Genomic DNA, 121,896 nt, shown 5'->3' on the forward strand with positions numbered 1-121,896 from the left:
CAATTTTATACAGATTGTACATATGTTCTTTTGTGGTATATACGTGCACATGGATATACGGATACAGGCTCTCATAATCCCCTTGAAAAAGTGAAATCACAACCTCATGATCTGCTTGCCTGGAATATGTTGCATAAGAGGCAGAAGAATTATTCTGCTTTCTGAAGACTCCAAGAACAGTTTCTGCAGGTGGTGCATTGGCCATGCTACTGCATCAGACCTGGGACAAACTGGTATGAAACTGACAAAATGTCTTCAAATCAAAATCAGTCTGTTTCTCAGGTGAATTGTAGTTCAAAAATCCATCTCCTGTTCTTCCTGAAAAATCAGATTTTGGTAGTGCCCTCAGGCACTCCTCTGTGAAAGTTCTGCCCATATTCTCCAGCTGAACAGCAAATTGTCACCACGTGGCAGCATGGTGCTATAAGGGCTCAGTAAACTTATGGTAATACAAACCATACACAGCTGTTAGTAGGTCAAACTTTGAATTTGTCATCATATCAGTGCTTATGCACAGTGTCTGGCATGAGGACACACTGCACATATTTGCTGACAGCAATAAGTGGAGTGTCTGCAGACTCTGCTGCAACAATAAGCTGCATTTCTACAGTGTTTTCCTTCAACAGCTCAGTGGTTGACACCACTGGTTTTGGAGTTCTTTGGCCACGTATTGCCACGCAATTGGCACCTCTTTATAGAAGAAGAAATTGCACTGGCTAGGTTGGAACCTGTCCACTTCATCCAGCAAGTTTGTAGCAAAGGTGGAACAAACATTCAGTTGATTCAAGTCCCAAGCTTTTGCTAGAATGCAATAAATAACTTTACCTAAGTGTAATAAAAATGAACAGATTTCAATTACTTCAATGATAAATGCAGAAAGGATGTGATTTAAGGAGTGACTATAGAACTGTTGAATGGTAAATAAGGATACACTGCCAAAAGTTGGTGGAGCAAAATACAGTAGGGTAAATAGAAAGATGAAAAGATGATAAACAGAGTTGATTAATCATCACCTGACACTCTACTTGCATATTTAAGTGAGTGCTGGCAGCATCAGACACATTGCCCTCAGCCCCCTCACTTTGATTTGATGCCACATGGTTAATCTGAAGCCAAGAGCATCTGACCAAAATAACAGGTACACTGAGTTGGGAGTATAATTAAAAGTCAAGCAGGCCTCCCCAGCTGAGGGAGGCAGACAAATGGGAGCTGATCAAAAGAATATGATTTTAACATAACTTTATAACACCAAATAGGAAGCACCAGGTTTGTTTAGTACCAGCATTATTCTGGTTTAGCTGGAAAAACAGTCTTGGAACAAGCTACAGCAGTTTTGTCTGAGTGAGTCTACAAAAAAACAGAGGTGTGAGAAACTGGGTGAAACTTCTCACTTACCTGTTGCAGCTTGTCTGCACACAGATTGCAAGACATCCCCAAGGAGAACATCCCACTTTCCCATGTGCTGGTGCAGGTTGTTGCTCACCATAGTTCCCAGTCCTTGCAAGTACCTCTGGGTGTTATTGCAATAGAAATAATAAAATCTCATTATAAATTATGGAGAATAAACAGCAATAGACATTTTAATTGATTTTGCTGCAAAACAGTCACGTACTGTGTTTCCATTGGTAGGCACAAGTAACTCTACAGACAGATTGCCATCTAGAAATTGCAAGGTTATTACCACTAGGTGTTCAGTTTCTACTGGAAGTGGTAACACAGGTTTCATTTCTGCATTGAATAAAGGGAATGGGTACACAGTAGAGCCTACACCTCTGCAGGCAACACTCCTGGCTTTCCATCAAAGGCACAGAACACAACAAAGTTATTTCACATGAGCTTTCTGGCAGGCAACTTTACACCATTCAGGGTATCTAGTGAGGGAAAGGGCTGATTTCACCCTAATGGACAATTAAAGGACTTGTTCTGTGAATTAGTAGCAGGTTCTTCTTCCATGCAGGAAAATTTTGTTTTGTATATGATGCTGAGAAACAGAAAAAGTGTTTCCCATAAACCTTCCAAGTCCATAACAGCTATACATAAATCCTGGGTTTAAAAGAGGACCTTATAAAACAGAAGTTGATAAATGCCTTCTGAAGGAGCAGGCAAGAATGGGAATGTTCTCTTTTGGGCCATGTGTATCACAGACAAGGCAATGAGCAGTTGTCAGTATGTTGACCTGGGTTAACTATTCAGGGCTACTTTTTCCCTGCCCACAAAGAACAAGATAACCTTAAGGTGACACAGTCAATGGTGTCAGCTTTGTCATAGATAACACTCATGCAATTTTGCTTAAATTTTGCCCATGAACTGCCAAGTAGAGCTCTGCATCCTCATCCCCCATATCTGGCACAGAGCCATGACCAAGACCAATGGCTGCAGCAGGACTGAAGGCATACCCTGCTCTGTTCACCTGGCTGCCAGGGTACAGAGGCCACATAAAAACAGATAATTGTTTGAGTTTCAGCATCTGCCATTACACAAGATTTCAGTGTTTGTTAATTGGTCTTCATACCTACACCACTTCAGCTTGCGAGTGCAAAAAGGCAGCACTCTGAGAGATTGCACTGGAGTAACAATGTGAATTTAGCCATTTAGAGATATTTGTAAGAGAGTTGGCTAAATATTAAAATACCACTTCTTCTCTCTGTTTGTGCTGTAAGTGGTAGACAAGTGTGATGTTTGTGTGTTGTGATGAAGTGTGATGGACTTAATTATTTAAAGCTGTCTTTGCAGTAGCTTCCCTCTTATTTGTTCCACATTGGTTCTCTCTCAGGTCTCATTCTTAAATAACTTATTTACTATGTAATTTATACAGAAAGAAAATACCATTTCTGTTCAGTCAGTTTTGCTATCCTTAATTTTTTTTTCACAAGCACTGAAACAAGATTCTTGCATTTTTTTACCTTGCCACTATGCCCACTGAATTATGTGCTTCAGTGGAGTTCCTGGAAAACATGGCAAGTAGTTCTCCTGGTTCTAGGATCACACTCCATGGTCCTGAATAAATTTGTTATTTATGACATGAAAATTAAAATGCAATGTAACTTTAACTACTCTAGCTTTGTTTGGCACTTGCCAAATGCCAAGTCCTGCATTTAGGGTGGAGTAATACCACAGAAAAAAATACAACATGGGCAGTGGCTAGATGGAAAACAGTTTGGAAGAAAAGAACAGGGTGGTTGGGCGAAATGCTGAACATGAGTCAGAAAGCTGCATCATCAGCAAGAGGGTGGTCAATAGGTCAAGGGTTAGGGCTCTTCCACTCTTCGGGACATGGCAGACCACAGCTGGAGTGCTGTGTCCAGGTTTAGGCTCCCCAGAAGAAACAAAAAAATCCCCAAAAAACACAAACAAAAGCCAAACAAACAGAAAAAAGGAAAAAAACAAATAAAAATATACTGACATACTGTACCAGAATCTATTTTACTGCCGGGGCTGCTGGAGCTGTGAGCTGTGTTTGCTCAGCCCGAAGCAGAAAGCTGGCTCTAGGGACATCTTGCTAATCACTGCAGCTACCAAACGGGAGCGTGTGGAGAAGGAGGAGTCACACTCTTCTCAGTCAGGCACCATGACAGCCTAAGAGGCAACAGCCTCCAGATGTAAAAATCTCTTTAGATACAGGAAAGACATTTTACTCCAAGTGTCGTCACTCTGTGGAAGAGTTTATCCAAAGAAGCTGTGAAATCTCCATCTCTGAAGCTATTCATAGCCGGACAATTCCCTGAGCCACCTGTTCTAGCCGGGTTCTACTCTCTGCGGAAAGTTGGACTACGCGACCCCCAGGAGGCTGCCGAGCAACACGCCAGCCCGTGATGCTCTGACACCCAGACTAGTCTGCGTTTCCGTCAGCAGATGGCAATATCAGCTAAATTACATGTTTTATTCTAGCACAGCAATGCGCGTTACCTGTCTGAGAAGGCAATAAAGTGTCGCGGAAGGCAATAAAGAGGTGGGGAAATCAGAGACTGCATGGACGGGAATGACTCGCGCCCTGCTGTTACTGTGCCTCCTCCCAGCCAAGTCCCGAACTGATCCCAGAGTCCAAACAAGCAGAGCCCAAGGTAACAGAGCCCAAACACGCAGATAGCTTTGCCAGAGCACAGCCAGCACTCCCAGAACTGCTGACTGCGACAGCGGTCAGGCCACCCGGTGCCAGCGCGCCGGGAGCGGAGCGGGCAGCGGCCACAGCCCCGGGACAGCGGCCCTTGGCCGGGCAGCCTGGGGCTCCCGATCCTTGCAGCTGACGCGGTGCTGCGAGACCAGTCCTTAGAAATCACGAATCAGTGACTTTGAAGCCAAATTAAGGCGCTTTTGCCAAATCCAAAGGTTTTAAAAGCGACTTATGATGTCTACAAAAAACGCGATTAACACTCCCGCGCCCGGACGATGCCGCTACCCGGTTGCCGGTGCAGCCTGGGCGAGATGGTCTATCCCGGAGGGGCACGGCTGCCCTCCCACACCGGGACGAGCTTCCCACCGAGGCCTCAGAGCACCGCCCCCCGTGCCCTGTGCGGCGCGGAGCGGCTGTGGCGCGACGACCGCCCCACCCGCCACCGCCGGGACGGGCCGTGCTGGGCAGGCGGTACCGAGGGGGGAGGCGGTGCCGGGGGCGGTGTTTCTGGGCAGGCGGTACCGAGGGGGGAGGCGGTGCCGGGGGCGGTGTTTCTGGGCAGGCGGTACCACGGAGGGTGTTCCTGGTTCGGCCGTGCGGCGTGAGGCGGTGCCGGGGGCGGGCCGGCGGCCGCGGTTGGCGGCGGCACTGGGGCGGCTCTCCGCCCCTCCTCGAAGGGGCTGGTAGCTCCGCCCGGGCAGGCGAGAGCGGCCCGTCCAGACTGCGCTGGCGCGGCTGCCTCGCCGCCCTCCTCCTGTTTCCATCCGCCGCCGCTCGGTGTTGCTGCCCACCGCGCCTGCTGGTCATCCGCGCTCCAGCCCGCGCCGCCATGGGGACCCCTCAAGGCAGCCCCGGGCGCGGCGGCCTCGGCTTCCTTGTCCTGCTCCTGCTTCTGTCGCCCGTGCGGGTGAGTCCGTGGAGTGGGGAATGCCGGGCCTCCCGGCATCGTGGGGAGGAGAGGGAGCGGCGGGTGGGCAGCGGGATCCCGCGGGTGTTGCTTGGGACGGGGGGAGCCACGGTGTCCCCCGCGCATCCCGCGGCCGGGAGTGTCTCAGGCGGCAGGGCTGGATAAGGGTGCCGGTGTCCCGGGTTAGGCCCTCGGGCTCGGGGCGGCACGAAACTGAAACGAGGTACCGGGGTGTCCCCTCCTCGTCCCCGGTGGGGCTCGCTCCCCTTCTCCCGTGCCCCTGGTCCCCGTCCCGACGGGTGCTGACAGCCGGTGGCACAGCAGGCCCGCCGGGGAGCAGCCGCGAACTTCAGCCTCTGCCCAGTCCCCGTCCCCTGTGGTCGCACCCGGCAGCGGCAGCCCCCGGGATGCCGCGTTCCCGTGGCGTGCCCTGGTTATGCAATGCCCAGTGCATGTGAGTGGCCACGCAGTCACATGCTCGGCAGAGGCTTGCAGATGTCCTCGGTGTCTGGTTCGCTTTGCTTGGAGTGTAACTTAGCTAGGTGACGGCTTCTTGGAAGTAATGATCTGTGCGGAATGAGAGCTACTGTTTATTCATGTGCCAGTAGTAAGACTACATATTTCCATAAAATCGAGAGCTAGAGTGTGTTGGACTTCTTAAGAGCTTTAGGAAAAGATACGGTAAAACATTCACTCCTCTCAGTCATGTTTTGTTATGCTGTAGTGCAAGATAGGAGCGGGATACTCCACATTCCTCTGGAGAAACAAGGAGTGTCTCGTAAGCCTTACTGGTTGGCTTTCTTCCCCTCTCTACCTACGTTGAAAACATACTTTCTAGGTCAAGTTTTATGATTGGCCCTTTTTAAACATAGGAGTTTGTCATCTTGTGTGTGTGCTGTTCTCATATCCTCTTAAAAAAAAAAATTAAGAGCTTGAACATAAATGGAGGAATTCATTCTTTTATTACCACTGGAGAAGGTGATTGTTAGTAGTGACTCATGATCTTCAGGTGAGTAAATAATGATGCTTCACCCCTAACCAATGCAGCTTTATGTAATGCTTTTTGGAGGGAGGTCTCATCTTCCAAATGGTAAGGAAATGACAGAATGCTTTCCTTATCAGGAGGATACTGACCTACAGGAAACTTGAAACAAGTTCCCCAAATAATTAGGGGAATCCTTGTAGAGGCTTTGTGGTCCCTTGAAGTAAACATTGCAAAACCACTCTAACCATGCAGATCTCAGTTGTGTACTGTAAGAAGGCAGAATCTGGTTTTATTGGGGATTTTTGCCATTAACTCTTATTTACAGCCTGACACTTCACAAAGATGGCCCTTGATATCTTTCAAAGAGAGGCTGGTCTTTCAGTTAGACTGAGCCTATATAGTGTTAGATGCTTGCCAAAGCGAAGCATTGTAAAGGTAAATTGTTCTCTCCCTCAAATGTACTGATGGTGTAATGGTTTTGTGCTTTCAGTTATGATATTTGTAGTCCAAAGTGCCATATGTCTTTTTTTTTTTTCTGTTTCAAAGCAGTTGGCGGACTGGAGTGGTGCTTCAGCTCACAATTCTTCCATTACATTTGCGTTCACAATAATCTTGAAGTGTTCAGCCTGTATCTTTCACTCTGAACAGTGCATGGTGCAAGATTTCTGCCAGCTATCCATTACTATTTTATTTTCTTATGAATGTCCTAATGCACTAGATAGTATTTCTGTGCTTAATGGCCACTATTGCAATTGATCTTTGTCTAATTGTACTAAAACACAAGCTTGTTAAGTCACTGTGTAGTCAAGGTTGGATATGGGTTTCCTATCAGCAGCTGGGATCCCAAGCCATAGGTTATATGTGATTTTCTGAAATCTCATGGGAAAGTGTTAAGTGCTGCTCATGCCACGTGGCCTGCAGTGTGGTGTTATCTGACCTTGGACATGAAGTTCTGAAATGTCTTGTTTGGAGCAGTTTCCTTGTCAGGGATGGCAGTGTAGCTCCAGAAAAAGACAGTAACCACTTCGCCTAAATTACTTCCTGGAAAATCAGGAGTGACTTGTTCAGCCTTTCTGGATGGAAAGTGAGGAAGCTGCCTTAGAAAGGGGAGAGATGACTGAAGGGAGTGACTGGTAGAACTGAGTAGTACATATGTGGGCAGTAGCCAAAATAACCCAGGTGTTGTGCAGTATTATTATTGCTATTAACCTGCAGGACATCAGAGCTGTTTTGGTGCAGATGGACTTAGTTGCAGATGGACAGGTGCTAGCTGGGGGCCCTGCACTTCCCGATCATGCATGCCTCCTTGGAGGTAACATCAGCTTGGAGGTAACACAGGTACTGGATTATTACTGTTACTGCAACTTTCTCTTCCTACTTGACTTTCCCTTTACTATGACATCTATAATGTGCTTGGACAACTCCAGAACTGTGGCTTGCTTTGCCTGACCAGGAGTAGTAATGATTTTTCCATCTGAAAGGAAACAGTCTCCTGCTGGTGAGCAAAGGAACAGGAAGAGCTTGGCAGATAAGGCATGGCTCTGAACTGGCTGCCTCTGAACAAGTTACTGAAAGAGACAAAGAATAAGAACTAAACCTGTAAAGTTTCCTTTATTCCATGGGCCTCTTTCCTCCACAGGAGGGGTTGTGAGGTAATATGCAACTTCTGGGGCAGATCTTTGAACTTGACCAGGTCACTTGTTCCCATAAACGAGTTTTCCCATTTATTAAGGGTGGTGTAGTGTTTCCTTAGAACTCTCAACCTAGCTGGCAATAGCAAATATTAAGGGAGTGCAGGGGAAGAGTGTGCTCTTTCCTGGATTGATCTTTTTGCCCTGTAAGATCCCAGATGCATCATCCTAGATGAAGGAAAGGGAAACAGCTGTATCTGATGCTCTTGCCTTTTCTATACATTAGTAATCCTAGTTTGAATAATCAAACAGTGTTCACTTGTCATCTGGTATTTGTAAGACCACAAACAGTTGCTGTTTCTGTGTACAGCATCATCATTGTTCTTTGTCTTTTTAACAGCTATGTATTCACTGGTGGTGGTGGCAGCGAATACTGCTGGAAGCATCAAAAATTATCAGTTTGTTTCAACCTGCAGTTGAAGAAACTTGGGCTGAAGTAAATGTGTTTATGATCTGTTGGAACACACTACTACAAATTAATGATAAGCCTAGGAACCAGAAAACTCTTAACAGAACTTTTGTAGAATGTTCATACTTGCTCATGTGCAAGTTCTTTGAGGGCTTCTGGAGCCTTTGCCTGAGATGAAATTTCTCTTCAAACAGACTAAGCTTGCCAGAAATAGGAATGCAGTTTTCTGAACTCTGAGGATGTACTGAGGGTTAGTGTTCTGACAAGTGGTTTCTAAGATATGCTAGAGGCAGGAAGGAACAGCCTTAATCTAAGGTTATGTTGCTGTTGCTTTATGAAGTACTTAGGAAAGTCACATTTTAATATATGAAGTACTTAGTCATGTGATCTTAAAAGGAAAACAAGCAGAAAAAACCCATGAACTGAGCCCTGTGTTACTTATGGAGTATTTTAAGTATTTAATGTATTTTTCCTTGTTTAGAAGACAGTTGTGTTCAGCTTAGCATTTCTCTGTTACTTTTGGGGCTAGGCTTTCACCCATTTAAGAAACTTAATACTCAGGTGAGCAGTTATCTGACCTAAAAGTCTGACTCTGTAAGCAGCAGCTTTGTTAACTATGACTTATTTACAACCGCACTTACTCATCCCTATCTTATCCTACCCTCACAGGAGCATTCTTCTGAAAGAATGGAAAGAGTAAACTGCTTGTTTTACTCTGTAACTTAATCTAGCTTTTATTGGAGGGTTTTCAGGGGGAAAGAACTGTCTGCTCTATCATATCTGTGGTAGTGGAGTAGTTAGTTACCTAGTCACTTGTATCCCTGAATGCTGCCTCAGCCATAGGAGACCAGCCCTCTCCCGTATATTGGGGCTGACTCAATGGTAAGCAGGCTATTAGCTTATTAATGTTCAAGAGCTGTGTTGTTCAATTGAGGCTGTTGATGTCTAATGATTTGGTGCTTTTTAGGCTTAGTAACTTGGTTCAACCATTGTAAATCAAGCATCCCCAAAGTTTACTGATTCAGGGAACAAACTCACACTTTCATTAGTGAAATCCTGCTAGGTCATGGCATAAGTGTAAAATCTTAAGCTGTTTCTGAAACTGCATTCTTGGTGTTAATACTGAAACAGAGTGTTGAGACTTGTAGTTCTAGACCTAAGTGCTCTTCTAATAGTTTAAAGCAGCTGATCTGTTCACCTTTTCCTTAAACAGGCTGAAAGTTTGAGTGGCAAACATTGTTTTTTCTATTGTATGTTTTATTGCTGTGGAACTTCAGGAACGTGATTTGAAATTCTTTATCCAAATTCAAGTGTAAGCTAATACCAGGCCAAACTTCGTCTTGCTTTATTTTTCTTCTGTAGTTAGCTGGATACCTTTTGGTACATTACCAAGTGTCATGTGCAAGTAAGTTGCTTGATGTTCTGTCCTGAAAATGATGACTTCTTTCTTGTAGGTAAATTTATAGACACAAGACAGATTGTATTTTGTTTTCTATCCATGTAACTATAACCAAGGAGCTGCTGCCTTGAAACAGAGATAATGTTTTTAAAACAATTGAACTATCAGTCAGACTGACATGGTAGCTCAAGTCTACTCAAGTTTTTCTGTTCAAGAGGTGCCCTGATAAGTTTTTTTGTGATTGTTAAACTGCATTACCAGTTTTCCCACACATTCCACTCTGGCAGAAGCTAACTTTCACTAAAGAGTAGGTTGATGAATTTGTGTGTTTTAAAAAAGTGTTAGATAACAAGATGTAATGAAGCACAGAAAGTGTTTTTTAGAAAGGATGATTACAAACCATTCCAGACTAAACACGGAAGCCAGCTTGATACTGAAGAAATAAATAATCCTTTTCTCACGGGCATTGCAAAGAAGCTCCAAATTCCTTGCCCTTGTGAAAGAATAGTAGTGAATCTGTGCTTCCTCTTGAAGAGATAATTCACTTCTGGTGCTGGTACAAACAGAATAATTTTCACTGCTAGTAAATCGTTTGCTATTAAAACTGGGGAATATAGGTGTGAGGAAGCAGAGTTGAAGATGATGACTTCTAAATTTGCATCAAAATAATATTAACTTGATGCACGAACAAATTTACAAAACAATGTAGTTTTGAGAAATAGTCTACATGTTCTGGAAGTCTGACTTTTTGGCTTATGCTGGTGTTAAACATTCAGTGTTTATAAGTGCAATCTTAAGGGGTGTTCTCCAGCCTGTATCATAGAATATGGTAATACTTAACAGTTGGTTGTGGGTTTAACTAGAAGATGTGCTAGAATAGACAAATGAAAGGGTGATCTAGATGAGTGGCACTTAAACTGACTTTTAGACCTGGCTTGCAGTGAGTAACTTTGAATTGGCCTATGTTGCCCTGGTTTGGTTAAAGAGGAAACAAGTCTTGGATTGGGTAAATTGGTGATGGTTATTGTCCCTGATAAACAACCGACTACTGATGTACTTTTTGAAGAATTGTCAGTGTTGTTCAACACAAAAATGGATGTTATGGAGGTGATCTGTTAATGGGTAGCTCTTGGCTATTGTCAGGACAGCCCTCCACGGGCCTCTCTGGTCAGTAAACAATACTATTCATGGTCAGGCACCAAGCACAGCAGTCTGTCCTTGCAGCAACAACATATGGTGTCTCTAAAATGCTAAGTCAAGGTTGTTCAGGAGATCAAAATAGGTCACTTATCTCTCAAACTGTACTAAGCAGACTCCCGATCAGAGCTGGCAGAAGTGTAGTAAATGTTTGTACAGTCTGCTTTCTGCTTGCAGCCCATGTGGTAGGAAAACTTTGGAGACGTATTAAGGCTTTTGCTGTAAATAACTTGTTATTGCATTAAATGTTTTAATTTTCAGAATAAATATTTTGGCTTAGTATCTTAGATGTCTCAGTGTCAGTACCACTGAACAAAAATAAAAGGCTTTCAAGGTGCCACTGCCCTTTTTCAATTTCTTTTATGCACATAATAAAGAAAAAATTTCTGAATTTTCAATAGTCTGTTAGATAAAAACATCTTTAAAATTAGGCTTTTTTCTTAGCACTGTAATCCCATTTAAATGTTCCATGCTTAGGCTTCAAAGTGGTGATGGAGGGCACCCTGGAGACTGTGACAGTAAGCATATGGAAAGTGCAGAGCTATGAAGTTCTGTTTCAGAATCCTCTCTGTGCTGCTGTTTGTTCAGTCTGTCACTGTAAGGAGTTTTCAGGAAGGATCAAAAGGTGGCAGGAGGAGCTGAAATTGCACATAAGCAATGAGTTTCTTCCTATGTACACTAATTCATGTGCTCTAATGTGACAGTTTAACCCACCAATTATTTTGGTTTTTTGCATGGACAAATTATTTTCTAGTTGAAGATGCTTTTCAGGTATTGATTTAGGTTTTTCTTAAGTAACTCTTATGCTTGATCTTAACTATAGGCAGTGCACTTTCTGTTTCTTTAGTGGTCAAGGGAGGGTGGGGAGTTGAGCTGAAGATCAGTGGTGATGTGCACCATGTCAAAAACACCTGCTTTTGTTCATGGATGCTTTATGTAGTGCATGCTGATGTTTTAATTAGCAGGAAGTTATCTGATCTGGACTGTCAATGGCTTTTGGAGTAGTAGCACGTTAATTCTACAATAGCTGAGATATTGGCAACTATTTCTTGCAGTTAATAATTTATTTTGTTGGTTAGGTCCTTCCACAAATGTGTGTCTGGTATGGAGAATGTGGAGTTGCTTCTGGAGACAAGAGGTACAACTGTGCTTATCATGGGCCACCAATAGCATTACCAGAAGATGGCTATGACTTAATGCAGGTGAGCTTCTCTTGGAGGTTTGCTGCTAAAAAAAATAATTCTCCAACAGTAGAATTCTGTATTGGTTTCTGTTGGACCTGTGCTATTACCTCTCATCCTAACCTGATGAGAAAGTAGACAGATTATCTCTGATTACTTAGGTCCAACTGGGTTAAGGTAATTTACCTCAATTTCTTTTCAGAGATACCAAAACTGTCCAAAATGTGATTAGGGGCTGTCACAGACAAAAACCTTAAATACAAGATTTGTTAACTTTCTTGAATGTTTTCCTCACTGGTTTGACCACTACTTTACTCAGACTGCTTTTTTGAAGACTCTTCCAAGATATATGTTCCATGGCTGTGCCCTTCTGATCTCTAAAGGACAAGACTAAACTATTTTCCTTCAGATGGTCATTCCCAATAAAGGAAGGTGTTAACTAATACTTGTTCAAATGGGGAAAATTTGGACAAAGTTAGCTGTGCCTAGTGAGACTGTATTTCCTTACCTGGGCTTCAGCCACCAAAGTGAATGAAACCACAGTCAAAACAGAGTTTATGTATTTCATGCACAGCATGGGATATTGCCAGATTTGCCTTCTGGCATGTGATAGTTCAAAGCTTTAAAGAGTGAAATAACCACAGAGTTAAACAATTGTTAGACTGGTGACAGGAGTGACTTCATTAAGTACGTAGTTGAGCTAGCTATTGTTGTGTATTGTTTCTGAAGACTTAATGTACAGTTCTTGTATGTTACTATCAGTTATACCTGTGTCAGATGCATTTGTCTCTTCTATAAACTGAATATGAAATATGTCTTCCAGGTAATCAGTGATTTTATGGTTAGTGGCTTGCCTTCTGGGACTTTAAAATCTGATACTATCCAGAAGGAGTACTAGAGGATAAGCTGCAGGAATACTTTCAACTTGGATAAACATATGTTGTCCTCTTAGCAATAGGCTCTCAAATGCCATTATCATTCTATATATAGACCCTGGTGACTAAAGATCATCTGAAGGAGCTTTTCAAAAGGAAGTGCTGCCTTGAATAAAAGAAGTGAAAAAAGTGATTCTTCTCTCCAGTCTCTAAACAAAAATCTTGTTTGCTGGACTGTTTTTCTCCTATGCATCTCCCACAGCAACAGCTACTGTGCTCTGAAATATGCTGATGCAGAGCCCGTGATTGTAATGAGTTCTGAAGTCTTAAACGTGTTTTCTTCCTTTCCTCTTGATCTCAATGTTGTTTGTTGTTTTTTTTTGTTAAGGAACTCTGTCCAGGTTTATTCTTTGGCAATGTTAGCACTTGCTGTGATGTTCATCAGCTTCAGACTTTGAAAAATAACTTGCAGTTGCCTCTGCAGTTTCTCTCCAGGTATGCTAATGAATGGCAAAGAAACTAGTTTTGTAACAGAATAGCAAAGCACTTGTCTTCAAGAAGACTGTAGAAAAAGTGGTAATTTCATTTAAGGGATTATTGGAGCAAGCTGCTGGAGTGATTTTCTCATCTGTAGCAGCAGGCTGTAATGTCATGAAAGAACTACTTGCAGTCTGGGTTGACTTAGCTGGTAGAGTAAGCCCTTAGCTTGTCTCAAGCTACTTTATCTAATGAAACCTTCAGAAGAGAGTGACATAAAGTAGCATTTGGTCTTGTTCTAGCTATCTTAGTTTAGACTAGCTAAGACATTAAGAAGTCTAAGTCTTCCTGATAGCAACAGTTAAGTTTTCTTCAAATTCTAGTAAAATGGTTTGAGTCTGCTATTTGAGGCAGGCAATTTTATTAGTGATTTATGGTGCTTAAAGTTGTTCATCTGTAGTGTCAACAACAATTGTTATATTGCTGATTGAAATCTTACAGAATTTAAATACTTTTTACTGTCACTCTGAGCAGAATGTTTCTATTTGCAAGGTATATCTGACTTGACCTACATAGCATCTTTACCTCTTAATCTGATTGCTTTCATTGGCTTTCCTACGCAGATGTCCATCGTGTTTTTACAACTTGATAAACCTCTTCTGTGAACTGACTTGTAGTCCAAATCAGTCTGACTTTTTGAATGTTACAAGCACCATACCTTATTATGATCCTGTTTTAAAAGAGAACAAAAGTAGCATTACAGAGCTGCAGTACTTTATTGGAGATCGATTTGCAAATGGTGAGTAAACAATGTGTTAATTTACTTTGGCTTTTGTCCAGGTAACAAGACCAGTGCTTTTTCAGAAAGAATTTGGAGAGGGAAACATCTCTTTTGAAGTTTCAGTCATCACATAGGTAACAGTAGGTCCCCCTTAAAACTTATGGAACACTTAACTTCTGTCTGGGCAGGGCACATTACACAGACGCTGTTATTACTATTTTAAAGGTTTAGTTGAGGATGAACATCTATACAAACAGTTAATAGCTGATAACCCTGAGGACTTTAACTTCAGAAAAATAAAATTGTTGCCAAATATAGAATGTCCAAAGCCTACCTGATACTAAAACAGTCTGGCAAGCATGATAATAAAGTTTGTACACAGTGTACTATGATGATTCTCTAAGAGGCACTCAGTTCTGAAATGGATGGTCTAGTCCTTTGTCAAAATCAGATGTTTTTAGAGAACAATTCATTTGGGTTGTATTTTGATTCTGCAGAAAGCTTAAAGCATTAAATCAGTCTTTTTATGCTTTTTTTGCAGTAACCTTTAATAAAATTCAGACACTTGAAAGTCATATATGGCCTACAAGTTGAAAGTACCTTAAACGCTTTTCATAGCTTTCCCTGAAAATAATACTAGGTAATGGTTCCTGTCAAGCAGAAAAGTAGGTTCTAGCATGATGCAGCTTTGGGTGGCTTTCTCAGAGCAAGGTAGCTGTAGCAAAGCATTGCAACCTTGAATATTAGAAATACAGCTGAAAGCATTAGTTCACTTTCCTAAGACAGATGTTTCTACTTGAAAACTGTATGTATGTTCCTGGAACTTGGGGATTCAGTAATATTGGAAATACTTGGAATGCTTACTCAAGTGATAACATTGGTTTAATGACTCTTCCCAGCAATGTACAATGCCTGCAAAGATGTGGAGGCTCCATCGAGCAATGTTAAAGCACTGGGGTTGCTGTGTGGGAAGGATGTCAAGGACTGCAATGCAACCAACTGGATTGAGTACATGTTTAGTAAAGACAATGGACAAACTCCTTTCAGCATAATTCCAATCTTTTCAGGTAAGAACCTGAATTGTCCTTACCTTTGTAGCTCCTGTCATAGGTGGGGTGCTATGGCTAGGACATTGATTTTTAAACAGCTGTCCTGCAATGAAAGTCTGCGGTCAGAGGCTTTCAAAGCAATGTGAAATTAACTTATGTTTTTTTTTATTTCTGCTTGGAAACCATACTTAGTGCTTTTTTTCTATACAGCTTCTTATTGTAGAAATCTCTAGAACTCAGTGATGGACTGAGCCTAGGCAACTGGCTACTTGTATTTCCTTGGGGAATGGGCAGTTCCCTTATCCTTGAGGATTTCTTTAACAGGAAGTTATTGTTGCACATATCACAGCCTGAATAGATAAGGGGGATAACAAATCATTGCTGGGATGATACAAGTATGTGCTTATTACTTTTATTGACTGAAGTGTTATAGACATGCCCAGTCATTTAATTATTAGACAACAGTAAATAATTGGTACCTGCTGTGGAAAAAGCAGTGGATTCTTCATCTTCAAGACCAAAAAATGCTACTCTATGTAAGGGCTGTGAGCTTTTGTAAGAAGAGTTAACTCACTTAACTGGGATGGTCTGAATTTTTCCTGGTAGTAAATTGGCTCTGCAACTTGTGATTTGTCATAGATGTTCCTGTCCATGGAATGAACCCTATGAATAACGCTACCAAAGGCTGTAATGAGTCCATGGATGATTCAACAGGACCATGCAGCTGTCAGGATTGTTCAATTGTTTGTGGTCCAAAACCTCAACCCCCTCCATTGCCTCCTCCTTGGCTATTGTTTGGTTTGGATGCTGTGTATGTCATCATGTGGATCTCATACATGGGCTTTCTACTCATATTTTTTGCACTAGTGTTTGGAGTCTGGTGTTACAGGTAAAGAATTCAAAATGCTGAGCTCTGCAAGTCACTTGTTTATCCCTGAGAATTTCTTTGCTCTGGTCAGATGCTTATGGCTTGGATATTTCAGGCAGCCAGAAGTCATGTTCTGTAACAGATACCACATATACTTACAGGAAGTGTTCTAACAGCTAAAACCACCTGATAGAAAGTGATTGCAGAAGTTGCTTTAGTTGATGGCACACCCATCATAGCATTCCTAGCTACAGAATCACATACACTATTCTTCAACTTTCTTATCTAAGTATGCAGAAGTCAGGGAAAACACATTCATAACACAACAGTCACTGCTCTATTGCAAATTAAGTAATGAATACCTTTTCCTAGTCTCCTTTTTTGAAAAAAAATAAATGAAAGCTGTAACCCTTGATCATGCGGCTGGAACACCTCTCTTATGAAGACAGGCTGAGAGAAATGGGGCTGTTCAGCCTGGAGAAAAGGCTCTAGGGATTCCTTACAGCACCTTCCAGTACCTAAAGGGGGCCTACAAGAGAGCTGGAGGGGGACTTTTTACAAGGGCATGTAGTGACAGAACAAGGGGCAATGGTCTTAAGCTGAGGGAGAATAGATGTGGATTAGATATTAAAAACAAATTCTGTACTGTAAGGGTTGTGGGTCAGTGGTAGATGTTGCCCAGAGAAGTTATGGACTCCCTGCTCCTGAAGGTGTTCAAGGCCAGACTCAACAGGGCTTTAAGTAAACTGATCTAGTGAAAGGTGTCCCTGCTCATGGCAGGGGAGTTGGAATTGGATGATCTTTAAGATTTGCATCCAACCCAAACTGCTCTGCTACTATGATTGTTCAGTTATGACCAGAAAACTGAAATTGCTCTATAATAAGAATTAAGTCTGTGTGGAAAAGGATAAAAGGATAGTGGGTATGACAGTTTGATATGTTTGGTGGCCTTACCTTAGTGGGCAACATGAAATGGTAAGTGTGTTTGAAATGCCTGGTTCATATTTCTAATGTAAAAATCTGCAAATATCAACTTAGTATCAATTTAAAGAGATTCTCTGTCTTGTTAATGCTAGCAATCTTGTAAGTGTGCACAAAGAATCTGTGCTTGATGTAAGCTGGAAAAGTTTATCAAGACAGCTGATATGGATGTATGTTGTTCCAAAGGATCACAAAGCTGGAGATTGTTGTACAAACAGCACAGATGTCTTTTTGGACAAGCAGGATAACACGTGTTCTTGCCTTGCAGGAGGCGGCACTTCGTCTCGGAGTACACCCCAATTGACAGCAATATAGCCTTTTCTGTGAATTCCCACCGTGACAATGGTATGTCTTGGATAAGAGTAATAGGTTTATTACAAACTCAACTTAAGTGCATCCCTTTCCTGTGGATGGGCTCTGGAGTTTTAGCTTTTTTACGTTAAAAGTCCATTCTTAGAGGGCCTTCAGCATTTTGGCCAGCATCTCTCTTGTTTCAGAGTAGTTCTTACCCCTATTTTAGTGGATGCTGAAAGCCTTGGGGACACCCTTCATGGATCTAGCTAAGCTCCAAGGAAGTTCTGGAGGGCTTTGTCATAAGGGTATAGGGAGGGCAACATGATGCTGAAATCAGTTTGATCATGTTTTGGCTTATCCATGTATCCATTTAAAGCATGCTAGGAAAGAGCTGTAGTTTAACTTGTGTACCAGCTGAGGTAGCTTGTTTTACTGCTTGTGTCCTTTAACTACTTCTTCCTTTATTTGCTACACCTGCTGCTGTCAAAGACAGCCTTACATTACAAGGGGCAAGCTGTTTTCTGCCCCTTGGCCTCAGTCAGGGGTTGGTCCCAGGGTCTGACAGTCAGTGCAGACACAGCCTCTGGTGCTTCCTACAAACAGAGTTGGAATAAAATTTCATCTTTCTGAGAGGACTCCAAGAAAATACTGCTTAACTGACTTCTCAAACATTTACTGTTTATTTCTTGCTCTTGCAGGAAACATTACCTGTGGTGAAAGGCTTGGTGAAAGGTTTGAGAATGGCCTGAGAATGACATTTACATCATGGGGAGCTTTCTGTGTCAGAAATCCACGTCCTGTTATCCTCTTCTCTGTGGTCTTCATTGCAATGTGCTGCTCAGGCTTTGTATATATTAAAGCAACTACAAATCCTGTAGATCTCTGGTCAGCCCCAAGCAGCCAAGCCCGCAAGGAGAAGGAATACTTTGACACACACTTTGGGCCTTTCTTCCGTACTGAACAAGTTATTATTCAAGCACCAAAGAGCCACCCAGACACCTACTCACCTTACCCATCAGGAGAAGATGTACCTTTTGGGCCTCCCCTTACCAAAGATATTCTCCATCAGGTAATTGGGACTTTCCAAGAACAAAGACCTGAGCATACTTAACAGGTATAACCACATGGTGTTGGTTCCATACAGCTTCCACCTGCAATGTTATGTATCCATCAAAACAGTCACTAGATATTTATATTAAAAATCATAGCCTTACTATAAAGCTTTTTGCTGAAAAGCTTTCTGTTAGAGAGACACATGATAGCTAAGTCCCAGTTCATAGTATGAACACCGAAATAATGTTTTTGTAATGTTTCTATCAACATGTGCCCCTGTCTCTGGAAACTGGCAAGAATGTAGCGTGCACTTAAGTCCTGTCTTGCAAGGGAAATGCTTTCTTGTGCTGCTCTTAAATTGTTTTTGTTTTTTTTTTAAAGGTACTGGATTTGCAGGATGCTATTGTCAACATAACTGCTTCTTATGACAATGAGACTGTAATGCTGAAGGACATTTGCCTGGCTCCTCTTGCTCCCTACAACAACAACTGCACTATCCTGAGCGTACTCAACTACTTTCAGAACAGCCATTCTGTTCTGGATCACACTATTGGGGATGAGTTCTTTGTCTATGCTGATTACCACACTCACTTCTTATACTGTGTTCGGTGAGCAGTACAGTTGCATGCTTTTTAATCAAGTTGTCAGTTCAGTTTGGTTTGGTGTGGATGCTGGCTCTAGTTTACCTTAAACATGTTTTCAATGCTTCTGAAGAGTTCTGAACAGAAGACCGGTTTCTAAGCTTTCTCATTAGTTTATGGTTGAGTTTGTTAGAGGGTATTCCTTGTCTTAAATGCTATAAGGCAGACACCTTTAAAACCATATTTAAATTCAAAGCAAATGTAGCGCAAGGACAGTGTACCACTAGCAGTCTCGTCTGCTTTGTCTTGGTTTCCAATTATAACTCAACAGCTTTTTACTGTTTTGTGCTGTGCCTCAGCTGTCAAGCAGAAGCTAACAATTATTGCTGGTGATCTCTTTAGGGCTCCAGCATCACTGAATGACACAAGCTTGCTTCACGATCCCTGCTTAGGAACGTTTGGTGGACCTGTATTTCCATGGCTGGTGTTGGGAGGATATGATGGTGAGTGGCAAAACAGTATTGCAGTATGAGTCTGAGAGTACATACTTGTGTGCTGTTCTTGGTGCTAAAGGTGCATTCTCATTTAACACAGGTATTTAAATGCAGTCCAGAGAAACTGCAGTTTTGTTAAACTCAGTAAGTAAGGGTGTTTTAAATAAGTTTTCAGTAGACCAGTGCTGGGATTGGAGGCAGACTACTCTGGACATGCAAGCAATCTGTAATTGGAACATCTCAACAGGAGAAATGTTTGCTCTTCTTTAGGCCTGGTAAAAGATAAAGACATGGAGTAGCTCAGGTTGCTGTGCTGGGATGTATGTGTATTTTGCTTTGAGTTAGAATAAAGTTTGTCACTGATCTGACAAAGCATTTAAGAATAAAGTGTTCACAAAAAAAATTCTTTCATAATTACTCTTAAGCCAGGATTTTGTTCAAGCAATTTATCTAATTAAATATAACTTGATAGTATATTTGTGCTTAATATATCTAAAATAGTGTTTAAAGGCGAGCACTTCTTTATTAAACTGTAGGAGATTTGTATTTGCTTTGAGTAAAATCTAAGTATGCAAGAGGTTTACCTACTTAGATTTTACTTAATGCAAATTCATTTCAGTATTTATGAAGCCACATTTTTCATTAGATTGCAAGTCATAAGCAGTGGTTATATAGTAGCTCTTTGTCTAACCATGCAAAAATTTAATGTTGGGGTGTCATAAGCATGTTAAACAATGAATAATTACTCTGGAATGCAATCTGGAGTGCTTATCAACTTCTGTTCTTATTTCAGTAGGGTGTTTGAGAACTCTGGTGTTCAGTGGAGTTGTAGGGATGGGATTACTTTGGGAAATGCTGATTTTAAACTTATTTGTGTCTGCTATACTGGAATTATATTTACATATAAATATATATAAATAAAATATTGAGTTACATTTTTTAATGCCAACCTTTTTTTTTCTTCTATAGATGATAACTATAATAATGCCACAGCTCTTGTAATTACTTTTCCTGTCAACAACTACTACAATGACTCAAAAAAGCTGATGAAAGCCTTGGCATGGGAAAAAGAGTAAGTAGCCTTCCTGTGTTCTGAAATGCATACATGACTTAATGCAGCTTTCAATGTAGATAAAAAAGAAACACCTGCATTGTACTGACAGTTCTTCAGTATAACTACAGGGATGTTTTGAGTGGCAGCAAAACTGGTTAAAAACAGACTGTGCTGGTCATAAGACCTTTGCTTTGTCTTGCACACTTAATTTGCTTTGAGACATAGGTTATAGTCCTCTTAGTGACCATCTAGCCCAGTAGTACTTGCCAATAAGTAACTTCAGAAAGGATTTATTTTATTGTGGCTAGAATTACACAGGTAGACTCTTTAATTTACTGGGCCATTAACCATGGGTGGAAAGGTCGAGCCTGATGCTGTAGTTCTTTACCTTTCATTTTTAAAAACGTCATCCAGATGAACATCTAAGGCTTTCATTCCCTTTGCCACCTTGAAGATGTGGCTTACACAGGCTAGCTGCTCTGGCTGTCAGTTCAGATAAAAACTGCTGTACTAGAAAGCTTGTGACAAAATAAAAGTATGACAAGCATCTGCCTGTGTCACAAGCACATCTCAAATTGGGGAACTGAAACAAGGGCTAATGAATTGTTCCAGTACTGTAAGCATGCTGCAGTTATCTTTCATATGTGTATTCCTAGGTATAGCTTTGAGGAAAATTGTGCTTAGAGTTTGAAACAGTTCATGCAAGATACCTATTTGTCCTCATTCTCTGGAAGGAACATAGGAAGTATTTCAGCATAGTGTATTTCCAGTGCTTAGAGCAGTGTTCTAGGTATGTGTATCCAGCACCTCTCTTTAAAAACTGAGAATGGTCCATCAAAGTACTGTCTGGCTAGTGCACTCTTCTACCACACAGATGATGCAATTTTTCCACCAACTGACTTTCAAGTATTTCTAGTGGAAGTGTGATCAACCTCTTGGTTTTATTTTTTTAGATTTATTAACTTTCTGAAGAACTATAATAATTCAAACTTAACTATATCATTTTCTGCTGAACGGAGTATTGAAGATGAGATCGACCGCGAAAGCAACAGTGATATTAGCGTTGTATTGATAAGCTATATTGTGATGTTTGTGTACATCTCGATAGCTTTGGGACATATCCAGAGCTGTAGAAGACTGCTGGTATGTGTACAGTTTTCATTGCTATAAAGTATGAAGCTAGAGCTTGCTGATAGCTCTAAGTGATTTAACTATTTTTGCAGAATGCTGATGTTCAATTTCTTATTAGAGTGTTGAGTTTCCCTTGGGCAGGAGTTAGGGGGAGCACTGTTCTTGCAGTAGACCAATCATTTGTGTTTCATAGTCTCAGCTAAGTTCTTTCACTTGATGTTCAGTTAACATCAGCTTTAAGACTTGTAGTTTCAAGGTTGATTATTTTTTTTTAAAATATTTGGATCTTCAAAAACCCCTGACAAGTTAGACTAAATGTTAGAATATGGCTTTTGCCTTGGCAGTAATCTATTCTGTGGGATGATGCTTGTTTGGCTGACGTTCAGTACAACTTTTTTTTAGGTGGATTCAAAGATCTCTCTGGGCATTGCAGGCATCCTGATTGTACTGAGCTCAGTAGCATGCTCTATAGGCATTTTCAGCTACTTTGGGATCCCACTGACACTGATTGTGATAGAAGTAATTCCTTTCTTGGTGCTGGCTATTGGAGTGGACAACATCTTCATTATGGTTCAGACACTTCAGGTATTTACTTTCATACAAACTCTTCTGAAAATGCCTGTCATTTTTGAAGTCTTTAAACTTGGAGCAGGAAGTCTTTTATGTTCCAGTGCTCAGCTCAATGTGAGCAGCTCTGGAATCTCATAAGATATCTAGTGGAAGAAAGACAAGAATCTGTGTACATTCTACCTTCACAAAAAAACCCCAATTTATGTCTCTGCATTTTCTTACTGCTGCTTGATATCAAAATAGTTGTAGAACTCAACTGATGTTTTGATCACTTGTAATTTTAGCATATTGTAAGCAGTAGTCATGAACTAAACTACATGCTTTAGACTAGGGACTTCTGACACTAAGTCTTAGTGGGTAATCAGCTTTAATTTGACAGGTTCAATAACCTACTGAAACTGGCACTGCCTCTGTTGAATGTGTAGTTTTATATGAAGTACTGAACTTAGTACAATATTTTAAATTTGAAGCAAGACAGCAAGTATTGTTCAGGCTGCTCTTGTTTAAGAGTCTCAGCTGTTTTTAATCAATCTCTTGTTAATGTAGTGAAAACAACAAAAGAGTTTAGGATATTTAAAAGTTTTGGGTGTTTTAAAGCCATATGAAATAGCTTTATAAATTACATGATTCCTAATAATAATAAATTATTGCCTTAAAACAGAGAGATGAACGCCTTCAGGGTGAAACTCTGGATAAACAGATTGGCAGAGTCTTGGGAGATGTGGCACCCAGTATGTTTCTCTCATCCTTTTCGGAGACTGTGGCATTCTTTCTTGGTAAGACTCCTTTAATATTTGAAGATAAGGGCCCTATCATAACTGTGTGTTGCAAGGATAAATGCAATACTAAAATATAAAAGTAAAGTAGGAATTTGTAGGGGCGGTTTAGCTTAGTTGTTCATTACTATTAAGTTAAACTTCTGCTGGGGAGATAGGCACTGGTGTACTTTAAGAGTTTGGCACAGTTAAAAAGATCCAGTATTGAATCTGTCAAGCTTTTCAGCCTTGAAAGACTGGAGGTTTTTACTGATTTGCAGTGACTGACAAAGTCTAAATTTGATCTTAGGTAGATAAAATATCAGGGTGTATGAACTATATTGCGTTTAGTCATCTTGCCAAAATGCCCCTTGGCTGGAAAAGTGCCCCTATGACAGATTTATGTTTGAGGCTCACTTTACAATGATTTAGAGGTAAATCTTGTTACTGTACAAGTATAATTTGGCTTCTTTCATAATGGCTTTGTTTACCTACAGTGTAATTTGTCATTGGATCACTTGCATTGATTGGAATGGTTTAATATTAAAGCAAGATGTTGCCTGACAGCACTGCTTAACTGCCCTGTTACACAGTCTGCACCTAAATTTGGAATTGAGAAATGGGTTAGAACTAGTCACTTCTTTGCAGAGCCTCAGTGCTGTTAAACAGGTCAAAGACAGCAGCTGTAGCCAGGCTTGTATGAGCTGTTTCCTTTGCTCTGGAAAGAAAGGCTCTTTGTCCTGCTATGAGGCTACCACTTAAACTGGATGTTTGTGTAGAAAATGCTTGTGCATTTCTTGGAGAAGGGAGCTCTCTTAACAATCTGGGTCACTTCCTCCAGGGACACTGTCTACGATGCCAGCAGTTCGCACGTTCTCTCTGTTTGCTGGAATGGCTGTGCTCATAGACTTCATTCTTCAAGTGACTTGCTTCGTGAGTCTCCTGGGCTTGGATATTAAGCGTCAAGAGGTGAGTATAAGTGCACCTGTGACTGCAGTGTAATGGGGATGATGACATCTGCAGAACTGCTCTAACTCTGGCATTTAATCCATTTTCAGAGTAATAGACTGGATATTCTGTGTTGCATCAAAAGCAGTGAAGAAACGAGTGGAGTCCAGCGTTCTGAGAGCATGTTATTTCTGTTCTTCAAAAATCTGTTTTCTCCATACCTGCTCAAAGATTGGATGAGACCAATAGTAGTATGTATAATCAATTTAAAGTAAGCAGTCATCTAAACTTGAGCAAAAGAGCAGTGAGCCTGAAGACCTAAACAGGGAAGAAAAATCTTGAAACCAGTAAAACAAATGAAGCTTCTAGTACTTTTGTTCTCAGCATAAGAATAGAAATAAGCTTTTGTAACTGCAAAAGTATTTCAGTAAATAGAGGCTTGATCATGGATTGTCCAAAGCCCAGATTTAAGAGTTGCATTGCAGACAATCAAATTACTTTAGCCTATGTGAAAAAATCAGCATGTGTTGGCTTTTACACTGCATTAATCCAGAGCATTTTTGCTGAATCTGTGATTCAGTTTAAGGTTATTGTGCTTATTTACAGAAGGTGTTTGTAACTTTTACTGCTGATTTCTAAGAATAAATTTCCTTACAGTTCCAGAGGGATGTTTTGAGTAACTATGTTTTACTGCTGCTGTTTTATTAACCCTGGGTAGCATATTTAAACTAGAGCCTCTTTGCATGGTCTCTATTAGCTTAGCAAATGAGCCCTATTGCCTGTTGTTTCTGTACAGTTCTCACTTCCATGGATTTGCTTTTTTTGCAGATAGCAGTGTTTGTGGGTATCCTGTCATTCAGTGCAGCAGTTATGCACAATGTAGAGATTGGACTGGATCAGTCTCTCTCAATGCCAGATGTAAGTCTTATGATCGTGTCACTGTTCAGCAGTTTGTGGCTGAATTGAAACTTGATACTTTGTTGTGCTACCTCAACATTCTATATTAGTAACTCAAAACTTTCCCTTGAAGGACTCCTATGTAATAGATTACTTCAGCCATATCAACAAATACCTGCATGCAGGTCCTCCTGTCTACTTTGTCCTAGAAGAAGGACACAACTACACCTCTTTGGAAGGGCAGAACATGGTGTGTGGTGGAATGGGATGTAATAATGATTCACTTGTCCAGCAAGTCTTCAATGCTGCAGAAATTGGTAGCTAGTAAGTCTTTTATGCTTGTCTGCGTAGTTGCATGGAGGAGATGTAGTGGAGCTGCGTGTCCTCCTGATTTAGCTCAGGCTCAGCTAATGAGCTAAAAATGTAAACTGACATTCTATTTTATTTGCTTTATATTGGGGGTTTGGGAGGGAGGGGGTTGGAAGCAGCTGTGGCAGTCTTCTAGAGTGAGGATAAAACCTATCTGCACTGGTGGGATACATTGATGTACTTGGGTTTGTAAAAGGGGCTTGATCCTTCAAGGAATCTTGGAATGATAGTAAGAAAAACTCATGAAAACCTCTCAGCAGTGTCATGATGTTCTGGAAAATGGCTGCATGCTCAGTTTCTAAACCTGGTGAATAAACTAGGCTAGCCTAAGGAGGCTAAGCAGGAATTTCATCTGCAGCTAAAAACTCAAGCAAGTCTTTTCCCAATTCCTTCCACTGTAGTTCATTTCAGCCTAACTGAAGGAGGAGCTTTGCTTGAAAACTGAGATAACAGTGATGCTTTGAGAAGGCTGACCTAGAACAGAGTGGAATAAGATGGGGAAAAGAGTGGGCAGGAGAATAGAAAGCTGAGCTTGGCAGTAGAACAGGATGCAGTGAAAAAGCTACTGTTTTCTAGATGCAGTGTTCTGAGCTACCTGAGCATTATGGCTCTTGGATGGGATACTAGAGCATGGGACTATATGAAGAGCTGAGTAGATTTGACAAGAATGAGTTGACATGGCATAAATTAGCACTGGAGAGATCAAGTGATATGTTTTGGAATTAAACATAAAATTACTGATGATGGATATATTGTGGTATTTTTATTAGCACGAGGATAGGCTATGCCCCATCGTCCTGGATTGATGACTACTTTGACTGGGTGAAGCCACAGTCTTCCTGCTGCAGAGTCTACAATACCACTGGACAGTTCTGCAATGCTTCAGGTATTGGCATCCATCTTGTTGCTAGTGGATTAGCTTGGTTTATAAGTTTCACAGCCAAAATATTTTCTCATGGTATGAGTCAAGCAAATACCTTTTCTTACTGTAAGTAGGAACCTCTTGAGTTGTTCTCTTAATTTATTTGAACTGCTGTTTGAGTGACCTTAAATATTCTACTGGAATGCTGCAGACTGAAAACAGCCTACCTAGACAGCCAGTGTGACTTGCTGTAAAAATTCTGATCCTTCTGTTGGTTTTCTTAGAGCACACAAACTTGGAGCTCTGCTTTTGTTCAGTTCCTTCAGCTGGGTGTAGTTGTCATCAGATCTAACAGATAAATACACAAGTAAGAGTTCTCTGACAGGCCTTGCTTTAGTAGCAATAAATCAAATTAAGGACTACAAATCTTATATGGAATTTCAGGATGGATCAGTTAGTTCCTCAGTAAATGTGCTTTTAGTGGAATTGCATCCTGCAGTGATGCAAGTCAGAAGTTACTAGTGTTAGGAAAAAGCATACTTGATCCTATAGATGACCTTCTTCCTCTATTTCTTCAGTCAGCGATCCATCCTGCACTCGTTGTCGACCACTGACTCAAGAAGGCAAGCAGAGACCACAGGGTGAAGACTTCATGACCTTTTTGCCAATGTTCCTATCAGACAACCCTAATCCGAAATGTGGCAAAGGGTAAGAGCCTTATTCCACAGGCCCTGCTTAGACCAGTGTGTTAAAGATGCTTGCTCTGGATTTTGTCTGGAGGTTAGATACCTAATGTCCTCCTAAAAGCTATACAAACATTGACATCTCACCAGTTCTGTACTATTTTCTGAGAAAAAAACCCAACAGATTAATTATCAACTAAATGGAACAGCAGCTTTCCCATGTATGAAGAGAGACAACATCTATGGTCAGTCTGTTCTAGAATATCCTGTGCAATCTTGAAATGTCTTGTGCTCTGAAGCTTTTATAGTTTTGGAAACTGCTGGAAACAACTACCAGCTCTTAGCCCCCTAAAGGGCACCTACAAGAGAGCCAGAGAGAGACTTTTTACAAGGGGGTGTAGTGCTAGACAGGGAGGCATAGCTTTCAAATTAAAGAGCGTAGGTTTAGATTAGATGTTAGGAAGGAATTCTTTACTCTGAGGACAGTGAGGCACTGGAATAGATTGCCCAGAGAAGCTGTGCCCCATCCCTAGAAGTGTTCAAGGCCAGGTGGAATGGGATGTGAGCAACCATAGTCTAGTGGAAGGTGTTCCTGCTCATGGCAGAGGTGGAACTAGATGATCTTTATGCTCCCTCCCAACTCAAACCATTCTATGATTCCATAGGATTATATGTTATAAAAGCTAATAAATTTGAATGGTGCTGACACCTGATATGTACTTGTTTTTATAGAGGACATGCTGCATATAATTCTGCTGTCAACTTCATAAACAACAAAACTGAGGTTGGAGCCACTTATTTTATGACTTACCATACTGTACTGAAAACATCGTCTGATTTTATTGATGCTATGAGTAAAGCTCGGATTATAGCAGACAATATTACTGAAACTATGGGCATCAAAGAGAAGAACTACCGGGTGTTTCCTTACAGGTATGGTTAGATCTTTCTTGACTTGATGACAAACACTTGAGCAACACATAAAAAGTGCTGGCTAATAACATTTTAGGAATCTGAGATTTGTCTAACAGGAGGTAATGCAGAAACTTGAGGATTTCTAGTAAAACTAGGAAGATATAATTTGTATCCATAGCACTAGCTTCTTATGTCATTGATAACTAACTTAAATCCTTCACTACAAAGGTAGATCTGACTCCATTTTTGGGCATTTCCTAGCTTTCATAATAGGGTTTAATAGTTCAAACATAAGCAGATATGTTGACATGGGTAGTTGCAAGCTGTGATGTGAATGTTTTGACTTTAAATAAGTTATTTAAATATAAAGCAAATGCAGCAGCAATGTCAAGTATAGGAGTACCCTTATCTAATTCTACCTTCCCAACAAGTACCACACTAAAATCGAGTTGGAGCTGGTATCTGTACATCTGAAATACTGATTTCTGCATCAGAGAATCCTACCTGTCCATCTGCAGTAGCTCCTGCAGGTATAAAAATGGATATGAGCACCCACCTTCTGGTATCTACAGTAGATGCTTATATTGAAATATGGGAATTACACTGACTTCCAGACCATGATCTTTATGTGAAGTGTTAGTGAGGAATTAACTCCTACAGAATGCTGGCTGTTACATGACATTTCACTGACACAAGGAAGCCAGGTTCTGTTGGTGACTTCTGTCGGGGGAACTACTTTATCCTTAGCACAGAAGCTAATCTAATATTGGCATATAAAGGGGAAGATGGCTAATGACAACCTCTTTTTTTTTCTACAGTGTGTTTTATGTCTTCTATGAACAATACTTGACAATTGTGCACGATGCTATCTTTAACCTCTGCATCTCTTTGGGATCAATATTTCTGGTGACAACTGTGCTTCTTGGTTTTGAAGTATGGGCTGCTGTTGTGGTTTCGATAACTATTGCTATGATAATCGTCAACATGTTTGGAGTGATGTGGCTCTGGGGCATCAGCTTGAATGCAGTTTCATTAGTAAATCTTGTCATGGTAAGTCAACAAAACCTCTTCTGTTTCCAAGTTTTGCAACAGCCTCTGGGAAGCAACACTAAACTTGTAACTTCCTGTGGTACTTCAGCCCTGAGCACTGATGACATCTCTACCAGCTGCTAGGAATCTTTCTAGCCCATCCAGAATTCTGAGTAGAGACTTTGCCATTAAAGTGCTCATCTAACTGATATTTTCTCGTGTTTCCCTTCACTCTTCAGAGCTGTGGTATCGCTGTGGAATTCTGCAGTCATGTGACAAGAGCGTTCACTGTCAGTACCAAGGGCAGTAGAGCGGAGCGTGCAGAAGAAGCTCTGTCTCACATGGGCAGCTCAGTGAGTATCTGCTGGGTGGGGAGGGGGAAAGGAGTAGCCAAGTAACAGCCTTACTTTTGTAAGAAATGTTACAGGTGACAGTCTTAAGTCATAAAGATGGCCTTGCTTTTTCTTCTTGGAATGCTTTAAGCTGTTAAGGTCAGCATAGGCTTCTACTAGTAATAGGGCTGATGAAGACTCCTTTTTAATCTGATGTTACTACCTAATAGTAGAGGAGAGCTAAATGCTTTAGCTGAAGTAGTAGTTTGGATAAACCTCAAATTGTTCCATTAAAATTCAAGTGTTTCTCTTCCAGATAGTCAGATGTGACTAGGAAAGGTGGTTGTGAGTGTGGGATGCAGTTGGAGCTTGTAGAGAACAAGCAGAGCTCAGTGCTAGGCAGTGCTTGTCAAGTCACTCGTCTTAGACTAAGTGACCTGCATGGGGTTGGAATGGACAGTTCTTGTGATGTGTGTACCACACCAGGTACAGAGCTTCACTGGAATGTGAGTTAATTTAAGTAATGGTTTTCACTTCCATCTGCCTGAAGCAAAAATTAATTATGTGCCTGCACAGATCAGAGTGGATTTTTAATCATACTGAGCCTGTCCTGTGGGACAAAAAGGATGATCTCTTCTCCTGAGTGCATCTTGATTTGGTTCTAGACTGGCAGTGCAGGAGATATAGGATATAGGAGCCTTAGATTACACTTAGAAATGCTAAATACTTGAAGGAAATGGATTACCTAAACCCCTGCTTATCACTTAAACACCTTCTTTATTGCCAGGTTTTCAGTGGTATCACACTGACCAAATTCGGAGGAATTGTAGTATTGGCTTTTTCCAAATCTCAAATCTTCAAGATATTCTACTTCAGGATGTATCTAGCTATGGTTGTGCTGGGAGCAACACATGGACTGATATTTCTTCCAGTTCTGCTTAGTTACATAGGTAAGATGTGACAGTCTGCTCTATACCACACTTCAAACAAAAATAGCTGACTCTGGACTTTCCATGATGTGGAAAGGCTTGTAGAGATGAAAAGCAGCACTTGAATCTGCCTCCTCTCATCATAGTGGCCTGTCCTTTGGAAAACAAAGGTTGACTGGTGGCACTGCAGGCTCACTGTTGTGGGCTTGCTGAACTGAAGCAAGTGCAGCCTGGCCCACAGGGTTGCACTTTGCTGGGCTTTGTGAAGGTGGCTGCTGGGCCCCTGTGATCCCCAAGAGCAGCATGATTAGCATGGTTCAGCCTGGGGACAGGATGGTGGGTGGAAGCAGCAAACCTCCTGCAGGTCACTGTTCCTGCATTTGGAGAAACTATCTTGCCTTGCAGCAAGGATGGTCCAAGCACTGTCCTCTTGAATTTGAAAATGCATGCGTATAGTGTAGTCCTTAAAGGCAGACTTAAACTGAGCCTTACTTAAGACTGATGGGGATTCATCTACCAGTGCCTTTGTTGGGGCTGACAGTTATTAACAGCTGAGCAGAAGCACACTTCTGAATGTTAAGCTGGCCCTAGACATTAAGATCATGCATGCTTCCTGATGACTGATCAGCTGCAATGTGGAGTCTTTGGATAACTCTGTTCTCTCACTCAGGCCCATCAGTAAATAAAGCTAAAACTCGTGCTGCACAAGAGAGGACCAGAGGTACAGAACGGGAGAGACTCCTCTACTTCTAGTTTTTAACAGTGTTCAGTGGACTGCTTGAACTGCGGCTTAGGCCCAACTCCTAAGAAGTGAAGCGCAGCAATGTTCTATGACTATCACACTGTAACCACCACAGACTTGACTCCTGCACAGATTCAACTAGAAGATACCAGCTGCAGCTTTGGACATAGCTTTAAACTCAGGAAATGCTAAGTGTGGCTCAAGTAACAGTATTACTAAAACTAGATGTGTTAATAAGACTACTAAAACACTTCCGTTTTCAAGAGGTTGCATCTTTTTCCTCCAGAAACCTAAACCAGCTGTAGTGAGAGTTGAATACCATTTTGTCAAATTGAGGTGATGTGTATGAGAATGGACTGCTAAACCACTGACACTAATTTTAAATGCAAGTCAATGCAATTTTTGTCTCTATTTTTAGGGGGAAGCCATCACAAGTTGTAATATTTTTAGTACTATTTGCCAAAATGTCTTGTATATACTTTATTATAAAATAGCAATTTTGTAGTTCAAAAATCTACTTAAATGCAATAAATTAAGTTTATACATTTCAGTGGAAGAGTCTTTCAGAATGTTGTGGGTTTCATAAGAGCTTGTTCTCCAAAAACTTGTTTGAAGAAGGTGACATGTTCTTCACAGTGCTCACCTAAGGGATACAAAATAAAAGTTCATGTTCACTTTCCAACTTGGAAACCAAGATTGTGTAACACAAGATTGTGTAGTTTCACTTACTTTCATTTAGTTGTACTAATTTTTATCTTTAATGCCTTTGAGTACCAGAGTTGAACAGACAGAAAGCATTGGAATACTGAAGTATTTCCAGTCCTGTGACTGGTATTCTCAAGGTGAAGCAGATGTTTGATCTAGTTCATGTATCTAACCAGCAAGATTCACAGCTATGTGAATTGGATTTTGACTTTACTGTCAAAATACAAGAGCATGGGTTAGGATTCTGTGCCTACAGAAAGTCTGGTGATTACAAACATATTGCTGGTGCAAGCTGTTTGGTTTGGCTTTTAAAGGAAGAACTGGACATAAAACAAGGCTTGAATTTTTGTAACTACTGGAAATAGACAACTAAACTCTAAGGTTTCCCAATCTGGTTGCTGACTTCAAGAGAAAGCACTAATGTGAGATAATGGCTCTGCTAAGCTAAGCAGTGGGAGCAACTGCAAGTTAAACAGGTTCACCTGCAAGTTTATATTTAGCTCAGCCTCTTTACTCCTGAGTGCAGTAGACAAAGGAGTAAGACAAATTAATTTAGAAATGTGCTTAAAGGTGAGTATAAAATACAGGCTAATATGTGCCAAGAGTTTTATCATCTAATATAGACTCAGCTGGACTGGAAGTGAAACAAGTCTTAGCTGTGTTTGCACAAGTGAGTATCTTGGTCAAACTGCTTATTGCTTACCTGGTGTGAAGCTGGGGTTTCCTCGTAACCGCTGGTTTCTTTGTTCAAAGAATCGGAATATGGTGTAGAAAAGCATCTCATCCTCTGCTTGTTTTGCTGCATCAAGGAATTTGCGGGCTGAAATGCTGTCGTGTCCTCCAATACCCCTGATGAATCTCAAGGCAGCCAAAACTTGATGTTTGGACAACAGAACTTCCACTATTTCATCATTTGCTGTGGAAAGTCTCTGTGAAGTCAATCACAGCTGTAAGACAGTGTTTCTAATGCATGCAAATGATTGATGCTAGTTAATGACTTCAAGGTCAGGGAAGCTGTTTGACCAGTCTAACCCACATGGGACAGGGACTTACAAGAGCCAGAAATGCTTACTTTTAACATGTCCAGTGAGAGCTGATGTGCAGGAGGGTAAATGCTTTCCAGGGACAGTAAGAGACAAGCCTAAGGCAAAAGCAGAAATGACCTTAAAATTCTGAAGGCTTCCCACCTCCCTCACTAGTATATTGGAGCTACTTGTCTTACATACCAAGGGCTTTGAATCACTGAGCACATGGTACTGCAGAAACTGATGGAGCATGTAGAACAAGTTGTGTTGAACAAGGGTTTTAATGACCAGCTCATACAAGTAGTGCTGTAAATGCAGGAAGACAATCAAAGGTATGTCTCTATATATGCTTTTACAATCTAAAAGTCAATATTATATAGAACTTACACATGTGACCAAAACAGGACTAAAACTGCATGTAATTTCACAGAGTGGGGCAATGTACTTAGCGTATCAGTGATTTACCTGAACTGCAATCTGGAACTGGTTGAGAGAGCGAATGTATTCCATCAAAACAGCTATAGTGAATTTGTGAGGTGCTTCCTGGACAAAGAAGAAAGTGTTAGATGGAACTTCTGTTAATAACCCTGTAAGAATAGGCATCAAAATACCCTAATCCTGACAAAGCTTCCTGCAGCCAATTTCAAGCTGTCAACTTAAGTTAGCTGATCTGAGACTGCTGCCAAATTAGCCCTTAAATTTATTTCATTAGTCCTTAAAATTAACTTACCTTCTTCTCTGTAAAAACTGATAAAACATGTGTGTACATATCAGACTGGTCAATAACTGCTTGAGTGCGGACAGGACGTTTCAAGAGTGGATTACTTCTACTCAGGCCTGTTTCTACCACCTAGGAGAAAAAAAAAAGAAGTCTTTTAAAAAGAAAACTGTAGTTTAGTACAGTTCTGAGTCAGTCTCAGTGTTTTCTGTTTCAAACACAACTATAAACCTGTTACCAAGGAAATTCATATCTGTGCTCATATTATATTAGATGCATCTTGTTCAGTGGGGCTTTCATATTAAATTTAAAACCACTTTTTAAACTTACATAAATACAGCTGCTCTTATATACCTCAAAGCCAGGAGATGAATCTAACTAACTACACTGACACAGGCCCTCAGGTTAGAAGAGTTTTGAGTATGTGACTATACTCTGAGTTAGCATTTGAATTTGGTACGTTAACAAAGTAACTGAGATGTATCAGGACTGCCTCTTATGCCATGATACAGTGTGCAGTGAAATCTGTGCTTTGGAATTCAAGGTAGTAGTTACTGATTCAGAGTTGCTTTTTCAGCTTCTGCCTTCTCTCTGCTTTCAAGCTCTGGGGTATGTTAACTCATCACTCTGGAGATAAGCTATGCAGCAACTCCCAAACAAGTGTCAGGTGGAGGTCCAAATGCATTTTTCACAGTAGACTTTTAATTATGAGCCTGAGGTAGTCAGGACCTTTTGGGGTAAGCCCAAATTTCCTAAGTAGAAAGGAGCATGCCTTCACCTTGATGCCACCTGAAAAGCAAACAGCATTGTCCTGTCTATGTAAGCTGCTAAAGTTAACATGGCTTACCATCGTATAGCTTTGCTCAGCTTCCAAGTACTTCTTATATTCACGATTCAGTTTGTCAAAAACAGTTGCAATCACAGACAGTGATCCTCTTTCTGGTTCACTGAGCACTGAAAAGATAAAAAGAAATAACTATGAGGAGAAATAACCAGGCACCTGAATGTTACCTTTTTCAAAAGGTGATCTCTATTCTCTACCTAATTTTTAACTTTTAAGAAATTTCAGTCATGTCAGGTGTATTTGAATTGAAGCGGGGGGAATGTTGAATTTTTCATGCCATTAAATTCTTTCAGAATAGTGACTGAGAGTAGTTGAGGCAAATGAGATCCTAAGGACCAAGGCAGTTTCAGAAGTGATCGCAAATCTAAGAACAGCTAAACTAACTTGGGTGAGTATTTATTCAATAACCATTATTATACTTTCAAGATACAGAAAACACACTTGAACTTACTTTGAGAGCATACAGACAGGATAACCATTTTGCATTCTTTTCTTTGGAGAAGGAAATCCATTAGTTTTCCTTTATCTAGCAAGAGGTTAACTACAGGTTCAAGTTTCACCTGAAGACTCCAGAGGTAACCTTGATTTGAAGGAGTAAGCAAAGTGAATTGCCTTGTACAGCACAGCCTAGACAATACAACTTTTCTACCCTTAAATGAAAACACATCAAGATTGTTTATTTGCCTTTCTAAGCCCATATTTTAGAGCAGTATTATCCTTGAAAAGTTGTAGTAGAGATAGTTAATCCTCATGTATCACTACCAAGAGCAATCAACTTGGCATTATGTACCTAATAAGTCACTTCAGTTTTAAGCTGCTTTGTGCACTGAAAATGTAAACTAGCCATCCTGATATTGAATATTGTTTAGTCCAAGAGCTCACCACTTACCTTCACTTGCACTGATGATAATATCAGGTTGAAAGACAATCCAAGAAGAAGAATCTAAATGTTAAGGTTTTAACATCTATATTAACATTAATGCTAAACTCTTGCTCCTGAATTTATGTTACTGTAGAAAAGCAGATCCCATTAACATATTTCATTTACTGTCACTTCTTAGGTTTTGAACTAGGTTCTTGGAATGATACCTTCAATTTTATGGCGTACCCATAATTTCATACACATCTCAAATAATCAGGAAATGTGGTATTAAACTAGACTTCAGTATTTAGAACTCTGTGCAAGCATTATGAGGCTATTATGAAGCATATTATTTTGTCTTGAAGTACATGTGCATAATCAGCTAAAACTGCTCTGTTAAGGAGTCAAGGTAACAAATGCTACCTTCTTCACTGCTTGACACATAGAATGAGGTTCTTTTTGAGAGGATTTAAAGGATACAGAGTTTACACGGAACAGGAGCCTGACTTGTCACAGAAGCTGGGCCTGCAGAAAAAATAACATCAGGTGAAGAACAGTAGTACTCTGGCAGCTCTCCCATACCAAGTATTTTATACCAAAAAGTTAAGTATGTTTTTTAACACTATAGCAACTAGTCAAAAAGATCCATTTGTGTAGCCAGATCTACAAAGAAAATCTCACACTGAGAAGGCAAACAAATCCTTCAAAACATGATTGTTCTGTTTTTCAGCCAAATTAAATCATGCAGAAATATTCCAGCTCAAGTACTGTAATTCTAAATACACAGACTCCATTTGCTGTAATTATATATATACTCTTTAAATGGAAGAGTGGTTTGTACATTCTGATCCTAACCTTTGTTTAATACAAATCTTCATCTGTAGAGTTATCATACTTGCTATCAGATGTTAGAGCTTTTAATCTTTGTGCAATCTTTTTGTATAGAAGCATCTTTCTCTTCTACAAAGAGAACCTCACTGCTTTATCACCTGCTAGGAAAACTATGCTCAGGCTATTTCTATACTCCCAGCTTGAGGGTAACTACCTGCCACACTTCTAGGACTGGGAACAGAAAGGTAATCCAAGAAAAATCTAAGCATTTAAGTCCTAACATTGATTGTAGCATTATTTCTAAACTGGTCTCAAACTTGATTCTGAGCTTGTATTGTCTTTCAGCCTCTGACTTCCTAAGTCTCATAGTCCTGACTTAAGCCAGAAAAGCATTAAGTGCTTTTGAGTACCCACAAGCTTTGAGAGCCATGGCCAAAAAACTCTCCCAACCCACCATTTTTCAAGTGTAAAAGCAAAGTACTATAGGGAGCATACACCTCAAACAGCAACTCTTCTGTGGTTGGCACATATTTGGAACACCAATTTCTGCTCAATTGCTTCTTACCTTCTTCCTTCCTCACCCTCTCAAATATGTATAATTGAAGTGTTAGTAACCAGCCTCCTAAAACCTGAAGCACTCCTGTATGTGAGCTGTTACATTTAAGCACTCTTGCTAAGTGTTAAGTTATTCATTATATAGTGGTTCTACCTGCTGCAGGTATTTGATAGGGTTGTATTGATCGAGGTGGAAGTACAAACTGATGGATGGTTGTAGACCCATCAAATTCTCCTTTTAGCTTGATGTCAAATATAACTGAAGTCTGCAATTAAAAAGAGGAAGTCAGTTTTGATGAATATGAATCACCATCCATTTACATGCATTTGACCTGCTTTTCACATTTCCATCTTGTATTCTCTGTTAGAATCAAAGAATGATTTGGGTTGGAAGGGATGTACTGGGGTTGATGACATTTTTCACTGATCAGGCTGCTCAAGGTCCCATCCAACCTGGCATTAAACCCTTTCAGTGATGGGGCATCCTGTTCCAGGGTCTCACTGCCCTCACTGTTAAAAGCTGCCTCCCTTGCATCCCATCTAAATCTATCTCTCTTTGGTCTAAAACCACTCTCCCTAGGATTGTCACTACATGCCCTAGAAAAAAGTCTCAGTCTTGCGCAACACATGACTTTGAGACTACATAGTTAAGGATGCTAGAAACTCAGAGGAAAATTGTCTATCTTCCTCTGATATCCTCCCACCATTCAGTCTTGTTCAACTCAAGTCACTAACACTCTTACCCATTACAGACCACCAGGGAAAGCAGCTTTGCTTTTAGTGCCAGTGAAATGTCAATTACTGGTGTCTCCCAAAGGCAAAGTGAGTAATGTTTTCTGGGTTTCTATAGTCATGTTTATAGCTTGACTGAAATGCTGAGGAGGAAGTGCTCTGGGTTAAATGCTAATGTGTAGAATTAACATGAAATATAACTGAAACATCAACTAATGTGCCCCAATTCTTGAAGCTTTCAAAGAGAAGATAATACAAGAAGTCCAAGCCTTTTCACAAGTTAAGAGCAAAGTACCACTTTAGCTAAACCACTGACCAAGCCTTGCTGCTGGGACTACCGACAAGAAGTTTTACTTGTTACCAGATGCACAAGAAAGTTTGTGTTCATAAAAGTTTTTAGAGAGCCAGGCCTTCAGACTAAAGAAGCATAAGTTTGTGTCACAGAAACATTATCATTCAAATGTTTGTGATATGATAAATTTCTCAGGATTAATAATTTAGTATCCAGTTTAATTCTACCTCTTTGTATAATGCCTTAAAAGCCTACACAGTGTAGCAGCAAAGCATCATAAGAAACTGACAAGAAGCAAAAACAGAGTAAGAAAAAAGCAGGCATTACCAGCACCCCTGATGATGTGTTAGCCCTTCAGGAAAAAAGGATAAATTTGAATCTCTTACAATGTTATGGTTTTGCTCCTGCAAATACTCTGGCTTTTGGACAAGCTAAGCCCAAAGAAAAATAATTTCTAAATTAAATTATTAGGTTATTTAATTATTATTATTACCTGCCCCTAACTTCTAAAAGCTACAGCACAACACAATATAAATAAATCAGACCTCAGTATCCTGATGATGTACTACCACCAAGTTATCCACTACATTCAGTGCAAACTTCCCAGTTCTGTTCAGCTTTAAAATATGTGTCTTCTTACAGGAGCCCTCTCTATGGAAACAAAGAGAAATGAAAACTGGTCAACAAGTCTGTTTAGACTATAAAATATGTCTTTTTGTCCTGGTTTTGCTGGGACTCAAGTTTATTTTCTTCCTAGGAACTGGTACAGTGCTTTTTTTTTGATTTAGTATGAGAATAACACTGATAAAACACTGATGTTTTAGTTGTTGCTAAACAGTGCTTACTCTTAAGTCAAGGACTTTTTGGTTTCCCGTGCTCTGCCAGTGAGCAGATGTGCAAGTAGCTGGGCCAGGACAGCAGACCTGAACTGGCCAAAGAGATATTTCATACCCTACGACATCATGCTCAGTATATAAAGTGAGGGAAGCTGGCCAGGAGGGTCAGATCAGTGCTTGGGACAGGCTGGGCAGCAAGCAATTGTTATTGTGTCACTTTCTTTTCATGGGTTTTATTCTCTCCTCCATGCACCTTTCATTACTACTACTAGTTTTTACTTTATTTCATTTTATTAAACTGTTCTTAACTTATGGGTTTTACCTTTTTCTGCTTCTCCTGCCCCTCCCACCAGGGATTTGGGGAAGCAGCTGGTGGTACTTAGTTGCCAATTGGGGTTAAACCACAACACAGACACAGATGTGAACTGCAACTAATGTTCTTCATTCTGCTTTTACCTGGGTAAGTGATAAAGCACTACTTCTGCTCCTGTACTGTTGGAAGTCCTTGAGTGATGCCTCAAGTAGAGAACATAAAGCTGCCCATATCTAACAAGACAACAGGATTAAAGCATTATTTTCAATTAAGAGTTCTACCAGTCTCTTAGAGTCAAACATTTTATCCTAAGAGATGAGATTACCTAAGTCAGGTAATCATTTAATTGAAAATTAAAGATTAAACAGTACTTGATAAATCACAATGCATAGCCTGTAGTCATGTGAGTTTGGCACCTGTAAATGATTCCTTTATCAAAATATCAACTAAAATATGAAACATTCTCCAAACTTCTGTGGTCATCCAGAACAATTTCATGTAAGACTTCTCCATTTGCTTCCCCTCCCCACCTTGCCCCAAGAGGGTTGTTTAGATGCTTTGTTCAAGGCATCTAAAGTGCTTTGAAGAACAGCACTTTCCAAGGCATTTAAGTGCTTTAAAGCAACAGCACTGCTAAAACAAGAAACAAGTGCCACCATTGTAATGTCCTTGTCTTTTCCCAGCATTCCCAAACCATCACAGCTTCCCAAGAAAGACCTGATTCGTTAAATACATACATTGTAGCCATAGCAATATCTCTTTCAGAAAGGCTGAGCTTGGATGACTTGGGTGCTGCAGGTAACTCAATTTCAAATTTTGATAGTTTTGACATGGTCCCACTCTGTTAAACAGCAAAACAAGAACTGTCACGACCTGAAATAGAGAAGGATGAGCCACCTTTGCCCAAACATTGTATCACCAGTGCCCCCATGAGGCAAAGGGTGGTCATAGTCCAAAAGAAACGGTTTTGTGCTTTCTTTCCTAAAAAAAAACACCAAGTGAGTCTTAATACACACTTCTGTAACTTCAGCAGCTTTGTTGTCTTGATTTTATGACTTCAGCTACAAAAATATTTCTATATTAATTCATTCAAGACAAATTTGTATGAAAATCCCATGTACAAGTAGTCTGGAGATCTCAAACAGCAGTTCTCTTATTCCAAAAAAGTATATGCTCCAACTCTTAAATAACAGCTTCCTGGGAAGGAGAAAATATCACTACCACCTACCAGTCACAGTCTCTAGTTCCTGCCTTATACTTACAGCATGTCTCCTTCCCTGCCCTGCCCTTCCCTGCTTCCTCTCTCATCTTCCTCTTTTCTATAGAATTTATATTTAAGCAAGTTTTCACAGTTTCTAAAGCTTCTACTGAAATTCACTTCCTATTATTACTGATTTGCTCTTCAGTGTGAAGTGTGAATACTACAGAACTATTTCCTTTGCTGGATCTCTATTTTCAAATATCACCTATATACAGGACCTTTCTCAGTAGGTCTTTAAATATTAACTTCTGAACACAAGATAAAAATTATTTAGCTTCAAGCTACCACTTGACACAAAATGTGAAGGATGGGGAACCGTAACCTAAGTTGTTAGAAAGAAAACTGTGAAAGGCCAGTAGTTTCCTCCCAGCCACTTAAGGGAATGTCATTTCAGGATGCAGTACAGACCCTACACAAGATTAACACAAACCAGGAAACCCATGTGAATAAGATGCTTTTTAATCTCTTCCCTTAAACTACCAGACAAGTTTTCCTAATCCATTGGCAGGAGCAAGACAAATGCTGTAGTTCTTTTCCTCATTTGTAAAATCACCTGACTGCATGATTAACTGAACATAGATTCTGGTTTTCACTACATACTTTTTCCAAGATAAAAAGAAAAATATTTTCCCAGTAACAATAAATATTGCCCATAGGGAAAAAACCAAAAGAAATAATTACTGTAGACAAAGCCCTCTCTGGTTTGGGACAACAGTCGTTTCTTAAGTGCTACCATTTTTCTTTATTTCTTTTTAATCCAATATTTGGAAGGTTATAATTATAATCACAAGAGAAAGGCCCTTATTTTTCCTTTATCATGCTACAGAGAACAAATGTTCATAGTAAAAGTAAATCATAAATACCTATTTAAGTAAAAAAAAAAACTCTTTAAAGACATTTATGTTGTAAAATATTTAGTCACCACCAATTTTTTTCTTTCCTTTCTCAAGTTCAACTGTCCAGCCTTGTCTGGACACACATCTTTCCAAAGAGCATGTAAGAAAGAGTGAATTACCTAATTTTAAGCCATCACCTAGGAGCTACTTATAGATTTGCTTATTTTCATACAAGGATGTAAGCACAAGAACCTCTTGGAAGAAATTCAAACAATTCAAGAATATTCATCCAAATTCATCAGTTTAGGAAAAAAATAAAATTACAAGTTTGAAACACATCCCTTTACCTTGAAATAAAATGGCTGCAGGACATTGCCAAGGACAGTGGTTGAAAGAAGAATAACAGAGCTCTCTGGACAATACATGTACCAATTAACATTAATACTCTGATTCTTCAGAAGCTTTAAACTTCGTTTCTCTGGCAATACCTGGACAGACAGAATATTAGCATTAGATTACCACCAGGATTCCAACAGCATAAATGGTAGTGCACTGGAGCAAGGAATGTTAAGCAAGAAGCAGTTGTGTGTAAAGATATTTACCATGCTAGAATTAAAAATCAGAAACCTGACAATTACAGCTGAGGCCCCACTTTACTATAGCTGAGGATATAATACACATCAAATCCTAATGAACTCTAAGTTGCTGTGTTTTCCCACTCATCCAGATCTATAAGGGTACAAGTTCTCTGCACAGTGGAGAAAGTATCTAGCTTGATAAAACTACTGAAGTTTTATTAAAAGTTCTTCTTACAGATATATATATATATATATATTTTCCCCCTCAATCAGCAGGAAATAATGCTGCTTTTTCATTTACTTTCTTTAAGTACTAGTTATTAGTAGCAGTAATTATGAGAAACATTGTGTCTTAGCTCCAGGACTAAACTATTGGGAAGTGCACAACTTTTTTTTTAGAAAGTGTTTAAATATCCCTCATCATGAATATTAGAAAGGATTATTTATTCATCAGACATCTTTAAAAACATATGCAAAGGAAATTACACATTACACAGAAGAACTCAATGAGCTCAATACAGGAGAAAGCTGCAAGTTGCAGAAGGGTACTACCTAGTCAATTATTAGTTCTTTGCCATCTTTTAAGCATTTACACATCTTCCCCAAAGCTGATTTGTTTTGCATGAAGTGGTATTTCACATTAGATTTAAATACTCATTTCCATACAGGCCACAACCATCTCTTAATCTAGAGTTCCCATGGCTTAGTGAGTACTCCTTTATACCAGCTCTTAAAACCTGTAAATGATAAATTTACCCTGCCCTAAGTATGCATTCTTCCTAAAAAAAAATTAAAAACCGTAGTCTGCAAACCAAATGGCAGAAATTGTTTTTTTAGCAGTATACTTTTCAGTTACAGAAACAAGAAAAGAATTCAAACATGCTATTAAAAATTTACATTTCCAAATCTCTAGGCATATCCTATGGGAATTATTTTTATTACCTGGTAGAATTCAATTCCTTGATCTGTGATGAAGACAATTTCTGTAGAACTTGTCCAGCAGAATCCTAGAATATTGGCATTCTTTGTCTTTTAACAAACAAGCAAATAAACACTCTTTTACTTGGAAAAATTAACTATTCACGTAAGCTTATATTACTAAACGAAGAACATGAGACCAAAGGCAATTTAGGTACCCAATCTCTGGAGTTAATACTTTTGGCCAACTAGACACCCAACATGCATCAGTCACTTTTATAAAGCATTCCCAAACTACATATGAACATAATTACTGTATGACCTGGATTTTTGGCAGCATGTAAGATTCACAAGTTTATTATACAATCAAATTTTATTTTCACCTTAGATAAAACTAAGTTCCTCTGCTTCAAACTCTACTGCCAATTCAAGCAGTTCCTGACATGAAAAGCAGGAAAAGATGTTGAGAGAAACTAAAAACTAAGTGGAAAAATTTGCCATGACTTCACTCAGAATCTACTATTCTTACATGCAGAAGTTTCATTACCATAAAGGTTTTGCTAGAATGGTTTACTTAAACTCATAATCCTAAATAAGGAAGCAGACAGTGTTTCAGCTTTAAAGACTACAGGGATAAAAGGAACTGTGCAAATCAAATATATAAAAATTTTCTTTAGCATTCTATTACGCGAAAATGTAATTTGTTTTAGTTAAAAGCTGGAAAATACCAAACAATGACAATGGTACTTGTTCCTGGTAAATAATCTTCAAAAATTAGAAGGATTATTAAAAAATAGCAAACATAATATGAAAACTAGTAATAGCTTCCTATTTCTGATTAGTGACATTAAGAAAGAACATCCACATTAACATATCTGGCATTAATATAATCACTGCCCACCGTTTCTGTATCATCAGCATTCATCTCTTCTCCTTACCAAACCTTAATGTTTGTTACCCCCACAATATTTCTGCTCCCTCTAGGAAACAATTACATTCACAAGACAGGGAAGTTTTTTCTGGTATTGTTAATACCTGTTTGTTCCCTCAATTTCAATAGACAGTAGTGCCTACATATCTCATTTCTCATTTAGTGTTTTGAAAGGTACCTCAATTAGTTCTCTTGTAGTCACCAGACTAACATAAGTTTCACTTAAGCATATAAGCTTGGGACATTTAACTCACCTTACATTCCTGTGTATATTCCAGCTGAGGGCTATCTGGAATAAAATTCAAAAAATCCTGCAAAAACACCCATTAAGTATATTAGCAATTATGAAGCACAGACAAGACACATGCATAGATATCAAAGAATATACATCAGTTTATCAAATTGTTTTGCATTAAATATATAGACCTAAGAAAAACTTATGTTCCACCTCACCCTTGCCAGAGTTGGTTCCCCCTTACACTTTTTCTTTAAATGATGCTAGCAAGACAACAACACTGTCTGACCAGCCTCTCAGGATGATGGAGGAATTTTCACTACAGCTGTTGCTAGCCAACATACTTGAACATTTGTCTGGAAGAATTTTACTCTGGAAGTAGAGTTCCAGCTCCAGTCCCCTAGATACAGGGTGTAGGTTTCTTACCACACTCTTCAAAGTTCTCTGCACAGCCAGGATTTTGTTCCCCAAGGAAAATTTAATGCACTTCACTTCTCCTTTGTCCTCCATCCTATGGAGAAACAGAAGTTATGGAAATATAGTTTCTTAAAGAATATACCCTAAAAAAAGACAATGACAGAGTAAAAAAGTGTAATGCAAATGCTTTTGAATACAGATTATTACTCTTGCCTAATACAATATATTTAATATATTAATATAAAAATATAAAATATATTAATGTATTTTAATATATTCAAAACCCAGACTGACAAAAAATGGCAGCTCAGAAGTCCTGAGCACATCAATTACAGAATCACGGCTAAGGTCACATGAATTAACACCTGAAATCACTGCAAATGCTCAGCTCTGTTGGCCTGTGATGTGGAACTGGAAGACCTGTGGGGCTATCCAAACCTGCATCCTCAGTTCTGTGACACCAGCATCCTGGAATCTGCTCCATTACTTCCAAAACTACTGCTAGGTGACACAGACCTCCTTTCCCACAAGCTTTCCCACTAGGACACAGCCTCTGGAAAAACTTTTGACGTTAAAAGGAGTGTGAGGCTGTCTTCACACCATTAAAATAAATAAAAAAAGTATTCTTACCAAACAAGCATCAGCACAATTGGCATGAGTAAGGTATATAGTTCCTCCAGCATACGTTATTAAGTTAGGCCAAAGAGAGACAGTCAAGTATGAAAATAGTGGAACATCAGGAAGTTTACTAAGTATTTCCAGCTCTTTCAGGATTGACAAGTGTAATCAAATAAAAAAAGTAAAATAAACCCAGAAATTTTCAGGACAGGCCCTATGCAATATCCAAGAGATCACAATAAACACATCTTGATTACAAATTGCTTCATCCATATTTGGATTGATATGGAATAAATGAATACTTCCTTACATATGCACAGCAGAGTACAAAGAGCTATCACTCTTAACAGTGACACATATAAAATAGTTTACTGTTGTCAAATTCAGAAAAAATGTTTCCTCAAGAAATGGAAGACATAGAAGAAGCCAATTCAGATGAAATAAGGAACAGAATGTGAGAAACCTACATCTAGGTTTGGACATTGTGCTTGAATCACAGACATCACTTGCTAAACTGTATTCCTGGATACAGCAGGATTCAGAACAGACAGTTCCTACATGCTGTAGGAATCGCTCTCATATGTATAGTGTGTTTTAATAAAAGACTGTTGTTTAAAAAAAAGAAGCCACAGCCTAATTACTTTTTCCCCCAGAAGACCATAAGGGGAAAAAGGATATCCTCTTAATTGAAAGATTATATCTAAGAACAAATCAAAATATGAACACTACTTGTAAGTTTTATGCATGAATTACAGTGGATCATGACTAAACACCACAGAATATGAAGATTGCATCATTCTATCCCAAGATAAAGGTGCCTTACCTGAAGGAAATGGGATTTCTATCCTCCAAACCTTTAACAACAACTCCTGTAGCTCCACCAGATCGAACAGCAAAAACCTAGAAAACGTTTTGAACATATATTTAACTCTTTTGAAATCATAACTTTCACCTGCTTCCTCTTCTAAAAGCCACATCTTTTAATCTTCTTACTAGACACATTTTTGTTCCGTGGATCTGCCAGTTCACACTGAAATAATCTGGAATTTGAAGTTTTCTTAGAGTTGTCAGATTGCATAGAGTTGATTGATTGCAGTTGGTAGTGCAACAGTCTTGTAGGCATACTCTGAACTACTGAGCAAGTTAAATCAGTAAAAATCTTTATAAGCCTTTATCTTGGTTTTGTTTCCTTTTTATTTTCCTAAGTTATGTACTAGTAAAAGTATCTAAAACATCAGGGCATTGTTTAAAACAAAAAGGAACTCAGCTTGGGGACTGGGAAGAGATGTAACTCAATGAACTAGAAGCTTGATCCTGTCAGAACATATTATTAAATAGAAATAGTTTAACAGTAACCTCTAGATTTTTATGTATCTAAGGAGTTTCAGCCAACATGCCCTAGCAATTGAGAATTCCTTTAGCCCAACTTCACATATACGTGTACACAAACTTTACCTAGCTTAGAAAAAGAAAGTCAGGAAAATGCCTCATTGGTACTTGTACATGAAGCAGCACTAGGCACACCAAGATAGGGCTCAGGGTGACAGGGACGTAGTTCTGTAATATCAGCCATGCTGCCAGTCTGCTATGCTCAGGCAGGAAATACAGATGCTATATACTGCAAGCAAGTCCACAGCCTTACTAGAATGATAGCTATTTAGTTTAACTATTTTTAGTATTATGGAGATATAAAATGAAGGCATCACTCTCTTAATCTCTGCAAGATAAGAAGATTGCATGAACAGGTCTCTCACATGCGAAAATGTCATTGAAATTCTGGTTACAAATGATTCAGAGACACACACTGGAAATCAAACTCTTTTAGATAAGAAGAAAACACAGAGAAATAAATTTACACTGGAAAATATGTATCTTTCAAGTGAGCTCTCAACAACCAGCTTCTATGTAGTTATATCACATCCACACTATGATACAGTGTCTCCTGACAGGGTATTTCAATGGGCCCTCAAAGGTAATGGCTTATAAGCAGAAATACCTGGAAAGTGGCCCAGTGGAAAAGGACCTGGAGGCGCTGGATGACAGCAGCTGAACAAGAGTCAGCATGTGCCCAGGTGGCCAATGGAATCCTGGCCTGTATCATCAGTACCGTGGCCAGCAGGAGCACAGCAGTGATTATCACTTGGCACTGGTGAGGCCACACCTCGAGTGCTGTGCCCAGTTCCAGGCCCCTCAGTTCAGGAAGGACATTGAGGGGCTGGAACACGTCCAGAGAAGGGCAACGGAGCTGGGGAAGGGTATGGAGCACAAGTCCTGTAAAGAGCACGTGTGGGAGCTGGGTTTGTTTTGCCTGGAGAAAAGGAGGCTCAGGGGTGACTTTACCACTCCCTACAACCACCTGAAAGGAGGCTGTAGCCAGCTGGGTGTTGGCCTCTCCTCCTGGCAACAAGCGATAGAACCAGAAGATATCACTTCAAGCTGCACTGGGAGAGGTTTAAGGTGGACATTAGGAAGAATTTCTTCCCCGAAAGGGTGATTAGACACTGGAACAGACTGCCCAGGGAGGTGGTGGAGTTACCATGCCTGGAGGTGTTTAAGGAAAGACTGGATGCGGCACTCAGTGCACTGGTCCAGTTGACAAGCTGATGTTCAGTGAAAGGTTGGACTCAATGACCTCAGAGGCCTTTTCCAACCTAAATGAGTCTGTAAACATTCTCAACAGAGTGCAATAGCAAGAAACACACCCCAGAGATACTGCTCCCCCTCCAAACATGCCACCGATCAGCTCCACACACAGGGTAATGTATGCCAGCTATATGGGGAAGAAAGCTTGAAGGTTCTGACTCCATGAATGCTGAGGTAAAAGAACTGTTACAGGAATTAGACAATGGAATGTATCCACAAGCCTCACGACAGCCTGTGGATCTTTTTGCTCTACTGAGCTGAACTCTCAGGAGCCCATACAGATATTAAGGAGAATCTGCTTTAAAACACTAAAGCCAAAAAAAAGGCCACTTGGGGATGTGGCACAAGGAAAGCTGTAATTATTCATTTTTTAATGAATTTATTGAATTTCAGGAATTGAAAGGGGTGTGAAAAATTCAGGGAACTTAAGCTAACAGCAAAGTGACAAAGTTTGCCAGTCATGTGGGGACACTTAGAACAGAAAGGGAAAAGTGCTGACTCCGATGAATTCCAGAAAGACCTTACGGCAGTGAAAGTAAGGCGGGTGAAATCCAACCTAGTAAGTGTGTAAAGGAAAACAAAACAAAAAAGCCAAAATCTACCGCCTCTAGCACGACGACAGCTCCTGAAGGAGAACAACCGTGCTCATGCCCTGCAGCCGAGGGACGGGAGGAAACCAAAGCCGCGCAGGGAACCAAAGCCAAGACAGCGAGCAGCAGCGGGCCGGGCTGAGCCCACGGGCCGGGCTGAGCCCACAGGCCGGGACCCGCAGCTGCGGCCCGCGGGAGGGCCCCGCCGCCCCCACCTGCTTGTTGGCCTCGTCGAAGAACACGCAGTTCACGGCGTTCGCCTTCTCGAAGTGCACGGGCCGCGCGCACAGCGCCAGGTAGCAGCCGCCGCCCTCCGCGCCGCCCTTCGCTCGCCCCTCGCTTTCTCCTGCTGCCGCTGCTCCCGCCGCTGCCGGCGCCTCGTCCTCAGCCGGCACCGGCGGCTCGCGGCTCGCGGCGGCGGCCATTGCCGAGCCCCCGCGCCCGGGCGGCCGCTTCCTGTTTACACTCCCCTCGCGCGCGACGCGCACGCTCCCGCCTTAAAGGCGCAGCGGCCCGGGAGAGCAGATCCCTGCTGGAAAGGGCCTGCTGGGAGAGACCGGGAGCAGGAATGTGTCCGGCTGTTCTGAGCGCAAACGTATCGGAGCTATCGATGAGCTTAGCAAATGAAAGCGGAAACCCGGGAAGCTGCAAAATCTGCTGCAGGAAAGGTGTGAATGCTGGCAAGGTGGTAAAAGCGAAACGCGTGCGATGAGTACAGAGTTACAATGAGGGACCACGTCGCAAATATTTCGGATATATTAGGGGATGGAAATAAGGGAATTAAGGTGCCAGGATAAGCTCTGACTCTAACCGGGGTCACTTATCAGGGCACCACTCTAGCTGGGAGGATTTATTCTGCTTTTAAAAGCAAAGCTAGTGGGCTTTAAAATAGTTAGGCAAGCAAAAACGCTGTCTTTCTTAACCAAGTGTGGAGGCCACAGCAGCAGAATGGGGCTTTTGGCCCAATCTTTTATAGTGATTTTAAAACAAACCAACCAAAAACAAACCCAAAACTTTCATGTGGAGAAAAAAAGGAAACAACTGCTTCCAAGATCTGTCTTTATTTGTCCACAATTGCTGCATCATCACTGTCAGCATTGATCCTGCTCCTCAGCAGGAAACTGCTTTTTAGTGGCTTGTTGTAAAATAGTTCAGGGAAAAAACATTAATAAAGCATTATTGAAGTAAAAATCTGGCTTGGTCCTCATTATTTTTGCTGAACATATATTTTAGTTTGGACAACAAAACAGCAATGGGAATTTTTTTGTTAATGCAGTGGCTAAAGCCTTACCTCACTAGCTGTATGCCCTACATCACCTAGATCTAGAAATTGTGTGAGAATATAATTTATGTATTTGCTTATTGGTTTAGAAAGGAAAAATTAAAAAGAAGGGGGAGGGAAAAAGACTAAGGTCATAACAATGTAAAAAAAGTAATACTAAAACAGTAGCACAGTTTAGTATGAGAGAAATAGAAAATTTTAGTACCAGATGCTAACACAGTATCATGCAAACAACTGTCAGATGATTTGTGACTCAGTTAGTCCACCTGCACAAATTTCACATCAGACTAGAGATGCTAAAGTCACAACTGAGAACTACAAACAGCTGTTTGTTTTGCAGAACCCTCCTCTGAGGGTTTGCATCACCAAACAATGCTGCTAACTGGAGATGACAAGTATATCCAAAGCGTTTAAAGTACCTTAAATTTTATAATTTTTTACAAAGTAACAAAATTTATTGCTAGTTCGCCAGAAGTTTAATTAATCCAGGGTGAAAATTTAAGAAATTCTACTGACATTTACCATTCTCCTACGTCTCTAAAAAACAGCATGGACTTTCAACAACTGTAATAGAAACTGAGGTATCTTTGAGGAGAACGCAGCAGATGAGTATATAAAACACACAACTTGATACTTGTCTGATAGAAATAAATCTTAATGGCCAATTTCAAAACTAAGATTCTATTTGCCCAATAATAATCCTGGAACCTTTTATTTCAAAGGAGTCCGGGAAAATGCTTATTTTAGCAAATTCTTGTTTTCAGTGAATTGAAAACATGCCCAGATATCTTTAAAATCTCAAAACAAATTCCTGAGCCCATTTTACTGCTGGAAGTGAAAATATATTCATATATAAAATATATTCATATATAAAATATATTATATAGTATATAATAGATCATACATGTTTAGGCCCAGTAGCTTTAAATTCGACTCAAGGAAAATTGTTGCATTTATTTGGGGCACGTTTGGGTTTTTTAAGGTTGCGCTAGACAGATTTTAGCAAGAAATTAAAAATTACAGTAACAACTGAGGCTTTGGTCCATGCACAGAGATACAAACAGGGGCGTATTTCAAACAGTAGCTCAAAAAACACCCTCCCCTCACTTCCTGTTATTTCTGCCTTCTTCCTCTCACTTGGTGCAAATAGCTGTAGCAACAGAATCTTCCTTATACAAGAACATTTTAAGGTATTAGCAACTGTTCTTAGATTTTTTCCCCCCTAAGGAATGTTAAGAATATTAAAACAAGTTATAAGCCAAGAATAGGACTATCCTTTTTTTTTTTTAAAAAAAAAAAGCCCTCTCCTCTGAAGGAGATCTGGATATCTTTGACAACACCAGCTTGTAGTCTTCCTGAAGAGGTTAGCACTTCCCTTGTAGTACTCAGTCTATTCTTTCCCTGATACCATTATTTTGGAAAAGTGTTTCACTGGGAAATTCGAAACAGACTTAAGTATCCAAAAGATACAAGTTCCTTTATTTCAAAAGTAAGGGGTAAATGCAAGATACTTGTCTGCTTTAGAAAAAGGAAGAGGATTCAAGTGTTGGGATGAAACTGGCAAAACCAAGGTTGTTTACTGTTCATGTACTACCCACCCAATCAGTCATTTTTATATTCTTGTAAGGAATTAGTGTAGTCCTACCCTGAGACTGCTCTAGTGAAGCACCAAAGATCAATGAAGGCCTCCATGATGCAAAGAACCATGCAAGAATACCACCACAAGATCTTAAGATTTTACTTCACCACCAGTTTTCCAACAAAAAGAGATAAAAAAGTCACTTTCACAGCACACTGTGAGAAGGTCACATGTAGCATCACTATAGTCTGCTTGATAAAGAGCAGCATCAGAAAGTAGAAACCAGTTAAAAAGAAGTTGATTAGAATTCCTTAATTCCAAACTATCCCACCACATCAGTTCATCTTTAAATGTGCTTTTTGGAGAGAAACATCACTATTTAGAATTTAGAAGTTGCTGGGGAAAAAAAAAAAAAAAATGACAGACTGACATTAAGAATAAATAGACTGTGGAAACCAGTATCAGACACCATTTCTAAACAGAGCTTCTTTTGCTTACAGGTACAAAAAGAATACTCAGATTTGTCTGTGATTATCTTTAGGGCAAGAAAATTTGATGCTCCAAACTGATATTGTAGGTAGAGACAGTATTATTATAGGTTTATTTTTGGCTTGCACCAAGTTCTTGAAACCATTTGTGTATTAAGAGTGAAGCTACCTGAACTGACTCTTTATTATACATCATTGACTCAGGATTTGCTGGCATGTCACCAAGGAAGCCCTCTTCTGGTTGGATTAAAATCTGTTTCCCATGTAATAACCAACACTATTTACAGAGATAATTAGAGCCACATTCCCCCCTGTACTTCAAATGAAAAAGTACAGACTTTTGCGTTTATAAGTACGTTACTTTGCTAAGTTAACATTTTCATATGACTGCAGTGCAGAGTTTGCCTTGTCATTTTGCCCTTGGTGGAGATGGATGAAAGACATTGTGTCCATACAAAATGTTTGATTAGTTTTTCAAGTTGCATTAGGAAAAAAAAAGAGGGACTCTTCTAGTGTGGTTTCTTTCCCACTAAATACTTTGGACAATATAGATGCTTTTTAATTTTTTTTTTAGACTAAAAGATATGTAAGCTCTGAATCATGCAAAATATGACCATCTGAGCTACATTAGTCTAATGTAACTGGGCAATTGGTGAATTTGTCAGTCTGTTCAAAGTGGTAGTGACAGTCCATTCTCACAGTGCCAGCCTGATGTGTGGGACAAGTTAAAAAAAAGCAAACCACTGAGGCATCACCATTATGCTTGCTGTGTTTTCCATTTTGGTATTCTCAGCCAACCACTCTCTTGACACTGGCAGTTGACATTTATCACTGCACCAACATAGTCAGAAGCAGTAAATTTGTGTTTTGTTTCGTCAGCAGCTATAAACTCAGTGCTATTCATCATATATAGGTGGGTCTCCATCACTGGAAAATGTTGACAGTTTCTTTCCATGATTCTGCACGTGATCTTCATTCATCTTCTCCAAAGCTTCAATCTAGAGAGCCAAAAATAAAACCGTGCTGAAATCATAAAACCATGCTAGCAGCAGAACACTTCTAAACTGCATTAAAAAGTACATTTTGAGGCCAAAGCAGGTATGTAAAATGTTGCTATTTCAAAGATTCAGTCACATGTAACAGCTTGAATACAGCCAGTTACACCTTGAAACATCTGTTCTCAACAAGTAACTAAAATGAGTAGCACTTCTTTATAGTTTGAAGCTACCTAACTAAAATGCACCAGTTGCAGGGAGGACTGGATTTTTTTCTTAAGACTTCAGCTGTATTCCTCAAAGTATAGAAGTGTGCCTTTCTCCAGTGACACAGATATCATGGAACTGCAACACAGTGTTCCCTTTATCTCTTTCTTTCTTTGACCACCTGCCCCAGAAGTCACCTAATTTTCACCTCCCACCTACTCCATGCTGAACTAGCACAAACTTGCAATGTCATTAGTAATTAGGGAGAGTAAAATTGCCACATTGGCCTTACTTTAGTTAGAAAATATAGAATGTTTGACAACTTTTTTTAAATCTGATATCAGGATGCAGGCCTTGAGGAGTTACAGCCAAAGGCTGAAGATTGAAAGACAGCAGTGACCAATGATTCATATTTACATTAGCATGATTTTAAGCTTCAAAATTGAAAATGCTAGCCTAAACTTAAAATTCAAATAAATTAACATCTAAACAATGAAAAATAAGTGGTAGAATAATTATTATTTTTAACCCAACTTTCCTTTTGCTGTACAATCTTAAATGTATGTAAGGTAAGACAACAACTTTTAAACTAAAACAGATCACTAGATTTGCCCTAATGCTGAAATGAAGCAAATATATTCAACATGAAGTCTTTTCTGCTTGGGAGCAGGGTGATCAGGAAAGGGGGTGGAGAGGTCTGTCAGAGTTTCTGTAAATGTTTGTACTAGGCTGAAATATTCAAAGTTTTAAAAAGAAATGCAGAATGCTGAAGTTTTACTCACACTGAACACAAATCACACAAACTAAATGTGGAAAGTTAAGGTATTATAATAGCTACCATAGCTAACCAAATTAAAACTGTTAGACAGAGAAAGCTATACCTCTGCTTGGAAGTCTACTTCATTGTCAGCTGTAATATTTAAACCTGAGACAGCGTTGAAGAGTTCACGCTCATTAAGTGCTTCTGCCACGCCTCCTTTCTGGAAGAACTAATCAATATAAAGAGCACACATGAAACACTTTACTACACAGAACAAAATATTCCTTTGACTTTCCCCAGTTGCTACATTTACCCAAAATTACGTTTTTGTTTTTGCTGACCCACAGATAACTGAAAGAAGTTTTAAATTTTACATTTTAGTGGTACAATTTTACTTTACCACATTTTTTCACTTTCAGAGGACACTATCAGCATGAAAAATATGCAAGAGTAATCTTCTATATATTTAAGATATTTTGTATTTTAGAAAACATACAGCATAACAGAAGATTGTCAGACAAAGAGGTCCTACCTGTGAAACATTCCTACAGTCTCTGAACAAAAACTCAAGTCCATGAGGATGGGTTGGCTCCACAGACTGACTGACATCAATAAGCCAGACCTGTAGTCACAGAGAAATAGCAATCCACTTTGTGTTAGTATTTCACAGTAGATGAAACCTTTTTCCCCCAAATTAAGAACAAACTCACCTTCCCATCATGCCAAAGCATGTTGTATTCACTCAGATCTGCATGGACCAGGTTGCACTCCCTATACAGCTGCTGCATCATCTGCAAGGAACCAAATTAATGAAGGAAGTATGCTATACTCCAAATAAATATTGCCAGCATGATGATATTAAAAAAAAAAAAAAAAGCCAAAACAACCCCACCTTTCCCTAATCACCCACATAATTTACATAATTTTTAACCAAGTCTTCAACACACTTTCATCCAGGGAATGGCAGTTTTGGCAGACTGCCAGCAAACTAAGCTTTTATCACTTCACTTAGCTTTGGCAAAGTGAGGAGAGTTACTCTGGTAAACTCAAGTGAGCTCTGCCAAGCAGTCCAAGTGCAGAAGACAGATAAGCATGTTCTCTAAATACATGTCATTTTCACTCCTATCAAACAGGAAGGAAGTCTCACAGCTGTAGAGACTGAATCCTAACCAGTACACAAATTCACTTAAAATACAGCTGTGTTGCTCACTGGTCTCATTCATTTGAGACCTAAACCATTCCTGTGAACAAGCTGTGGGGCTGGTTGCCTGGTTGGGTTTTTTTAATTTCTATAATAGTGAGTGGACAGTTAGCAGGTGTGTGTTTGAACCAAGCAGATAACAGGAAATGAAAGCATCCACCATACAATATCCTAATTAATTCTCTAGTTTCTAGGTCTGCTGAAAAGTGGGCGGGCGATCCACTGGAGAGTGCTTAAGCAATATGAATTAAGTGTTTGGTAAGCCCAGAAAGACTTCAGAGAATTCTCTAAACCACATACTGCTTCTATAAAAGGAGGACTACTTGCTCACAATTCCTCTGCTGTTAAGCATCTGTTTGTCATCAAATTCCAGAATGTTTTCCACTCAGATTAAGATTAAATTTAATTTTATTTTTTTCCAGTGCATAATTTCTTATTGATTCTAAGTCACACATTAAACAGCAGCGAAATAAGACTTTGGACTTCCTATCTTGAAAATTATGTAAGCATCCTGAAAAGTAAATAAGTGCTCATTTGTCCTTACAGTTATTCCCTTAAAAGAAAATACAACCCAGAACTGGAGGAGAAATCAGCATCATCTTACATTAAGAATCTGATAGTAGGCCTTTTTCATATCTTCACTACTAAGTGTTACATCCTTTAGTTTAGGAGCTGGGACTTGATCCTGGCCAATGAAAGACATAACCAAGACGTGTTTCTTAAGGATAACCACTTGAGGACAAGGAATTCCTGCATTTTGCATTCTGTGGATCAGAAAATAGATACTGATCAAGAAAAACAGAACAAAAGCTTCAAAGTCCTCAAAGTTCTAGTTCCCGCTTGAGAGCTGAGTGAGAAACTTGATCCAGAGTAAACAAAGTCTTAGAGAGAATTGAAAACTGAATAATTATATGTATTTCACAGTATTTTACACAGGAAAATTCAGATTCTGAAGTTATAAGTGAATCTAAAAATGCTTACTGAATACTAATCACTTTTACAACTAGAACCTGTTAACTTCATGGGCCTGTAAATTCTGCTGCAAAATCACTGAAGATGCCAACAGCTTATTAAACTGTAAAAAAACAGAGGCTTATTCAATCTGTGCCAGGTTGTATATTATTCTGGCCTAAAAGTCAAACACCCAGACACAGAATAACTTCTTTAAACAGAGAATAGGAAACTGACAGGCATTTGGCAACTACACTTCCTTTTCCTTTCTTTACCTTGTTAAGTTATGCATTTCTTTCTCAGCCCACATACGGATAATTTTTCGTGGATTCAATTTACTGAAGCGGTCTTTAAATCTGTAGTCATCCTTAATGTATTTGTCACGGTTCTTGAATTCATTAAGAGTTGTTTTAAACACTTTGATGGCACATTCTGGAGGAATAACTTTATCTTCAGTTGCACTGCTCATGGAAAAAGAGAAATATATAACAAAGTTAACTATTCACATATTTACAAGCAAATGCATGGGTTTGGGTTTTTATACCTTGCAACATACAGCAATTTTTAATATAAGAGAGGATATAATTTTCTATGACATTTAAAAGCCAACTTAAGTTTATAACAATTCCATGATTAAACTTACATATGTTCTATAACTTACCCATGTTTGGGTTTTGGCATTTTGATTATAAGTTGCTTATCAAATAGGTTACCTCTCCAGATTTGTAAGGTACATCTTTTCTCCCCAACTCCAACTTTCTCTCTTGACATCTCTAAATACATTAACTGTATTTGAATTTTATTAGCTCTTTCTCAAACATCACTGTTTTAAAGTCAGTTAAACACAATGCAGTCACCATAATGCACTCTAATCCTTCCAGTATGGCAGGAAGGATTCAAGAAGTGACCTGCATCTCAACACTATTCTCAACCTGAAAGTAAACAGCACCTCCACTGAGGTGCAAATATAGAGCTGACAGTAGAGCAATTTCTATGGAAAGACAACCTTCAGGTAGCCCAAGATCCTCATGACAGCTCTGTGGTCCAGGGCAGGTCAGTAGAAAATTTCTCAAAAATCTCAAGATTTCTTTCTTATAAAAGGAGAACATTTTTTCCACAGAAAGGCATGGTGGATTTCTCCCCATTCATTAACAGCTGCCACGGAAGAAAGTGAGGATTTTTTTCCTTTATGGTTGGTATCATTTGGTTTTCAGATTTTATTATTATCTGCATATACAGCCTTTAAGTCTCAGAAATAAAAAAGGTGCAGATGTTTAACTATTTTGTCTTCTGCTTTTTAAATAATTTCTTGTAATTAAAGCTATCATCAGCAACAAACAATATACTCACTTTCCTCCATAGGCATGAAAAACAACAGATTCTTTTCCTGTGCTGATGCAGCCTGTGATGGTCTCCAGCATCCCAGAATTGACCATCTTGTACAGAAGTAAACGTGTTTTAGGATCCACTGCTTTCTCCTACAAGAGATTAATAGAATGAATAGGCAAGACATGAATACTCAATTCAATAAAGCAATTCTTTGCTTTACCATGAGTTTAGAATATTTATGCATCACAAGAATTCAACTAAGTGTAAAGAATAATGTATTAATGAAAGTTCTCTCAACTGACAGAGGGAAGAAAAAAAAGCCAAACCAAAATAAATATCTGAAGCAAAGCAAATCTGCTTGAGGACTGATTTAATGATTTAATACTCTTAGTTCCCCATCAGCTGTGCAGCACATAGAGTATTTTACTAATTGCACATACAGACTGTGGCTCAACAGCACTTTCTACAGTGTTTTCAAGAAGCCTTTACAAATCATGAATCACAATATCCCACGTATTATATTTTTTTATATAAGTAAAAATAAAGCAAAGCAAAACACACCAATTTTAAGAAGTCCACATGAGGAATTACCAGAGGTCCTACTCCAAACTCACGCATACAGTCTACCAAGTAAATTCCTAAATTATTAGATCACCTCATCTTCCTGAAACTTGTTATGAAGACAGATATTTGGAGCCATATGGTTCAACTGCAGAGGATTAGTCCTCTGGATGTTTCTATAAATAATTTCCAGGTAGTTTACTCATTGTAGCTGATTAAGAGACAAGTTTAGAAAGACAAAGAGAAAAAAACAGTAGCTGCTTGCTCTTACTTCAACATGGCTGTCACAGTAATGCAGCTCAAACAAAGAGCCTTTTTCTAGTAGGAGCTGGCTGATATAATTTCCTTCAGCAATGTTAACATAATGTTGCTTAGCTGTTTTACTAAAAACGGAATGTTGCAAGAAGTTACCCAGCAGTGTGTTGCTATTACACAAGATAAGGAGTAGAGAGAGAGAGAGAGAGACTTTATTAAAAACATACAGCAGTGGAGTGCTCCTTCTTCTCGTGGAGCCTTGCACTTCGACGTTCCTCAGAGTATGCATGCTGCTTTAAGGCATTGAAGACTTGATTTGACAGTTTTAAGTCCATCCCAATTCCATCCCCAACTTGGAATTCAGGTGCAAACTACAAGCAGAAATAATAGGAATTTAAGCATTGTTACTTGCAGACACCAAAAGTTGGCACAAACAGAAATTTCTCATTCTGATTTGGAAAAACAGGACAGATTTGGACCTATATGAAATCCACTTTGTGCAATGTTGTCACTATGTTAAAAAAACACACTGCTTTAAACTCAGAACTCAAAGTTCTGCCCAAATTAATATGAGATTACCTAACATCCCGCAAAAACAGTACTTGCAGCATTTCCTTATTTACAGAAGTTGCACCAGTTACCTTAAAGAAAATGAAAGGTATGTACTACAGATAAACAGACTGAAAAGCTCTAAGTCAAACAATTGACTGAAAATAAATTACTTGGCTTATCAGACAAAATTAATTAGAAGAAAGATTACACAACCTCTATGCTTTTCAAAAATAGCTTTCGTGTTTCATTTGCTTGTGTGCCAAACTTGCTGATAGTTTTGTTTTGCCCAAACAGTTCTGTGCAAATTCTTGAATTGCTCAATAACAAACTATTATTAAACAGAAAACCCACAAAACTCACACCGCCAATGTGATTATAGAATGTGAATAAAGAGAAGACTGCTTTGCTTTCATCCAACAGGAAAAAAATAAAAGTCAGCACCCTACCCAGCAGCACTGGTAGACAAGCAGAATTAGTTCTTTGGCTGAATTGCAGCATTCCAGTTTTACACACAAAATAAGTTTCCCTAAATTTTCACTTACATTTTCCATGCGAGCAGTGTTTTTTCTTCCACATACCACTTCATCATGTTTCGTAGTAATGTCTTTTCCTTTACCTATGAAACCCCTTCTCGGTGTAGTAGTAGGTTTATCTGCCAGCAGTGAGAAAAATAAAGCAAACTTTACATCCAAACAAACATAACCAATGCCCACAGAAGTCCCACAATATCCACAAAAGCAACATAATTTTATTTATAAAACAGAATAAATTACTGCAATTGTACAATCTTAATACATCCTTCTCTTATCCTAAGCATGACAGCTTCTTTGGCCATGTTACAACTTACTTCTATGTCTTCTCTGGGGTGTCAGACACATTTCCGGCATGTTACAAGAGGAGTATTCAATATCATGTGCAGACGATATGTAACCATATCATCCAAAGGTAGATGACAGATAAGCACATCCCACAATACTTCCCATGTACACTGGTTATTTTGGAAATAATCTGGTAATTCAGATTCAGCCACTGAAGCCAATATACTGGCAGACAGAAGCCTGAAGTTACCCACCCAACCTCCTGCTGACACCTCTCATTGAGGTGACCTGATTTTAAAGGTAGCTGGTGTCTCTCCTTACATTAAAACAAGACGTAATTTAACTCTGTCATATTCTCAGGTCTATTGGCTGAAGAAATTGTATTGTTTAAAGCTGTCACATACCTGCTCTGTATGGATCATGACGGGTATCCTGCCAATCAACCTCATCCTCTGAGCTATCACTGTCATAGGGATGCACTTTCCGATAATTTTCAAATGATATGGAGACTTGAGAAACAAAACAAATAAACATGATTGTGATTATCAGGGATTTTCTACATCCTCACAGCCCTGCCAGTTTAAGCTAAGTGCCAAGAATAGCTCCAAAGCAAAAATGTTCCTTCTGATGAAGGTACCTTTGCTATCTCCATTGATCTTCCTCTCTTCACGCCGAAGCTGTGCATCGTATTCTCTGTCAAATTCCATCTGCAGCATCTGAGCTAACATTAGATCACTAGAAGTGTCAATATTTTCTCCTGTAATAAATGGTCCTTCAGCAGCACTACATAAGATGAAAACAGGAATTTAAAAAAAATTAAACACAGAAATCTAAGCAGAAACACTGCTTTATACCACTATCCTACTCTATACAACAGACTTCATGAAGAACTGCACAGAAAGGAATGGATCTCAGCTGTCTGCCTCCTCTCCAAGCCAACACTCAATATTAATAGCTCATGACTTCATTTCTCTTTGCTACTCATTTACCATGCAAATTTTACTTAAACTTTTGCTTGTTTACCATTCTGCAAGAAGCATTAAGCTCTATTTTTAAGACGTCCTTCAAGGAAAAAAAAAGAAGGCATACAGGTGTATGCAGGTATATACACTTATTTATAGGTTTAAAACGTCCAAAATTGTATTGCTTTGTTTTGCTTCACAAGAAAGATAGTCAAAATTTGTACAATTTTAGAACTAGCAAGTTCTTGGCCTTTGTTTAGAGCTTTCAGGTATTGGGAGGATACAGGTGATATACCTGACAGTTTTCAAAATAACATTGTACACTGTTGACAAGAATTCCTGAAAGGATAGAATAAAACCATTTCTGACATTTCTCTAAATATAGTTTATAGACTGTGTTAACACCCCCAGAAAATGCAAAGAAAACATCAACAAGGAAGGAAGAGCAACAGAGAAAAGAATCTATGGAAGACTTTTAGCTGAGGAAGCCATCTTCACTGAAGAAGACCTAAAGAAGCAGAGTTAGGGACAACAGGCAAATCATTTACTATATAGCTATGCACTGAGCACACTGTAAGAAAACACACAAGAGAGAGAAGAGGGCATCACAACTATGGAGATCACTAATCCAGGACTTAAACTTACGCAACCACTTCAGGAAAAGCAGCATTTTCTTCTTCCAGCTGCAATTCTTTTGCCAGCTGTTCACTCATTACATCAGCAAGAGAACATGATATTGATGTTGTGCTAGGAGCTCCCCAAGGACACTGTAAATAAACATTTTATTCAAGTCAGCAAGACTTGAGCAGTGGCAACACAATAATCAGGAAAATTAGCTATTGCTGGCTCCAAAATAAGGTCATGTAATCTTGTAAGGGCTCTTCTACAGATACTTGGAGAACTACTCAAAGAGTAGTTTCATAAACACAACATGGAGAACTGGGGTTGAAAGATTGTTGATAGTCACTTATTAATGAAGGAAGAAAGTCAGTTTGTCAGGGTCGGTACCCTCTGAAGACAGGGGGTAAAGCCTCCCCAGGAGGTTTGCATACAAGCAGACACACAATCTGTGTAAAACTTCTCTTGGAATAATCCAACAGCAATGGCTTACGCACAGCTTCCTCCCGCGCTTCTAAAGCCCTGAAAGGTCAGCCATCGTAAAACATGCCCTGAAAACCGCAGAGGGACACACACACACCTCGCTCGGGGAGGCGGAGGCTGGGGAATGACGAATCCAAGCAAGCTGGGACTCAGTGCCTACCGCCGGGATAACCAACTCCCTTGGAGGGAAGCAACTCAGTTACCGGCTTGTCACAACAGCTCTCACCCCCACAGACACAATTGCCGGTAACAGCAAACCACGCTCGGGTCGCTCTACCGAGCGACCGTGACCCTGGTGGTGCTGGCACCACCTCGCAGCGCCCTCTCCACGGCCTCGGTCCTTTTCCTCCTGCTCCTCCACCTTCCCGGAGCCCGGAGAGCGGCGGCCGCGGCCCCGCGGTGCCGGCACAGCGCTCACCTTGCTCTGCCAGGCGGAGCCCGGCCTGGCGTCGGGCGCGGCGGCGGCGACTCCCACCGAGTCCATCGGGCACGCAGGGACGGGCGGGCGGCAGGAGCGGGGTCTCTCCGCGGGGCAGCAACGCTCCCACTGCCAAACCTTCCGGGTCCTCCCCCGTTCTCCGCGGCCGTCAGGCGGCCCATTGGCCGGGGGTGTCCCGCCTTTCCGGTGATGTCACCGGGGCGGCCGCGGCCTCAGCGGCGGCCTGCTGAGCCTGCCGGGGCCCTCGCCCGGCCGCCCCTACCCGGGGACTGAGGGACAGCGCCGGGCTGCGCTGGGCTGGTGGTAACGCGGAAGGGAGAAATTAAATAGCTGGTGTTTGTTTTTATCTCGGGAAGTAACCAAGGAAACGATGGGAGGAAAAAAAAAACCCAAAAAACCAAACAGCCAGCGGCAAAACAAATGGGTGAAATGGAGTCCAGAGAAGGGCAGGATAGAGCAGGAACTGGTGAAGGGTCTGGAGGACATGTCCCACGAGGAGCAGCTGAGGGGGCTGGGGGTGTTTAGCCTGGAGAAAAAGAGGCTCAGGGGTGACTTTATCGCTCTCTACAAACACCTGAAAGGAGGCTGTAGCCAGCTGGGGGTCGGCCTCTTCTCCCGGGCAGCAATCGACAGGACCAAAGTACATAGCCTTAAACTGTGCCGGGGGAGGTTTAGATTGGACTTTGGGAAGAGTTTTTTCACAGAAAGGATGATTAGATTGGAATGGATTGCCCAGGGAGGTGGTGGAGTCACCATTCCTGGAGGTGTTTAAGGAAAGACTGGATGTGGCACTCGGTGCCATGGTCTAATCGACTTGGTGTTTGTTCATAGATCAGACTCAGTCTCAGAGGTCTTTTCCAATCTAATTGATTCTGTGAAATGAAACAGTTGGCATTTGTATTTATTTCAGAAAATAACTGAGAGAACAAGAAAAAACCACAACAAATTAACCAAACCATAAGCAAACAAATTGATTTGATCCCAATCCTCTAAGTCACTGCAGATAGAAATTTAAATACTTTGTATGTGACCTGCCTTTTACATCTCAATTTGATACATAGTGTTTATCTAGAAAATAGTATTTTGACTAAAATGTCCTATTTCCAGGATAGCAGCAACAGGATAGTGTTTTGCTATGGCACATTAGGTCTACTTCGGCAAGTTTCCTTAAAGGAAGAAAGCAATGCCTAGAAATCTCCTCTGGCCTGGCTCATCATCAGCTGTTGAAGGTATCTGTCTGCAGCCAGACAAATGCACCGTCACAGTCACTGCTGATAATCTGAAATACAGCCTAGGAAAGCTGGGTGGCTGCAAGGGCAGAAGTAATAAGGGATTCTGTAGCCTCTCTGGCATCCCCCAGCCTGCTCAACGTTCCCTGTTTTACATTTAGCAAAGCCCTGCTGCCAGGCAGGCCCAGTAAAGGCCATTCATATCAATCTCAGCCATGCAAGAATCAGCTTCATTGGCCAAAGTTCCTCTTATTTGTCCTTAGCAACCTGCAATGATGTAACACATTACAGTCCCCTAAGACACTCTGTTCCAGAGTTCATTACCCCAGAAAGTTCCCAACTAAAAGACAAACCATTTGGAAGAGGGCAGGGACCCAGGCTGTAACACACGACCTGCAGGCATGACACAGGCTTTGCCACAAAGCCATTATAGGACCACAGAATCATTTAAATGGCAAAAGACCTTTAAAATCATCAGGTTCAATGGTTACCACAGCACTGCCAAATGCTGATGAGAGTGGCTTTATCTGGTGATGCAGTACCAGCACGTTTCTTACCCTCTCCCTACTTAGCCCTGGTGAAAAGCCATTATTTCTTTCCCTTTGCAGCTGCCTTTTTGGGGTATGAAGATTACTGCCATGCTCCTGTCTATCTTCTTTGTCTAAAATTAACAGTTTTATATATGAGCAGAATATCAAAACAATGTCCTGCTTCCCTGGGAAAAATTGTTATTCTTGCACAGCTGTACAAGCACTGATTAAGAAAATGGGTTTTGGTAGGTTTTGATTCAGAAAGACATGAATAGTGACTAAATATTCCTATGTCTTATTATTAACTTTTTAATTTTCAAAAATAAGTGTTTTATTTTAGTCTCTTAAATATTCCTGATTGTGCGTTGCTCCTATGACCTCTTACATGAATGAATCAATCTTTGAACTGAATTGTGTTAAAAAGAAATGTTCTATGAAATGATGTGTAAACAAAATCATTTGCAACACATTCATACCTCCCAATAAAAATAGTTAAAAATCTAGATAGAGCAGAAACTTCCCTTCATATTTTCAAAAGAATTCCAAAGCTGCATAGTGATTACTTTGTATGTAATTCAAGTCAGTTCTGATAAACAACATTAGCAGAAATTTACATCTTCATTCTTACTCCCTCATTGTAAGTAGCCTATAAGAATCCAAACCTACCTCTGTATTTGGCTGTAAGGAAGTATGTAATCTTTGGCCAAGTCTCCCACTTGCACTAAGAAATACTACCGAAAGCTCAGAGATATCATTGTAATGTTTTGCATGAAAAATAGTAATAAATGTATAAAAATGTAATAAATGTAAAATGTAAAAACTGTAATAAAAATGTCAAAAGTACTCTTACTGCATGCTTACATTAGTCTTTGTAGATATCTGTACACTTTACTTTCTTTCAAAGGTTTACAGGCTGAATTTGTGGCACAATGCAAAGTATGCCTTTGTTTGCCAAATACACATTTGACATTTGTACATAAACAGGTGCTCTGCAAAGCGGAAATGCTGTGTCACCCTGCCATCTATAACACATCCATTACAGTGACTCATCAGTCTGTGGGTCTGGATGGACCAAACATTTCAGCACTGGAAATTGATGTGTGTGTTGGGCCATCGACTTACAAACCAGATAGGATGACATCTGATGCACCAAAATACTTGAATTTATCTTGGTGGAGGTCAGCTGTTCAGCTGTTGCACTCTGTTGACCATGGCTTTTGAGGCTAAACATAGCAGGTTAAACAGGCTAATTTTATGGCCTGGATTTGACCACTTAGTGCCTCCCTCCCTCCCTTGTTTAAACCATGTTCATAAATAATGTTCCTTATTTATGCTGTTTTGCTCTGTCCTCTAAAAAGAGGATGTACATGTACAGAGAGGACCCTGTACTTTGTGTAAGAACTGCAAAGATAGGGCCTTGCTAATACCAGGTCTGGGAAAAACAAGGCTTACCTAGGCCATAATAGAAGATCACCTGATAACCATGACCTGACAGGGCATGTCTTTCACTGCTTCTCACCTGCCCGGGATATTTATAGTTCACATGTCATCAGTGAATCATAGGAACATAGAATAGTTGGTTGGAAGGGGCCTTTAAAGTTAGCCATCTAGTCCAGCCCCCTGCAATAAGCAGGGACTCTTGTCATGGGTGGGAGCAGGAGCTTCAGACAAAGTTTATTGGAGAAGCCCCTCATTGAGCCATGAGGTACAGAAAGGATCCCCTTGCTTTCTAAGTTCCTTCTCAGAGAGGAGCCAAGGTGCATCTGGATTCAATCTTAGTCTCAGACTGTCAATGGTTTAAGAAATTATAGAGGTGTGATTAACAACTTATTAATTAACAACAAATTAACGGCTCTGTACAACTTTGTGCTGTAGGATACATGATGGCAAAGCAGATCTATTTATATTAAAATGAATGTTTCATTATGATAAATGATTAGACAAAGAGATCTTAATCAGAATTATTTACTACATGCAATAGAAGATAAAACTACTTGGATAGGATGGTACAGTGCACTTTATCAAAGCAATTATATTGAAGCAATTCTGTTAAAACTAGTAAAAAGAAATAGTTCTTAAAGCAGAGATTGATTGATGTTACTCACCCATACCAATGACCATGGGCAAAATCTCTTTCACTCAGCCTCAAAGGACTAACTTTAAGAGGTGTCCCCACCCAATGGAGGAATCTTCATACACACTCCAAGAAGGGATATTAGAAGAACCTAACCATATGAAAATGGACTGGACTTTTATAGTGTAAAGTGACTGACTGCCAGTCATATTATCTCCAGGTCAGCTTAGCAACTTGTCTGCCAAACTTTTACTTCAGTGTCAGTATGTTAATTTGGGGTTGATGTGTCCAACTGGTGTTATCGTAACTCAACACCAAAACGAGCTTGATGCCCTCTCAGTCCACCACTGGACTAATAGCCTTGTAAGTAGATCATTGTCCAAGTTGCTTGACCACATTCCAGGGCAGAGCATCCTGCTAGACATCTTCAACTAGATCAGGTTGCTCTGAGCCCTGTCCAGCCTGGTCTTGAACACTTCTGGAGATGGTGTATCCACCAACTGTTCCAGCATCTCACCAGTGCACCGTAAAATATATCTTTCTTACATCTAGTCTAAATCTGCCCTCTTTCAGTTTAAAGCTATTCCCCCTACCACCACATGCACATGTAAAAAGTCCCTTTGCAGGTCTCTTGCAGGTCCCCATGGCACTTAAAGGCTGGTGTAAGGTCCCTCCACAGCGTTCTATTCTCCGAGCTCTCTCAGCCTGTCTTCACAGAAGAGGTGCTCCAAGCCCTCTGATGATCTTTGCGTCTCTCCTCAGGACTTGCTTCAACAGGTCTTTCCCCCGCCGAGTGCCTCGGAGCTGGACGCAGCACTCCAGGTGGGGGTCTCACAAGGGCGGAGGAGAGGGGACGATGTCCTCTCCCCTGCCGGTCACGGTTCGGCCGCTGCCGCCCGGGCTCCGGCTGTGCCCGGCCTGCGGCGCTGCCGGCCGCTTCGAGCCCAGCACAGCCGCCCTGAGTCCGCTTCGGCCTCGCCGAGCCCGGCACTGCAGCTCCAGGCCCCGCACTGCCGCCCTGGGCCCGGCACGGCCGCCCTGAGCCCGGCCCGCCCGCTCCGGGCTCGGCCCGGCCGCCGGGCGGCAGCAGCGGCCCCGCAGAGGCGGCGCCCGCTGAGGCGACGTGTCCCCTCCACGGCCGATGGCCGCCGCCCGCCGAGCTCCGCGCCCGCGCTGACTGATGTATTTGAAGAGGCCGGCGGGCGGCCTCGCCTTCTGCCTCTTCTACCTGGCCTTCAGCTTCACCAACAAGGTGAGCGCGGGCGCGGGGCTGCCCCGGGCTCGGACGGGCCGGGCGGGGCGCAGGGAGGTGCGGGGGCGCTGGCTGCCGGTCCGCAGCTGCGGGAGCGAGGGGCGAGGGAAGTGCAGGGATCCAGGAGTAGGGGGAGAAAGAGGAGAGACTGTGCCCTCTGCTTTCCGTGCTTGCCCTGCTCAGGGAGAGCCGGAGGACCAGCCCTTCCTGGACGGGACTACCCCACGAGTGAAAAAGTCCGTGGCACTTCCAGCCCGCCGCCCATCCCAGTGTGCTCCCGAAACTGCGGATAGGGTGCAGGTTTCGTTTTGCTCAGTGAGTGACAACTTTACCTTTCCACGACAGAGAAATTCCATTATTGTCTTGTTTAGAAGAGCAACGGGGTTGACATCATGTCATTCCAATGAATGAAGTGTTATAGACCCTGAAGTTATGCTGCACTGAAAGTATCGCTGATGCTGTATATATTTCATCATTGGATGTCTGGCAACTGCACTCATTCCCAAAAGAAAATCTGTTAACTGGAACAATAGTATCAACTATCCAAGGGGAAAATGTGAAATATTCAAAGTATTATTTTAGTATGAAACAATTAACTTCCATGGAAACTTTGTTCCTTTGTCAACTTAATTAACCTACCAATCAAGAATTTTGTTTTCCACTGTGTAACAGTTTCTTATTAATGTTGCTGAAGTTTCTAAGTAGAAGAAATAGGCTGAAGATGGCCACATTGTGAATAAAATTGTATCATTAAAGTATTGTTTGAAAGTAGTTTTTTCACTGGGAGGAGATAGAGCTCCCTGCTATCCTATTTGTCAGACAGCATGTCTGTATTTCTGTTGCAGATTTCTGAAAGAAAAAAATATTGGTGAAGCAATCAGGCTATGAATATTCTGAAGGAGGATTAGAGAAAAACAGCATTTCAGAGGTGAAAAATGAAATATTTTCTGGGCTTTGGCTAGCGGTTTCTGTCCCAAGATACATTTGCCATTAAGGATGCCCAGAAGTAGACTAAAGTCCAGACATGAAGCAAAGCTGTAGGGAGAGATAATGAACTTGATTTGACAGACTGCTGGGAGCAGTGATTAGTTAAACAAAGGGACTAAAAGAGCTGCCATGTTGCATCATGGATTGGGAAGCGTATTCATCTGGCTTAGCTGTGCTTGAGAAGTCATAAGGGACATTGACACAGGGCCTCCATTTTCAAACCTGAATGTAGGTTTTAGTGTAATGTAGTTAAAAATAACCAGAATGTAGACCTTTCAGTTGCTGCAGATGGTGTACAAATGCAAGCAGGAGCATAGGCATGTAGGTAGATTTTCCTGATTTAAAATGCATGTGGCAGTTCTGACAGGTGTATGTGTAAAAGGACCTGTTGTGAATCAACATGCCTTGTCTCTGTAAACTGATGCCAGCCTCTTAGTGACACCCCATAAATCTGAAAACTGGACCTTGCAAGGTGTTCAGCAGAGTTTTCTCTCTGCTGAAAGGTTTCAGCTTCTCTTTTTGCCCTTGACAGCTTCTGCTGGCTCCTGGAAGGAGCAGCAACTACTTTCCATTTCCTCTGAGGAACCTTCAATCATTCTTCTCCTTTGCAGAAGTGGTATTTATATATTTCATTGTGGGAAATTGTTAGACCTGGAAGATATGTATTTATGCCTCACATTTGCATATATACATATTTAGTGTGAAGAGACACTAGCAGCCATAGATGCAGGCCCAGACAAAGCAGGCTAAAGCAATGACACAGATTTTGCTTTTTACCCCCATCTATCTGATGGGCTTTATGGGCTGCTTAATATTTTACACAAAATAGTGTGTAAGTAGAATGTTAAGTCTGTAAGAAACATTAATCATAGGGAGACAATTATGTTAAGATTACTGCTCTTGGTTCTGCCAAAGATTGCCTTTTTGGTACAATATGATTTTAGCTAACTGGTGCTTATGGCTTTTTGTTCCTTTTAATCCTTTTCCATTCAGTGTGATGTATGGACTGTGTTCAGAAAGTGAAAGCACAATTCGGATGACAGCCTTCTCCATTGTTCAGTGTGTCCACTCCATGCTTCACTCCACTCATGTACTTTAGTGTCTGTTACCTTCCACAGCAACTGAAGCAGCATCTAGCAGTTCTGGTGTGGGAAGTGTCCTGAATGAGTGGTTTAGGTTACTCAGAGAAACACCAGCAAAGGGATGGGCAAAAGCAGATTTAATATTAAGGTGAAATCATGATAAAGTTTGTTGGTGAGGTTCACTCTGCTGCCATCAATTACTACATTATTACATCATTAGATCATTATTACATTACTACAACACTACATCATTACATCTACGACATCTTTATTCGATGGTTAAAGCAGACAGAGAAAAATCAGATTAAAATCCATCAATCTAAAAATCAATCAACCTAAAATTATCTACATGGAAGTAAGAACAGGAAAGGGTGAGGATAAAAGGGAGTAAGACACTCACACCGAGTCACAGCATTCATAGTGGACCCGCTTGCCAAACTTAACCCCAGATTTGATCAATGGTTTAGTCTAAAGGTTTTAATAGCACTTAAACATAGCAGCTCTTAATCAACAGTTTAATTTAAACAATTTAACAAAAGATTAATACAGAATTTAATATAGGCATGACAGTGATTCACAGGCCTATCTTACTTACAAACCTAATGTACTTAAGAATCAAAGAGAGCAATACTTATTATAAATTTGCTACAGCACATCTACTTCACACACACTCAGATGTAAAGGAACATCTGTAAAGGTATACCAAGGAAAAATTTCTCTCACATTCAGTGAAGTACTCTCACTTTGAATGTCCTTGCACCTTCTTCATGGGCAAACAGTTGAGTCTTGAGTGGATAGTATCAGCCCAGGATCCATCACCATCCTTCAGAGATCTTCCAAGTGTAGCGAACTTGAGAGTTTGCTGGCTCTGAGATGTGTCCCACGCAGAGAGAGGTTGCTGGTTGCATCCTGCTGTGATCCAGGAGAACTCAAAGGGTCTCACTCAGGACTGCTGTTTATAGGAAAACAAGAGAGTTGGGTTTAAACAAAGTAATTTTCCTTCCTGGCCTCAATGTGGGTTGGTAACTTTCAAAGAAAGTTCAATAACAAAAATGTTGTTCCACTTGGGTTATTACACAGGCAAGAAAAATAAGTCTCCAAGGCTGTTAAAAAGCAGGAACTCACTGGACAGCATTAAGTTTCTTAGAGCAGACAGTGTTTCTGATAAGCTCAAGTGGAACTTAGCCCAGGTGCTGTTCATCAAGATTGAGGCCTATAAAGGATTTCAGGGATCATAGTGCAGCCTGATGAGGGAAGGGGGAGGAAATACACAAAACTGGTGAAATAATTAAACATTTTTTTTGGCTTTTCTACCAAACTAAAGCAAAATTAAAACTTTCTGTGTATGTTTTGTTTCTTGTGATTTTTTGTTAATATTATAAACTGTAGGTGTTTGATGTCCATTAATTTGCTATTTGTTTTCCAGTATGTCCTGTCTGTCCTGCAATTTACCTACCCTACCCTTTTTCAAGGGTAAGTATGGCTTTAAGAATTATTGTTTAAAAAATGACTTTAACATCTTGTTGCTCCGTGCTGAAGCTAACTTTACTACCTCTTGTCCTTATTGACTTTTGCTGTCTAGAGAACATGCTTCATGAAGCTTTAATAAAGCATTCATTAATGTGTCTTGGTTAATTTTTAAACATCATTCAGGTGATGTAATTGAGATATATAGAGTCCATAATTTCTCATTTTCCTTAAAGTCTTAAGCTTCAGCATAGAAAAATAGCAATTACAGTACAATAAAATGTGGAAAATGTGTAGTTATGGTACATTCTTTTGCTGTGCTAGAGAAAATCAACCTTAAACCCATCTTTAGGCATTCACAAATACCATGTTTTTTTCATGCTTAGCCTTGTTTACAAGTCTGCATCACAAGTCACTATTATATTTTAATGACTGTAATGAGAAATTTAATGTTTTGATAAGCGTCCTATATATCATCAATGCTGTTGATGAGACATTTAGTGAAAATCTGGCCTCTTAGAGCCAAGATTTCCTCCATTTTTGAGATTATGTTAAAAACTGCAGACACTGGGTGTCTTTACTTACTTTTCTGCTGCTTAGCATGGCTTACATTTTTGCCTGACTTGCAGTCTCAGGACTGCAATCAACTCTAGGAATAATTGCCTTGGGAATCTCCACTTCCAATGTAGTCAGCTCAATTAGATATGCAGTGGACACTTTCTTCAGTTTTGGTGCACACACAGAGACTGTCTCTTGCAGAAGGCTTTTGTCATATGGGGAGAGGGCTTTGAGTGATTTGTGTAAACTAGACATGGTAAATGAACAGAAAAGCGTATTTCAGTGGCAAGCAACTGCCTTACAGCATCTGTTTTACAACAGTTATTTCCTTTTTCTATTATTTGAAAATGCATTTCAGCATCTTAATATTTTTCCATAAGTTCTGGCTTTTAAAACTGACCTTTCCTTGAATTTTTTTAAGTGGTTCAGATGCACTTTCATTTTCATATGATAGATGAGCAAAGAGGAAAACAATGTAATTCTCAGTTCATGCTGTCACTGTTCATTGGAACTTGGTTTGGTTCCCTGTATAATCTAAGACTATTCTGCATAGTCTTAAGCATCTGAAACTGCCACAAACTTCTGTCCTTAAAATCTGAGACAAGAGGAAACTCTTCACAATAAAGTTGACGGGATTTCACTACTGGCTTGGATAGAGCATAGTCAAACCTGCAGCAAATATCAGGGAAACCTGCCTTTTAATCTCTCATATGTTCTTCATCCAAAAAAAGGTGAAGTGAGCTGTGATAGTAGCATTGAATATTTACCACATCCCTGTGGAAAATGAGCTCACTCTTCTCTGACAGTGTCCAACTGCACTAGTACTGCATAGAGTGAATATTTATTTATGCATGTGTGAGAAAGATTTTAATAATTGCTTAATACATTGCAATGAATGGGAATGATAAATAAGCGCACTGCTAGACCTGTTATGGATGTTAATGTCATTTAACATTGTAATACAATACCTCTGTCTGAACTGTGCTAGATGTTCAAGGATTTTCACCCAAGAAACGTGGAACACCTCTCTGAAAACCACTAGCTTAAGGAAGAAGAAAGCTGATAAGTCGTTTTAAAGTGTAAAAGAAATCAGTGTGCATTACTTGTTACTTATTCTAAGTTATCTGCACATATTCCCTAGGCCTCACATATTACTTCCTAGTGTTGTTCTATTTCAGGTGGCAAACACTGGTGGGTGGACTTCTGCTTCACATCTCCTGGAAGCTGGGCTGGGTGGAGATAAACCTGTGTTCAAGGTACTGTAGGGTTTTTTGTATCTGCCAAACACTTATTTTCTGTAGCTGGATTACAATATAGTTAAGTTGGTCATGGATGTTACTAACTGGCTAAAATAGAGTTTGATGTGTGTGGGAGTGTGGGTGTTCTGCTTCACAGATGTAGAAGAGAACTCACATTTTAGTTAAATGAGTGTTCAGTGACACACACTTAAACTGACTACTGATATAAAGTGGATTAAATTTAACCTTGTAAGACAACCAAAAAGCCCTTAGTGAAAACAATAAGGATGTCTTATCCAAATATCTCTCCATATATCTTCCCTGAATTGCTTCTTAATATTGTAAGAGAAACCTTGGTAATGTTAGTTAAAAGCATTAACACAACCTTCTGCAAAACCCTCAGGGCTGTGAAGTCTACAAATGTGATGTGCCTTTTTTCTGAGAGCTGCGTCTCATAAATGGGGATCATTCGCCTTTTCCTAACTGATGTTAACAATAAAACTCCAAATTAAATGGCGCTTTGTAGACAAAGATCATCTGCTTAAACTGAGTGTAACACCACAATTCAGAAGAGTAGTCATGCTGTACTCTGCTCAGGTGGATTCATTCTGCAGTATGGAATGCAGCATCTTTGTGCAAAATGGTATCATTTAGAAGATGTATGCCCACAGCAATCATTGGATCTTCTTCTCAGGAGATACTAAAAACCTTCCTGGGAAACAGCCTGAGTAATATGACTTGACTCTGAAGCTGGGAGAGTTTGGACTACATGACTGCCAGACATCCCTTTTAATGTAACTTTTTCTCAGTGATTCTCAGAATTCACAGAATTCACAGAATGGCTAGGCTGGAAGAGACCTTCAAGATCATTGAGTCCAACCCATGTCCTATCACCTCAACTAGATCATGGTACTGAGTGTCATACCCAGTCTCTTTTTAAACACATCCAGGGATGGTGACTCCACCACCTCCCCAGGCAGATCATTCCAGTACTCTATCACTCTTTCTGTGAAAAACTTTTTCCTAATATTCAACCTATATTTCCCTTGGCATAGTTTGAGACCGTGTCCTCTCATTCTGTCAGTTGCTGCCTGCAGAAAGAGACTGACCCCCCACCTGACTACAGCCACCTTTCAGGGAGTTCTAGAGAGTGATAAGGTCACTCTGAGTCTCCTTTTCTCCAGGCTAAACAACCCCAGCTCCCTCAGCCATTCCTCACAGGGCTCGTGCTCCAAGCCCCTCACCAGCTTCATTGACTCCTCTGGACGTGCTCAAGTGTCTCAATGTCCTTCCCAAACCGAGGGGCCCAGAACTGGACACAGAACTCCAGGTGTGGCCTCACCAATGCCGAGTACAGGGGGAGAATGACCTCCCTGCTCCTGCTGGCCACACTGTTCCTGATACAGGCCAGGATGCCTCTCTCTATTAGCAAGTGACAACTGATGAAATTTCTGTTTGAGATTCAAACAGTTGGCTTGAAAAATTGAATCTCCTTACTTGGAATGAAATCCTCTGGATATGTCAGGAAAAAAAAGGCTGTCTTCTGTTTTCATGTCCATACAAGCAATTACATCACCACGGAAATATAAGTGAGATTGTAAATGAAAACAGAATTCAGTTTCCTATTTTATAGCTGCAATAAACTGAGGATATGTTAAAAGCTGACAATGACTTCGGCAGAGACAGGATTAGGGTCCAAACCTTGCTTTACTAGCAGTTACTGATACATACATATATTATTATCAAATTTTATATTTTTAATGCAGATTTTGTCTTCACAAAACAGTCTAGAAGAATACAGCCATCAGTAATGTCCTTTTATAGTTCAGCTTCTCATCACTAATGATTACTTCTGCTTCAAATAATGAAATTGAAGAAGTTGAATATTTTTTTCCCTGCTTGGAAAAGACTTTTGTCTTTTCAAAACCTGGGAAGATATTAAAGAAAATAGAGGCCAAGAACCACTCGCTGATGTTGAAGAGGTTGTTTTTTTCTAAGAAAGGCTAGGATGAAAAATTAGTTCATATTTTGACCCTGGAGACTTGAGGCCACTAGATGTCAGCACACTGTAGGGAAAGGGGTTGAAATCCCTCTTAAGAAACCTCTTCATTATCTTAGTTAATACAGAATGCCTGTTCTACAACAGAATGAATGGAACAACCAGAAGTAATTGACATGCTTTGGCTATAATTCATCCAGCTATTTAAGCATAAGTTTAAACCTGCCTTTCTTCACAATGGTTAGGTACATGCTTTAATGCTTTGCAGAGGTGGATTTGTAACATTTATCTCCTGTATTAAAAAAAAACAAATCAAAGCCAAAACAAAAAAAAACAGCCTGAGAACCCAAACATGGAAACCCTCTAAACCTCCAAAGCACTACCAACCAAAGCACTCACCAGCAAACAAACAAGCAAACAAACACAATGTGCGAAGGTGATTTTAATGTTACCATTGGGATATGGACATTTCCATCCCCTCTTACAAAATATCTGTCTCTGAATCTATCTGTTGGTTTGAGGGGGGCATTTTGTCTATGTGTAGAATCCTTAGGAATATCATAGCCAGTCTTCAGCCATCCATTTGTTTATTTATGTCCACAAAGTATCGATTATTCTGTCACTTGGACTGATCTTGCTGAGCCTGTTCATGTTATCCCAAAGTGTCTCAGCTGAATTGAATTATTACATAGATATCATTGTGCTTTGTCTAAAGTCCAGAATACTAACCTCACTATAAGACCAAATAAAAATGTAATATTTTGAATCCTCTCACTCAGGTTTTATGGCTAACCTGCTTTGACTCTGTTTCCCCCCAGTACAAACTGTAAGAAACTCTCTATCATTGCTTTTAAATAGCAAATGTTGACTGTCTGCAAAGCTTTTATCCAAAACAAGGGCTCTGTGGAGCACAGAGGAACATACAGCATCTGCATAACGCTTCCAGTCTGCTGCCCTGCTTCTGCCTAACCCTTATAGGCACGTAAGTCTTCAATGATTGGCATTTCTTATAATGCTGCATTTCACCCACAGCTAATGTGCTGTAGCTCTAAGCAGCATCTCAGAGCCATTTTTTAAGTGTTGATTGCCTATCATGGGATTTGGATTTAGCCCTACAACAAGCACAAACTCATCAGTTCTTTTCCTATTTTGCATGTACATCACTGTATTGCCAACATGAGAAGCTGCTAATTGGTTGACATAGAAGACAGATTGTTGATGCTGACACGTTACATCAAACATCCGTGCATTCTTTTTCAGTCCTGAAATTCCCACTTGGCAGCATAAAATTCTACCCTTACATCATGGAAAAAGCATCTGAAGTCCTTTTCCATTGCAGTTCACAGAATTGCATTAGAAATGAAGACATATTTGGGATTCCTACAATTTAGTTGTGGGGAACATGAAAGAGTGATTTTCTTATGTTCTAAATGAAAATTTAGTTTTCATCGTGTGTTCCTTTTATCTTCCCAGACCCACTTTCTTTTCTTTCCTCCCCCTTTCTTTCCAATTTGTTGTTCCAATAGTGTGGTAGTATTTTTGTTGGTGTCTGATGTGAATTCATTGGTAATGAGGTATGACAGTATTAGATCTTGGTCTTGATGAAATTCCAGTTGAAGTCAACAACCTCAAAAGAAACACTGTTTTTATAAAAAATTATGGTGGCTAGTCGAGAAAACCCAGAACAAATATTTATGCCAGTGAAAGAATCTAAAGATTATTTTTGTGACCCTGGGATTTTGATTATCTTGGAAAATTATATACATATGATACAGGAAAAGTGACATTTATGGTTTTTCCCTTGTCTGTGATTACATGAATCTTTGCACATGTTTTATCTTCCTTCATAGTGTTCTGATTTTGTTGTTTAGTGGTCTGCTTTCTTGTGTTCCATGAAGTGTGGTGATCTACCAGTATCTATAATTACATTCCATGTCTTACATGTTAATTGGAAGTATGATGCAAGCTAAGGAACTAGAAGCAGTATGGTTTTGTTTTGAGGACCAGCACTGCCCACTAATGTTTCTCCGCTTTAATTCAAAGCTTAGGAAGAGTGCATGAGGCAGCCATGTCTTCAGTCTTGGGAAGCCCTTGATTCAGGCCTTTACCTCGTGGCTATTCCTTTCTTTTCTTGCCCAAAATCTTACATTATTCTCTCTGAAATTTACCACCTACCTGATCCCTTTCTTCCTTTAGGTAACAAGATCAAAAACAGAAAAAGTGCAAGTTCTGAAGCCCCTTCTCAGAACTGAAACCTGACCCTACTGCAGTAACCATGGCTAAAAAAAAAAATTAATCTGATCAATCTGATGACTTCATTCCTCCATTAGTTGTCAAACTGCCTCTAGGAGTTTGGCTTAGTCAAAGGAATATAATTAGGAAATCTCAAGAAATAGGCTTCCACAGAGACAATCTGATCTTTAGGAAGAATCTCTTTGTAAATCTGGCTGAGAAATGAATGTGTGGGTGGCCAAGTGTATTTGTACATAGTGAAAATGTGTGCTGTCTGTGCAAGTAAGCCATTTTATGCCTTCATTTGTCAGGTTTCATTCCTTTTACAGAACATCAAGGAAACTAGTTGAAATATCTCTCCTTTAATAATAATGGGAGTAATTTCTAAGTGAGATAAAAAAAAATATGATTTTGGAGGGAGAAGAGCCAGGGAAAGAATAAAACAAAGAAAATATATCTGCAGTTAGTTCCTCACTTGGATTAGACAAAATGAATAATTTCTGACTTGGATTCCTTAGTAAATGGGAGAAATACTGAACAATCAGATACTGACTTTAATACACACATGTCTGAAATTAATGTACATGTATATATATTATCACATTCCTTTCAAGCAACTTTCTGTATGTAAACTGAATGTGGTGAAATAATGCGATTTTAATTGTTTTCACAGGTCTGAAATTCTGTCATGGCTTCCTGCATCAGTACTTTTTGTGGGCACTATTTATGCTGGCTCCAGGGCACTGTCTAGATTGGTAAGAAATGAACAAGTAGAAGTCAGTTCTTTATTACCTCTACTTTGTAAAAAAAGAGCATTCCCTTCATACATGGTGTTTAATGTTGTTCCTGGGTTGAGGGAGGAGAGGTTTAAATAATAGATCCATTGTTAATGCAGCGGTCCAATCCTACTAAGTATCAAAAAGCATCTCTGTGACAGTCTGAAGCACGCAGCATCTCTCTAGAGTAGGGAGAAATGGATCTCTCAGTGTTTTGCTTAACAGATCCTCAGTGGTCTGTACTGTACAAGTAGGGAAGAAGCTGAAGAAATCAGTAGCTGTAACTTTGCAATAGGTGGAATGGGGTTGTGGGATCTGTGGGAAATCCTTCCAGGTAATTGATGAAGACCATTTCAGCAAGAAGGTTTTGATTCTTTGCAGAATTTGAAAAAATAAATAGAAAGTTGGAAAGAGATTATGGGAAGGGCTAGATTACTCCATTTTATGATTCATTTACATCACAGTAACTTACCAAATGTTTTCAGAATGTCAAATCTGCTTTCATGAAACTTGAATGCTTTATGCTTAAATGATACAGTCTTCCTTAAAAAAATAAAATAAATTGGTGGAATTTTAAATAACCATGTTTTGATGCTGTTATTTGGTCTGTAAGTTCAGATCCTGCACTATTTCCCTTCTGCATTCTGTCAATACATCTTAATGAAACTCCAGAGCCAGCTTGCTCCTGTTACCTCCTCAGCCTCAAGGAGGATCAAAAGGGACTGTTTTTACCAGATTCTGATTGTAGCGATCCCTTGAAAATCCAAGTAGAGAGATAGAGCAGAAAAGAACAGGAGGTCTCTGTCCTTGTAAGCAAGGTTTGGGGGCCCTATCTTGGACCCAAATAATCTTGGGAAAGCATGGGCATGTGCTCAGAAGCCCCATGCTCTCAGATTAGTTCTGTCTCAGGGTGATTGCATTTGCTTCCTCTTGCTTCTTTGTCAAAGGAAGTTCCATGAGGCTTGTTTGGTGTAAGGTAAGCAAAGTTCCCTAAGGAAAGCCCTGTCTGAAAGCACCAATAAAGCTTTGGCAGCAGCATCTTTTCTGCTTGCTCACCTGGGTGGTGGAGGAGGTAAGAATCACATTCTCTCTCTTATTTCTACTTACTGCCTGGTCATCCTGTGAGTTACTGTATTTACCTCCTGTTTCTTCTCTGGTCATTCATGATTGAACAGCACTGGAGTGGCAGAAGGGCTGTGAAGGGTTTTGATTTGTATCCCAAGCCTTTCTTAAGGTGCATCTCACATTTCTTAATGGCTTTTGTTGTACATGAATGAGGATTTAGAGATTTAATTCTGTGGCCATTTTACAAGGCAAGACAGAAGGACAAGCACTCTTAGGCCATAATTATGTGCTGCCTTGTAGTGGAGCTAAATTCAACCCTACATAGAAGCTTTACTCACAGTAACTGTGTAGAACAATTTTATGGCACAGTGAGAATGAAAGTGGACTCTCCCAAGCTCATAGCTGAATTGGCTCATCTCAACAGCATATTTTAATTAAGTGGGTTTATTCCTAAAGCAGAAATTATGTGTACTTTTATTATCAAATCCAAGGGGACCCACTTTCAAACACTCCCGTATACTGGCAAAGCTATAACTTTAATCTCTGTTTGTGCCTCTTCCTAGAGGAGCTGGCAATCTCCCCAGACCAAGAATTCAGGGCTAGAACTGGAGGAGGACTGCTTAGCTCTGGACTGTGATGATTAAAAAAAGTATGCAGAGCCATGAGGGGAGATTTTTGCAGAGTTTATTCACCCTGCTTTCCCAACCAGTAAACCTTCCTTTTCATAATCATTAAGCCCACTCACAAATTTAAGAAATACTTGCATCAAAGGCAATAGACATATGGAGAAGGTTAACTGGGCTAGGCGAACTGGAGCCATTGTTGGCTCTAAAACACATTTGGAAGAGCCAAAAGCAGAAGGGAGGAAAGAAAAACCCAACAAATTTGTTTTCACAAAGGGAAGAATGTAAATTTTGCTGTCAACTTTCCTTGTTTATGGGTATTTCTTGTATTTCCTATTACTGTGTCGAGCTCAGAGTACTTTTATGTTAAATACTTCTGGGTTTATTTTCTCAGTTATCCAGCAACAGGGTTGAGAATTGGTTTTCAGTACTAGTGAAACTGGGTCCAACAACTTTATGCCACTTGTGTTTGTGTGATTTTCATTCTTACTCTGGTGCAACTGTTGTGGCTATGGATCCGCCCCAGTTGTCATTGTGACTTAAAATGTTTAATGAGCAATGCTCATCTGGCTTTATGTTAAAGAAAAGAAAATTACAGAAAATATGCAAAGTCACATTTGAGAGATATTTGTTGCTTTTATCACCTGATACTTAAAAGTTTGGACATCACTGAGAAATTAATTCATTCTCTGCTACTGTGATTTAAATACCTTACACAAGTGGGGAAATACTGCTTCCTAAAGTGGTTTAGTCTTTAGATTATCTTAATCAGAGCAAAGAATTGCTTCTGTTTCAGCTGTCTGAGAGACTATGGATCTGATTTGGAGGAAGTATTATGAGCCACTAATTCTGGTTGGGTTTGCCCGGGGCAGTGGGTGCTTGATTCATTAATGTTATCACTGGGGTTTGTTTCTTAATGATTTCATGTTGGGATGGTGTCCAGATACCTCAGTGGGTATAATTTCAACATCATTTGTGTGTGAATTATTGCATATCTATCCTAATTTTGGGCAGCTCTTCCTAGCAGTAACTGAAAGCAATCACCTAAAATCATCTTGCCTGCAATTCTGTTGCTAGGAGTCACACTGTATTCTTAGTACCAGCAGACAGAGATGGGACAGCAAATGAGAACTGTTTACTGTGGAGGCTGAAGATCCTAGACCAGAGAGGGAAAACTAGAGGCAAGTCAAAACCTGGAGCAAATCTCACTGTGGTAGCTGGGTACAAACAGACTGAGCACTCAGCAGTGGGAGACACAGCAAGCAGGTCTGCAGCAGGGTCTGCATTTAAAGATGCCTGTGCCCATGTGCTAGTGATTGGGATGTGTTAAGTCTCTTTTAGGTGATGTGGCATGGGTTTACAGCTTCAACAGCAATGCCCCAAGACACAGACATGTGGGACAGCTGTCTCTAGGAGGAGTATCCCTTGCTATGTGTGTGACTGCTCTGGGTTGATTTGGGCACTTATGTTCTCTCCCCATGGCAGCCAATCCCGGTGTTCCTCACTGTGCACAACGCAGCGGAAGTCATAACCTGCGGGTTCCAGAAGTTTGTGCAGAAAGAGGTAATTGATCTATTAGTCAAGGTAAATCCTGTGATAGAACTGCCCCAGAACAATATACCTAACTTCTCTTAATACAGGCATTAGTGCCATGCACTTTTCTAGACTCACTGTAATAGCTACTCACTAATGAGACCCAGAGAGGGCTTCTTGCTGTTGACAAGTATCTATACTGATGTTTCTTTTTCCCCTTTAGTTGGTGAAAATATCATATCACCAGCCTGATCTGTATTTTAAGAGACTGGCTTTCCTGATTGGTTTTTGCTTTCGAAAATAAATATTCCCTCTCTCTCATGCCCCACATAAAAATCTCATTGTTTGAGCTGAGAGGAATGAGGACTATGTCCTTAGATCTAATCAGTATAACAAATCTCATGTATTGTATGGCTACAGATAGGTCACATGTCCACATAAAATGCAGGAAGAACGGTGCATTTTTGAATTTGTTTTGAATACTTGAGATTCTGCCCCTATGAAAGTCAGGAGACTAACTCCTGTACTCTTTCATAAGAGCTGTGTGGTTTTTTTCTCACAAACTGCATTGGGAAGACTTCTTTTTAGTCTTTTTTTGAAATGTTTTTTCTAACTGACTACAAAGTTTCTGTGTGAATTAACACTGGGAAATCATTCATCATAAAGTTGTTTCTACAGTGGCCTCTGGCTTGCTGTGAAAGGCATCATCCATTCATTATAGCTGTTTTCTGTATAGAAGTCAGATAAATGAGTGTTTACTTCATCTAACAAACAGAAGAGATCACTAAGGCTATGCCTAAGGAACATAGCTGTGTGTACCATGGCATGTCTCTGTGTCATTGTCCTCTGATTAGTGTCCCTTTCAAAGTGTTTAATATTTTCCTTCTATGTCACAAGCTCATGACTCCTCTATTTAAAAACAAAAGCAGTACAGACAAGGATAATACAAACACAGGCCTAACTGGAAGCTTCTCAGGAATAATTTCATATCAAAGAATTGGGAAAATTTGATGAGTTTAGATCAAGACTGATTTGTATGAGGTAGTACCCAGTTAGGAAAACTCAATGAGTACATATGTTACAAAGTTTTGGTATAATTCAAATCAAGTTTGAGGAGAAGATATGAAGTTCATGTCTGGTTTTAGGTTTATTTGCTGGTAAGTAATCTGAAAATATAAATAAAGGTGAAGTAGCCTGATCCATAATCCTAATTCTTCTTTATCAAATTTAATTTGCTAAGCAATGCTCAAATTTTTAATGTTGCTTGTTGACGTTTAAATGTGTGTGGTGCAGTAAGATCAGCTGTCATCACTTTCCAGTTTTTTGGAAGGTGAAAACGCTATTTTACCATTTTTATCATTAAATTTTAATGTTTTAATCATCCTTTCTCTTTTACAGCAGATCTCTCATCTGAAAGTCTGTAGGTAAGCTTTTAAAACTACTCAGATTCAGACTCAGACTTGTTTTGGCTCCAGCTTCTGTATTTGCTTCAGATAATGTCACACCAAAACAATGAAGAATGTAAGGCACATTCCTGTGGGCGGTGAGCCTAAATTGCAACATAGGAGTAATTATTTTTATTTTTATTTTAACAATTGCTTGAATAGTTTGATATGTTTTTTCTCCTTACAAAAATTAGATTAATGAAAAAACAGTACCCATAACAATGCATTTGGAAAGGTTTGGAAGGTTTGGAGTTCCAGAGGGTAATCATAAACAGTAAGAGAAAAATAATTAATGTGTTAGAAAGTAGCTAAAAATTCCCTTCCCTAGAAATGAAAGGTAAATGAGATCCGTCTCTGCTAGAATCATTCATAGTGAGGTGGGGGTCAGTCTCTTCTCCTGTATCTCAAGTGAAGGGACAAGAGGAAGTGGCCTTTAATTGCACTGGGGAGGTTCAGATTAGATATTAGAAGAAAAAAAAAGAATTCACTACATGAGTTGTTTGGCACTGGAATAAATTGCCCAGGGCAGTGGTGGAGTCACTATCTCTGGAAGTGTTCAAGAGTTGTCTGGATGTGGCACTTGTGGATATGATTTAGGGTGATTATGGTGGTGCTGGGTTGAAGGTTGGACAAATTTTCTTGAAGGTCTCTTCCAATCTTCATGATTCTGTGATTCTGTGATATTAAGCTGCACAACTACCAACCCTTGTTTGCCCTGGTTGTTTAGGCTCCAAAAAGGAGATGGAAAGGGACAAACAAAAGTCGTGTGTTTAAAGTTTGATTCTATGGCCCCATGTCCCTTGAAGAATGGATATTTACTGCCCTCCACATCCTGTAATCTTTTAGCTGTACTTAACAATGGATAATGTTGGGTTATTATTTAGTGTTCTTAGAGGCATTATCTTCCTAATTTCTTCCTGTTGTTTCCATTATCTGACTTACTGTGGCCTTGTCTTCACCACTGGATTATTGTCAAGGATACAATTTTTTTTAAATAATCTATATTCTGTCTTTTCCCATGCCCTTAAAGAGTAGGAAAATAAGCTGAAAAAAGTGTATGTTAATAATGACAGTCCACAGAAATTCCTTATCAGTGTATTCTAAGTAGCTTGAAGAAATCCTGATTCAGCCATAGGTAAAGAATTTATTTAGCGTAATTCTAGGAGAGGACTTGTGCTCTTAAGACATTTCCAGTACAAAACCAGTCACTTCCACCTTGCCCTGCGCTCTGAAGTAACAATGTCATTTGTAATGGAGTCATGTCTGCTGGAATTCTTCTAACAGGCAATTCATCTTAATGAAAGAAGTTTTTGGTAGCCATTCAGTCAGAAATTGGCTGACTTTGGCTTTCTGAAAAAACCTAGGGAAGCCAGATGGCTAATGAAGAAAAATATTCTCTACCAAAAAAACCTTGGTTTTATCACTTCTGAGGTGTTTTGTGCTTCTTCTCATAAAACTTTGTTGTGTACAAGTTGTGAAGAATGCATGATGTAAAACTTTTGATGGCAGAAATTACTTTTTAAATATGGAATAAGAAAATTAAACAAGTGAAGGGTCAGTGTAAAACTGACTAGAATTACCTCTGTTTTGCTCTGTGTACTAATCCAGATTGAAAGCTTTTGGTCTTGAAGGCTTTTTTTTTCTTTCTCTTCTCCACAGTGTGCTGTTCCTCCTGGCAGCAGCAGTGTGCCTTCCTTTGTGTGACACACAGGTGAGCTCTGTTTTGCAAAGCATCTCTAGCCAGGTCTTGATGCTTGACATCTTGTTAGCATATGAGGGATGAAGCTTTAACTGGTAAACTACAGTAGGATTCCTGTAATGCAATTGTGAATTTTTCTTCTCGCTGTGTTGTAGTCTTGCTGGGTTTACTGTGTTTGCATCATGGTAATACCTCTGAGCAGTGTGGACATACAGCTCTTTGGTGAAGGTGTTGGCTGGGGAAACCACAATTTTACTTCTTAATAGGGCTTACAGCAAATTGCTTAGGTTTGAATTAATTGTGTGTACTTTCAGGAAGTTCCTGAATTAGTTTTGTATTCACTGTACGCACTTTCCGTAGCTACCCGAGAAAGAAAGGAGGTACCTCCAGAGACTGCTCCATCTAGCAAAGATCTATTCATTGGAGATTGTCTTTTGGAAACTTAGGAAAGCTGCTTCCTTGCTTTAAATACCCCTGAAGTCAGACGAGTCTGGAAGTTGTCTGGATAAATCTGATCAAATGTGGCTATTGGAAATGTTGCACCTGCACTAGCTCTCTTCATAGTCCACAGAGCAGAGCAGGATCTCTTGGTACATAATTCACCTCACCTGAAAGCAGACACCTAAAATATGCCAGATGAATTCCTCTCAAAAATGTTTGATTTTCCCTACTGACTGTGAAGAGGGCCTGCTTTGCTAAGACAAATGTCCATTTGAAGCTCTCTTGGATACTCTGTTTAGTTGAAGCCTTCGGTAGAGACTGTTCAGTGGCTGCAGAGGCTCAGAGGGGACAGGAGACAAGACAAAAACCTTTGTGATGGTCCTCTGCTTGCCTTACCCATCCCTGATTGCCAATACAAGACTAAATAGGCTGGGGTCCATATGCTCAGACTGCTTAAATTGCTGTACATTTCTGAAATAGAATTATCCTTGCTGAGACGAGCTGAGAGCCTGCATAATTGGCATATGCCAGGTTTCTGAGTGTGACAGGAAGAATTTCAGTCTTCCTAGTCTTCTTTAGTCATTTTCCCTTTCTTTGTAGCACAGCTCCCACTCGCTGGACTTGCTTTGCAAAGCTAACTGCAGGGAAATTGCAATATGTATATTTACATGACTGTGCTTTTATTTATGTAGACGTTTTTTATTGCAGTTTGATCCAAATGGATATTCATGGGCTCTAATTCACTTGATCTGTGTTGGTAAGTAATTTTCTTCTAGAAAAAGAATTACGAAGAGTAAATCTGTTGGAGAAACTGGCTTTATTTTGGAGTTACTGATATTTGAGACTCTATACATAAGAAGCACTTGGAAAGAATGAAGATCAGTAAATATAAGAAAGTGCATTCTTTTTATAGCTTTTATGTTGAAAACAACAACAGAACAAACTGCATATTGCAGTCTGTTAACAGGGGATGAGAAAATGCACATACAATTTTAATCAGCACTAAGCTTTTCTGGTTGTTTTTTGATGGTTGCCTACTGAGAGAGACTTCTTTCTGAGGGGAGAAGAAACATGAAAAAAGCAAGCAATAACTTGTACTTGGAGCTTTGTTACACACAAAGATTTTATTTAAAACTGACAAAAACATACTAAAATATCATGGACTCTTGTCCCAGAGGAAGGATGTTGAAATGCTGGGGTTTTTTAGGCAATCATATGCATTTTTAAAAAATTTTAACAATGACTTGCATAACCTATCAGGTTTCCTTTTTTTCTTTTTTTTTTCCAGACAAACATTGATTTGGATAAATTGTAGCTGTTCCCTGAAAAGCTAGAAACAGTCAGGCCCAAAAAATCTGAAGAAAACAAGAATAGTAATTTTTAACTAGGAGATTTTTGTCTTTTGGAGTATTTTTGTGGATAATAAGGGACTTGTATTTGATTTTTATCTGCCCTATATACTGAATGAGTGACTCATTCGTATGTTAGGTCTTGTCTGCAGATTAGGGATGATTCTTTATTTCTTCTATTCATACAGTAAAATTTTTAGGGCAGAGGTAATGTGTTTATATGTATTCCTGTCTAGGGAGGGCTAGAGATTCCCATCTGAAATGTTGTTACCATAAAAATGAGAAATAGTTTTGGGATTTTTTTTTGAGAAATATTATATGGTAAACATTTGCTCATTGAGATAAAAGTAAAAGCTATGGATTTTCCACTTCAAATTCTTGTTTGCTGTAATGACTGATGTTCCTGCATTCTCAAAGCCAACGGGTCTCCTTTGTAAAGCAGTGCTTGGTCACGGAGGTGGAAAATTGCTTAGAGAGTCTTCAGAATGCTTCTTTTGTGTGTCTGAAATGTGTGGGAAGTGCCAACATAATGTTTATGCTCAAAATATAGCTGCCTTCCCTTTCTCTTGGTTTTGAGGGTTGTTGATATGGCTGTTGGGAGATATTTGTGTAATTAGATTTCCTATCAACTGAAATTAAGGTGCTACGAGAAAGGGCAAACAGATGAACTAACTTACTGCATAGTAAATCAAGACAGAACATTATAGAAAGGATGTGTGTTCTACCCTTCAACTTGTCTAATGGAGGCAGAATTTAGAATATCTCTTTCATAGTGTTCTACTGGACTTACTTTTCATTTTCTGGTTTTCTCTGTGAATCAAAAACATTACCCCAAAGCCTTGAAGAAAGGGTCTTAAAAAACAGAGCCTGAAGATGTGTCATTTCTTGAGTGCTTAAATTTTAATCAGGACAGAAATGGAAGCTAACAGGAGGTAGATGGGTGGGTCAAGAATGTAAAGGACCTGGAGACACTGGAGTGGAGAGAACTAGAGAACTTTGAATAAGAAAAATGGCTTAGAGCAAACAGCTCTATGTAGATGGACATATATATCGTAGGACTTACCCCCAAAATGGTGTGGGCTGAAGAACCCATCCTGTGACACTTTTCTGTGTGCATTTACACACAAAACCATATACACACACATACACACAATCTCTCCTTTGTTTTTGCTGTGAGCTAGAAGATGTCTTGTCCTCGGAAGGACTAGCAGAACCACAAAGCACTGTGCTCAGAGCTGATAGCACCTTGAAAACCATTAATTTGAAGCAATAGGTTCATTTTACTCATGGTTTAGGAATCCTTTGTGATGTGTTGCTAAACTGTAATTCAGAGGGGTTCCATGTCGGCTAGTACCACGGCCAAACAAGCTCTTGTTTGTCAGAATGATTGCATGATATGGCAATTACACATGTCATTTCAATTACAGGGGCTTACAAAGTATTTCACAAGTTGTGGAAACCTGGATCTTTAAGGTAATTGTGTTTTCTTATTCTTCTTATAAAGAGAGATGACTGATGCAGGGAGCTCTGCATGATCAGCAGGAGCTGGGCCACTCCTGGTTAATCATTAATGACTTCTCTTGCAAGACGAGCCTTATTTATTGTTGGTAACAACAGCATGTGGTTATTGGTAGTTATACTGCTAACTGGAACATTGAATTAGTTTTAAACAATGTATTACCCAAGGGTGATGACTCAGCCCTGGAAAAAGAACCCCTAATTACTGGCACAGGTGTTAAGAGGAAGTGGTTTTCTGTGTTCAAGTGGAAAGCTGCATAGTTTGGATCTGTTAGTATCTCCCTCTGTGACACGCTCAGAAGTGTCCAGCAGCTGGTGACTTACCATAGGATGGGAATGGCTGGGTACCTTAAACACCTTGAAACCTTGCACTAATCCCATGTTCATGTTAGAACTGCAACCACACAACAGAATTCTTGGAATCAGGTGGCATTGCATGTTCACAGTGTCTGTAATCTGCAGTTTTCTTTATGGATGGGGATGGATATGTTGACACTGCATATGATGTATAATATACATTCATGGATAAGCTTATGTATTTCAAAACCATTTCCCAACCCTGGTTAAAGGGTCTCAATTTTAATCAGTCTCACTTTATCTTCACGTTAAATGAAACTCCTACTGACAGTAACAACAAAATAATGTGTGGATCCTGTGTGAATTAATATATATTGATTAACTGATAATTAATTAATAATTAAATAATCAACATTGATAAGATTATTACTATTTTATGTTTAAAATGTATATAATTATATAATTACATTATTATTAAGTATTACCCAATACTAGCCTTATTAGATATTATGTAAATTAATATAATGTACTATTACAGCATTACTGTATATTACTGGTTAATATACTGATCTGTTACACCAAATGAAGTGCATTGCTAAGAAAACCCCTTATTTTTCTTTCCCTCCTCTCACAGTGATCTGGACCAACAGTACATCAACTATGTATTCAGGTAAAATGAGTAAGTCTTTGATACACCATAGCTGGTTATATGTGGTATATGTTTTTATTTTCAACCATGCTTTGTTGAAGAAACTGACAGCTACCACTCCTTTAATGTATTTATTTAGCGGGACATTCACTGAAAGAACAGTGCTAAGTTGAATGGCTTAACAGATTAATTTTTTTGGCTCCAGTTGCAGATGGATATGCCAATATACACCTGAGAAGGTAACAAGGTGTTAATTATGAATTTTTAAGTCACCATGTGCACTAGAAGTGATCTATCCCTTCCAGAAATAATATTTACAGAGTAATTCCCTGACAATACCCCACTTCAGAAAATAAAACTTGTACAAAATTGCCAGAAGAGGAGGTAGTGATTACAAAAGTACTGTGTGCAGAGAACATGAGCAGTAACTGATTGTTCAGCGTGCTGTTAGTGGGATTGAGTAATTCTGACTTTCAGTTGTTTTTCTGATTTGGAGATATAAGAGTGGCTTGTTATTTTGTAGCTGGTGAAAGAGTCTGTGTCACTGACCAGATTCCCCTGCTTTTTTAAATCCAGTCCTGTCTTCAAAGAATGACAAACCAGGACATTCAGTGTACATGTCCTCTGCTGGGTTTTTGTGAGGCTTTATTTCAAGTAGGGCATCTAGAGACTTGATTAAATTCTCCTCCATCGGAAATCACACCTAATATATGTTTGCCTCTTCTTCAATTCATACCTAAAGTCATTTGGGAATACGATGAAGTATGAATAACAAATTCAAATAAATTCCTTCTGTGGTCAGAAGGAATGAAAGAGAGAGCATAAGCTGGGAATAAGCGTAACAAAAGTGAAGTTGTGCTAGTCTATTTGATTAGATGGATATATGCTCTTGTCTGACCACATGAAAGATCCTTGACAGAGGTATATCAGGGACACCAGTGTAGGACAGTTGCTTCCTTTAAATTCCCATTTATCTTGTGAGCATCATCAATATGATAACACTGTATCTCTTTCTATCTTAGTTCAATCAAATCTCCTATTTCCATAAGTAAGTAATGCAGGCCTCTGCTTTTGCCTTTATGATTCACCAGGGTCCCATTAATGGACAATATCTGGATATCAGTTTGCTTGAAGTAGGCTCTTGTTTAAGTCAGTTGTTTTCCCTCTGCTATGAAATGTGAAGCAAATCAATTTTGCACAAAGAAGGTAGGTGTGTTTATTGAAACTTCGGAAGAATTAGTAATGGAATTTGCAAATATGCTGCCACATGCAAAAATAACCTATGAAGTCTGGAATGAGATCTAGCTACTTCTCTGTGTTGAAGGGAAATCATGAACCAAGCAGTAAAATCAATTGATTTTTTGTTTGGCAGCTCCCTGACTATCTCTCAGTTGTCATTTTAGTTGAAAATTGCATCTAGGCCTGAACCTTTAAATTCAGGTTTTGGCTGAAGGCCTTAACTTTTCAGCTTTGATTGAAAAGTCAGGGCTGGGCTGCTTCTCTGTTAGTTCATGATCTTGGTCCTTTGAAGTCTGTGAACTTGTGTCCAGCAGAGAGCAGGAGTCCCACATTACATGGAAAGTATGATAATTTATTTGGAAGCTTTTGAAAGGGAGAAACTTCTTGCTAAGGAACCGTGAGGTGCAATGGTGTATATTATAAACTTGTTATTTTTGCAGAAAACAAACTAACAAACAATCCAACAATGGATTTATGCAAATTGGAAATTCATTATTTTCAGCATCTGTTTAAAAGCAAAAACTTGTTATCAAAACTTCCAAAGTTTTTTCCCCAGGAAGAGGCTTAAAGTTCAGCATTGCTTACAAGATGATGGTGCAAAGAAACTTGTTGGAAAACGGCTGGCTGAAGGGAGGTAGCAAACTAGATACTTATTTGTTTGGTTTGGGTCTGTGCATATTTATATGTTTATGTATCTGTAAGTATATATATTTATATGTGTTAGAAAAGCTCAAATTTATAGCATTTGAATCTCATCTTACCTAGGGAAAACAAGCAGCACCATGGACAATGGGATAAGTGACATCTGAATTCTTTTAGAGTTTTGTTTTGTCAAAATAACTAATGATGTTTGAAAGGGTGTAAAATTTGGCAGGAGATTTCATTCGTGTGGCACCATGATGTGGTGTCTAATGGGACTAAAATCCTTCTGCTGCAGGACACACTGGCAGGTTTGTCTCTGTGGGAGACCTCTGCACATGTGGTTATCTGAGAGATCACTGCTGCTTCCCAAATCTGGATGAATCTGTTCAACGTGTTTGAGAGCTGTGTGGAGCTGTGTACACACAGCTTTACTGCAGAAACTTAATTTTTGTAGGAAACAATCAAAACTACTTTTAAATATCACTAACAAAAGGAGTGGTCTCTGAATGAGCACTAACTCCTCACAGGCGGCTCTGGGTTAGAATTACTGTAAACATGGATTTTCTCTGCCAGACAGCACCCAGCACTAAATTTCGTGATTTAGAAGGTGTTAAGGTACATGCTGCTTCCCCTTCTCAGGCCTTCTCAAGGGCTCTTCTGGCCATGACAGGATCCCATTTCCACCTTGAGGACAGGACAGTTTAATGTGTACTAGAGGTCTTGTCTATACAAGCATGATTGTATGATTCTATGATTTATGAAGGAACTAGATAGTGCGGTATCAGTGCAACTTTCTCCTCTTAACGCTATTATCAATAGGTCTTTAAAGTTCCTTATTTCTAACCTAGATCAGACAGCTGACATGCAGCTGTGTGGGTACAGACAGAGTTTAGAATCATCCAATCTTTTAGCTTGGAGAAGACCCTTAAGGTCACTGAGTGCATTAACCAAGCTCTACCAAGCCCACCACTGAACCTTGGTCCCTAAGTACCACATGTCTCTTAAATACCTCTAAGGATGGTGGCTCAAACACTGCCGTGTGAAACCTATTACAATGCCTGATTCCAAAGCCTTTTAGTGAAGAAATTTTCCTAATACACAGGAAAAGAACATAGGATTATTGTAATAGGAGCCATTCAAAGTGTTTCTCAGTTCAGTATAAAAGCACAGTTGTATACTACTGAGTGTAGAGACCGTCTGCATGGAGCAGATTAAAAAATCATTAAAAGCCACAAATTACTGGATGTTATAATCTACAAATATGTTAGAGTAAAAATATACATTTTTATATAAAAGAAAAAGCTCTGTTGGATGCTTCCAGAAGTGCAACTGAAATGAGCAGTCTGCTAACATATGCTGTCCTTACACACCATGCACTGTTTCTTGCTTTAAAATCTGGAACAGTTTGGGAGAAAAGAACACCCTAAGTAAATGTACATGAATGGGAACTTTCCAGAATCAAACAGATCTGAAGAAATATTTGCTGATGTTGAAAGTCTGGCATTCTTCTCACTTCATCACTTCCAGCATGATTATTCAATGGCTTTTAAAAAGGGAGCCAGGCCAGGAACAAGTGTAGGAGGGAAAGCAGAACTGTGCTATGCAGAGAAGGGAGGGGTAATGTTGCTTCTCAGTGCCCAGCCCCATCCAGTTCATCCCTTTCCCTTGTGCATCTGGGGCAGGGAGGAAGAGAAGAGAAGAGGTTCAATGTACTTTCAAGATCCTGCCTCTAATCCTCCAATCCTCTTGATCCCACCCCCTTTTTTAAACTGCAGTATTGTATTTCACTGTACTCTAATTTCTGCATTTGTGTTCTACTTCCTAGTGGTTTTTTCTCATAATCTTACATTTGCTTTTATGCTTTCTGTTCCCTCACTTTTTATCGAAGGAGGAGCCATATTTCTCCCCCTGAGCTGGTGAAGGGTAGCATGAGGGGAGGGGTAGTAATCCCCGCCTGGCATGTTGAGGGAGACATAGACCTGTCTTAAAAGCAGGTTGTAGCTCCTCTTGGACTTTCTCCTATGCTGCGGCAGGTAGAGATATTTTACTTCTCATGAAGAACATGCAAGAAAGTTCCAGTACATTACAATATCTGTCACTGTCTGAAATTTCCTCACAAAGGCATGCCCAGATGGCATAGCAGCATTTGGTGAGGAGAAAACAGATACAGGAGAATTTCAAATGGTGGATAAACAGCACTGGCAAAGGTAGGAGGTAAAGGCTCTACCGTGTACAGCAAAACTACATCTGGCTTCTGGAAGAGCTGCTAATCTGTCACTTTTGTGAATTAAAAATGCTGCAGTAGGTTTTCTGCAATAGGAGAGGGCAGCTTTGCAGGCATAAATTGCTATTCTTGCTGACAAAACCTCTTTTTAGCCAGAAAGGAAACCACGAGTGACCCAGCCCTCAGTATTGAATACAGGGGAAAAAAGAGAGGAGCAGGGAAATCCAGCACATGGAATTTGTTTTTGCTGCAGCCTCATATCCAGGCTGTCCTGCTAGAAACCTCTGAATCCCTAATCTGGTTTTACAGCATCATCGTGTCTTTTTTACTGATGCTTCATTCAGAGCAGAGCTACAGAGCAGCTGTAATGCCATCTAATCCATTTGCCTTAACTTGCCCTGCACTTCACAATTAAGGTTTTGTTTTCTCCTGTTGTTTTGTTTGGACCAAAACCTGGGGTGTCCACTAGGGTTATCAATTCCTCTTGGCTGCAGAAGGAAGCTGCTCTCTGACTATTTCCCAATCTCGGTGGGTTTTTGTTCAAAATATTCAAAAAGCAAGTGGAGAAACATGGTTTAGCCCTACTTCTCATCACTGTTGATACAGTTTCACTTGCCCTATCAGTCTCCTGTTTTCTCTTATTCAGACAAAAGCAGTAGGCCTTTGCTTCCTTTTCTCTCTTTACCAGGAAACTGAGGATTTGGGCCTGTTTATTATGAATTACTCTTGGCATCTGTTTACAGGGGGGGCACCCATGTGTGAGGAGGAGGGGTAGGGCAAATTACCTATTGTAAATTATCTGCTTTGCCTTGTTTAATACCTTTGTGGCAGTAGCACCTTTTAAAAACATGTATAAATAGTGAGAATGTGAATGTACTGTATCATGTGATGCCTTTCAAATACTTATAAAATGTGAAGCCTGAAACAGCTGCCTGCCTGTCTGTCAAACACTTTCCTCCTTCAGTCTATTGTGTTCCACAGCTGATTTCAGTGGCAAACTTCCCCCCAGGGCTTCCTTGGCCATGAGAATTCCATGCTTTTTGCAGCTCCTTTTGCTTCAGGTGACTCTGTGAATGATGTTGGATTTCACCAAAGCTTGCCAAGGGCAGGTCACCAAGCATGGTCATGTAGAGAGCTGGGACCAGCTGTGAGTGAGCAGGTTTGGAAATGGTGACTACGTTAACACTGGAGAAGGAAGCTGGCCTGGAATGCTGGAGCATTCATTACATTAATGAGTGTCTTTTTACCTCTGTAAGGGCAGTGCTTGCTGCTTATCAAGAAGCAAACTCTTGAGATACTACTGTCTTCTTCTTCCACTTGTCCTTAGTGTTTGTCATGGATGCATGTTGTTGGTAACTGGAAGAAGCTGTAGCTCTACAGACATGCATGATTATCCAATCTCACAGTGCCCCAGAATGTTTCTGTAGCCTTCTAACCTTAGAAGCAATTTGGAATAAAAAATTTGCAAAAAAAATAAAAAAGAGAAATCTACAAGAAGAATCAGTAACACTAAAAAAGGCTCTGTGCAATCTATACTGCAAATTTAAAAGAGTGAATCTTTGTAAGACCTTAGAAAACTTAAGTGATAACACTTCTGATAAAGAACTGATCACAGCTGGTTTTCTTGTTCACTTGTATCTGAAACATGTGAAACATTCAGGCTGGTACTTGTTTTTATTTTCATGTGTTTTTTAACTTGTCTAAATGCAATATTTAGCATAATATGGAACAACCATACATTGCAACTTTGGTGGTTTAAAAATGGGTCAGCAGGATAAACTTCTTTGCTAGGAGGGTAGAATGGCCTTAGGACAAGTTACCCAGAGAGGTGTGTAATCTCTACGGTGGTAGATTTTTGACACATGCCTTTTTGAGACAGAACCAGAGGGCATGATCAAATATTTGTGATAGTCCTGCTTCAGGTCAGAAATTTTATTAGGTGACCCCCATACACTCCTTTCCAATCAACTTTTGTTTTCTTTTAATTGATACTTATATCTCAGTTATTCTACGTAACTGGAATAAGTTTCACCATGAAAAAACAAACACAAAACTGTCAATTTATAGTCTTCAGCTCATTTCATAGATTTTGTAGTATCAAATTAATTTTTTTTTTTTTTTAGTGTAGTGCTGTTGGCCTCTGCATCCCATCCAGCAGGTAAAGTGAACTGAGTTCCTCCATTTTTAGATTTCCATGTTGCTTTTGCTTTCTATGAATATTTTTAGAGACCAAACCCTCAGGATTTTAGCCCTGAATATGACCAGTAATATGTTACCACGTAGGAAGGGAAGAGTATATAACTTGGTGTAAATTGCATGATATTTCCCAATACCATTCTTAGCTGTCCTTTGCAAACAAGCAGTATGGGTCAGACAACAAAGAACAGCTTTTGAGGTAGTGCATGGTAAAGAACAATGATTCTCTAAGTCAACATGTCCTCTTCAGAGCAAAGTCTCTGGAGTCCATATAGAACTGGGCTTCCTTCTCTGCATTGTCCCCATTGCTATGCAGAGTTTTTGTTTTGTTGCTTTCAATACATGGATCCCACTGCTTGGACCCATGGCAGGATTTGAAGTAGCAGCACATCAGGTTGTAAAAATGGAGAAATTTAATATTTTATGGTGGCTAATATTCTTACTTTCTAGTGTGTTCATAATTAGGAGGGTAAAGATATTCATCTGTTGCTTTCATTAGACATTTATTCAGGCAGAAAAACAAAGAAGGAAGTATTTAAAGAAACATAAATTCACCCTTTTTCCTGGTGTTTTCCTGTGCAGATTGTATATATAGCAAACCCCCGCCAGGATAAACATACATGTTAAGCCAAACAGTCCTGCATATCAAAAAGTGAGAGATGGAGCTTCATGCAAATCTGTAGAGCCTGAAGGCCAAAGAACTCCTGGAACTGCCACCAAGAGCAATGAAGGCTCAGGTTCCTGGAAGTACAAGTACTCAAGAGCTCTACTTAGACCTCTCAACATGCTCTGTATTACAGAGTTCAAATGCCAGAGGGGGGAGCAGCCACCATATGTCTGTGTTTCCTGTTGTTTCAGTAGGAGCTATCACATGCTGTGTAATAAAAGAAGTGGATATGATATATGTCTGTCCACTGGCAAATGCTGCTTAAGCAGGACCTTCTGAATACTAGCAAAGAATACTCTCTGGTGTCCCTTTTCCCTTTTTCAACCAAAGGCAAGAACTGGCTAGAAGCAAGGTCAGAGAGAAATCATTAAACACACCAGAAATGTGGAAAGCATCATAAATGAAAAGTCAGCCAGCTGTAAAGGCTCAGAAGATGTTAAACTAGTAATGTACATGTAATTGCTGTTGCATTGCTTGTAACAGTGGGTAAATTTTTCCCACCATGTACTGAGTATATTGCTTTGTCCCTCAGGTGATCTCTTCAGTGCCTTGGATTTTCCATTCCTGTACTTCTACAGGTTTCATAGCAGCTGCTGTGCCAGGTAACCTCTATAACAGGTCATGTAAACGTTTTCAAAATAAGAGATTCAGCTGACTTCCTGCCTATATTTTCAGTTAAAAACTTTGCAGCATGTAAAGCCTTACTTATACTAGTTTCTGCTGCTATGAGCCAGGATAATTGCAAAGAATGTATTTTTGCATGTCTGTGGGGTATGCATTTGACGGCCTGATATTCAAATGTGCTGTGTGTTTCCCTGAGTGAGTACATTCTGATTGCTGGAGCTCCCAGTCACCAGTAAAACAATGTTTACCCATTGTAGCAAAGCTTTGATACATAGCATCTCTCAAACGCTTCAGAAGTCAGATTAGCCCAAACTTGCTGTCTGCAGCAATTGCTAATTATTAGTCTTCAGCAGTATATGGGTGTACATGGATCTATTTGCCTGTACATCTTGTTATTTGGCAGAATGCTGCTTTGGGTAAAAGGAAAAGCTTTAACAAGCAGTCCATTATTTTCAGTAGCAAAAGTTCACTGCATGTTGGTATAATTCTCACAGGACAACATAATAATGTTTCCCATAGATCTTAATTTTTTAAAAAACTCCTGTCTTTCCCCCCAAGTCTTTTACCAAGTAAAAGTAATTTTTTAAGAGTTGGAAAAATATATTTTCATGCTAACTAATGGCAAAAAAATTTCCTGATAGGGATTTTCTGACTTGTATCTGGATTTTCTGTTGAAAGGAGATATTGAGAATGACTGTTGAATAATTTCCAATGTACATAGGTTTTTGTTATGTTTTTCCAAGTGTCGTCTATCCACACTGCAAGTCGCTCACAAATAGGTATTCTTTAGGTAGGTGAAATCTATTTTTTTTGAAGGTGACATCTAACTGCAGGCACTAATTCGTATCTGTCTAGCCCAGATACTCTTCTTGTTCACTCCATTAGAACTTTACCTCTGTGGTAGCTTCCCACTTCTGAATCCATTGGCCCATCTTCAGTACATGTATAGTAGACAGCACTCTACACTACAGGAAGGGGAAAGGAATGGTTAGATGGAGAAACAAACATCTCAGCTGCTCTCTTACATTTTATAATCTAGTGTCTTTGTAGATATGTGGGATTTGGTGGAAAACCTATGCAATGAAAGGTAAGGGCAATTCATGCAGCTAAATCTACTGCCTCTGCAGAATGTCTGAAGCATCAACAGTAAGGTGCAAAGTACTCAATTTATTTAATGAAATAAATTGGTGTTAATTGTGGCATCAATATTTTAGGTATCATAATTTGCTGTTTCACTTTTTTGTCTCTGGAGTTGCACCAAATATCTTCAAATCTCCATGACTGAAAGCCCTTCACAGCAGGCCAGAAGATCTGGAATAAACTTAAGCTACTGGGCTCTTAAAAGTATGGAGTGGTTCATTGAACTCACTCATTTCTCAGAGTGGCTTTTTACTTCTCAACACTCCATCCTCTGCAACAAGTTGCTGAATTTAGGCCTATCTTTTGTCATCAAAGCAGCATCTACTTCCTTGGCTTCAGACTTCACACACATCCCAAAGGATCTTGTGTTATGGCTCAATGCAAAAATTCCTAATGCCTTCTACTCCTGGGAAGCTATCTTACCCTACTCTTTGGTGCCTGTATGGACACACAACTGAGATGGATCTTGGCCACATGTATTGCGCAGGGAACAGCACTTGGAAGATATACTGGAGCCCAGCACAGAACTTCTGACCCATTTTGCACCCTTCCTGCTGCTGTAGAGAGGGGGGAAACTGCATGGCATCACTATCCAGAATTGCATACCCTCTGTGAACACCAAGGCACTTTTTGTTTCACCACTTGTCTGCTGTGTTGATCCTATCTCCTTTCCCATGCAGCTTCCCACAGCACTTTGTAATCTCTTATGCTTCACACTAATCTGCGCCTTACATATTTTGAAGTCCCTTTCTGTTCCCTTCTTGCTGGTTTTCACTGTTCCACTGGCTCACAATCAGTGGGTTGTACATATGTCACAAGTGAAACAAAATCCAGAGCCAAACCTCATAAACTCTATAAGGACTGGTGAGATGTGGAACAGAATTTCCTTAAGGATAGTCTTGGCCACAGGAGTGCTGGGGACTGCTGTCCTATGACTTGAGAATCAAACTTCTCTTAATTCAATTGTCAGCAGAGAACTTTGGAGTATCCTGTTCCCAGCACGACTGAGCCATCTATTTGTTAAACAGTAGAGATGTATTTGACTTCCTAATTGGAATTTAGGCTTCATGAAATTTAAACAGCTTGAAAGCTTCAGGCAGAAACTTTCCAGTGGTTATTTTTTCAGTTGAAGGCTCTGTGGAGGTTGAAGTGAGTTAGTTGCCAAATATGTGTGGTTCCTGCTGAAATTAGCATTGCTGTTATTCAGAGCCATTTCAATGCCTGAAGTTAATATTTCCCCTCATGTTTTCAATAATCTCTACTTTTCTGATTATGCAAGTTCATTAGAGACCAGCCATAAGAATGTCAGACTTACTTTATTCAGATTCTAGTCACTGACTGAGCAAACACTAGATGTACTAGACATAATGTAAGCTACTTGTCCACCAGCTTGCTTTCTCCAAATGGGATTAACACTTCAGTTCTCCATCAGGAAAACCAAGATGCCTGTAAAAAGTTGTTTAGTTGAAATTAAGAGATTTTATTAACAAGTTTCCCCATCCCTTGCAGTGGACTGTTGGGATTCTTTCTGATGTTGCACACAGTGAAGCTAAAAAGCAGCACAACCTCAGGGCAATATGCAGCCTGGAGTTTCCTTGCAAAGGTAAGAGAAAGACCCCCACAGGAACACAGTGGATCTGTGCATCTCCCAGGATAACTGAGGAATTTCTGTGTCTTTCTAGTTTTTCTTGTTATTCCTCCTTGATGCTTCCTTGGTCCTGTCTGTGCAACCTGCAAGTAGTGCTCAGGCAACAAGTATAAGGTGTATAATATCCCAGAATGATTATCTGAGATTAAATACTGTGTATAGGCTGAGTGTAATGGAACTGGGATAATTATTCCAGCTAAGGATTTGGACTACTGAATCCAGTACTACAAACCTATACTTTCCAAAGGTGTTTTGGAGAATAACCTGAGTGTGTGCACCAGCCATGGTTTGCAGTGTGCCTTTCCTGAGCCAAGAGTTACAACTAATTCTCTGAAGTTCAATAGCAGAACTCTCACTGTTTTTGTTGCAGGAGAGAGTTGAGGATGTCATTTGCCTTTACATTACCAGGGCTTTTGATGGTATGTCCCACAATATTATTATATAGAAATTAAGAGTACTACAGTCTGGATGGGCAGACAACTATATGGGTAAAAAAAATGGTTGGAGAATCAGGTTCAGAAAGTAGAGGTTAATGATTCCTATTCTAACTGGAGTCTTGTGACAAGCAGAGTGGCAAAGGGATCTGTCCTGGGTCCTTTCCTGTTTAGGAGCTTTATTGAAGAATGAGAAGAGAGTGCACTCACATTTCCAAGGGACACAGAATTGGGAGGACCTGTCAATAATGCTGGAGGATAGGGTTGCCTTCCAGAGGGATCTGGACAGGCTGGAGGAATGGGCCAACAGAAATCTTAGAAAATTCGTCAAGGGCATGTGAAGCCCTGCACATGGGAAGGCTTGGTCGCAATAATAGAGCCTGAGGACTGCACAGTTGGGAAGCAACTCTGGAAAAGGACCTGGGATTTTGGTAGACAGCAAGCAGGACATAATGCAACAGTGTGCCTTAGCAGCTAGAAAACCCCAAAATCCTGGGGTGAACTTATAAGAGGATAGACAGCAAATTTGTGGAAGTGATCATGACCCTCTCCTTGGCACTTGTTAATCGACACCTGGAATCGGGAGCCTTGTTTTAGGCACCTCAATACAGGGAAGATATTGATAAACTGGAATGAGTTTGGCAGAGGATTGCCAGGAAAGTCAGGGGACTGGATCACTTGCATTTTGGGGAATGGCTGCTGGACCAGGCTTGTTCAGCCTGGAAGAGGGACATCTTTGGGAGCACCTAAGAAACAGAAGCCACCCAGTAACTATGGAGAAATCATCCAGAAGACAAATCCAGGCTATTCACAGTGCTGTGTAGGGGTGTGTAAAATAAACAGAGAGGTTCAGATTAGGTTAGAAGGAAATTAGACAAGGAAAAATTTTTTCACCCCAAGGACAAGTCAGGCAAGGGCAGAGGTTGCCCAGGCAGGCTGTGCTGTTTCCGTCTTTGAAAGTTTACAAGACCCGACTGGATAAAGCCCTAAGCACCCCAGTCTGACCTCCTGAGGTCCATTCTTGCTGGAATTATCCTATGATCTGTGGATCTGGGGTCTGGCTGTACTTGATTTAAGCTATTAACAACTCAGTTTTTCAATTATTGGTGGTGAATGCAGTCAAAAGAGCTTGTCAGACTCCACTTCCCTTGGATTTTAGTTTTGTCACTTTCAGCTAGGTCATCTGAAAACCACAACCTTACGATGTGGTTTGTGATCTCACCTTTCCTACTACAGTGAATGAAGCTGCTACATTATCAACCCCCCTCCCCACCTCAAATTGTAGATTTGCATAATGTGCCTCTTTAGAAACTGTATTCAAATGAGTCTGTTTTTTCTGGGGATAGCAAGAGTGAAGTGATGACTTGGTTTGTGCTTTGCAAGCTGCTCCCCACTGTACCTGTCACATGACATTCCTCACTTTGAATTTCTTCCAAATATTCTGACTGTGCTGATTTTAGTACCTTAGCTTTCTTCTTGATCCTTGGGAGCAAAGTCAACTGATCTAAAACTTGGGTTTTTTTGCTTTTTTTTTTGCCTTTTTTTTTCTTTTTTCTTTTTTCTTTTTTCTTTTTTCTTTTTTCTTTTTTCTTTTTTCTTTTTTCTTTTTTCTTTTTTCTTTTTTATTTTTTCTTTTTTCTTTTTTCTTTTTTCTTTTTTCTGTAACATTCTGGGTTGTAGATTGGAATAGCTGGCTCTGCTAGTAGGTGTTGTGAATGAGGGTAAATGGTTTTACATGTGGTATTTATGACCTACTGGGAAAAAATGCAGGCAAAGATGTGTTGTGAAATATATTTTAAGCAGATTTGGGTCTGTCCCAGCTGAAGTGGATCAGAGCCACAAAGTCTGGACTGGATCAAAGTTTTCCCAGAGTTCAAGAGTTTCTAGGTCTGTGGAGGTTTGGCCATCTCTAGATGTAAGTGATACATAGTTTGTTCTAGACACTGTTGTCACAGAAATTACGTGTCTTCAAAGCAACTAAAAACTTGTCCCTGTGTTACTGGGAGAATTTAATCTGTTTGTTAGTCTTAAAAGTGCATGCTTTTTAATGTACACGGTTTAATTATTTTGCTTGGAAGGTTTTTGTAACAGAGTAATTAGTCCTTTTCCTGTTGTAGCTTCTAACCCAGTGCTCAAATTATATATGTTACCTTGAGTTTGAAGAGGGCAATAATAATGAAGACATGAGATCTGCCTGTAGCACTAAAATTTTATCAACACTAGCAGTTTCTCTAATGTCCCCCACTAGTGTTTTAAAGTTTGTTATGTGATTTATTTTAGGGTTCTATCATACCCACCTAAGGATGCATGAGGAGCATGGAGGAACTGCTGCTCCAAGTGTGGAAATGCAGCTGATTCGGGGTTAGAAGTCAGTGAACACTTGAAAAGTTTGAAGGCGCCATACATCAGTTTTAGAACAGGAATCAAAGCAGAGACAGAGAGGCAGAAAGCAGGAGCTGAACTGGAGCTTGTTTAAGGGTAGGGGCTGATCTACCAGCTCCCAAAAAACTCTCCCAAAGAACATTATAGAAGGATCTTTGAATGTATGTACTGTGTAGTTAAGATGTGAGTTCCATCTGTCTGATCATTAATACAGCTTCCTGCAGGTGTTTGAAAATGTTAAAACTACATACTGATCCAGCTCAACATTGCCCAGGTATGAGGGCTCTGTCAGTCACATCTTAAACCATCGTGAGTGCAGAAAAGCAGCATTTAACTAGCACTGTAAAAATCTGTTTAAGTCTAAGTGTCTGGCTCCCTTAAAAAAAAAAAAAGGAAGGAAGTTCATGTGGATAAAGAATAAAGATAGAAAGTATTTGTATCTGGGCTTGCAGAATGGGATCCAGTGGAAAAAATAAAACCACCTCTGGTCACAACAACAGCTTTGCGTTCCCACATGAGCATTTTTCTTGGATTGAGTAGTGCTCTAGATCATCCTCTTAATCTTTCAGACTGACTAGAGTTTTCACCAGCAGTTGGAAAGGAGCAGCGCTTAAGGCCAGAGTATATTTATCTTGCAAATGAGCCAAGAAAGGAGAATGCTGTAGTCCTCAGACAGCAGCACAGGCCTCTAGGGAGGTACAGGGAATCAGAAAATCTGTTTTCCATTTGGATGCTTTGTACCTATGTAACTGATGAGCTGGGGCTGAGATTGTTGTCACAGCTTCATTTCCAATAAATTAACAATGAGATCTGATCGGCTCTGCTTTGCACATCCAAGGACACATTCTTTGTGAAGCCCACATATTTGGCCTCCCTGCCCTCTAATTTTTCATTCACTTAAAAACTGGAGCTGGGTCATAACTTGTTGTTATGATCTTTACTTTGTCTGCAGCAACTTAATCAATGTGTGAGGTTTTTAAGTTCTTCCATGGAATGATTTCTGACATCTTTCATGTCAGAGCATTGCTTTGTACAGAGACAGATGAAGCACAGGTTTCTTCTGTGTATAAAGTCCTGTGTGATAACTATAGTGACAAATGCTCTCTGCACTTTTTCTGTGAAAGCAAATAGTGTATGTGTTAGTCATATCTGTATAAATTCCTGAGAAATAAAAAAAAAGAAAAAAAAATCAGTGAAGTGATCTCTATTAAAAAAATGTTTTTAAGAAATCCAAGAAATATTAAATGCTTTGTCATGGCCTTGCACAGATTTAATCCCCTGAAAAGCAAGGATCTGAAGCTTTACTGAGATTTTTTGTTTTAATTTGAAAGCTGTGCTAGTATCATGGGTCATGTACTGGAAAGAAAAAGCTGGAGATGTTCCTATATACTGACAGAAGCATCTGGTGAGAATGCTAATGAGCTCTAACAGTACTGTCAGTGAGTTTGTTTTGATTAAGGTTGCCTATCTATATCTGGTGATGAAGCCTGTTAGGGTCTCTAAAAGTTAAGCAGCAGAAATAATTTGAATCATTAATAGAATGGAAAAATTCAGCAAGATACTCGTTACTTATGAATTCATATTCCCATATTGTGTTTAATGTTAACCCAATAAACTTGGAGTAGGGAATTCAGCTTGTTTCCAGTGGGAACCTATTGAAGTAGCTTGTTATAAACAGGAAGAACAGATGGGAAGGTCAGTGAATTTTGAATTCTATTTTTCTTCCTCCCTCACCTGAAGAAAGGAAATTGAATAACTGAAATTAGGTTTCATTGAGGTTTATACTGATTTTCCTATGCATGGGTTGGAAGGAAATATAGAATAATCAGATCAGGAGTATGCAACTATTTTCTGTATAAACATCCCAGGCACTATTATGTAACCTATAATTTATCTGAACAGTGTTGGAGTCTTCCTAATACATAAAAGCATCCTCTGACAGCTGCTTTGGTTCCTTGTTTGTTAACTTTAGATGTGTATGCCCCAGGTCATCCTGTGTTTAATGCTGGCTGCCAGACATTGCGAAAGTAGCTTTGCAGGAGTGTCTGAAAGCATCTGTTATCTGTGGGTTCTGTGTACCAAATGTGCTTATACCCCAGCAGGTTTAGTCTTCCCCCCAAATATATAAGGGCTGATCAGAATCCCTCTTGCTATTCAGAATGACTCCTGTAGTCTTGGATTTAATATTTTGTGCCTGTATTTTTGCTTCTTTGGTCCCCATGGTGTCTTGAAGAGAATGGATAGACTAGACCCCTCTTCATGTCAGTGCAAAAATAATTGATGATATCCATCTTAATGGCTGGAAAAGTACTGATGTTTTTATTAAAGCAGAAGTTCTCTTTTCTCTGCTTCTCACAAAATGGAGAGGCCAAAACTGCAGGTCTTCTGGGGCTCCTAGCCTGGTTTTGCTCACTGTACCTCTCTTCACATAAAGCATTTCACATGAGAATTCTGTCTGCTGTAATTCCAGGGGTGAACCAACCAAGAGAAAAAAATGAATTCATGATTTTCCACATTGTTGCAATCTTAAAGCCTCTGCCAAAGCATGTGCTTCAATTTGTACACCTCTTAATTCCTCTCTCACTTCTCCTTAGCATGCAAGTGCTAGGAAATATTCTGCTGAGGGCTATTTACTTGCAAGAAATTTATAAAAGAGCCCTGCCATGGGTACCTTCTGAAGTAAATGTCTCTCCCTTGTTCTTCTCTCCCTTAATGGGACAGGGATTCTGGAATTAAAAACTCTGTTTAAAAATTCTATATGTATATCATAACCAGAACAAGAATGTCTTTGGTTTTCTGGCACTTGTCTACTTGGTTATATTGTAGACTGAAGTAGTGTCTTCTTTGCATGCTGCTGGCTCAGACAAAAGTGACAGTGAAATTCTTGGCTGAAAATCCCATTGCTTTCTTGGCTTAGACCTCATAAAGCTTTAGGCAGAAATGTCATAAACTCCCATTGAAGTTCCATAAACACAGTGCGTTTTCATGTGGCAAAGATCCTGCACTTTGTGCAAGACTGTCTCAAGATTTCTGCTCACCCAATCTGGAAAAACGGCAACTGCAGTTGCATCTGCAAGCCAAAACCCTGGGAGAGAGGGAGAATTGTGTCCTAGAGCCATCTGGACACTACTGGTATGAGCTCTTTGTGGCACCAATATGGTTAGAAGTGAATCTTTAATCTGAGAGATGGAGGTTCTGTGATCCTGAAGTTTTCAGGGATTCCAAGAAGGGGTTCATAAAAGTAGAATTGAACTTGTTCCATCTACACACCTTGTGTACTATTGTACATGTGTATATATATATATATATATGGATAAAGACAATTAAAAATGGTAAAAATCTTCATTGTTTTGTTTGGTCCTCACTGTGTAAAATATGTACATTTACTCTTGCTACAAATAGTTGATTCCTGTGAGTCACCATGGGGACTATGCAAATACCTTGGAAAAGAAAATGTGTTTCTCAGCTGAGCTTCAAGCAGAGAAGGCAATCAGTGTGAACTTCACTGCATTGTTAGGGTCTGTAAAAAAGACTAGCTGATGAAACCTTAAAAATACCGGTTTTCAGGTAGTCTCCATGGAGACAGCTTCATAGTTATGTTGTAGCAGCCAACACTAATTACACCATATAATTGCTGGGGAGACATGAGTCTCCATAACAACTTCATTGTGTGCTACATGGCCACTAAGCTAAGTGACACAGGCTCCCTGGGGCACTGTTGCAATTTAAGGAAGCTGTCTTACAAGAACAGCTGAGACTTGTTGGAGATTTTGAATCACCAGGTAATGGAAAATTTTAATATTGTGAGGGTGGCTTAAATGGCTGCAGTTGTGTATCCACTGAAAAAGCCAGCTACACAGCTTTTGGGCATGACATGGTCACACAAAGTTATGTGTTGTGATTTCTGGATGGTATCACAGCACAATTTTCCGCTGTGCTTAATATAATAAATCCAGTCTCAGCAGACATTAACTTTGAGCCCTAAGAGATGCTCTGAAATAGTTTGTTTCCTTTTATCCATGATATCCATGGGTATAAATGATATACATTTGAAGTGTATGTTTGGTACTGGCATGTCCTTTAATGTAAAGGTAAAGGCAGAACTGTGAGCTTGGAGTATGTCTTTTGGAAGATACCTTTTCATTCTAGCCTTGACAAACCATCTCTATATGTTTGACAGTACAAAACAACAGTTCAAACGTAAATTTTTTTTAATCTAATTTTGAATTGCAGAGAATGCAGGTTTATTTGTTCCTCTGCATAACAGATTCCTTGTCTCCCATGTTTTTATTTAGTCTCCTGGAGTTACTAGCATATGGAGAGCTGAGGCAGGGAGATGAATCATTATTGTGACAAAGAGAAGTGAAAAGAATGAGAACTGTTTTGGAAGTCATTTCCGTTGCTAATGCACTGATGAAAATGCCAAAATTACATGGGAGAACTGTGCACTCTGTAACAAACTAATGTAGAAGGCTCCAAAGCTAGCTAAGGCTGGGCTTCCAAAAACGAGAAAGATATAGCCACATTTTTCTGCTTTGCTGGTTCTCTGTTCGTTTCACAATGTGTCCTGTTGATTTTTAAATACCTTCATGGGTGAAATGTTTCCAGGCTGTCTCACTGATCTTGAGGCTTGACGTCCATGATAGGCACTGGGTGTCACACTTCAGGTGGCTTCCTTCAGAAACTTCAGCTGCTGCTCTCTGAAACAGGACTCTGTGCCTTTCTCTTCCTCCCCAACTCATTCCAACTCTTTGCCAAACATCAAGTGCATTAATTTCTCAGTCTGACTCTGTACACCTGTTTAAGGATTAGATTTTGACTTTCAACAAAAGTCAGCCAACAGCCATTGAGCTGTAGGAAAGGCAGACTAAATGAATTATGTTCTGTTCCTGAAATATGTGGTACTCAGGGAAGTCACATAGGCTTCAGACAATCTCAGGAGTTGACTATGGGCTGTTCTTGACCTCTACACAGCCACCAGGGAGAGGGAGAAGGCAGAGTCCAGCTTTGTCTTCATGCATGTTGCTGTGGATTGCTGTTCTAAGGGGCCAGAAAAGAATGAGTCTGTTTGCAGAGGCTTCCCCAACTCTTTTTGGAGGAAAATGGGAGGCCAAGAGTATAGTCAGCTACAGTCACTTCTGTCACTGTCTTCCCATGAACGGGACACACAGAAACTGCTGAGGCCCACAGTGTGCAACCTTGTGACACTGCTCATAAAAGTCATTGCTCAAAATTGATCAGCTGTATAAATGTTTTTTAAAAAAACATTTTTTCAAGTGTCACATTTTTTAAAGTTTCTGGTGGAATATTTTGACCTTTTGTAACATTTCATGGTTACAAAGCCCTGGAAAGGCTGTAATTTTTAAATGAAAAAATAAAACCTTAAAGAAAACCAGTTTTTCCTTGCAGTCCTCAGCATAATAATAGTAATAATAGCATGTCACTTTCTTTCCATTACATCATTACTAAAACAGCATAAACACACCAAAGAATGGCAATGCAGAGACTTTGCTCTGTTATTATTACTGGGTAGTATGGAAAGGAGTCAGTAGGGAGATTTAGTTATCTTCTCTGGGAATTGTTTGTTTATGAATTAAGTTTTCCCAAAGGAGCTGTGAGATGGGAAATACAATAGGAAATGGACTTTACATGCATAGAAATACCAAAACTGTGTCATCTGGATAGAGGGTGATGGAAACTTGCTATTTTTACTAACAGATTTTTGTAAAAAAAACTTGATTACGCATTCCAAAGTTTCCTATGCTATTTTGATACTGCTGATATCCTCCACAGAGTTCTGAATTAGTCATGACAGAAAAATGTTTTACATCTGATAATGTTGACAAGGAACATAGGCACTTCAGGTGTGTCTATAGATTTTAACACTGGAAAACTGCACTGCATTTCTTTTCAATAAAATATTCCCCTTAAGCTGTGCATCCTCGTTGTCTCTCACAGCCTCCTTGAACCCTTTCAGTGGCATTTGGGCTTTCCATACATAAGAAAAACAGCATGCACAAGGTCTGTTCTCTAACAGCAGAAAGAGGCAGTGACACTGGGGGCAAGGAGGGGTGGAAGATGCACTCAAGAAATGCACAGATCTTGAACTGACAACAGTCTCAGTCTGCAGTGTTCAGCATGAGATCTTTGGGCAATCAGGCATGGAAAGCGCAATCTCTGAGAATGTGTGAAGCATGCCACTCAACCACCCTCCTCCACAGCAAAGGGCTCCAGATGTGATCAGTCTTGGGCTAGTCCTTATCTGGGTCTTTGGGCCAGTTATGGCAGTGACTTCAGAGTGTACAGCTGGGTGGGCAACCACCCGCCTGAGGCCCATGTGGCAAAGAAAAGTTTTCTATTGAATTCCCAGGTTGCTGAGGGTTTTTACTGCTCTCAGGCTTCTGGTTTGTTTTGTGGATGTTATCTAGTTAAAATTATCTAGTGTACATGCTGTCTGCTGGAACCAGCTTTTTCTTTTCTCCTGAAGGCCATCTGAGCCACCACTGAACTGCTGCTGTGGTGGTCATGGTATACCTGTGAGGAGTTTGGAAGTGCATCCTATCCTGCAAGGCAGTTATAGTAACTGTTCCTACTCATGGGCATCCAGCACTTGGGAAGAAGATAGGCAAAGGCAGATGCTGAGCTCTTTCCTTCCCAAGGAGCCAGCTCCTTTCTTTCCAGATATACATAGCAAACTGTCAGTTTGGCTGTTAAATTCACCACTTAAGTGTGACAATGAAAATCATGGTGGTTTTATCTGAGTTATCTTCGTGATCTCATGAGATGAAGAATAACTTGGAATTACAGAAGGTTAGCTCTTTCTGAGCTTAAGATAAAATGAAGTGTATTTTATTGTGGTATTTTGTGGCAGAAGAGGATTAGTACAGCTGACTGCTGCCCAAAACTGAAAATCAATACTTCTCAAAACAAATAGAAAAAGTAATTGTTTCACACAGTGTACCATACCAGTAAAATTCACTGTCTCAAAGAGAAGATAATTCTGAGACTGAATAAAAGTAAAGAGAGGTGTATATTTTTTACAGGCTTGGATCTGCTTAAAAGGTTCCACAGACTGAACAATTTCAACAGTAGTAGACTTTATATGGAAATTTTTCTAGGACAGAAAGGGAAAGATTAATCAACTGCATGCCACGAGATGTAAGTTTGTATCAACTAAGGTTAAGATACAAATACCTCCTTTTCTCTGATGTGCATATTGATGCCAGACTTGCTGCATTAGGGGAGAATCATAAATTCTCCCGAATTCTCTGCCATCATCCAATACTTGATTAAACCTTATCTTAGTCCAATCCAGTTTTTGTCTGTGGTCCTAGTAGGTAGAACACGTTACAGTTGTTGTTGCTGTTGAAATTCCTATTCCATTACACAAATATTTAATAATTCATAAAATATGAACAAGATGACAAATCACACTGCCCTGTCAGCTTCTGAACTTAGAGGTTTCAGGGGAGAGGCTAAATGTCAGAGGCATTTAAGGCCTTTACCTGCGGTAATGAGGCAGCATATAAGCTAAAGAGACTCCTTGACAGGCTGAAAAGATACAGGAAAAGTGCAGTTAAGCATTATAATGCATGAAGCATCTACAGGAAACAGGGAGTGTTGGGTCTTAAGTTTGGTGAAATAGTAAGAATGGGCAAAATTCTTCTTGGCAAATTCAAAGAAAATGAAATTTATTTGGTATAAAGGAGCCTTCTTGTGTCCCTGTTAAATGACTTTTGTTGTCCTCACTTGACAAAGCTTAGGCTGCATGGATTGTGCCTCTCATTTGCAGAACTGACCTTAACAGATGCTGTTAGGCTGGTGCATGTGCATACAACTGTTCGAATCACGATTAATCATGCTTCCATATCAGCAAAGCACACATAGGGACCATGATTGCAAGAATTGTGCAGGCTGTTCCCTTTGTGTCCTTAGAACTGGAAAGTAATAATAGTATCTGGATTACAGATGGGCACATTTAAGAGAAATATTTAAAGTATGAGCAGAGGTACTGTTAAGTTGGGTTCTGTTCTATAGCCACTTTATAGGCTGAAGACTGGTGTCCCTGCTTGAGCTCTTAGAAGGGGAAATGGGTGCTTTGGCCATTATCTCCAATAGCAAAGCTCAATGATTCTTCTTTTGGCTCTGTCCTTGATCAGAAAGTCTGATCTTTATGTCTGAATGAAGGTAGTGTGAAGTGGCTACTTGATATTCAGAAAGAAATCACTGCCATAATTTTCAACCCAATGTGGTATTTTCCAAGGAGCAAAGAGTTTTGATTTTCTTTAAATGTCTCACTTTTTTTTTTTGAGGAAAGCAGAATAAGTTATAATGTGCTTGTATTAGTTCAGCCCTATCATACATCAGTCATGTATGTTTATGTATTTCTGTGGTGTGTATATATAGTACACTTTTATTTATAATTACATATATAGATACATGTTTATACATCGATGGATGTAAATCTTGCTGTAAAGGAAGATTCTTGCTTTGCCTTGTTCCTCTTTGATCATTGTAAATATGAACATAATATCCTGTTTCTCATAAGAGAAGAATATTCTTACATAGATTCTATTAATCCTCCATGATCCACATATCCTTCTTTCCTTACTGTACTTTAACATTGTAAGATGTTTCTGCAACATAAAATAATCATCATGTCTTTGTGGTGGCTGGTATAAAGTTTAATAAAGAGAACAACAGTGGAGAGATAAGAAAATTAAGGCCAAGAGTCAAAATGGCTATCCATGACTGAAAGCTGTTAAACAGGTGCCACATACCTCAAAGAGGTGAAGGCAGATGATCCTCTAGAAGTGATTCAAAGGCAAGAAATGAAACCTTAATGGTTCATTTTCTCATGCAGCCAAATTGCTGATGAGTTGTATACGGTGCAAGCACAATAGCTTCGCCAATTTTTCTTATATGGAATTTTAAAAAAATGAAGTTAGATAGTAGTTCAGCAATTCTTTTGATATTCACATGATGCTCAATGACTTTAAGGAAGCTCTAAGGATGCAACCACCTGTTGGTCCCACCTTGCACTTGCAGGAAAAGCATCATGGTTGTATTGGTCTTCAAATCCTGGAAACAAAAAGCACTTACAGAAAACAGCACTGAAAAAATATTCATAAATGTGATAGAAAGTAGAGGATTCTTTATATATATATATATAAACAATATATATTAAATATTCTTTAAATACTGGAACTGCATATAGGTACCTAGCCACAGAAATGCAGATGATTATCTTCCCTCTAAACACATGCCAGGCTGATTAAGAAATTTGCTTTCTTAGTATCAAAAAGCTAATATATATAAATACTCATCTGCAGTACAGAGATTATTGGTTTAGGTATTTGTAATGTAATAAAGAAAAAACAGCCTAAAATATATGATGATTTTTCTAGAGGCAAGCAATTGTCCTGCTTTTGTTGTAAAAATATATTCAAGGACAAGTTGCTTATTGTTTGTCATTTGATCTACCCTCTCCCTTGGTTTTTAGTATGTTCTATGTTTTAAACATTACATGTAGGTAATTTTAAGCTTTGTCAGAATCTATTGGCATGAAAAACAGATAGACTCATTAATACTAAAAGTAAGTTTTATCATTATCAATTAGGGATTTGACTGCTAAGGCATGTTGGAACTCTGGCTGCTTTTGAGTCACAATACATGGAATTAATTGTGTTCTTAACCCCTAGAATTTACCGTCATTGCTTTTAAAATGCTAAAAAAACATTAAAAAAAGAAAGATAAAATATAAAGAAAGGGCAGAAGAGGGTGACCAAAACCTCTGAGAAAAGAAGATGCTTTAGAGAAGATGGAGATGAGTGCAGCCATTTAGGCAAATATGAAATAAAAATTCTCAAAGCAATTTACAGCAGCTGAAAAAACTTCTGTGTGGCTGGATCAAAGCTGTGCAGATCATGAAGTTACTGACTGTCACCGTTGCCATGGTGCCACTGTTGCCATGGTGCCAGCATCACCGGGTTGTCCTTTAAGGAGCAGCTTTTATTTCAGAAGGGTTAAAGGGTTTTTCTCACCTCAGAAGAGGAAAGCAGAGTCCTTCTATGAGAAATGTGCACCTAAGTGTGTTGTAATGCACAAACTCCTCGTGTTGTCTGCTGATTTCATAGACTGACAGTCTCCAGTTAAGTCTGTCAGGGGATGAAATCCCTTGGGGCATATCTGCACCTTGGTCAGGCTGAGGGTAACACAGCAGATGTGCTTGAGCTAGTCTTAAACTAATGGGCAGAATTAGAGAGCAAAGCCTGTTTTGCTTTCTCCTTTCCTCCAATTTATTTCACTTTGAATTGTTTCTTTCCCTTGTTTGGGCTCCTCAGCTTTTCAGGCTGGATCACAGCATTGCTGTTTCTTTTGGGAAGAGCCACTGTTTCAGTGGTTCAAGGTTAAACCTTTCATTACCTTGGAAAAAGTTGTGTTGCTGATTGAAACCCTTCCTTGTCAGTGGATTTATTAGTAGTGCTCCTTCAGGAGCTGCATTATCACCTGAAGCCCTTACATTAAGCAGCAAATTTTGTCTTGCTCTTTGATTGGTAACAGACCCTCAGAGCAGACCCTCAGAAAAGTCTCAGACTTTGTTTCATTGTACTGTTTAATACAACTAAATTAATATCTAGGGAGACTTTAAAGGAGAGTTGGTCAGAGGAATTTTGCCTGAATTTGCTGTATCTTTTTTAACCAGAGATTGATCTTGGTGTTGTAAAAATGGTTTGTGAAGAGCCTTTGAGCTTCTAATGATTTCAATGAAAGTTTTGTCGTTGCAATAGGCAATATAATTGAAAGCTTACAGCGAAGTTTTTATTTCTGTGGTAGGTTATCCCCAAAGCTGACCTAAAATTAAATGACAAATGCTACTTTGATTTTGGTCTGTTTCTGCATGCAGGATTCATTCAGATGCTTAATTCTGCTCACAATATCCTGTGCACAGTATATGCAGCTGTTAACAGCACTTTATTTTGCTAGATGACCATTGGAAAAAAATAGGGTTTTTTTTTCTACACACTTCGTTTGTATTTGTTTTTTTCCTGCCCTAATTGCCAGCAATCCAATTAGACTTGACATTAGTTCTAGTCCCATCCTCTCTTTCTTGGGAGGGAGGATATGTACCATGTTTGTCATCTTTAGCTGGGATTTTTGCTGCCAACTAATGGGAGATTTCCAGTGACAGTATCAGCCTTGCACAATCAGTGAGCTTACAGGTGGTCATTGGTGCCTCTCCTTGATCATTGCTGACTTTCTGCAGTTTGAAACCCCACAGTCAGCACCTGTTCCATAAAAATCTCGCATGTCTGGGTTATTTCAAAAAGACTTGTCAGTACATGCTGGACCACTTCAGCTGGGGTTTGGACAGAGGAGATCCCAGTCCCTCATTTTTCTCCCATGTATTTGGCTGTCCCAGTCAATGCTTTCATCTGTTCATTTGGTTCTGTAGCTGCTGGATATCTGGGAATGAAAGTGTTCTTGCTAAGGTGCAGAGAATTTACCCATCTGGCAGTGTTTTCGTTGTCTTAAATTTGAATGAAGGAAAGCAGAGGAGAGCTAGATGGAAATGATCTGTAGACCACCTGAGATAGAAAATGTATGTAAACAAAGAGAAATGGTATTAGAAGATTAGAAAATTCATGTGAATTAACGAATACAGAGAATGACATTAAAATATTAGTTGTTCTTTTTCTCTGTTCTGAAGATTTTGGGGTTTTTTTGGTCATATTTCCATTCCTGGCATAACATTTCGTGTGCACAAGTTACATATGTTTACTCTGAAGTAAACATATATGCAAAAGAGATGTAACTCTGAAATCTGGGAAATATCAGTGGCTATCCCTCAAGAAAAAAAGTATGTGTTGTTCTTGATATTCGCCTGCTGTAATTTTTATCTTTTTGGTAGTACTGGATTATCTTGATGTAGCTGTTTTCAGTGGCACTAACAATGATCCATTTCCGTGGCAATTTTTGATGATTATGTTAGCAGCTGGTTAAACCATGTAGAAGAGGGACAAAACAAATATTATGTCTATAAAAATCCTGATATTACTTTAATTCCAACAGTAGAATGAAAACAAAGGTTACGTACATCAGAATCTTTTTCCTGATGTTTTGAGAAGTTGACCCCATGGTAAATAGAATGATTTGTTTTGAACAGTGAGTGAACTTGATGAGCTGTTTCAAAACACTCTCTTTGGAAAAAATACGAGTTTTTGTAAGGACAGAGGTTTTGGCAGTTTGGGGAAGTGAAGTTACAAGGATTGGCTCTGTGTACACAAACTAAAGAAAACTTTTGTAAAGTATTCCGTGTTCACAGTGAGAACTATGACATTTAACTTCTTAGCAGTTTAAAAGTTTCAGAGAAAACATAGTTTTATATGGAATGTACAAGTAGAGTTGTAATATTAACAAATCATAGTCATGTCAGGGCTAAATCCCCACCACACCTTTCCATTCCAGATAGAAAGATTAAATCAGAATCTAAATTTTGAAAATGTCCTCATCTGTGTTCTTGACTATATAAACAACATGTTCCTGAACAACTCAGAAATGCTAGATATTCAAAATCTACAGCCAGTTTCTGCAGCCTGAAAATCTTTCTCTGAAGTGATTGTAAAGTCAGGGATGAAAGGAATCCATGATAGCTTGGTCAAAAATTACACTTTTATCTGGCCAGTGATGTCTGGTTTGAACCAATCAATATTGGACACTCCAGAGGCTATGGTAAAACCACATCTGGTCAGTAGAGAAGGCAGAAAAGAATGCAGAGTTCCACATTCCTCTATCTCCGAGGATCCAAATTTGTGCATTGCCAAGGACCAGGAACCCTTAGGATGCCATCTCCTGTCCTCAAGCCACATGTCAGACTTATCAGAGTTTTCTGATGTTGTATGTTCAAGAAAAGCATCTAACAGGAAACTGGTTCAATAGTTATCTTGCTTGTTCTTAAGGTCTACAGCAAGAAATTCTCCAATCTTTATTTTTTACTTTGTTATCTGTAAACTAAATTAATCTCTTATTCTAAAATTATATTTCCCCCCCTATTTTCTTAAACCAACATTTGTGAGACAAATTGTACTCTCTTTGGAAATTTTTTCTTATCTGACCATAAAGTGGTAGGGAGAAAGGAGGAGATTATTCATGTCACAAGTTGTGCAGTCATCTGTCTATCAAAGCTCCTTTACAGCTAGAGGTAACTGTGCCTCCCTCCACTCGGGAATCACTAAAGCAGATTTAGAAAAAGCAGACGCATCAGAGCACATTTTTTCCTGTGCCTACTTTTTTCCTGTGCAAAGGTGATTTTATGTGCTGAGTTTGTCCCTACTGTGCAGCAAGTTCTTCCAGACATTGGGATATTTCTGCTTCATAGATCTTAGTCTGTTACCCAGCATTTCAACGATGCCACTGTTTTTCTAGTTGTCAATAATTCAGCCTGGTAAGGGGCAAACTCTGGAGTGCTGGAATTGAATTAATCTTTTTGAACCCTGAAGCTGAGTGCTGTGTTGTCCTTGATAGAAGCTTGTTAAATGTGAATGGCAGTGTAAGCAGTGTGTGAAATGTTTTATGGCACCTGAGCCCCTCTCTAGTTCCTAGAATAATGGGGACAGCTGAAGATTTCACCTTTTATGTGGGGACCTGCATTTGGAAATCTCCTGTAGCCAATAAGTTTGAAACCCCTAAATGGCTGAGTTGCTCTCTATTTTATCTCCTGGTTCATGTTCAGCCCTTGTACTAGAGTATTTATATGAAGAATACCAGAGTATTTATATGTTTTGTTACCTGACTGTTCAGGACCAGTCTCTTGTGTGGAGGAGATCAGCCCACTCTCCTCAGACCTAATCCCATTACAAGGATACACTTATTTCCTGCAATGCTGATGCACATTGTACAGAACTAGAACTGGTTTTGCTAGAGGTACGAAGCATAATTTGAAAAACCAAGATTTTTGACAATTTTTTTAATTACTTGTGAATAATTCAGAGATTGGAACTACAGAAATAACAGGAATCAAGGCAAATAGGTGTTAATGAAGTGTTCCTTTAAAATGTGTCTTGTTTTCACAGTGCAATGGAATGACACAATAAACTTAGAATGATTTATTTTAAGTAACAATCTTGAGGAGAGGTTATTTTGTTTTGTTTTGTTTTGTTTTGATTTAATTTTTCATGCAAGGAAGGGTTTGAAATGATTTATCAGGAAAAGTTTCAGCTCACATGGAAATGTTTTGTTTAATTATGCTATGCTTGAATTTTTTCCTAATCATGGAAAACTGTGTCAGAATTTTGTAAGAAAATTTCAGGTTATGAATATTTTTAAAGTAGCTTTCATAATACTGACTGGTCACAGTTCCTTTAAAAGTAGGCAGAGTCCATGGAGCTAATCCTGGCGTTCAACCATCCAGCCTGTATAATTTGATAGAATTACTGACTGTATGTCAAAATCTTGGGAAGCTTTGTTCAAAATAGGCATATTATAGCTAATTAAAATTTCCCTTTCCACCTCCTAGTTTTAAAAATTCAGCATTGAAATATATTTGGAAATCATTAACTTTAGTCTGCCCTTTAACTTGCTTTCTTTTGTCTTGAAAGCTCATTCCTTTTAGTAAAGCATCTGAATGTCTAGGAGGACAACTGACCTTTGAAGTGAAGAAAGAGAGATTACTGCACTCAGGTTGTTGTGAATTTATTTTGTTGGTTTTGTTTTTTTTAAAGGCCATTCAGAACATCAGTGTAGGTGGGTTTGTTTTTTTCAAACTAAATGCACACTTAAACCACTTCAGATAATACTGAAATGTACTTAAAGGAAAATTACCTTCTCTACTGTGTCCCTAGGATTTAAATTCTTCCCCTGGAAAAAATTACATTGTTAGCTTCTCTGATAACTTGTTTTTCATTTTTAAACAGATTCTTCTTTTAGATAAACCACCAAAGGTAGACATTATAGCAATGTGTTTTCTTTTGGTTTGTTTGTGATTTGTTTTTTCTTTCCTTACACACACTTACTTCATGCGCTCTTCCAACCCACATTTTATTTGTCTTTGGCACTGAGAGACTCTTACATAATTTCTCAAAAATACAACAGTGTTCAGCTGTAATAGTCCAAAAGGCTACAGCCTGCATTTTTGTGGAGGTTTGGGATGATCACAGTAGAATGGTGTATTGTTTCTGATAGAGCCTGTTTTTGGAGGTTTCTTGAATGCCTGTTTCTCTGCCCTTGGCCTCTTCTCAAGTGTCTAATAAACAGGACTCAACAAGGGAGTGGGTGACACGACTTTAACTTGTGCCACTTCTCAAATACAGCACTTCAGTTTCTTTGAGGAGATGAGCTTAAGGAAAAGAACGCTCTGTACATACCACGGATGCCGTCTTTCGTTAGTTTCTGTTTACATGGTCTGTAATTCGTATTGTATATTTTTATGTAATAAGTTAGCATTAACCTAAAATAAACTCAGTACAGTTAAGTCCACAAGCATTCACACCAGAGTAAATGAGAAATGGTTCCTTGCAGGTCAGTGCATCTGCTGCACTCGTTGTAAGGGGAGAGCCCAGCCCACTAGAACAAGATGCAAACATTTTAGAGCACCCTTTGAACTAATGGATATTCAGCTGTGCAGCTGGTTTTTAGGTAAAGTGCATAAAAGATTCCACTCCTGAATAGTTAACTTCCACTGTTTGGAGTAAGTGTCAGTTCTCTCTGGCTGCAAATAACTATAAGACAGGCCACTGAACATGCACAGTTGCAATACGATCTTGAATTTTGAAGTATAACTCTCTGTTTGTGACTTGTCCTTGTCCTCTGTCAGTCCTTTTCGGGTATACATGTTAAGTTGTATGTTTGCTTACATGTATAGATACAAGGCTACAGGGGTAGTTACATGTATTTTATTTTAGCTAGGAGTAGGAGCTCACTTTTTCTGTTGGCTTAGAGCTATTCAGCACTGCCTGCGTAGGACACTGCTGTGGCTGACAGTGTGAAAACACTGAAGTCAGATGAAGTTTGTATCAGGAGGTGTGTCCGTGGCTGTATTGGTACCAGCAATTTGGTTGCTGAGCAGGGATTGATTGGGTCTGCAGTCATGTGTTATCCTGCCTGGATCAAGTCCATCTCATGCCTCCTTTCCTCTGACAGGGAGGGGCCTGGGCTATAGGCACATGGAGAACAGTCATGGTGTGAGTTATGGTAATGTCTAAGAAGAAAAAAGCCACCTGCATGCCTGAATCTCTCTAAAGTAGAAAACGTCCCCAAAGAGGCCAGAGAAGGTACTCCTTGTGTAGTCCCCACTGAACACCTTTGCTCCTCTGCCATTGCATGGTCTCAACTGCTGCATTTAGATTATTGTCACCTCTCTGCCTAACTCATAGAATGGGACTGGAGAGAGGACACACAACCTTCTCTTCTTTGTCTGCCATTCTTGCATGTGATCCTGCACTGATTACACTCCAGGCAGATTCAGAGCCTACCTTTTAAGATGTGGCCATAACAAATGTAGCAAGTATTGACTAACACAGTCTTAGTCCAAGCTCTGGTGCACAGAATCTACTCTGAAATGGCATTTGCTTCCCTGCTGCACCTGTAGTAATGCTTTAACAAGTAATAGATTACAGAATGAAGTTTCTGCTGTCTCCCCTGGGAGTCAACTAAAGCAAACAATGATTAGGAAATCTTAGCTGATAATTGTTTAAATGTTTTGTTTCTTAATTTTATATTTTTCCTTGGGCAATTTTGTATTAACCTAAACAGTTCCTTTCATTCTTCAGTGCTTGTGTTTCCCAAGTTTTTGTAAACCACTACCAAGCCTTCCTTTCCCACAGGCATTGCTTATCCTAACTGTTGACTGAAAATCAATCCCCCCATCTAATGACTCTGTCACTGTTCTTTGAACTCTTTCCATTTTACATTATCCATCTGGCAGCGAAACATCCAAAACTGCACGCAGGCTGCAGATGTGGTAGCTCCATAGCTGCTGAGGCAGGGATCTGTTACAAACTATTGTATGTCAGGATTTAGCTGTTACTAGGATCAGTACTCAGAAAGTATAAAGTCATTTGTCTCTCTACCCAGTTTCTCTACCCAGGATACATGGGGGGAATGTGAGATTTGCAACATAAACCTACTGAAGTTGTATTGTTTCTCTTAACCCTACACCCTGTTAATTTTTGTTTGGTTTTCATACACCTATAAACACATTTCAAGCTCTTGTTCTCCTCAGAAACGCAAGGCTTTCCAAACCCAGGATCCAACTGCTCTCCCCAGTCTGCTGTCGACAAGTAAAAGCCAGCAGACTTCTAGGCCAGGACAGCTAGGATATGTGACAAGGGGTCCTCTGCTCTGGTTCCCTGCCCTGCCTCTTCTGTGTCCCAGGTTCTGTCAGAGTCAACATCAAATTGTGATGTGTGACTATCATACTATCTTCTCCAACTAAAAGAAGAAGATATGACTGCACACATGGAAATTAAATTTCAGCAGAAGTATTTTAGTTTTCATTTGTGATATCACAAGTTCATAAAGTGTTTTTTCCTTCTTTTCAATTTAACAGGTTATCACTGCTGGCTTATCACCGTTCTTCTTTGTCATGACTGCCAATGTACTAACAATTTCTTGGTAAGTGTCTACATGAGCTTTTTGCTTAAGAGTAAAGATGAATTCTCACACAGTTCTTCATGTGGAAATATTTTTAAATGTCAAGTTCTATTGCTGTCAGTATTATCTTGCATGTAAGGAGAACGAGGTGTGCAATGATGGATTCAGGAAAGTAATAGAAGAGTGTTTCTTCTGCCTCTGTGGGAGAACATGGACATTTTGGACATTAAGTTTCACCACAATTCACTCAGCATATTTTACAGTGAGACAAATGGATCCAACAGGCAAATAAATGACCTATTCAAAGTCATGCTGCAATTTAGTGGCTGAACTGGAAGTAAAACACAGGAGTCAAGGTTTGGTGACAGCATCTTTTTAACCAAGAGGGTGCATTCAAGTTTCCCAACACACTGTGCGCTGTGGATGCATAAAATGACACTGGAGAAAAATAATGATAATAAACTTTCCCCAAAGCTGTATCTGGATTTTGTAATGTATGGCCACACAGTACAAATCACCTAACCTGAATTTTTTAGGTAGTAGTATAAAGGATTTGGGTTCAAGCTCCTTCGGTCAAAGGCAGTGTTTTTGATCTATTTTGTATGGCACACAGTGAAAGGGAATCACAGAACATGGCTGGTGAACCTAAGTGATTCTGCCATGCAAATAACATCTCAATGTGGGGTTAGACATGTGTTTCTGAGGACAGATTTGTTAATGGAAATAAAAATCTACTTACTTTTGAAAAGCTTTAAGCTTCCCTTTTTCCATTTGATTCATGATTCATTCAGTTTGATTGCCATCCTAAAGATTCAGCTCTGCACTGAATGGAATTAACATTTCCTTTCTTCAGGTGTGAAAAGAGCCTTATAGAAAGGAGAATCCCCAGTTCAGATTGGCCCCATTTACTTATGTGTGAATATGCATTCCTATCTGTATTTTACGCACAGGTAATCTCAAATGCTAAAGTAAGCCGTGCATTTTTTTAGTTCTAGGAAATACACGCAGCCTGTGCATGTCAGAGATGTAACCAATATCAAAGAATATACAAAGCACTCCTAGTCTAGGCCATTAACTTGCTGCTCTTCACCATGTTTTGTGCAGGTCTGTCATGTGTGTGCTAGAGTCAGGCTTTGATTATACGTCTGTATTCACTGACATGTGCACTAAAAATTAATGTGTACCTTTGTTAATGTGAGCACACAGACCCATATAGTTGAACAATGTCACCTGCCCTATATGGTCTGAAACTTCTATACATGATGAACTTATCTGTATGTTTAAAAGGTATTTTGCTTTAGCCCTTGGCCACTGTTACACTTTGAATGTCATAATTCAAAAAGAAAACAATATAATTTTTTTTATTATGTCAGTGCTTGTGCATTGGCAGTGCCTTGGCTTATCAGCAAAGCTCTGGAAATAGTTTGTTGAATGATAGCAGCTGCAAAGCACTCATGAGAACATTAATCACTGAGGATTTTTGTATTGCTCCAATGTGGTCATGGCAAATATTATAGGTTAATTTTTGAATGATGGGCAAGTGCAGTTAGCTGTCACCCCACTATAAACAGAAGCTGGAGGATTTACCAGATGGTAAATTGAAGGTAATATCAAGGGTTGGCATTTAGCCATGATTTTTTGCTCTGCTTCATCTTGAAGATATAACAATGGATTCCATTTGCCTAGTAATTTGGACTGCACAGGCATGTGGATGCCCAAGATTTCAAATCCTTCAGAAAGGGGTTCTTTGTGTGATGTAAGATATATGATAGTAAAGAACAGCTCAGGTGCAGGCATCTTTTTGCAGAACAAGGCTGGGAAGTTTGCTGTATTTTGTAATTTCTAGTCTGACTTTTTAGAACGGTTTCTTTTTGAAAGTCTCTGTTAAAAATTTAGAAAACAACACATCTATAGAAACAGGAAAAAATTTCTAAGGCTTTGTTGATTTTAGGTCTTCTGTATGCAGTGTTATGGGGCTTGGGTTTTTTTTTAAGACAAAGGATATATTATCAAAGCTTAGCTTCCAAAGGAATTGATGCATAGGGTGTGTTTATAACTGGAGCTGAAATAAGAAATGGGGGTTACCCCTCTCCAGAAAAAAAGCACTCAGAAGTTGTTACCAATTGTAGGTGACCAGACTCAGTGGTTTAGACCCTTTTTGAAAAGCTTGCAGACTTTTGCTCCTTGTTGGTAATTCCACACCAAAGCTATTCTGTGGACCACCACAGACTGTAGCACCTACTTTCCAGGGCTGTTTACTGTGTAATTGGTAATTGTTAGATGTTGTGCTGTTGTTATACAATATTTTTTCCTCTCAGGAACAAGGGCAGTTATGTTTTTTTTTAAAACAGCTCAGCAAAGCTAAGATTTAAGTGAATGTAATGCTATTAGACTAAAGAGCCTTCAGCTTTACATGCTTTTTTTCTGTAAGGGAAAAAAAAAAAAAAAGAGTACTCTTAGAAATGAACTTAACAGAAGTTTGTTTTGTTTATAAAGTTCAGTAAGGAGCTTTTCTGTTTCATAAGCTAATTAAGCCATGGGGCTAAGATGAAAGGTCAGTACACTTAGCTTTGCACTGTTATAAAAGGGGAGAAGAGTCAGCATCTTACCATATTCCTGTCATCTGTGACAGATAACAGAGCAGACTTGGGGATTGTTAACTATTGCATGCATTGAGTGGGTTGATAGCATATTTCAGTGAAGGTTTTTGTAAAACCATTCATCCTGACTTGGAGCCCTGCTCTTAGGCTGACTATTGGGGAGCAGCCTTAGTGCCACAGCTGTGCTGTGTGCAGGACAGGAAAAAAGTGCTTGGGCCCATGAGTGCCTTTTTGGCTGGGGCACCTCCTTTCACCTCACCAAGAGAGGCAAACACAAGAATTTCTGCTGGCCTCACTATACCAATGGGATCACCCCAGTGCAAAAAAGGTTTTCCCAGATTTCACCTTGTCCACAAAACCTAGGCTTTACATCTCTTCCTGATGTTGTCAAGTGGCAAGTTTTCACAACAGAACACAAGCAGAAATTGCAAGAAACAATCATTAGGCTAATAAGGTTCAAACTCTTTTGCCTTCCTTTCCTATTCTTGCTAGTGTAGGAGTGTGCAGCTATTCTTGTAACTAGGGGCAACCTTCTCCATTTAGATTCCTGTCTGTGCATTTTTACTGAATACCACCAACCCTAAAACACAGGAAAGGTAGTTTCTGATGAGATCATTTAAATAAGATATTTTGGGTTACAGAATTTTCTTTGCGAGACAAATGAAAAAAAACACCCGGGTTACTGTCTCTAGGTTGGAATGTGTTTAGATAAAATAATATAATTTTGTATCAAGTAGAAGGACCTACATGATGCTAAATTTTTGATATGCTTTGTTTACAGCCTTGTGATTGGTGGAGTTGGAGAAGCATTACTTGTTTACAGTGAAAGGACAGGCACATAAAGAGGAACCAGATCTCACCAGCTGGAAAAGAGCTGACTTGCAGCCTAGAGACACTATCATGAAAAAAAAGCGGCAGCAGGAATGAAGAAGTGCAACCAAACATGAGGAAAGGGATCTATTGTTTTTGTTTGTTTTTTTTTTTTAATTAAGAAAATAACCTATGCTGTTAATAGTGCTGGTAAAGGAGCAGCATAGTTGGCAAAGATGCTAAGGAGCCTTTACCTCAAAGCACAAGACAAACTATATCAGATTGGTGTGGTAAAAGAAAAACTGCACTGTCTCATGCTGATGGCTCCGTGTGAGCACCACTCAGTAGCAGCTTCTTGCACAGGGAACTAAACTCAGGAAACGCAGCATTCCCCACTGGATGCCTCCAGTGGTTTTTTTTTTGTTTGAAGCAGACAGCAGGTCATACCAAACAATGTCAGAGCCCAGACCCTGCCATAAATTCAGGATCTGGAAGGACGGATTTTGCCTCCAACTATGCTGTAAGCAGCAAGCTGCCACACACAGGTCTCTAGTGATGTTGTCTGAATGGGTACAGGGACTGAGGCCAAGGGGCTTGTGGAGATAATCCCCTTCTGGAACTCTGGCAGTTTGACAGCTTTGCAGAAAGGGAAAATCAGCAATAAATCTCAATATCTGTAGTGATTGCTCTTTGTGAATTTTTTTCTCTCCCATTTGCTGAGATTTCTCTTGAACTCTGCCAATTTTTGTCAGCTGGAGGGGGTGGAGGGACACGTACTGTTCCCAGCAGTGGTTTGTCTCTTAAATTATTGCAAGAGGAAACAAAGAATGAATGTCATAAAGAGTGTAAGGAAATTAATCTCAAGAGTTCTTAAAATAATTTCACTTCT

General features: G+C 39.7%; 4 protein-coding genes across 8 annotated transcripts; 2 read left to right on the forward strand and 2 right to left on the reverse strand.

Moving 5' to 3' along the window:
• Positions 1 to 4,777: 4,777 nt before the first annotated feature.
• Positions 4,778 to 31,099, forward strand: NPC1 (NPC intracellular cholesterol transporter 1). The gene is made up of 25 exons (XM_005517214.3): positions 4,778 to 5,018; positions 11,779 to 11,901; positions 13,144 to 13,250; positions 13,856 to 14,031; positions 14,913 to 15,080; positions 15,702 to 15,951; positions 17,180 to 17,256; positions 17,904 to 18,274; positions 18,640 to 18,866; positions 19,242 to 19,342; positions 20,303 to 20,405; positions 21,341 to 21,530; positions 21,921 to 22,103; positions 22,750 to 22,864; positions 23,685 to 23,812; positions 23,902 to 24,042; positions 24,620 to 24,709; positions 24,822 to 25,012; positions 25,828 to 25,943; positions 26,498 to 26,627; positions 27,335 to 27,535; positions 28,336 to 28,567; positions 28,786 to 28,899; positions 29,666 to 29,828; positions 30,478 to 31,099. Exons 1-25 carry the CDS (start codon positions 4,941 to 4,943, stop codon positions 30,558 to 30,560), a joined length of 3,858 nt encoding a protein of 1,285 aa, XP_005517271.2. The 5' UTR covers positions 4,778 to 4,940; the 3' UTR covers positions 30,561 to 31,099.
• On the reverse strand, positions 31,015 to 47,731 carry RMC1 (regulator of MON1-CCZ1). 2 transcript variants are annotated; one of them, XM_005517213.2, is made up of 20 exons: positions 47,505 to 47,731; positions 44,880 to 44,956; positions 43,448 to 43,532; positions 43,041 to 43,097; positions 41,880 to 41,966; positions 40,707 to 40,847; positions 39,000 to 39,103; positions 38,406 to 38,495; positions 37,659 to 37,764; positions 36,244 to 36,355; positions 35,184 to 35,228; positions 34,731 to 34,784; positions 34,293 to 34,421; positions 33,845 to 33,951; positions 33,010 to 33,129; positions 32,745 to 32,822; positions 32,481 to 32,585; positions 32,327 to 32,395; positions 31,958 to 32,183; positions 31,015 to 31,192 (listed from the first exon to the last, which is right to left on the reverse strand). In XM_005517213.2, the coding sequence occupies exons 1-20, from the start codon at positions 47,712 to 47,714 to the stop codon at positions 31,113 to 31,115; spliced, it is 2,082 nt and encodes a 693-aa protein (XP_005517270.1). In that variant the 5' UTR covers positions 47,715 to 47,731; the 3' UTR covers positions 31,015 to 31,112. The 2 variants fall into 2 exon arrangements, with proteins under 2 accessions (XP_005517270.1, XP_087922907.1); XM_088066781.1 differs by lacking the exon at positions 47,505 to 47,731 and adding an exon at positions 46,053 to 46,071.
• A 2,562-nt stretch (positions 47,732 to 50,293) lies between these two features.
• On the reverse strand, positions 50,294 to 61,005 carry RIOK3 (RIO kinase 3). The gene is made up of 13 exons (XM_005517216.3): positions 60,749 to 61,005; positions 59,875 to 59,996; positions 58,905 to 59,050; positions 58,672 to 58,776; positions 57,992 to 58,101; positions 57,125 to 57,268; positions 56,103 to 56,230; positions 55,028 to 55,213; positions 54,406 to 54,565; positions 53,311 to 53,391; positions 53,133 to 53,222; positions 52,722 to 52,829; positions 50,294 to 51,636 (listed from the first exon to the last, which is right to left on the reverse strand). The coding sequence occupies exons 1-13, from the start codon at positions 60,812 to 60,814 to the stop codon at positions 51,535 to 51,537; spliced, it is 1,548 nt and encodes a 515-aa protein (XP_005517273.1). The 5' UTR covers positions 60,815 to 61,005; the 3' UTR covers positions 50,294 to 51,534.
• Positions 61,006 to 65,715: 4,710 nt separating this feature from the next.
• On the forward strand, positions 65,716 to 121,686 carry SLC35D4 (solute carrier family 35 member D4). Of its 4 annotated transcripts, none has more exons than XM_014254314.2 (15): positions 65,716 to 65,854; positions 69,350 to 69,396; positions 71,127 to 71,204; positions 76,091 to 76,172; positions 79,367 to 79,444; positions 80,813 to 80,838; positions 82,519 to 82,570; positions 83,708 to 83,756; positions 85,776 to 85,821; positions 86,798 to 86,833; positions 93,041 to 93,075; positions 94,313 to 94,382; positions 97,054 to 97,147; positions 117,554 to 117,618; positions 120,979 to 121,686. In XM_014254314.2, the coding sequence occupies exons 1-15, from the start codon at positions 65,783 to 65,785 to the stop codon at positions 121,037 to 121,039; spliced, it is 891 nt and encodes a 296-aa protein (XP_014109789.1). In that variant the 5' UTR covers positions 65,716 to 65,782; the 3' UTR covers positions 121,040 to 121,686. The 4 variants fall into 4 exon arrangements, with proteins under 4 accessions (XP_014109789.1, XP_014109792.1, XP_014109794.1 ...); XM_014254317.2 differs by having other exon boundaries at positions 80,816 to 80,838; XM_014254319.2 differs by lacking the exons at positions 117,554 to 117,618; positions 120,979 to 121,686 and adding an exon at positions 99,907 to 100,130.
• Positions 121,687 to 121,896: the final 210 nt, after the last annotated feature.

The sequence above is a fragment of the Pseudopodoces humilis genome, chromosome 1 (assembly GCF_049639895.1).
Source record: "Pseudopodoces humilis isolate 2021_Gansu_Grassland_sample_001 chromosome 1, ASM4963989v1, whole genome shotgun sequence".
Classification (NCBI taxonomy): Eukaryota; Metazoa; Chordata; class Aves; order Passeriformes; family Paridae; genus Pseudopodoces; species Pseudopodoces humilis.

Excerpts from the sequence above, each read along its gene's own strand:
- RIOK3 (XM_005517216.3), bottom strand. The coding sequence starts at position 60,814 with ATGGACTCGGTGGGAGTCGCCGCCGCCGCGCCCGACGCCAGGCCGGGC. Across the intron at positions 59,997-60,748 it reads GCTCCGCCTGGCAGAGCAAG|TGTCCTTGGGGAGCTCCTAG; the intron begins GTGAGCGCTGTG and ends GTTTATTTACAG. Across the intron at positions 58,777-58,904 it reads GATCAATGGAGATAGCAAAG|TCTCCATATCATTTGAAAAT; the intron begins GTACCTTCATCA and ends TTGTTTCTCAAG.
- SLC35D4 (XM_014254314.2), top strand. The coding sequence starts at position 65,783 with ATGTATTTGAAGAGGCCGGCGGGCGGCCTCGCCTTCTGCCTCTTCTAC. Across the intron at positions 65,855-69,349 it reads CCTTCAGCTTCACCAACAAG|TATGTCCTGTCTGTCCTGCA; the intron begins GTGAGCGCGGGC and ends TTTGTTTTCCAG. Across the intron at positions 79,445-80,812 it reads AGAAGTTTGTGCAGAAAGAG|CAGATCTCTCATCTGAAAGT; the intron begins GTAATTGATCTA and ends TCTCTTTTACAG.
- NPC1 (XM_005517214.3), top strand. The coding sequence starts at position 4,941 with ATGGGGACCCCTCAAGGCAGCCCCGGGCGCGGCGGCCTCGGCTTCCTT. Across the intron at positions 15,952-17,179 it reads TTTGGAGTCTGGTGTTACAG|GAGGCGGCACTTCGTCTCGG; the intron begins GTAAAGAATTCA and ends CTTGCCTTGCAG. Across the intron at positions 25,013-25,827 it reads GCTGCAGAAATTGGTAGCTA|CACGAGGATAGGCTATGCCC; the intron begins GTAAGTCTTTTA and ends TATTTTTATTAG.
- RMC1 (XM_005517213.2), bottom strand. The coding sequence starts at position 47,714 with ATGGCCGCCGCCGCGAGCCGCGAGCCGCCGGTGCCGGCTGAGGACGAG. Across the intron at positions 39,104-40,706 it reads TGCAGCCATTTTATTTCAAG|AGTGGGACCATGTCAAAACT; the intron begins GTAAAGGGATGT and ends GCTGTTTAACAG. Across the intron at positions 37,765-38,405 it reads GTGCTTTATCACTTACCCAG|AGAGGGCTCCTGTAAGAAGA; the intron begins GTAAAAGCAGAA and ends TTGTTTCCATAG.